Source organism: Neodiprion pinetum, chromosome 5 (genome assembly GCF_021155775.2).
Source record: "Neodiprion pinetum isolate iyNeoPine1 chromosome 5, iyNeoPine1.2, whole genome shotgun sequence".
Lineage (NCBI taxonomy): Eukaryota > Metazoa > Arthropoda > Insecta > Hymenoptera > Diprionidae > Neodiprion > Neodiprion pinetum.
This window is the reverse complement of record NC_060236.1, coordinates 19,040,218-19,155,819: the sequence shown is the minus strand read 5'-3', so window position 1 is coordinate 19,155,819 and position 115,602 is coordinate 19,040,218. Positions and strand designations below refer to the sequence as shown.

At 38.6% G+C, this 115,602-nt stretch overlaps 3 protein-coding genes and 1 long non-coding RNA gene across 7 annotated transcripts; 2 read left to right on the top strand and 2 right to left on the bottom strand.

The window, feature by feature from the left end:
• Positions 1–2,372: 2,372 nt before the first annotated feature.
• LOC124219202 (F-box only protein 43) lies at positions 2,373–51,512 on the bottom strand. Its single transcript, XM_046626465.2, has 2 exons — positions 48,695–51,512; positions 2,373–7,339 (listed from the first exon to the last, which is right to left on the bottom strand). The coding sequence occupies exons 1-2, from the start codon at positions 49,937–49,939 to the stop codon at positions 7,091–7,093; spliced, it is 1,494 nt and encodes a 497-aa protein (XP_046482421.1). The 5' UTR covers positions 49,940–51,512; the 3' UTR covers positions 2,373–7,090.
• A 637-nt stretch (positions 51,513–52,149) lies between these two features.
• Rpb12 (DNA-directed RNA polymerases I, II, and III subunit Rpb12) lies at positions 52,150–53,392 on the top strand. The gene is made up of 3 exons (XM_046629815.1): positions 52,150–52,354; positions 52,658–52,750; positions 53,204–53,392. The coding sequence occupies exons 1-3, from the start codon at positions 52,294–52,296 to the stop codon at positions 53,224–53,226; spliced, it is 177 nt and encodes a 58-aa protein (XP_046485771.1). The 5' UTR covers positions 52,150–52,293; the 3' UTR covers positions 53,227–53,392.
• A 237-nt stretch (positions 53,393–53,629) lies between these two features.
• Positions 53,630–92,424, bottom strand: LOC124220627 (uncharacterized). Of its 4 annotated transcripts, none has more exons than XM_046629812.2 (8): positions 92,300–92,424; positions 67,818–68,293; positions 62,375–65,186; positions 61,851–61,971; positions 59,645–61,627; positions 59,328–59,520; positions 58,957–59,205; positions 53,630–58,391 (listed from the first exon to the last, which is right to left on the bottom strand). In XM_046629812.2, the coding sequence occupies exons 1-8, from the start codon at positions 92,367–92,369 to the stop codon at positions 57,795–57,797; spliced, it is 6,501 nt and encodes a 2,166-aa protein (XP_046485768.1). In that variant the 5' UTR covers positions 92,370–92,424; the 3' UTR covers positions 53,630–57,794. The 4 variants fall into 4 exon arrangements, with proteins under 4 accessions (XP_046485768.1, XP_046485769.1, XP_068992893.1 ...); XM_046629813.2 differs by having other exon boundaries at positions 59,328–59,514; XM_069136792.1 differs by lacking the exon at positions 92,300–92,424 and adding an exon at positions 81,298–81,432.
• Positions 92,425–95,477: 3,053 nt separating this feature from the next.
• Positions 95,478–115,182, top strand: LOC124220629 (uncharacterized). Its single transcript, XR_006883635.1, has 6 exons — positions 95,478–96,242; positions 96,360–96,654; positions 100,668–100,736; positions 100,834–101,011; positions 104,779–104,966; positions 114,816–115,182. It is a non-coding gene; the product is annotated as an uncharacterized lncRNA (long non-coding RNA).
• Positions 115,183–115,602: the final 420 nt, after the last annotated feature.

The window sequence follows — 115,602 nt, the reverse complement described above, 5'->3', positions numbered from 1 at the left end:
GAGGAAAAGCGCGTCATTGACGATCAAATTGCAACACTTAAACCTTTGCAGATGGCAATTGACGGCAAAGATTGTAAAGTGAGTTGCAAATTAACTTTTACCATGATTGATGGAAAGGTTTGCAATACTGTAACTGGTACGAAGTCCTCAATGAGATGTTACATTTGCAATGCAACGTCGAAAAATTTTAACGATCTGCAGGCTATGCGAAAAATAAGAGTCGATGATTCGAAATTGATACACGGATTATCAACTTTGCATTGTTGGATACGATTTTTCGAATGTTTACTGCATATTGGATATAAACTAAAAACCGAAAAATGGCAGTCTCGTGGCGAAGAAGCTAAAAATGCTTTGAAAGAACGTAAAAGTTTCATCCAGAAAGCATTCAAAGACGAACTGCACCTCCTCATAGATCGACCAAAGCAAGACATGGGCAACTCAAATGACGGCGATACGGCTCGGCGGTTTTTTGAAAACACTGAAACGTCTGCTCGCATTCTTGGGGTCGATGCTGAGTTAATGAAAAGATTTCACGTAATTTTGCAAGTTATTTCATGCGGGTTTAACGTCAAAGTAGATTCGTTTGGAAAATATTGCAACGAGACTGCTGATCGATTCGTTGAATTATACCCATGGTATTGTATGTCCCCAACCGTACATATGGTACTTATGCATGGCACACGGATTGTCGAATTAGCCATTTTGCCAATAGGACTGCTCTCTGAAGAAGCTCAGGAGTCGCGAAATAAAGACGTACGGAATTACCGCGAACATTACTCACGAAAATGCTCGAGAGAAAAAAATATTGAAGATATATTTCTCCGACTTCTAGCTTCTTCAGACCCGTTTATTTCGAGTTTTCGAAAGGCACCTCCCAAAGTGGGAAAAAGTTTGTTTCCTGAAGCGATCGCGCTTCTAAGTTATGAAAAATTTAGTTTTGAAGAAGGCGACGCAGACAACGTCATTCATCAAAACGACGTCGATGATGAAAATTCAGATAGCGATTAATATGTGTCTTTAAAAATTATGTTACTTTGTTTTATAAAAAAAAATCTGTATGAATTAAAGAAATTAATTTACAAAATATCACTTTTAACAAAATTGTACCATTTTTCACGAAATATTCCCGCCATTTTGGGTCCACCATTTTAAATTTCGCATTTTTGCATTCGTTTTCGGAATCGGCGACCCCAAAAACATTGCTAGTATGAATTTCAGCGAATTTGTATCATTTTTCGCGAAAAACATCCGCCATTTAACGTCCGCCATTTTGAATTTCGCATTTTTGCATTCATTTTCAAAATTAGCCAGCCAAAAAACTGTAGGTACAGTAATACTAGCAATTTTCACTGAGAAATATTTGAGTTATTAGTTTTGACCAGGAATTCGGGCTTTTGGACCACTATCAATATTTTGCACGCGATACTTGTTGGTTATGAAGAACTTCTTTTACCGGCGTGGTCAGTTCCTTGGTTGATAATACGTGAAACTGCTAATACCCCTAAGCCCGCGCAGACCAGCCGAATTGTTACGAAAAATTACCCAGGACTGTGAGTCTTCAGACAACGACTCTGGAGTATAAAATTAAATCAGTTTTCATCTTGTATTTATTTCTTCTTGGCCAGTCTTAGCGGCCAATGGCTTTGATTGAATTTGTTTTTGGAATTCGGTTCGACTTTTTGTATCGATTACATCAGCTCATGTTCTTAATTATTTCTTTAGCTAGACTTTAAATACTGACTACAGGATTTTAAATAACGAACGCGCGGTCTTTTATGTTTGCAACATTGCTCAGCTCAGACGGTAGGAAAATCCTACCAGCGTCAGTCGAATTTAACTTATGTATTCGAAACGTGGCGCCATCTCTTGGTAAGCATAACTACTTTATAATAATCACAAAAAGTTCTGCGCACTTGTATCGGCTAGATTTCACCAGAGATCATTTCACATCGTGTCAGAATAATTTTTGAGCAAACGAACTTGAAGAATCACTTTAGACAGTTTTGAATATTTTCGTCTACAGAAAATTTTTAGTAATTACTCAGGGATTGCCCAAGTTTTATTATAATAACATTATTTTCTAAAATTAGCAAAATTACGATGCTTAATAATTTATTCGCAAGTAATGTATCAGACCTCCGGATCACAGATTCTACTGAAACTTCTAGACATGTTGCTGTGGCCCAAAATATGGAGCTTCTGAAGTGTAGTTCCATCGAGAGGTCTGATAGTCTCATTGTCAGTAATTCCAAGAAAACTGTTTTACAATGTACGTTGGAGTTTGAATGTATTCTTGTACTCTTGTATATATAGTATATATACATTGAAAAGGGGGAATAGGTGGATGAATAAAATTGCAACATATAAAATAGTCTTCTGTAAAAGTTTTCATATTCGAAATATTTGACAAAATACAGGAACGAACCCGAAAAAGGCTTACACAACAAAGTTTGATTAGGATTAGGACATAACTTATACACGGGATAATACCCGGAATATGGAAATACTTAAAAACGAATAACTGGGACTTCGCGTATAGCATCCAAAGATTTGAATAGCATACATATATTATCATTCCTTCCTCTTAATACGTAATACAAAGTGTTGAGCATTCTACTTCTTTTTATTCTTATTTTATTTTATACTTCAATAGCTTAGAGCACCACCTTTATTACATATCATCCTTCAGGACTACTCTTTTATAGGCACATTAATTATAGGCATTACGATTGTACAAAACCAAATACTCCTACGATGAATTTATTAATTTATTCATTTATCTTGAGAACACTTCGATAATTTTATCATTTTTCCAACTTTCATATATCTCTTCGTTATAAAATGCCTTTTATTTGGTATCACCTTTCTTTCAATACTAAGAATTTAACAATTACAGCTTACTCTAGAAACATTAAAACAAGAAGAAAGAATAACAAAAAATTAGTAATAAATAAATAAAACAAAACAGAGCTCCTACCAGACTATTATTATTATTACTATTATTACTATTATTACTATTATTACTATTATTACTATTATTACTATTATTATTACTATCAGTTTTATTGTTATCATCATTATCATTAATCATTATTATTATCCTGAGTATTCATCATAGAACCGGTACAATGATTCCACACAGAAGAAAATCTATACGAAATAAATTTTTTTATCTAAGACTGTTGAATGCGAAAGTAGAAAAGTTACAACGGCATCGTATTATTCTGAATATGTATTACAGAATTCTCGTCTCGATCTGCTAGTCAAAGTCGCGGTTGAATTTAGAGATTTTAGAGAATTTAGATACAAAAGTGTTGAAACCAGGTAGTCAGATTTTCAGATGAATTTCAAGTTCTGTGAAATTGGAAAATATAGTAATAATAATAACAATGAAACGATACCGAGGATGAACAGGAAATAAGAAACAGAAGGACAATCTTTGAATTTGAAATAAGGTTATGTTACGCCGAAAATCTCAATGGCTGCCTATCAAAGTTGACAGCATCCACTTCGCGACTTCGAGCGGTTCGTTCTATTAACAAGTGGTAAAATATGGCGAAACAAGAGTTTCCACGGCGTTTTCGTCATTGGCCGAATAAAGAGAATGTCTAGACTTTTGATTTCCAAACGATTATAAGATCGCTGTCAGCGAGAGTTAAACTTAGTATAATTTTTATCAATTACGGAGCTACGCAAGTCAAAATATAAAAGAAGAACAAGCATTTTTCGTATCGACGAATGAACCGGTAGTTAAATAACCAATAAATTACCGACGATAAGCCGCGTTAGAGATTCGATGAGTATGAATAGGTAATGTCAGAAATCTGTGGATCATAAGAAGCTCTTTCATTTAACCGCAAATAGATTAATTGTTCTTAGCTTTAACTAACCGTAACTAGACGTATGTATAGGCACTTATTATTTCAATGGCTCAGTAAAAATTTTATCCGCAATGATCCAGGCCACGCAAAATTTAAGCAGACCTGACTAATATCATTATTACGTAACAGTTATTTAAAAAAACATATACAGAAGATTTTCATTTTCACGTACAAACGCATGCACATAAAACCAAATTTAAGAATTAAGTAATACGATTTTCGCTTCAAAGCAAATGGAACGATGCGACTTGCGATAGTTAAAAAAAAAAATAACACAAGACATAAAAAATCGAAATTTTCCACACTTTCCCACGGTCTGCTTTCGTTCATTCTTTACTTACTGGGTGAATTCAAAACTTCTATACTCATTTTTAAACTGACATAAAAACGTGCGACGCTAATTCGAGGAAAACGCCATTTCACCGAAACGATTTCTAAGAGTACATACACCCGATGTAAATTATTTATTTAATTAATACCATTAAGAAACTATCATTAATTTTCATTCCTAGTCATCGCTATTCCAGATGAACACGTCTGTAATCAAAGGTTTGCCTAAACTTATCTGTAAATATATACGTTTTATTATCATACTAATATACTATATTATCATTATTACTGTTACTATTAGTATTAACTATGATGTACTATATACACACTCACACATACTTTAGATAAAATACTTTCCTTTTGATTAAGTAGTCTTTGAACGAGATTACTGTGCCTACAAAATTTCTCATTTTCTTTTCATCAAATAAAAAATAAAATGAAAAAACGTCCCACTACTATATACGCACACCAGATAGATACACATGCACATATCACAGAAATGTCATTTCCGTCTCTTTCGATTACTTTTCTTTAGATTTTAATATTTATTTCTATTTTTTTCTATCCATCAAAAATGATCTTAAAATCCCTCTATTTTTTCGGTTTTTCGTTAAAAATTTTTGATTCACACACGTATATTTATTATGTCTATCTCACATTGCAATACCATAATAGTAATAATAATAATAATAGTAATAATTTGATCATGTTATTAGGGACATTTTTGTAATTACACACAGGCACTTTTAATAAATATTTGGAGCTATGCTTAAATGTATAGAGAGCGCGACGAGTTAAAAACTTGAAGTTTGAAATTTATACGTATACGATAAAATTGAAAGAACGAAAAGACTGTATTACACCCATTCGGCATACGCACACATACACACACACACACACACCAACAAACAAACAAACACACACGCACAAAGTAGTGCTATTGGGGCAAACGATAATGAGTTGCTGTACGAAAATTTTAATTCCAAATCTTCGACTTACGATTTTGGAACAATCATTTAATGAATGATGTTATAATTTAATGAAAATGTTACCATTGTAAATCTTCTTTACCCTGAGTAGTGTCATAATAGTTTACAATCCGTCCATGAATTTATTGAGAATTTTTCTGCCATGAAAATGTCGGAAAGCTGCAAGACTGGCTTATATTTTATCCTGAAATTCACGTACATTCATAATCGACACCGTAAGGTATATTATTATTCAGTTGCTGCACGGTTATGAGTCCAGTATATTAAGATAAAATGTAATGTATTCTAGAATAAAGTTAAATAACTGTCTTTAATAATACGCGTTCATATGTGAATATTGTACAGGCAGTCTTCTTGCTAGATCCACAAAGTATATCGTATTAGCATACAACATACAATAGTGGATACGAATAACGCAATATCATAATATTACTTAATAATATACGGAGACGGAAAAAATGAATTTCGAATAAATGAAAAATGAAAATTCATTTTTGAACGAACATATTCAGACCGCGTATATATGTATATAATATTATAAAATATTACTGTAAAATAGTTTGTAATTTTTCAAGGTATACTTGACGTGAGAATTTGAAATCGGTATATTGCGCACATATATATATAGTTCAAATAGTTATGTAGGTAATGTGCATAAATATGTATATGGTATATATAAACCCGTCTGTTAAACTTTATTATGGCAATTATTATGGCGCGATATTAATGGCACAAAATTTACATTTTATCGAGCAATCAATTTATTAATTAATCGATGAGATTCGAAATTTACGTGAGTCGATAGAAAGGTTGAAATAAATCAATAAGAATGTTTTTCGCGTTCTTCTACCTTTTGTGTGTTTTTTTTTCTTTCTTTATTTTTTTACACACTTCGTTCAATCGTGTGCGCGATCTAATTTAGGTAAAAGAAATTATCAAATTCTGCCTTAAAAAAACAATAAAATAGTGACAGTTGGAAATACATCTTTTTTTTTTATCGAATCGCAAATTGGTGCATTTGCGCATGATTTGTTTATTGATTTTCAATTTCTTTTTTTTTTTTTTGTTTTTTTTTTTTTGCAACAATGAAAGTATGAAGATCGTTTACAGAATTATTTTAATCCACCGTGGATGGTGTGTCAGTGAATGCGTTCAACTTTCGTACGTTTTTTTAACTTCGTACATTAAAAAAAGGATGAAAAATTTCAAATTGGAATATTAAAATATCGAAAATGATTTTCGTTTAACAGCTACTCGCCCATGTTGATTCAACACACACAGAAAAAAAAATGGATAAATCAATAAATAAAATTTATACCGCATGCCATGTAGTGGGTGGTTACAAAAGGCATTTTTCGTTCGTCACATTTTTGAAAATTGTATTTGATAATCTCTTTTGCTTCTAGTTTCATTAGAAAAATTTCGAATGCGTTTTCGTTTCTTCACACAATTTTGCATGCAATTATTTGTCCTAATCTTTTTGACTTTTTTATAATAGTTGTTTTTTCTTTCATCCCAAATAATATTTGGACAATTCATGAAGGCAGATCAATCGATCGTTACGAGGAACGGAAATGTAATATATCTTCTTGTTTAGTATTTTTAACTGGTTTGCTTTTCACGGTAAATAGAATTCCTGCGAAAAAGCTGCCTGTTGCCTGTAACGTAACAAAAAATATTCACGATCCTGCTTTAGATCGATGAAAACTAAACAGAAATATTCAACGTGCTATTTATAATCTCATCACCTCGCACGTCGTTGGAGAAAGAACAAAATCAACACATATACGAATGCGAATAATGCAGGTATAACTAGTAGAAAATCATAACACGAAGTTAAGACGACGACGTTTCAATCATCATATAATATTTTCATTTCGCTGAATTTCATAATCTCCGGAGATTCCTTTTGCTCTGTCTCGATCCTGCTATCAGCCTCTTGTTCCTCTTCGTTGGCGTCGCGAGCAAGGCTGTTTTACATGGGCCTTTGTGTTGCGACGAGCACAATATACAGAATTCCATCGAACAACCCTGTCGCGTACAAGACGCTGTATTCTTTTCACCATTTACCGGACACGCGAACGAACAACCTGGACAACGAACCAGATGCTTCGAGGGTTCCAGGGTACGGGCAGCCTGAAAACATGACAAAAAAAAGACGTCTGTTAATCTTTTGCTTACGATTTTTGATCGATTTTTGATCAATTTTTAGCCTATCATACGTTACTAAGGATAACAAGCAAGTGAGACAAAAGAAATATAGATTTCAGAGTTCAAAAGTGAAAAGTGAGGTACACAAACAGCTGTTTAAAAATTCGCGGCCATTACGCTTTCACCTCGCATTTTCAGACCGTGTTACCAAGTTTGTTTGAGCAGATACTTCTATTTTTTGCGTTACGTTACCTGCCCACCGATTGATAGAATGATTTTCAGCCTTTAATTTTGAAAAAAGTCGGGTGATTATTCTTTTAATCGAAGTCTGAGTATCTTCTTGAAATTCAATATGGCGGCCTGGCCGACATATGATTCGGACAAATTACTGACTTTGTATTATCACGTTTGTGTATAGATAAAATTAAAGGTGAATGACAGCAGCGCGAACGGAACACGTAGCTGAATAGTATAAAAACGAAAGTGTCGTTAGGCTTAAGAAAAAAAAACTCGTCGCCATATGGTCGTCAAACTCGGTATATACATACATCGATAAACAGCACATTCTTTATACATTTGTGGAGGTAGTTAAGTAGTACTCAAACTGTATATACCCGCAGAATACGTAATATTAATTTTTTTCCGTATAATTCTCATCAATGTATCGTGGAATTGGCACATAAACACAATTCCATAAATGCACATGGAAATACTATGGCTGTAACTATAAATCGTAATGACCGTGGGAGAAGATTCCGTGTTTTAAACTACGAATAAGTAGCTGCTATACGCAACAGCATGAATGGAATATTGGACGACGAAAATAGAGTTAAAGAAACAGGAAAAAAACGAAACCATAGAAGCATAATATATATTCCACAAATGGTAATTCTAAAGATACGAATAGTTGGATCTAACATCATACAAGTAGCGCGTGATTGAAACTCGTTACTAGATATATGTACACCACATGGCCGAATCCACGTGTCTATTGAATAACAGCTTAACGGATATTATTCTCACATCAATTTAATCGAACCTAACTTTATTAATTTGCCGCTCACATTAAATGCGTATTATATAATCCATTCGCCATGCGTGTTAAAAAAACCATTATCTGTTGCACCAATTAATTGTATAATCAGGACTATTTTCGTTTGATGAAAAATTACAATTACATATAATAGAAATGATAATGACCCGCGAAAATTTATTTAAGTTAAAATGATGAGAAACCAATTAATTACAGTTCACGTTACTCCGATAATGTCTGTAAATACTGGTATCAGTATAAAAATGCACTCCAATAAAACAACATACAGTTGAGTACGCTAAACAAAAATAATTTCTTAAGAGGCTAAGCACGAGACATTTGCATTTTATATAATCACGATGAGAGCTAATTTACTACAAAATTGTAATTTAAAAGATCGTACGCAAGCAACTATAACCATATAGTAATTTGCTCAACTGAACAAAGACACAGTTGTATCACTACGCAAAAATAATAATATTACTGTTTAATCGAAAATTGTATGGTTGCAGAAACAATTACGAGATAATATGTACAATAGTTTTACATTCAACTATAGATACAAGTGAAATATAGTCGTTCACATTGATTGTATAACTGTATTTCATATGCAGAAAAAAATTTTGCGCTTGTATTTTTATGCGACCGGAATTTCTGGAAGTCAACTCACTAGAATGTATACGGTAAACCGGTACAGAGAAAATTTACTCCCAGGACATGCGGCAGCACATTTGACGCGAGTTCTTTGACTCTCCCGTCACGTCGCGCAGGGTGCAGAACAATTGTATGTATATGCAATTACAAATGGAATTCAAGGTTATAGGTATGGGTATTGTTACTATTATTAATATTAGCATGTTAGACCCTGTGCAAAAATTCTCTCTAAACGGTTTCGTCTGCGTTCCTGGATAATAGTTATTATATACCAAAGCAAATCAACCTGCATGGCTTAAAAAAGGAGAAAAGAAACTGCTGGCGGGAACAAAATACTATCAGAAATTACTAAATAATCTGGTCAAATTTCGATTTTTCTATACCAAAATCATGTCGTAAAATTTACTTCATCTTATGTCTCATATAGTGACAATCGGTTGAACTAGTGCATACAGTTATTTTTAATTTGTTGTGTAATATACTTGTGAATAAGGTTCGGTTATTCATTCGACTGTAATTAATACCTAGATAGAATTGGTTATTGAGATAACTGTATAAAACAAGAAAATCTAATACTTCACAAAACTGTATAGAATCACTTCGTCACATGCGATTATAACAACACAGAACCCAGTTAAACTTGTTCGAACGAATAATTCTCAATTGATTTGCGAGGAATGTAAACATCCGTACAACTTGATGATAGATTAACTTGAAATAGCATTATAATATACAATAAGAAATACGTTGTAACCGAACTGTCGCGGTTTCTTCGCCACCGCGTTTTCTGTTTTATCACAGAAAACTTTCGCAATCTTAAGTACTTATATATCATACACACACGTGCGTGTACCTACTTTTATCATTACAGTATTTATCAATTTAAAGACCGATAGTAAAGGAAATTCGCGGTTGCTTGTATACTTTTGCCCCCGCTTATCAATGCGCTAGAAACTCGGTTCCGGAATTGAACAATCTTGGCAAATAAGTAAAAATACCGTCAGAAGTGTCGATTCTAAAATACCGTGTACTTGTATTTTTTTTTTTTTCTGTTTGGTGTTAAGCAAATTCCACTCTGAAATTTCTTGAACCCAATTATTCAAAAACTAAATCTAAAGCATCGATACACTAAACTTTAAGCAAGATGGAGATTATCGTAAATCATAGATTGCATGAGTAGTCAGCAAGCAAAACTGTGTCTGAATTTTTTTTCTGATTGTGAATAAGTGACAACCGGTGGCTTGGAATTGAGAGCCACGTATGTAATTAATTCGCGAATGTCTATATAATACTTGTGTATGATACAGATATATTAAAGTTGTGCTGGATTGAAAAATGTCGGCAATTTGTTTGGGCATCTCTATTATATTATTCATAGGTATGCACACACAGCCAGCCTTTCACCCATCACATCGAATGAAGGTAAGGAAAGAACGGCGACGTGTATAGTTGAGTATTCCCGTAATTCGATATCCGAAACTTTTAAATCGGTGTCAAGTTACGATTTTTAATTTCGACCGTCCCGAGGATCTATTCGGCTGGTTGGTCGGCTGCCTGCCGACCAGCGTTTTTCAACTCCGCTGATCATCGCAGCAGCGAATTTCCGCCGCCGTGCGCAAAGGACCTTATAATACAGATTTTCGCCTCTGTTTCTCAGATATCTATGCGTGTTTTCATCTTTCTTACACTATTTCAAAACTCCGTCTAAGATATCACAAAGAGCGACTAGATACGAAAAATGTTCTCGGTATACGCTCCAAAAACAGAATAAAACAAGAGTAATATGTTGATCATCATAATAAGACTGGTGAACAAAAATGATTCAGGACCGATAAATTAACTGACATAATTAAAAACGACTACCAATTTATATACAAAAATGTAAGAAATAGTCGTATTTATTCAATCTGTATATACTATATGTTTCAAGTTTATTACAATCCGTTTGCGCGAATTTTTTTTTTTTAATGCCAGGTCATAAAGATAAACTCTCACTTTTTAAAACTGAAGATATTTTTCTAATTTTTACTTTCGGATTTCACGATAAAACTTCTTAATTTCATGATTTTTTAAATTCCCAGGAATTGTTTACCATTTTTTGTAGTTTTTGCCGAATGCCTTAATTTTTCAAATGAATCACTGACGGACAAAATTGCGATTATTCAATTACAACAAAATTCAAATCACAATTGTAGTTTTATTTATAAAGAGATGAATAGAATACAAATTACATTTTTGTATTGTATCTAGAGCGAGATCAAATACGACTAATTTGACAATACTGAATTTAATATGATCAACGAGTTCCCTGTAATTTGCCTCATTTCTCCGACTTTCATTCCACGGCTATGCGTATTTCCATTTCCAATTCCGAATACCCCGTATAATTCCCAGAATTCTGCAGAGCTCTTGCATCCGTGAGATTATTCCCTTTCCTCAAATTAATCAGTCTCCATCTCCGTCTCATGCCATTGATTCAATTAATTTCGCCGAGTGAATATCAATCCCAGCTTATGACCCATTCCGCAGCAAAGTTTTACTGCTCGGAGTGCAATTATATCGCTTCAACCGCACTGCAGCAGCAGCCCGCGTAATTGGTACAATGCATTGAGCTTTCGCCATACGACGAACAGGACGAACGCTGTTATGGGAAGTGGGTGACAAAAAGCCACGCAGTTCGCCATGCCGTTTGCAACAGGCTGCAGGTTGTCCTTTGTTTCTTTGTTTGGGATGTGTTCTTACTTTTGTTCTTCTTTTCCGCCGACTTACTTTGCTCGATTTTCATCATACCGCCTCGCTTTTGCATCGAACCGAAAGATCGTGGGAAAGTATCACAAAGCTCCTGGTTATTTACAATTTTAGGACCTCAATGTCCGATTTATGGCTACGCGGAGAAAAATAACGCCTAGATAAACTTTGCCAAATACCCTGTACAATTTATTTAATAATTCGCAAAGATTTCGATTTTATTCATTACGATAATGAAGTAATAAAAGCTTTTCGTAATATGGAATAAACTAGGTACGCGACTTGCGGTCTGAGAAAAAAAAAACTAATTTCGTGTTGCATGCGGAAAATCGACAGAAGTATATTTCTGGGTTTCCGGCAGGTTTCCCCGTTCTTTTTATCAACATCATTTTACACATGATTATAGCTCAATCGAAAAACTCTGTCCTTCTAAATTTCTCGAGACTCGAAAACAAATATATATAATTATATAACTGTCATTTTTCCTGTTATAGTTACGATTTCAATACAGCAAAATACCACAAGATAAGGAATTCTATTAAAAATAAATCGAATAACGATTTATCGGTTAACAATTTGTTCATTATAAGTTAGCTACAGTTAACCGAAACGAAAAAAGAAAAGAAAAAAACGGCGATACAGAATCCTAAAATAAAAAGTGTATGGCGCGTGTCTGCCAACTTACTAAAACTAAACTGCAGCACGTTCCGTACCAACCTTGCAATTTTTATTACTATTATATCTATTACACAGAGCTCTATGAACAACTTTGCCTGTATAATTCATAATATCTTGCGATGAAATCGTATCACGGATTATAAATCATCCTGATGAATAAATATACCTATTACGTATATACAATAATGTACACGATATTGCGATAAAGCGTCACGGCGGCGAATTGCGTCGCGTTGCGTCGACTCACGTCCGATCCTTGTTGCCGGGCGGCCTTTATTGCTACCAACCAAAATTCGGTACATAGATATATAGATATATAGAAACACAAACACGCTTGCATATTTGTATCACAAATATCCGAACACCGCTACGTATATACACACGGATCGGAGCTGCTGGGAAGAAGGCAATCTCTGGCTAACCTAACCTAACCTAACCTAACCTGAAATCCTGGGGCAACGAGTTTCGAGTGTAATGAAGAATTTTTTGGCGGGTGATTCGTAGACGATATTTAAAACTGGAGACATATATATATATAGGCAATTCCGCAAGTTACGGGTAAACGATAAGGTGCGGCACATATTGTTGATTTCGCAGCAATTTCGATATCGCATCGTTACATCATTCACCAGAACACTCAGATTTCTCGATAGGACTATCAAATTAACTTCGCTTTTTTTTCCGTTATACTTTTTTTGTCGGTTGTGAAATCTTGAAAAATCCGTATTACAGCCGAAAAAGTGTTTCCTCAATTGTCGCCGAAGATTTGTCCAGGAACGGATTATATTCGAAAATATCGGTCATTTTGACGTAAAGAGGGGGTGGGGGGGAATTCACGAGTTAATTTCTTTCACCGCGACAGAAAGTAACACAACTCGGAGGGCAAAAGTTCCACGAAGAGAAAAAAAAAATGTTTCTGATAAACGGTGAGACGATTCTTCTAATTTGGTAGACGCAAGAACGTGTCAAAATTGTAGGAGAATCGAGATTCAGATGCCCGATCGTTCGCGACCGATAATAATTGGCGGAATTGCCCATACATGTATTTATTATACCTGCGACCGCACACGTAAATAAATTTGCAGAGACGCGGATACGTGTGTATTATTATACCGAAATCGTGACAGCGGCGCAGCTGAGGCCTAGGAAGGAAAGAACGGCCCGGCCGTTTGGATCTGGGCCAGAGGCGCTGCGCTGACCCGTCTGTGTACACCCGAAAATAATAATAAGCGATACCAACGCTTGTGCGTCGGTATAGGTGTATTATATCACTACTTGGGCCTCCTATGAGAGGAGTCACTGTTGTACCGCTGCTGCGAATGCCGCTGCTGCTGCTGCTGCTGCTCTCTTGTTGCCATGCAATTATTATTTTAGAGTCAGTTAATATCTCTAGACGCCCGCTTTTTCTTGCGCAAGCGAACTGTTGCCGCGTCAAATCGTGTATGTGTTGTTTTTTCAACGCCGTGTCGCGCTACTGATGGTCAACGCGTCTAATAATAAGGAACAAAATTAACCGTACAGTGGGTCCCTTTACCGGCAACCTACCGAAATTTCGGTACAAGTTATCGGGCGGGAAAATCGCGCGTGCTTTCTACATACCGATTACTCTGTGCCAAACAGCTTCGCCAACGTGACAATGTTCGTTCTTCTCGTTTTCTCTTCTCTATAGCTAGGCTAATCCGCACGCATTTAATCTAAACGCCGTGTTTTCTTACAGTTGAAAAATTTAAAACCATAAATTTATACTAAAGAAGTCTCAATGTTGTTACCTAAATGTTATTCTATCATTTGATTTTTCTTATTACGAATGACCGCTCATTTTATTTGTGAATCAATTCTTTGGATAAACTTTAATGCGTCAGACAAATTTTGTACGGCAGTAGGTTAATTTTTTTCCTCAATCATAGCTAAATTCATCAATGATAATTTATCATGTAACAATTGAATATACTGTTTTTCATACTATTTAATAGTTATTCTAGTTCGAATTTATTTCACGTGTTTCATTTTGTCTGAAACTCGATATTGGTTTTCAGAAAACGAAACAAAAATATAGCATCTTAAAATACAAATATACCTATAAACAATGACGGAATAAAAATTTGATTTATCAAACCAATAATTTGTGTTTCTTTTATTCACTGCTCATCGGTGTTGAATAAAGGTTAAAAAAAAAAACTACGATGAACAAAAATAAAAAATAAAAATTATAACAAAAAATGGTTAACGTAGCATTGCAGCAGGGATTTGATAGCAAAAAACGACGCCTCTAAATATCGGTTCTGTTCTGTTCCTCGTGTTATTTTATTTCATCATCTCTTCCGCAGCGATTTTTCCTTGGATGATGAGAGCAAAAAATCAGAAAATAATTAAAAAGAGGAAAAAAACTAGCCAAAGAGAGAACGATCATTTTTATCTGATATCCAAACTTGACGACACGCGCTGATATACAACGCATTATATATTATAACGGCAAGGGGCGCCTGAATTGTACCAATCACCTGTTGCTACCCAGGCCGCAACTATTTTGTGCATCGCGTCGTTTGCTGAATGACCAACAAGAGATATTTTCACGGTTTCACAGGTTGCAGGTTTGAATAATGGATGCGAAAAGGTTGGATGGAAGGGGACGGTTAGTGGTAATCCTCTCGCTCGCTCCCGGAATATTTATCATGACAAGTTTACGTATGTACATTATGATACGTGTTATACCGATGCGACGTATCAACACCTCCGATTCTCTCCTAATTATTACACGTATCTATTCAGTGTACGTATACTTGGATTACAAACTATATAATGTGCTTACAATTAGATATTAACTTGTAAAAAGAGGAAGACGTAACTCTTTAGATACCTAAATATATACAACCTGTGTAAACTCATTTTCAATTCTGCATAGAAAGTAAATTGTATTCAATGCTGCACCCAAAGTCTCGTGTGCCATTTCGATTTACTGCCCAATCATAAGTGGCGGCCATATTGATCAGCGAGGATTAATTTCTCAACTGAAAACATGACACAGTATTTAGTGACGCAGCTAATCGCTCAAATCGGACAATCCATTTGAGTTTTTTTTTCCCCCAACAAAATGCAGCATCATTCGCAAGTGACTAGCTCTGTCAAAATGAGTTTAGATACCGTTAAATTGAAAAAAAAAAGCCGACTGGATCGAATCTCTTTTTATTTCTACGTATAGCTATTTTTACATCGTCCACTTTGTATATTGTAATCGTACAAACGCATCAACATTCAACACGTATATAGTAAATCCCAACGAATATACAACTACGCAGAGTTCACATAGCTTGTAGAAAGAGCGGGAGAAAAAAAAGAGAGAGAGAAGGAGAGAGAGAGAGAGAGAGAGAGAGAGAGAGGGAGAGAGAGCGAGATAAAGCGGAAGAGTATCATCTACACACGGGAGAAGAGATAGATGAGATACGAATTACATCGGGACGATTTTTACGTTCCTCGCGATGACGCGAACTGTGCAATATTCGCATCAAAATTTTCGTCAGGTTTTCAAGACGTGAAACTTCGAGGTTAGGTTAGGTTACGATATGATATGTTAACGTAGGTCATGACACGATTACGTTAGGTTATGATGCGATATGATTTGTTAGGCTACGTTACTTCACGTCACGATATCATAGGTTAGGATGGATCTATCGCAGCGACTTATCGCGGTAGGCAAAAAAGACACATTTGTCTGTCGATACCCAAGTATGCGTTACTCTACGGTATGACGGCATCCGGTGAGAGAGGATCGGGGTACCGACAAAGAGAAAAAGGAGAAAAGGAAGAACTGGAAGTCTAGGGGGGGAGGCGAATTTCGGTACGCGGTCGACGACGCGATCGGAATCGTGTAAATTGATCCCGGTGTTAGATGGGTTCAAGTCCGATCCAGTCAAAACAACGCGACCTGGTCCGACTGGCGGCAGCGGGGGAGACGACTGCGAACCGTTCGAAAGTCCTTGATCAGGACTGTACCCCACTGTATGGTTCGGTATGATAGCCATCATCCTGCTTCCCGCCGCCTGCTGGCGGCTAACAGCTGTAGCAATGCATTGATCACTTTTATGTTCTGTCTCACAGAGAGACGACTGCGTCATGTTTACCTACAGAGGTGTGGTGTACTTGTGTAACTTTATGCACAGAGGGTATTAGTTTTTTGTTAATTATGTGAAATGCGGGTTAGGGTCAAGTTATGTTACAGAAACCATGCACACGTTGCGAATTAGTTACGACTAAATCTGTTCAAGTCCATCTTACTTTTGTTTCAATTTCTTTGTCTATTTCTTTATTTTGCAATCGTTGCGTTTCCTAAATTCTAAACTGCATCGCTATAACGTCGGACGTAAAATTACGAGACAGACATATCCTACCATTATATAAACGCTTTCGGCAGAAAAGCAAAGCAGGAAAAAAAAACAATGTGAACGAACAGAACAAAACGTAAGAAGGAAACCGTTTTTTTTTTTTGCTTCTCACCCGTTTCCAATCTTGTGCACGCGATATTTCGCCGCGGTAGCTTTATAATTTCAACAATATACATGTCATATACATCGCCAATCATACACATTAGGTACGTTCGATACGTTATACACACAGATACGTATTCGACCGCATCATGCAACCCAGGGCCAAAAATCCTGTCAGTCATTTCTATGAATCACTCTTGGTTGTAGGTTGAGTTAGGTTAGGTTAGCCATATATAATTATACACAATTGCAAGCTTCTTCTCTATCCTTATTCTTATACCAAGTTGTTAAAAAAGATATCTGCTTCGATCAGAAACCCGAAAGTCCCCCAAAAATGTCTTTAAGTCCATTTCTATACAATATAAATTACTAAGTTATAGTTCGGAAGCTGAACGTATAACAGCACCATATACGGATAAATTGTACTGACTGGATTATCTATAGATTCTGTGTAGTTTTTGTTCTACTAGTTGAATCTACAAATTCCGGATTTTTGTTTCACTTTCATTTGAGCGGTTGCAATAGTTTTAATGAATTTGCACAGTATCTCGGTGAATCTAATATCTTAAAGACAAAATACGTAAGAAGGGAGAAATAAATTTGATTGAAAATATAAGTTGTAAATAATATTTTCATAATCGGAACGAAATTGTAAGGTACGAGTGCCGGAAAATCACAGCAAGGTCGTGTGTTGATCGCGCTGCAAAACTGGTTGATAATTTGCATGCAGATATTAATCTGAAAAAGAAAAACAGGAGTCGGGAGAAAAAGACGCGGCGAACAGGTCGACAATAGGCACAGTTGTAATTATACCAGGGACCGGTTGTAGTTGCATGGTAACAGTCTGTGGCTGCAAAATAAATTTCAGACGGTTTCAAATTTTTTCTTCTTGCTTTTACTGTGAATCGAAATAATTCGAGCATCGCATTTCGAAGAACTCTGACAATGAGAGAGAGAGAGAGGCAAAAGCCCAAGAAACTGAAATTCGCTACAGAATCTCTTCGTCGCGATTTAAACCCGGTAAACGAAATACGCTAAATCGAAAATATACATCGTCATTTCGTTAAAGCTTAAATATGAATACTGTAAAAGCATCCTTTAGCAAAATATGCCACTTGTAAAATGTACAACCTTATAACCTTAGAATGGAAGTTTCACAATCAGTCTCATTCGATTGAGAAAGTTATTCTATACACCATATGCGGTGAAGATTTGTAGTAAACAAATGAACAACTTTGCTATTTAAACTTTTGCCGTATCTATTTTTGTTTCGAAGATATCAGCGAAAAACGAAAAAACCACCGATTTTTGAGAATTAATTTCACCCCTTAAATATGCGAGTGGGCCGCTAATTTTTTGTGAGGGTTTATACTTTGGTGTGAACTACAAAATATAATTTTTTTGACCCAGGTTGTGGGGGTACAGTAAGGTGACCTTCCTTGTCAGGAAAATAGTTTGAGCTTGCTGAGCACGCATATCACAAAGTGTTAGTGTATTAGTGTGAGGAAAAGACTTAATTATACGACAAGTTCACAGGCCCTGGCATAGATTTACGATATTTAGAGATAACCCAGGACCCTTCGAGAGCAGATCCTCTAACGGAGAGACGCTCAGGGTAAATCTAGGAATGTCTGCTCCATGTGTACTCAAGCCCAAGACGATGAAGCGACTCTTCGCAGGATGAATAGTACAGGCAATAGGGAATTTTTTCCTGCACTAAATTACAGGAGTTATTTTTTTTCATAAATAGGTTCAGTATGACGTACTGAATGTAAATTCATAAAATCCTTACAAATTTTAAGGGCGGAAGTGCCGCCATTTTGAAAAAAACCGTTTCGGCCTATATCTCCGTAACCGTGCACTCTAGGCTCAAAATGATAATGACCTTTATTGTAGATAGTAATATTTTCTATCTTTTTTGTTGAATAACTTTTTCTGTATCACTAACTATTAACAACTTATACGACTGCCAAAATTCATTTATTGACTTTTTGATCAATATCCCCCCGAATGATTGTTTAAACAACGAAATGCTAATAATCTAACTTTTAAATCCACAAATTTCCTACAACTTATACTCGAAACTTTTTTTTCTCATATTAATATTTTCAAAGTTATAATGCGTTAATTTAAGGAGATATAGGCCGAAACGGTTTTTCTCAAAATGGCGGCACTTCCGCCCTTCAATTTTGTAAGGATTTTGTATATTTACATTCAGTACGTCATACTGAACCTATTTATGAAAAAAATAACTCCTGTAATTTAGTGCATTATGGAGAAGAGTAACGGGTCCCCTATTGCCTGTACTAGAAGGAAAGAATGCTGCCAAGTGCTGCTAGAGCTAGACTACGAGTCATGTCAACTTCACGAAATGTAACGATTCGTTTTGAATTATACTGAATTCAAACATGAAAGAACACTGGAGACTGTTTTGATTGAAAAACGGTAACACCGTACTTCATAGAACCGAAGTTCGAACTTCCTGATGACATTCCATCAACACCGAGAAAATAAAAAAATAGATTCTACTCAAAAACGCAGGAAGAAAGGGACACAAAGGTTTTTCGTAAAAAATACCCATGTCAACTGTTTTTTTTTTACTGCAAATTTAACAGGTTTTAATCTGCGCACAGTGGTTTTTACTGTATTTAGAGAAAACGCCGCATTTTACGAAGTATATTTTACCGAAAAACCTGATGTGTCTCTTTTTTCCTGCAGCTTTAATTCAATCTCTACGTGGAGGTTCACTAAATTTTATCAAGGAACTTAGTGATCAGTTGAACCATTTCTTAATCGAAGTGTTAAAACTAGATTTTAAAATAATTTGTATTGAATCCTATAGCCTGAATTTTAACTTTATTCTCCAACACCTCGGAAATTAGCCCAGAACTTCCTGCTTTCCCCTGATATTAAAGATTTGTAATCATCCTGGCAGTGAAGTGATCATCAAATTTCCTGACTCTCGTATCAAACTTTCACGAATAACTTTGGATTTTCCAGTGTTTCCGGTGTTTCAAGAAGTTGCCATACAAATATCCGTGAAAATTGCACTCATCGTCTCGGTTACATTCCACCATTTGCAAAATCATAAATCATCCTTTCCCGACAGTACTTTCACTGCACTGCCCGAACACCCTGAGCCCAAGGCTTTCCGTTCACAGGTTCAGGACAAGGGTATCTAATAAATAATTAAACTAACGCCGTCAAGCAATTACGATAAGACCGAACAGGTACCTGGAAAGTTCTTTTCCTCACTCTAGTTTACAATTCCGTTATTATCCTTTTGTGAGGATTCCCTGCTGCAGGCCCTAAGCCCCAAGGCTCAAACTGTATTGTTACAGGCTTCTAGGATATTGAGGAAATCTACCTCCCACTTTATACCTGGGGCCTCCGGACAAGTATAAGGTATTACCCTGGTATCTCCCTTTTCGTACCTTCCGTCGAAAGTTCTAATGCGCTTTAATATTCCTATCTACACCTGTCTGTCCATCCTCTTTTACGCTCTACTGCAATCGTTCTGTACTGCCAAAACATGTCGCAGGGAAATTACTTCACGGTTTTACTACAAATTCTAACCTATTCTTAAGTGTAACTCTGACGTTTTCATTTTAAACTCACAATTGCAAATACATAGACTGAAAAATTTCAACTGATAGAAAGATTAAACTTCATTCTATTCGGTCAATTCAATGTGCATAGATCAAACCAAATATATCCGCTCTTGTAATTTTAGAGGTAATTTTTTTTCCACACTTCATTTCATTGAACGTTCTGTGTTATCGAAGCAAATCTCATACATTTTTAACTAACTGTCCACGAGTAAATCTGCGCAATGTACGGAAAATATTTTCTAGAATTTGAAACTGTTTTTCATAGAACAAATTCCGTATTCCAAAGCCGAAACTGCAGCATGAGTTTCAACGGTGGTTACTTACGTACAAGAATTTACCTGACCAAATGAAGTGGATCGTCAACGGTTTTATAATATATAAAGTGCACTATACAGGTACATCCTACCGGTCTCAGTCCTACGATTTCACGACGAATTATTGTCTCCGACAAAAAGGAGAGGATTTTAATCCTATCCACGGGGTTTCGGTGGTGACCATATAATGAACGAGTGAAAACGACGGTCGGTTTATGAATGTTATCTTTATTTTCTGTATGCCAAACCCAACCTTTTCCAAGATTAGGACGATCCCCCCGGTCACAGTTGTCAGTCCTTAATTCTCTTCCAGCGGAACGGCGGGCTGCATGAACAATTCATAATTTAGAGTAACCAAAAATGTGCAAGAACCACGAATTTCGGGAATATGACATTTCCGTTGAAACCGCACGGTTATTCGTACAAAGTTTCTTGTAACGGTGCCCAAGAAAGGCAATGATTAACGAAAATATCGAGAAACACGGCATTACTTTTCATATGATATTCATTAATCAAACTTGTTCCCACATTTTTTTCAACACCAAATCTTTCAACCTTAACTCGTTAGATGGCGATGATTTGTTACGAGTCGTTTTTATTCTTTTATCCTCGTAACAAATTTTGATCAACTTTTCTGTCACAGATTATTACACTAGGTATTATTGCAAAAAAAAAAAAAAAATAATGGAATTCCCACAATCGAATCTAAGGTTTTTGCGCACGTTTTGTATGCGACCAACGTTTGCATATAATATACAAAATTTCGAGGAACCAAATTTTCGTACATTCCAATGTCTTGTCCTTTTTCCAAAACTGACGTGGGAACATTTTTCGCACGTATATATCGCGACCCGAGATGAAAGAGAAAGGAGGCAACAAGATCACAGAGGTGTTCTGTTTCAACCGCAGTGCAGTAGCAGCAGTACGGTGAAATTTTTTGTTCCCACAGCATCGTTGCATGGAAATTTTTGGAGCTTCACCAATATGCTTGTTTCCTCTTTTTTTCTCACTCGATTTCGCACTCTTTTTCTTTCCAGCCTCGCCGTCTAGTTCTTTTTTTCAATTTTATCCACGTATATATTTTTCTTTTGCTCCGGCTCTCCCTTTTTCTATCATAACTTATCTACACATTGGATTTGTTTCATTTCATTTTTGTTTGTTTGTGTTATATTTTTTTTCGCTCTCTCTATCTGCCGACCAGTGCGTTAGGTATATATCTTTATATAGATATGCGATGTACATAATACATTATACTGTTATAAACACCGGGGATAATAATTAACCGGCATGCAACGGGATAATTATTACTATCAATCATTCTATACGAAAGGAGGCGTGTCCTCGTTAATTTCGCGAGCTTCGAAAGGAATGAGAGAAATAAAAAAAATCGTAAAAAACTAACAAGAGACAGAAATAGCACCAATAACAGAAACGACACCAAGGATGATGATAATAATAACGACGGTGTGTTAATGATCATACAAAAAAAAATTTCACACAGTTGTATGACGCACATATGACAATTTATATATACATATTTTTGTGTATCATCACATCGCATGTAACCTGGTAACAATCTTTAGATTTCAGAAGGTAATTTACCAAGTACTACATTATAAAAAAAAATTTTAACTGGACTCAAAGTAACTGCTTGTTACATAAACATAGTTATGTATAGTAAATAATTACATCAATACTGAAGCGAGTCTTATACTGATTTCCTGAAATTATTTCATAATACCATGGTAGGAGAATAAATGATGTTGAAAGAAAGATCTCATTATGTGAAGTAATTGGATGAAATCTAGAAAAACTTGGAAAAATCTCATGTATTTTGAAAAGTTGTTCCTTGCTTTGTAGAATTAATACAATGGGAATAAAAGTGAATCAATTCGTATAATCAAAGATTAGCGGTCAATGAAGTCTGTTTTCTCTCAGTGTACGCATTATGTATTTAAATCGTTATAATAGACAAAAACTCGCAAGGATATTACTCCTAAATGCAGTGTTTCTCGGACTTGCAAAAATACTAGCGAGAGGCTTTTAACGAGGGAGGAAAAAAGACGCGGACGTACTGAACAAGAAGCTGAGACTAGCCGGTTGCTAGGGGCGTAAGAAACGCGCAGATTCGTGTGCATGATACTTAGAAGGCGCCGCGTGGTGCGTCGCTGCGTTCGAAATTCGAACAGCGATTGAGTGCTGCGCGGGCGTGAGCCGCTGAACGGTTTGAGAGCGAGATGTGCGCGCGCAGCGCTGCAACCGAGGCCATGCAGCAGCCACGCCACCGAGGTTCCCGCCATCTTTTTCCCGCGCTCGGCTCAGCGTGCGCGTCGCCTTCGCCACGGAATTTCAGTGAGCAGTAAGCCCCGACGACGGGAAGAAAAAAAAATTACAATCACATTTTCGCATTTTGTGCGACTAGATTTATTACGGGTCTCCTTCCCATCCTTACAACAGCGGGAAATTTGTTTTGGATATAAACAGAATGCGAAAACCATAGCAAAAATTACGAAAATAAAGACATCCGCGGTACGATTAGTGACGTTGGGATCACGTCAGTTAGGATAAATCAAAATTTCGAATTTTTACCAATCACTCAGTTTTTCTAATTTCCGATTTCGAAATCCGTTAAGTGGGAAAACGTAACATGTGAAATTTTAACTCTGAACATTAAAAAACTAAAAATTTCAATAATTTCGGTTAATATTGTGAATTGCCACGATTTGAACAACATTATAATACAAGATTCTTATTCCTCTTGTTCAAACCTTTATTTCTAACACTGTTTTCTCCCTTTACAGTGATTGTGATAACACGTTACAGATAGGTATTCGGGACGGCGGAAACGAACTTATATTAATTAGCCACATTTTTGAAACATGTAAAGCATTATGATAATTACAGTTGCAGACCAGAGATTCGAAATATTTCCTTTTTCCGACAATATTCTACTATTGAACACAAGAATGAAAAAAAAAAAAATTTAAACAAAAGACAAACAGAAACTACTGACTAAATGAAAGACGTAAAATATTCAGCGTACTGGTAGAATAATAACTATAGTACAGAGGTACGAAATTGGCGGCAAGGTTAGGCGTATTCAGCGGTGGGGAGCGAATTGAAAAAAGGAAGTACATGCGAGCGCGCCCTTTCGCGCGCACGTGTTTATATTATTGAAATGGAGCCAACACGACGATATTCCATTGCCTTGGTTTTCTTCAGGAATTTTTAATCGGTAACATTTCTTTTTTTACGTCTCTCTTGATTCAATCTTTTTTTCTTCTTATTTGTACAAATCAGTCGGGAATCTAATTTAACGTTCATGTAATATGGACAAGTAACGGATTTGTTTTTTGATTTTTCGTTTACTGTTGTTTTTTTTATTCGGAATATGAGCGGAAAAAAAATAATACAGAAAAATAGAAACCATACACGTTGAAATAACTACGACAACGATAAAAAATAACGGTGATGCGTATAGTTCGGAGGAACTCTTTAAAACCAGAATGAGACGAAAAAGAAAAATAAAATAACGCGACGTAAACAGAAAGAAGATCGCATAAGATACATTCGGACGAGAACCTGAAGCAAAAAAATAACAAATGATAGAGAATATCGATTTAAAAAAACTGATGATACGTTTAAACAGATAAAGAGTGAATTTCAAAGATATAATAGAGGTTGGATATAAAAAAAAATAGACACAGAATCGCCTCTTGTTGCTAAGCGGACAGAGAACGGCGGGAAAAAGTGTGTAAGGTTTACGCGCATGTGTGCATGTGTACGTACATGTGGGTCTGTGCCGTCGTCGTCGTCGTCGTCGACGTTAGTGAAGCTGCCGTTGCCGCTGCTTCTCTTGGGGCCCCGTCGCCCTAAGTAAATGGAATTTATCACGGTTGCGTCTAGACAAACTGCGAGCGGGAAAAGTGGAAGGGACGGGGGAGGGGGAGTGGACAATCGAAGAGAAGACCAGGGGGGGATAAAGGAGGATCCTCACGCAGTGTTATGCAGGTCGAGAGAACGATGTAGCACAATCATAAAAATCAGGGAAGAGAGAAGGAAGGGAGGAAAGAAGAATGAAAAAGTTGATCCTCTATAGCGGCAACGACGACGAAGAAGAAGAAACTCGTTGTGTTTTTCGTGTATCAAAAGTTCGGCCCATGCGCTTTCGGCTCGCGAATAATAATCACATGGCGCACGCGCACACGCGCATAAACCCAACACGCACGGCGCAGTCTTCTCGTGTGTAACAAGGATCGCGAACGACCTCTTGAGAGGCCGGATGGTGTGCTGCGCATAGCAACAGAGCACCGCGTCGTGCGTCGTCCCCTCCCCCGCTACTCTCCTCCACGTCCTTCTCACAGGAGTGACGCTAGCTCGCCAGCCTCGCTAACGGCGAAAACCGCGACGCGGGATTACCGAGAGAGGTAGGGGAGAGAAAGACGCTGCCGCTGGCCATCATCACACATTCGGGTACCTCTTTACGGTCTCTTACATACCCCCGCCGCCTCTTCACTCTTCCCTCTACACCCCGCCACACCCCCCAACCCTTTCATCATAGCTTCGAACTGCGACCAACGCAACGACTTCGAGGCAATTTGAGCAGAGAGAATAGAGTCGCATAGTGCGACTGCACCGTGCCCAGGATAATGCGTAATATAATATGTTGGGTTATGTATGTATTTTAATGCTTTTAGGGGGAAATTCAGCGACGTTCGTTAACCTTTCATGATGCTGATGATAGACAGATATAATACATGTATAATATTTTGGCAATTCGATCTGTACAATTTGCGTCAGTTTGGTATTACAATAAAGCTAAGTATTACAATAAAAATATTGTCATACATGGATAAGATGATGCAACAGCATTTTAACCCTATCCTATGTGTTTGCCTGCGATAGCAAATTTGCGGATATTTATTTTTCTTAAATACGTTCATCAATTTCACAGATGTGGAAAAACAATTCTTGAGAAATTTGACAAGTTTCGGGCAAATCGGAGAACGTTTCAAGACCAAATATTATTCGAAACGTTCATTTGTTTACATGGGTGCGATAATATTTGAATATTATTATTTTAGAAAATTTGGACCCTGCAGGAAAAATGTCGAGGCTGAAAAAATATATAACTTCCTTGCTAGTGGTCACAATAAGACTTTCAGCTATTTCTCTCCAGTTAGATCATTATACGTTGAAAACAACGGACATTGCGATAATATATATTTGAATACGTCTTGTTCTTCTATGAATTCCAAAATCTCATGTTCAATCGCGGAATATGAATGAAGCGCGGCGGGCGTCGATGACGGTTATGTATAATACTCGCATTATCAATGTTGGAATGTTAGCCAGAGTATGACTGGTTACTGTAATTTCCAAACAAAAGAGATATGTGTACTTGGTAAAATACTTGATCCGAAAGAAATTCGAGTGTATTTTTAGATGAGGCTCAAAACCAGATCAAGTATTTTCTTTCAACGATTTTTGGATATCAAAAAGTTTTTCCGCTGTCGGGAATATCGACCTTGATGAAATATTGCAATGTAATTTCTCTTCTTTCAAGATGTAATACCAGAAAATATTCCGCAAGATGAAAAACAGCGTAGAAAAACATTACGCGAAAAAAATACCGATTTTTCACTCTACCATAACTCGATTTGAAACTTTCGTTTCTTCATTCCTTAGTGGATACGTGTTTCTAGAAAGGAATTCGAAATTTGAATGTTTGAATATTTGAAAGAAAAAAACAAATAGCAAGCATTGTATTATCGCGGCGGTTCAAAGAACGGGAACCAGTCGTTTTTTTTTCGCCTACATAAGTAAGCACAATTTCACATCGTTACGGAGTTTATTGCCGTTGCAGGCGGCTTCGTTTCGCGCGCCGGAGACTCGTGACCGGTGAGTAAAGAGAGAGGAGAAAAAAAACTGGCGAATAAATTTGAAGTTGAAGAGAGTAGTGTAAAATAAGAAACAGAAGAATTCAAATAAAACAATTGAGACGCGAACAACAAACAGCGTCATCTAACGCCGAACGCTGCGCGGTTGTTTTGCACGCGTCGTCACGTGATGTAAACACAGCGAAAGCTTGCGAGGCGCTTCTCTTGGCCAACGACGCGATGAAGAGAGCGGTACACTGAGTAGGAATCGCGGCGCGATGCGCGCGCCGTCACGAGTGGTTGGCCAGAGTGGTCTGTCAACGAAAGTAAACATCGCAATGAATGTATGCAACTGTACACAGAGTCCGTTGGTCCAACGTACTAATTGTAAGTTATAAGTAAGTATCTCTAATACTAAGCGAGCGTTTGTGTAACTAGGATGACGAATCGTCGTTCGACCGTGGAATGGTTTCGTTTTTGTTTCTCTGCTTCTTTATTTTTATGAGTAGATTCAAGTGACACCTGACCGGATAACTTCTCTTCTCTTATGTTTGTTGAGTATGCCGTCAATTTTGTGTCCGACAATGTCTCTAGATAGAATCAACGGATTTTTATGACAGAGGGCGCAAAATGACGCGGATCTTCCTGTTGTAGATCTGGTCAAATTTTTACCAAAATCGATCATGCTAATCTCGAGTTATTTACAAAAATTGACATTTCTGGGTGAGAGGTTTTTTTTTTCGTATGTAAGAGGCATACCGAGTTCTCCGATTACTTCAATTTCGATTTTTTCAGATCTCATGAGAAACAAGAAAAAAAAAAACTATCAAAATACGTTTCGATTTACAAATATTGTCGAATTGGAATAAAAATGTTCTGTAAAAAATTATATCCATATGCCACATGTAGAAAGGAAATAAAAACAAAACGCACAGATCCAGCAAATTCGCGTTTTTCTGTCTTAAATTATTTCCCGATACTTTTCCCGCAGCAGTATTCACTGAAGTGTAAACAAAATTGCAAATTCTAGATTAACAAAAAATCTTTTTTGATTTCACTGATTACAGATCATAATCCGACAAGTATGAAATTTTTTTATTCTTCTCTGCTTTGTTTTACTTATTCTGGAAAGTCGTTGTCCGTGCGTTTCGACATCCTATTTTTTTCTCGTTTTTTCTCTTTGTCTCTCTTTTTGCAGGCCGCAGGTTTATATTCGCACACACATGAACAGTGACGTGTAGAAAGTCTCGGCATCATATGCAGATCATCATCGTGTGGTCGCGCGGGTCTGAGCTGGCGATTTAACAGCGTTGCTATGCGAGCCGACAAACATTATATAAATATATGTATGTATAAGAAACCGGTAAGCTTCCGGAAACGAGATGATGGTCGATAAAATAAACCGAGGATGATTGCGTGCGAAAATAACGCAACTTCTCTCTCTTCTCCCTTACCTTCTCTTATCCACGTGACGACGAACCGTCGAACACACGAATTTCATACATAAATGATTTATTTATCCGTTCGCGCTAAAGTTCGCGGCTTGAACAACATCTACAAGAAAATATTCTATGTATGATTTCAAAAATATGTCAAATAATGACTTTGTGAAAAAAATGTCGGACAAATTTTGTAAAATGGATTCAATTCTGTATTGAAGAAAAAAAAAAAGGATATCGAACTGTATCTTTTTTTTAACGCTCTAAAATGTGAATTCTAAAAATCAATAACACAATTTCGTTGGTCCGTTCAATAAACCGTGAGAATTTTTATTGTGAAATAATATGCAAAAATTACCGAACGCAAAAGCGTAACGCGTAAAAATTTCAACGTATTCAGTACACTATGTGCTTAAAACTTATTTGAAGCGAGAGCCTCGGTTGAGTCTACATGTGTAATATAATATTCGTCGAGTCGTAATAACGGAAAGTAACAACGATCTTACGGTACAACATTTTTTTATTATTTTGGCTTCCTCAGAATCTTCTGAATCACAAGCAGTGTGCTGACAATCTCAAACTAAATTAAATTACGACACCAATGATGATAATGACGACATCGAATTGTAGTTTTTTATGTTTCGTACAAGAAAACAAAGGCAAAAAGTAATTTAAACGTAGTATTCAGTCGAATAAAAAAAATACTCGCATTAAAAATACCTAAATATTAATTTAGGAAAAGAATCGAAGGTATTTTAAGATATTTCATCGTCAGTTACAGTCGGATAATTTTCAGCACGTACACAAGTAATGCGTAAAAATACGTAAGAAGTAGAATTTCTATATGCAAGTTGAAAATTTAGTCTAAATTTAATCACAATAATTTGTAAGACAATATCAAAAAATTTATATTGATATTTATAATATTTTTTTTTTCTCCCTTCTTCTTCTGTAAATCTTCTATAAATTTTTGTTTTTACTTTAATGTTATTCATAGTAACACAGCCTTTATTATAATATTCAAGGATTTGAAGCCGAAAAATGTACGTTCGCAGCATTTTCGAGTTTGTAAAAGTTGGCGAAACTATCCGGTAATTACCAGCTCTCTTAGCCCTAAAAATAATAACAGCTACAGGGAAAAAAACAAAAAACAACGAAAAATAATCTGTAACGCCACAGCCTAGTTTTTATAGCTTTTGTGTTAACCGCCGTCCTGACTGGAAGAATATAAATGTCGTCGAAAATTAGAAGGTAGAATACCAGTTTTCGCGGATTATAGTTATAGGTCAGGGTTAGGTTAGGTTAAGCACTGCAACCTACTCGGTATAAACCTGGTTCTGGTTCTGGTTCTGGTTCTGGGCTGTCCGATTACCGAGAGCAGGTGAGGTCGCCGGAGCTCAATTATTCACGGTAAAGCAGGTGATGGATGCCTAGAACGAGGTGGTTTCAAAGTACGTAGATTGCTATCTGGTTTATGTTATGTACATAATACCAGGTAACGAGTGTCGCAAGAGTGTCGTTTTCCAAGTGTAAATAAAGCAGGAAATCGATGTACGCACTTTCGAATTTCGATTAATCGAGGATTGATCGCAGAATCAAAATTCAAAATTCTTCACATTTTCCAACAGCATTATTCTGTACCTACATTATAACATTCACTCGAAAAATTTAGTAATAATATTATTTTAAAACATTTTCGTTCAAAGATAATGTTAAAAACAATACGTATAAACGATTTAATACCAGTTTTGAGATCAAACATGTGTGATTAAAAAAGAGACAATGGTTTTACGAAAATTGAATAATAGCATCTGAAGAATCATCTACAAATTTTTGCAGTGTATATAATAAACGATAACGAAGATTGTAAAAACAAATACCAAGAACTTTGATGGTTCAACGATTTTCCCGCCCAAATTCTCAATTCCCGCGCATGCAACAGGCGGCAAGCAATCTCGGCGAGGGAACAGCAAACGATAAAAATATAAACTCGTTTCAATATTCGAACGCCAACCGCGTTCGCGGCGGCCTTGGCTAACATCGGTTAAAACAGCAATCAGCTGGTCTATCAGTGTCAGCTGTTCACTAGTTCACCTCTTTCTCTCTCTCTCTCCGCGTCTCTCTTTCTTTCTATCTCTCTCTCTCCTCTCTCTATCCTCTCCAACAACCTACGGCCGCTAAAGTATGCCATGCATGCCTATATCTCGTAGGTACATCGTGATTCTTGGCTACGTAATTCATTCTGCCGATTCAATAGATGCTCGTCAGTTTTTTGATATTATCATTCATGGCGTTCGTAAATTTTTCAAGGGATGCTTAATACAGACTTCCATGGTGTTGAACGCCAAAAGTCACTCGATGAAAAAGAATTGGCATAAAATTGATAGTTTTTTTTTTTTGACAAACCTGTTCAGTGAAATACATATTATACATCATCGGTGAATTTAAAAGTTGGGGAAAATTCTAACGGAATGTCGAGAATTTTGTAGCACAGCTTGAACAACATACCTATTTTTAAGAGTTTCTTTTTAAAGAAAGTGAAAACTCTCAGAGCAAGTTGACTATAAATAACACAGCCCTCTAACGCTAATTTCTATAAGTGTTTTCATTTTCTTTGGCGAGAGTAAAAAAAAAAAAAGTATGATTTTAGACGGTCTCAAATCGAAAAGCAGGTTCATTTATGAATTGCCGGTTATTTCGGCTATTAGAAAGACAGTTTAGGTGAAAATACCAATTGATCCGATGCTCGATACTTTTGATTGGTGTAGTCTCGAATTCATTGAAATTTACGAGCGATGGATTATGTACTCGAAAACCCGGTTAATACGAAGGGTATCGATTATGCAACTTTTCTAAAAACAGGCCATTCGAAAACATCGATTCGTCAATGATCCAATAAAAAATGCCAATCCGTGTTTCGCAACTCTATAACAAGATATTTTGTGAAACACATAATACAATACTGATGATTGAGCTTCAATTTACGAGGATGCCGACAAAAACGATGTTCAACTTGAAAAACTGTGAGAACTGTTGGTCCAAGTGTTGGATTAGTAAGAGTTAATGTACAACTTCTTTTATTCCTCGCCATGAAATAAACATGTTCATGCATCAAGTCGTATTATCCGCTTAATACTCACAAGTCATCAGCCGCAAAGGAGGGAGCGAAAATTTATACATTATTTCAATTTTTGATTCATTTCATAAACTGTATACAGTACATCATGTATACCTATAATATATTCTCACGTATATCGTTGACTCGAAATTCCTCGACTTCGACAAGCAGATATACGTGTCATCGATGTAAAAAATAAGAGATTTTAGCAATCGTCAAGTGGTCTCGGAAAGAGTATAACATTTCAAAGATTATGAAAATCAGGTCAACGAAATCGAATTTAAATCCAATAAAATCTTATGAAAATTTATTTTACTAACAATATGAGGATCCGGTGAAACATAAGTTAAATTACTAAACTTTTTTCATATTATTCCATGTAAAAAATGTCGTAATTCTTCGAGTGGTTAAATTTTGAGTGTGGATAAATCTCATGTATATTACATTACAGAGTTTTAAAATAATAATTACATCTTGTTGTTGCACAGGCATAAAAACACTTTTAGGATTGTACGAGTGACAAATCAAATTTGTACACATAATATTCATACAAAAGCGAAGAAACGTGCTGAGTATTATGTAATATAAACATATAGTAGATATACGATGGGTGTAATAATGATAATGACTGTTGGTAAACATACTCGATGACTACGTGTTCAAGCACCGCTCATAAGGAAGGTCATGATTGCCTTTACACGAGTAGCCTTGAAGCTTGGCGAAAAGTAGAAAAGAGAAAGAGAGAGATGAAAGAATCTTGCATTTCAATTCGGCAGAAGAAAAAAGAAAGAAAAAAAAAAAGTAAAGACGAATCTTCCTCGCTGAATTTGCGTGTACAAACGTGTGTATAACGTGGCATATAATTGATTGATGATTATATACATACCGTTTAAAAGATTATGTATACATCATCGTACGTGTATAAGTACGTAAATATATTCAATACGTATCAAATTGTTATGAGATCGAACGTCGAGGAGACGAAGGTGCTACTTTTTTGTTCTACAAATCTTCAGTTACGATAATTTATTCATATTTTTGCCCTTTCTCCTTTATATATATATTTTTTTTTATTCTATTCTATCGCGCGGCGTAATATGTGCAACGTCAATAGTATAAATCGTGTACAATGCGTATTGTATCGATATTTGTGACCTGCCTATAAGCCGCCATTTTTCTCTACTGATGGGTGCTGAAAAACAAACAAAAAAAAAAAAAAAATCAAAAGGAATTTACTGCAGAGAACGAACTGGCGAGCTGATGATTGAAATTTAAAAACCAGTCTTTCCGCCCACGTTTTTTTTTCTCATGCTGTATTTAAATGATGTGTATCTTCACGTGGTTTCATAGTAGGTATATCATATATATATACCTATATATACACACGTATGTATGTATTAACGCATACAGTGGGCGGCAAAAAAGTATTCGTACGGTAGATAAATTTGAAGTAAAATAAGGAATAATTTTTCTAATTAATTAATTTATTCAAACGTCTGCTGTTTTATTTTATGCCTGGACAATAACGTAAAGAAACATATAGAATCGGACTTGTTATCTTATGTTGCGTAGCTAATACGAAGGCAAGAACAAGAGTATTCCTACACTATGTATACGAAACTTTTGTCCCTCACTGTATATCAGCAGCAAATCGCCGTATGATTGGATAACAATAAATGAGGCTGGAGTTAGTAATATTATGGTAACGGTGCGTGTTTAGGAAAAATCGTTACTTCACACCTTCAGGGATTGTCTGATATTTAGTAAACCGCAATAAACAAAACACGTTCATAATTTGAGAAGCCAACTCATTGAAAGTTATTGTAAAATTGAACGACAATGAATTTTTCCCCGATGTTTCGTTGCGGAAACGTTACTAACCTCAGCTTCGTTACGATGACCCATTTTATATTATTCATCAATTTAGCAATCTTTTGAACAAGATTTACTAATACATCAGATTACGTGGATACATAAATTGTTTATTTTGCAGCTACCGGGATGTTCAAAGATTATTGACAATTGTATCGGGATTCAATAAAACGAATATACAACCGAGCTTAAAAATTGTATAGGATCATGTATCGTCGCGTGACAAGAAAAAAAAAAACTTGTATAAACATACACATGTGTTACAAAACACTGCTCAGCACGTTTCCTTACAGAAAAACTTTAATACCTGTATGTACAAGGATACGATAAACTTCTCGTAACTTTGAATCAAAATTTTTGTCATGAAAACTTTTTTCACCCCTTCACATTTAAGTATATTCGATAATATAGACAAGCTCCTTTTTTCTTTTTTATTCTTGCAAACCTGAATTTTTCTGGCAATTAAATAATATTGTTAAAAACCTATTATAATCGATGATCCAATGAATCAAGGCGATGATTTTTATCAGATCTGAAAAATTTTCATGACAATTTGCTCACCGACTTGTTTCCCAATATTATCACGAGGAAAAGCAAGAATATTCGCAAGTAAATATTTTTCAAGTTACGAATTTCGTTGTTTCAAATTTGAAATTATGCGAGCGCAATGAGACGGGATTAGCGCGACAAATGATACGCAGCTCAGCGTGGGGGACAGGTTGATATTGCACGAGGCTTACGAATAAAAAGTAAACAACGATGGACGAAAAACTTTCATGAAAAAAACACACGCACCGTGTATCGTCGTCGATGAACGCAACAGCAGCATGGAAGCAGCAGCAGCTGCAACGATTCCTACACAACATAGCACTCCTCTTTCTTTATCTGCTGCTTTATGCTGCACGAAAGATACAGTAGAACCTTCATCCGAACACGAAACGAAGCAAATCATATACACAAGCAGCGTAAAACGGAGTTTCAAAAATCCGTCAAACATGAATAATCAATTTAGCCGTCGGTATTGTCACTCCGTAATGTACTAGGAGAAAATTGTCACATTAAAATGAGTTGTAACGTAAAAATACTAAATTAATTATCGTTTTTGCTATTAGACTATAGTCATTTGTAAAATTTGAAAAAAAAACTGATAAAAAAAAAAATGATTTCATCTAATAACTCGAATTGTTGTTGAAACCACTTTTCCGATAACGGTAAAGACAAAACAAAACAAATGAACGAAAAAGAAAAAATCAGCACAGCCCAGTCGGCGAAAAGATATCGAGGTTCTACTGTTGCGTGTTTTCCGTGCTCAATATTAGAGAAAAGTTGCTGGACCGCTGAACTTCGGTTCCCAGTCGTTTCATTAGTATACGTAGGCATCACCTCCACCCCTTTATCTTTCCTTTTTCCCTTTGGTCTCCCTCTCTTCAATACTCCGTTAATCTGATATCTCTCTCTCTCTCTCTCTCTCTCTTTCTCTCTATCCTCCGCACACACCGCATACACATGTATAACATTATACACACGTACGAAAGGACCGAGTATATAAACGCGGGGTAAGAGATGCGGGATGATGATGATGACGACGACGACGATGAAGCGATGCATGTGAAGAAGGGAAGGACCGAGTTCCAGTCTCGGGTTACTATCTCGGCTAAGGGATTCTTAAGCAAACCTCTAAGACTGGAAAAACGGGGGGAGGCAGCTGTTCTATAGGCATTCTTTCATCCCCGAAGCGTTTCAGCCCCCCCCTCTCTCTCTCTCTCTCTCTCTCGCGCTGCCCGTTGCAGACGGAGAAAAAAAAATGGAGGGGCAGCGAGGAGGTTGGGGGGGGGGGGGGTTGAAAGAGGGCCTGATGCCCAACCTGCGGAGCAGCAGAGTTAGGGACAAACCACCGAGAGGTAAGAAGGTAAGTTCGTTCCCTCGGCACGCCACGACGCGTTATTCACATGTATCCTGGCTGCCTGCCTGCCGGGGGGGGGGGGGGGAGGGCTAACGGCCCCTTCTTTTACAGGCGCAGGTTGCCGCTTGTTCCTTATTTTCTCGGCGTCGTTCTCCAAGAATCGCCCTCCAGGTCCTTTTTAGGACCTCGGTGCGCGAAGTGCGCACACTTTTTTAGTAATGAGTTATCATGTACCCTTCGGGGGATGTTATAGCCAGTCCTTATCAGCCGGGTTATATGTCTTCTATTTCGGCTATTATCCGAGGCTACGTATCGCGATGCAAAAAGAGCGTAAGGGCCGTATTCTACATTGCAATCCTGAGAAACAAAAAAAACACAGACATATTTTTGCGAAATATTATAATGTATTAATGAGTTTTTGTTCAGAATTGAACGTACGATTCGGCTGTTATGTACATTTTGCGATGCAACGCATGGCCTCCGATATCAGTTGCGTGTGTCTCGGATGTTTTTCTATCTCGTTTCGAAAATTATCATCATCATCATTGTCATCGTTTTCAATCATTTTCTCAAAACTTCTTTCAATGACAAGGTTTACTCGAAGTTTTCACCGTTTGGTGGCTTTGCAGCCGGTGTCTCGTTTCAATCGTCTCTTGAACTGATTTCGAACGTATTTATGAAATGAATATGGAATCACGAACAGAATGTTACTATTCGTTTTACCTATTGCATGGTATCAGCAAACAGTAACATGGTACGGACAGTAAAAGTAGGTATAATTACGACCGCGAATGTCGATGAATTTCGAGGTTATGGCAGCAACGAGCAGAGATAATGTACAGTTAATACAGCAACACAAAACCTGCGTATCTTCATATTGTTCTGGTATTTGATCTGCAGATTTCACTTTTCTTTAAAAATTTTGTACTCGCATTTTTTCGAGAAACTTCTATAAACAAGTATACATTCAACATTTTACTGTTCAACGTCAGCACCACTTAACGATCAGTAAACTACTCCGGTTTCTTTTGTTCTTCTCAATTTTTTTCGGTTATTGCATTGCATAACTATTCTGTACGTTAGTTTGTTTTAATTGTTTGTGATTTTGTCTTCTAACTTGTCACCCATTTCTTAAACACACATGTATCGAATTTGGGTGACAATGTCAATGAATTATAATCATTTTATATCCGCAATCGCTGATATCTATTTAAAAAATTTTTAAATCGCGATTTTCTTCGATGTTTAGTTAGATTAACATTTATGCGAATTTAAACTCCGCAGGAAGAAGATTGTTAATACGATGAATGGTTGGAATAATTTATATTTTACATAAGCGTTATATACATACATAGTTTATGGCTAACCGGTAGGCCTATTGGAACAGAAGTAGAGAAATGTAAGCGTCGTCCTGTTTTCGAGGCCGTGTTAGAAATCTGGAATCCTGCGTGCCGCAAGATTCGCAGAAACGTTGCGGAAAAAAAAACCTGAATAAATAAAAATTTCTTCGACATTTAACGACGTTAAGCTTATGTGTTATTATGGCGCTATTATTGGTGTTAATGCTTATAGCTCGATAGTACGAGCCGCTTCTATGGCCAGCTTTATTACTATTACTTTTGCAGTATCAATTTCCCTTCCTTGAATTATACCTAACTAGTACCCAACGAAACTGAATTACAATACGTAAGAATATCCGCGATCGCCGAATAGCCGGACGATGCGTGGGCCACAACTAAGTAGTGATAATTTTAGTAGGCATATTAACGTCACGTTGTAACTAAGTCTCAAAGTTGCCGTCTGATATACGGCGACCCACCGAACGAGACGACGCCCATCGCAGTCAGCGTTACGCGTTGCGTGCCAACCTAACCTAACTTTCAACGGGAGGCGCCCAAAGCGCCTGTTTGACTCTGTAGTCATATTTTCGGCATTCCGAAATTAGCCAACGGTATTTTTAGCGATCCTTTCTACTATGCCAAATTGCTAACAAGCTTGAAAATTTCTTATATTCCCACAAAATTACGAAAGAAAATAATGTGACGCTCTGACATCTGGCGGCAGGAAATGAACCGCCGTATTTAATTTCAAGAAACCTCTTTTTTTATTTATCACGCTACATCAAATCTGCGCATCGAAAATGAAAACTCGTAATTTGCATAAATTTTTCTGTATCTTCATACCCGTATGATTTATCTAAAATGACCATTTACCGACACTTCAGTTTTCTGCGCCATATTGTTTCGCCATTCATCTTTAGTTTCATTGCCGATCAATCTCAATTGCGAAAAGTAATTTTGGGACGCACCCGAGTTACTTTGCCCGCCTCACAAGTTCAATTTGTTTAGGTTAGGTCAGCTTCGTAGTTCTTTGAAGAGGGGTCTAATTGCCCGTTGTCCGCTTCAGGCTCTTAGGTTCAGTTGAGAAATTTTTGCTAAATTACGGACTCAAGATGGGGATGAGCAAAGTTCATTTTACGATGGGTTGGTAAAAACATTTGAAGAAGATCTGCAGACTTGAAAGAATTTTATGATTTTAGAAAGGGCTGAGCCGGGGTAATTTAAAAAATACAAACAATACTCAGCTTCTCCTAAAATCATAAAATTCTTTGATATTTGGTGCGGGTTTTAAAATTCGAAAGTACGCATGGGTGCCGTTATTTATTAACATGCAAAAATATCTACTTTGGTTGATTGTTATCGGTGTTCAAAAGCCGACTTATTTAACGTAAATTGAAATTCAGATGAGTTTTCTGTCTAGTTTCGGAATGAAAAACACGGAAACCGGAAAAAAAATATATCCCATTGTCGCACAATTGAGAAGGCAAAAAATTTATTAGAAATTTATTAGAAAATTAATTGTAAATTACATCCAATTAATCACAAAAATCGAAACCTTTCAATCAACTCTGTACGTATATCGGAATTGACACGATCGAGCCGCTAGGTGTCGCTGCGCGTAGTCTTCGCGCATAGACACGATCTCATGATCGATCCGACGATCTGGCAGTCTGAAGCACTCTATTAAAAAGGGCGCTAAGCCGCTAAGCCGAAGACGACGGAGTGTCGAGACGCTGGATGGATTGATAACCAAGTAACGCATATATACCAAAGGAGGAAGATAGGGGGGGAAAAAAGAATGACTTCCGGTGTGGCAAGTAGATTGTGATAGCAGCTGAGCCGCGCGGAGCAGCCCCTAATCTACACGCACATTTTTACCGTCGAAAATATGTACGTACGTGGCTCTGTGTGACGGTTATGTACAAACGGCAGCTCGTATGCACGGGGAACAAATCAGGGATAACTGACGATGGTGGCATAGCAACTGACCGTCAGTCAGGAACAGAGACAGCCAGACAGACAGATAGACGCTGCCGGTCCTGCGCGCATCAAGATAAATTTCTACACAAACGTATTTTATTTTAGTACTTTTTTTTCCTTCAGATTTCTTATCACCGAGCGCACATCGATAGCAATGCTCTCGTAAATCAACCGGGAAATCGTCGTAACTTTTTTTTTTAGATCGATGCTTTATATTCCGGCGTGAAATTACTCCGAATCTAACCCAACTTTCATTCATTTGTTACATTTTTATTACAGTTTTAAACTACTCTCAATTATCTCAAACTTTCTTTACAGTTTGTTCTTCATCTAGTTTTTTCACTCAGCCTTTGCTGCACTAGCGTTACGAGCTGTAATATTCCAAATAACTCGATGTACGGTTTAACGTTAAAACAAACAACGTATTCCAAAAATTATGTTCTAAAGACGCCAAACCTTTATTCTTATCATACCGATGTAAATAATTTACGAATCATAATAATACATAATACTTGTACCAATAATATTTCGCTTAGTTTATGACGAAACAATCGTAAATCGTTGAATAAAATTTCCAAAATATCAAATGTTTGTCCATTGTTTAAGATAGTAAAAATTTATGGACATGTTCGATTGGGATTTAGAAGAAATAAGTATGACAATTAAAAGTTTAAGCTGGTCATGGTTTTTTTTCTCCCCCAAATTCTCAATTATTTTTCAACGATTATGATGTGAACGTAAACGTAGATCTTTTACATATACCTAAGCATAACTGTGCGTATACATCGTAAATGGGGATAGAAACAAACGCGTTGAATACAGAGTGTGTGTGCACTGACGGTTCGTGATGGAACAGAGATAACGAGGAAAAGAGACGGACAGAGGCAGAGTTGATGAGAAGAAGGGAGAAAGAGAGAGTTTTAAAAATTCAAACACGTTGTCAAACATTCGTTGTTAACATCGGTTTGACTGTCTTTCGTACATATCGCGCATATAAGGAGGAGAAAGAAAAAGAGACAACGCTGGCAGACGAATGAACGATGTATAATTTTTTCTAGGAAAAAGGATGTGCAGAGGTTTCTTTGCTTTCCTTTATCCTCTCGTTCTTTTTAATCCTTGTAAGCTTTGTCAGAGATCTCGCTCTTCTCTCGCTCAACTCGTTTCTTCAGTATTCACACAATGATGCTCTCTTCTACCTCATCCTCCTTTTCCTCTTCCTCCTTCCAGACGCCGCCTAGGTACTCGCTCTATCCTAAATGCGGGAACGTCGTATGTAAATATCTTACCCTAGCCGTTGGACGACTGACACGAAAAAATACGTCAGCCATTCGGGAGGAACGGAGAAAGAATGAAGAGAGAAAGGTAAAACGATTCATCAATTAAGACGCTGTGCACGTTCAACGGAAATTACAATAATACGAATCACCGGATATTTGTTTATCCTGCATTTTGATTAACAAAAATATGGACGCGATTTTTCATGTTTTATACACTGTGGCATTGTTTTTCTTCCAATCAACCAAAATCACAAGTTTGAAGATAGCAATGATAACTTCACAAAACATTGGGGGGGTCACGATTATCAAATTTCAGAATAACTTTGAAGCAGTTGAATTTCCAGAATGTAAGTAAATTTTGTTTTGTTGCGGTAAACTCAATTCCAGATAACTCCAAAATTGCAAAATAACGATACTTGTGAACGTGCACTGTTACAATAACGCCACTAACTTCAACCTCGTCCAAAATCTGGTTACATGAATTAACCAACTTCTTTCAACATAGGCATCCAACCATTCGTCGGATCCGACAAAAGTGTTTGGTCATTGACTTTCGGCTGAAGTGGAACCAAATCGTTTCTCGATTCAAAGATACATTAACTCGAGCATGGTACTAGATTAAAAAGATGTCAAAAAATTATTCAGTTAATTTAGGCCTGTTATTCACATCAGTCAAAAAGAGTCATTTAATCGTAACGTTTCGATTAAAATGTAGAAAATTTTTACCCCGAGTTCAGGCGGGCAGTTCGTTACCGGGCACAAAAATGAGTGTAACAGGGGTTGGCTGTCGGTTTCGCCACTTCCTGTGACAGTTGCTGAAGTGAAAGCCACGGTTCCGTGATCATCAACGAGCAACAAACAGCGGTGACGGAAAGTGACCGGGAACTCTGAAAGCAGCTCTGCACCTGCCGGTGACCGTTGCTCATTAGTCTTTCGAAAAAAGTAAAAAAAGGGTGCCGAGGGAGAGAGAGAGTGAAATTTAGACCGTTTCTGTCGTTTTTTTCTCCTTTGATATGATCGGCACTAAACACGGTAAAAACTGGTGCCGGACCAGGAAGAAGAAAGAGGAAAAGAATGCATACTGGTTGTCATGACTTCCTCCTCGTCGCCGCTGACGGCGTAGACACACACAACATGCACCGGAAGATCCCCTTTCCCATTTATTACGGTTAGTCACTGTCGAGGAGGAAGTCGCGGACCGTTTCTCATTCGCCTTCTCTTCATCCTCATCCTTCTCCTCCTCCTCCTCCCCCACCTTCGCCTCTCCGACCTGTAGGCCACTTAAGGAGGTCGCGCCTCAAGGGGCAGGGAAGAAATGATGATCGCGCACCTGCCGCCTGTCTGTCCTTCCTTCCTTCCTTCCTTCTTCAATCGCTATGCAGGTATGAGGCAGAGTCGACCCGCCGATTCCACCTTGTTCCTTTTTCTGGAAGTCTTTTCATTCATTCGTTTCCAAGCATGTCATAGATTCTTATCTCTGTGACCTGTTCACGACTTCTTCTTCACCTTGCTTCCACTTGCAGCACACTAAGAGATCATTAGATCAGTGCCATGCAAACGTATCGCACGCAAGTCCTTATCGAATGATTAATCTTGCAGCTTATTAAGCTCAGATTATATTCAAAGTTGTTTAGAGCTGTCCGCATTACTGGGAACAAATTCAACTCATCAACGTTATTTCATTTGGAAACAGTTCGAAACAGTTCTTGCTCTCAAATAACCGAACTTCAGTATCAGCAGGAACTTTATTATACCGCATCATGATCCATGAATGTCTCAATATCAACTTCAACAGTGACATTCGAGTGATTAACTAAATTAAGATGTTGTTTCAATCCAACGTCACATGTTACACAAATTCAATTCTTCGGGCATCTACACTTCACACGCACCTGTGCACATAATAGCTAATTACTAATTGACACCGACGCTTATCGTGTTTTGAAACGAATACATAATGGAACCTGCACTTGCAGCGCTGTGCTCTGCCTTCAATTAGGGTAATTGCTGAGACCAGCGGTGTTAGTGGATTTGATTGCTCGCCAGGTTTATTTATAACCAACCATCAGGTATGTATGTATGTATGTACAATGCTAGGTGGCAAAGGGAAGAAAAAGTACACAAGCGACCGCTTATTATCTTATCTAAATTGTTCCTCGAACCAAGCAAAACTGGCGCGTCAAACGGGAATATAATGGTGTTGGGTATCCAGGTGTCAAGTTCGTGGTCTGCCCCACTCTCTTTAATCTCTCACCTTCCCTCTTATCCTTCCACGGTAAACTAATAACGCTTCGTACTAAGTCATACTCATACATGCGTATAAGTCCATGCATCATCTAAACCAAATGTATGTACATTAAAACCTTCACTCACGATCTATCACAGACTTTGCGCAATTAGCGGCGAAAAACTTCAGTGCAAAATTCTACAGACTATAGCTTGTTAATCGAACACTTGATTCGAACCCAACTCTCCAAATCGATCACAAACATTGTTCTACATTAGTCGAAACTGGCAAACTTGATCACATTTTCTGCTGACAGTGTGCCAATTCCCTTCTAACTTTTCACACACTAAATGTCATCATGGGTGATGATAAATTGCTCATACTTCGTCCTTTTCTCTGGTCCAAATTGTCAATAGCCTAGCTCATTCACGGTGCAATAAAATTTCCAGTCTCTACCGTGTCGGAAAAGCTTCTTCTTATCGTTAGTCTGTAATTATTCACGTTTCGATTGTGCTTGTAAGTTTACTCGCACTTCTCACTCGTTAGCTTTGCCGTGGGAAAAATTATCGACTGTTGGACAGATCTTTTACCACGACCGGAATATTATTGCGCTTCTTCAGAGGCTCTCAGAGGTTGCAGGTACGTCAGACGATGCAGCTGATGTGTCGGGTTATTGGTGTCTGCATGCAACCTCGCGCTAAACGAAGGAAGCAATGAACGCTCTGCACCTGTAGCTCAAGAGTGGTGGTGCAGCATCAGCAGCGGTATCAGTATCAGGTCCAGCGCTGCTTTGATGCGCTGTGAGTAAGTATAGTCTGTAACCTCCGTGCAGGTTCTTGCGTTGGGATCCATAAAAGTTGCCCGACCGCATTCTGACGCCGATTTTCGGGGTAGGATTTTTTCTTTCATTGTTACGTTTTTTACATTTACAAACGTATGCATGCGCACGTAACTGGTCAGTATACACGTATCAACAAATCAACGGATTATAAATTAATATTTCGAAGTTGCAGATGCAAGAATCCGGAAGAAAACGAATACTTTACTTTTCTGATTTCAATTTTTTCTTTCATTCTCTTCACTGCAGGCCAACAAAATCCTGGTAATACAAGCTGAATTTTTCTACAAGCAGTTAAATTCTGCTCATCTACGAGACTCGAATATACATATATACAGATTTTGTTTTCTTTCTTGCTTTCAACCAGCGACAAATTTTCACCATTCCTTCACAGTGCAAAGAATTCTTAGACTTTTGAATTGGGGATAACATTATTCTTTAATATTTCGAAGCATTCTTCGAACCAATAAAATTCCCTGCGCAATTTTTGCTATGTAACACTGGCCGTGTTAATGTTTCGCATAAACTTTCCTCGCAATGTTTAATTTTCCATTATCAAGTACCTACACGAGAGGTTTGTCGCTCGAATCTCCTGTTTCCGCGTAACAATTATCGCAAAGACGATAAAGTAACGTGGGTAAATGCTTCAAGAGTCGGAATCTGCGGTAAGAGAACTCCGCGAGCGAATTATTCTTGATACGCTGTAAACCGATGTGGGAGGCTTGAAAACGAAACCTCTGAACAGTGTGCGGTTGTATCCCACGTGTAGTGTCACATGCCGTACAATGTAACCCATACGCGGTTCCACTTAATTACTTATCTGACCGACACAGTTACCGACGCTTAGAACGCGATTCGGCACGTATAATTTCAAGGGGATCAAATTGCGGAGCGATTTCTTCATCGACGTTTTTTCTTTTCTGATGTATTTTCATTTTTTCAATTCATACTGTATTGAAAAAAAACATTCTTCAAAATCGACCAAAACGTTTCGGGATACAAATGAAGAATAAACTAACAACGAAGACTGTGGTGAAAAATTTTCTTTTTTACACTATGACTCAATATCGATATGATAATTTTATATTATCGTCCAAGATTTAGTTTGAAATTCTTCTTGTTACGTGTGTGTAATGAATTTTTTTTTCATACCCCGTTACTGAACAATCACCCGATTGAAAAGGAAGTTTTGAAAATTTCTACATTCATACTCGAACCAAAACAAAACCCGGAAATTATTATCACAGACGTTTTTGGATTTGGCACGTTAAACTTTCATACTTTTTTATTATACAGCCATAAACACACATCGTGTAGTCAACCTCCCGTGTAATTAAATGCCTGCAGATGTCGATCAGACGATTCAATATGTATACCACAATTTTCGCAACTTCCGGTGACGATTCTCTCTTTGAACCGAGTATAATGAGTATAAGTGGCGCGAATTGTATGAACAAGTAAAGTAAAAGAGAAAACACACGAAACTGACTTGAAAGCAAAAAGACGAGAAAAAAAAGGCTATAAAAACGGTTACTACACAGCTGTTTAATACTGTCATTTCAACATTATCACCGCAGTCAGAAAAATTGAAAAAAAAATTGTTTTATTACGCATAGTTCGTCCCTTTGTTAAAAGTTTTTGTTCAAGCATAATGGAATGAAGAAAAATAATGTCTGTCTATATTTGCACAGTGAATTATGGAAACTGAAAACATTGCAATTTTTACCAAAACATTCCGAAATTCTTCGTTCGCGTTATCCATAAAATGAAGAAGTAAAAATTCAGTATTACGAACTGTGTGAATTTCAATAAAAATATCGTCTGCAATATTACTGACCAACGATTCCATATTTTTATTTTCTATACTTCTACATATATTTAGACTCGCTTGTAATGTAATACGGTTAAAAATTCTGATAAAATTGAAAATTCGATAGCTATTTTTTTTTTTTTTTTTACCCCCACCCATCGAGAAGTCGCGTCGCGGTTCATCTTTCTTGAACGAAACGATCGACGCCCACCGCGTCGCGCAGCAGCGGTGTCGAGATGATCAACGAGGCGATGAGACAGCGGGTGACGTCAGGTGGTTAATTACTTCGCGTCCGGCAGCCCCCAGCTTAGCCACAAGTAAAACGATCTTCCCGCAACGATGCTAACCGACATTATCTCGTTTCTTGTTTTCTTTCCTCTTTTGCAGTCCTCGCTGTATTTAATATGACGAGACGATTAGACGTACTCGTGAGTGAGGCGTTGAGATTGTCGTTCCAACGATCGGTTGTAATAAAAAATTATCGAACTGTTATACACACGTATACTTCTCACAGTTTTAAATAATTCTTAACAAGTCCTATTCTATTTAATTATTATGAGAATAAATATCAGAAATATTTGAAAAACTTTTATAACTTTTTATTTGTCAAATAAACGTAAATATGATTGTTGTGCGCAACGGTTGAATTTCTGAAAATATTACGAGAAAAAAATAACGGGGGGAAAAAAATGCGACAGTTGATAAACACAAAAACAGCATTATTTTGAATCCAAACGACTTGACCTGCACATATTTCAATTTCGAATTGCTGTGGTGGTTCGTTGATTTATGTTCGAAGCAGTAATATATCGGATAAAAGTTTTATAAGAAAAATGCTTCAAACTTAATAATACACAGAAACTGTCCACGTTGCGAAAAATTCAATCTCGATCATGAGCGGACAATTCAAAAAATGGTTTTTTCACGAGATTTTGAAAAACCGTTTTTACACGATTGAAAAAACCTTACCGAGTGGATCGCGATAATTCGTCTGTAAAAATAGTACAACATATACGTTGTAGGTTACATGGGTACAGGTAAGAAGAAGACAACCCGTAATTTTTGAATCAGCGGCGGCAAATTTCTCTTTTTTTCTGTTCATTGCCCAATTTCTGAAGCGCTCGTGATGGTCGTGTTTCTGACAAGGCAATTAAATTTTGCGCGTTCCTAGGAATCGCTTAGGTATCGAGTGTTCGCAGCAGCAGAAGGAGCGAGAGAGAGAGAGAGAGAGAGAGAGAGAGAGAGAGAGAGAGAGAGAGAGAGAGAGAGAGAGATCATGCCGCCTCATAATATAGCCCGAAATCAGAATGGCAGGTAAATTGGTATTTTCCCCGTATTCCATAAAAGCTGGCAATATATATATATATATATAAAATATATCATAAAATGAAGGCTTAGCGGAAATCTGACCTCTATACGTCGACGTGTATATTAATAATAAGCATAACAATAACGGGCTTGAGAATTGATGAGTGTAACGTTATTTGGTTGGATATGAAATCCCCGGGGATCATCGGTACAGCAGAAAACGAGGATAAAAAAAATACATTCCAAGAGCAACAAAGCGAGTGAATAATATTCGTAATTTTCCCGATCACAGAAAACTGATGAAAATTGGGTATAGTGTGATTCTGATTTGACTCTACGTCTACAATTAATGAGCTTCAAGAAAAGGTTATATTCAGAATTTGGAAAGCAAGAAAACTTGAATCGGGGGGAGGGGGGGGGGGGGGGATAAATCAACACACGATCAGAATGAAACAAGAGAACAAAAAAAAAAAAAAAAAATTCGGACAAGTAGAAAAAAACAACAACGAACATCTGTTTTCGGTTACTTTTTCTGCTGAACCCTAATTTAATAATTACTCTACAGGGTACATAATTGTATACAATTTGCAAAACTGTATGTGTGTGTGCGCGCGTGTGTGCCCATTAAATGAATATATAGGTATTATTTCTGCTTACCATGATGCAGAAAACTTGGCAGTACCCAATTTCACAATATTTATTAGTAGCTGGATTTTGATTTAATTAAATACGTAGTCTTTCGATTATGAAAGATTAAAGTATATATAATAAATACACCCACGACGTGAATATATCTACATACGTTTAGTTGAAAAATACAGTGAGTATCGTGTTACAATTTAAATACAAGACCCGATGATAGTATCTGGTCTGCTCGATCTATTCGTCGTTCTTCATCATCAAGATATACGCACCCTAATAGGCACACATGTATCTAACTAGTTTAGTGAATTGGTGGTTTTTAACTTCAGTTGCTCCCTGATGCATACACGGCTTTCTTATTTCTACACTAATACGGATACCGGGACGAAGAAGAAAGAGAAGACGAATAAGAAAGAGTGGAGGTAGCCTCGGAAGGAATTTGTATGCGTATTCTGATTTCGTTCTTTTTCTGCGTCTTTGTTTCCTCTTTTTCATTATTCTTCTGGATTGGGATGCTCGATTTAACAACAAAAACTTGTGCAGGTACAATACCTGTACACTAGCTCTCTGCTACGACGATTAGCATCTGCGTAAGGTATGGCTGCTGTAATATACTTTCCGCTTTCGTTCACGAGCCAGCCGAACAGCTAATCATTATCCAATTATGTGAAATCTAATACTCGCGCGCACGCGATTCGCGAAACTTGGGAATAAAAACGCGAAAACAAAAAGCGAAGGAATAGAAAAAATGCAAAACAAATTTTGGGAAATAGAGAAAAAAAAAAAAAAAAAGACACGTCTCGCGGTAAAATCAGATAAATCGAAATACATGTAAATCAACGGAAGATTATTGTGTGTATATCTACAGATATTCAAGCACGCTACTATAATAACTGTATGAGGAAGAGAAAACGGGAAACAGAAAATAATTGCCTTTTTATAGTTTTACGATATATTAAAAGCATTCGATATATTACTTTTAAAACACGTTTCAGGCGATGAAATTTGCGCTTACACTACTATATTTGTTTGTTGTTATTTCTTTTCTTCAACCACCAATCGCGGTCGTGTTTACTCTCTCATTTCTACTTGAAACCTACGATCTTCTAATCAAAATTCACTTGCTATAGGAATTATAAGATTCGGTCCATTTTAGTCAACGTGAATGAAATAAAACGGTTGATAGAAGAAAGTAGTAAAATCAATTATAATCGACTATCGCAATAGCAGAGTTTCAGATTTCATTTACTTCTTTTAATTCCTTAATAAACAGTTTCCGTTCACAATTTTCAAGGAGACTGCAATACTGCAGGCACAGTGTGAATTGCTTCTTGTATTCTTATACAATTTTTGACACGAAGTAGACAATTGGCTGAAGAAATAACTTGTATATTATTAATTCATAAAAGGTATTAACTCAGAATTTAAAAAGTGCTAATGAGAATACCAATGAGAAATATTTAAAAAATCCTTCACGCTTTGCTTCGCTAGAACGTTGTGAAGAGGAGTAATCGATGAAGCTGAAGTTGGTAACGATATTGTAATGATTCACGTTTTGGATAAAACTGTTGTTCGGCAAATTCAGGAATGTTTGAGATGCAGTAAATTATAATAAGGAAAAATGTATACATATTTGGAAAACTTGACTACTTCAGCCACTATAAAAATGCTAAACAGTGATTTTTCCCATATGTGTTTTGCTATGTTAACGTTACTAACTTCAGTTTCTTAGGAATTTATAGAAAAAAATTGTTAACAAAGAATACACTTCAAACAGAGATAAAATTAATTGGTGATATAGCTGATTGCGAATCCATGTCGAAACAAGCTTTAATATTATCGTTGCATAAAATACAATGATATTAATTCAAAACTTCTGATCTCATTCTGACTTGATCAGTTGTTGATATTGCATTTTTGAAGCATAAGTGTAATAGAACTAGTGAGTTCCTCATTTTTCAAAAACAATCAAGTTTTGTTTATACAAGCACCTATGAAAACAAAACAAGTAAAGCAAATATAATTTGAAACCACTATGTGATTCAAATTCAAGTGTTATCAGGTATGCTAAATAATTTTAAGAGAGGAAAAAGTTTGCGCAGCAGTTAATCAGCTCTGCTGATTTTACCGAAGTAAAATCAATGATACAAGTATACAAAAAATAATAGGAATAGTAAAAAAGACTCACTTTTAGGAACGAGTGAAACTTGACTTTGCTCGGTGAAACAGGAGGGCTGGACGGAGTCTGATGATTGTTAGGAACCTGCAGAAGATTCTGGACCTCGACGAGAAGTCCTTTCCTCGCGTAGCGGCTCTTTGGACTGGCAAGAACGTCGCTCTCAGCCTTTGCCTTGGCCTGAATGAGTTTGAGATTTTCTTTGATATTCTGCCTCAGAATGACGTAGTGATACCTGCGCATTCTGGCTCTAGAATCTCGCTCACATATCCTACGCCAGCTCTTGGAAACCATGCTAACAGCGCACAGATCCTTGGCGTCAAGAAAGGCGAGTATCTTTGAGACGACCCTCCAGTGGTCACTTTCCTCACCCAAGACGCTCATAAAATCTACACTGCTCCTGCCGGTATAGCACGGAATTGCTCTAGACCTCCTTGGCCCGACGAACTTTGGTCTCTGGCTGAAGTCTAGCCTCTTGGGCCTGATCTCGGCGAGCGATGGGTCGGTGATCATGAGCCTGCTCATTTTCTTGTGGTTCTCGACCGACGATGTGAACGTAAGGGTCTCCCTGCTCGTCGTCGGCGAACCAACAGCCTCCCCCGTCGTCGGTTTGTGGTGCGGCGTGCTTTGGGGCACAGTGACTAGGCTCATCTCGACATCCACCTCATCGTCCGCAGGCTCCGAGGCCATGAACGACAGCGAAGGGACAGCAGGCGAGGGGGGTGGGGAGAGAAGCTGCAGCGTGGAGGCTGGGGTTGTCGGAACGGAGGTCAGGAGTCTTTCGTCTTTTCCGTTTTTGCCGCGATGCTGCCGCCGCAGAAGGTCCTCGAGCTCCGAGGTCAGGCTTAAGCCGCCCGCCGCCGTTCGACTATTTTGAATTTGAATTTCCCGCGCTTTTTGAACCGACGACGAACCGCTCTCCAGACTCAATTCCGTTGAGTTTAGCTTGGACCGGAAACGCGACGAGCGATCCGACGGCCACGGATCCGAGCTCCGGGTCTGCAAGTACCGACGGCGAGGGTTCGATCGCAGCTGATTTCCGCCGGTCGTCCTGGTCGCTGAGGTCATCGCCGGCGTGCCGAAGCTCGCCGATTGAGGAGAGCTCAGGGTTATGTACCCGCTGTCAGCGTTGTCGTAGGACGATCGCATGCTCGTTCGACTTGACGATAGCATCGAGGAACGATGCTGCTTCTTGCGCGAGGACAGATGCGGCGTATCGCCGAGATCCGAACTCGGCTTAGAGTCAGTTTTCTCCATCTTGGTTTGTCTTTCGTTTTTCGAATTTGCGCGGGAAAGGGAATAGAGATAGAGTATTTGTTGGGGGTTCTTGGATTCGCGCGGGAAAGAGAAACAGCGAAATCTCGAGTATTAGTTATTCTTCTGGTGTCTATTTCGGTTTCGAAGGTGAAGGTATAGGCTTCAGTTTTCGACGCGTACTTGAATCTGTCATGGGACGGAATCAGAGAGACAGGGTTTAGGTCGTTATCTATCAGATTTTATTTCGATTCTCAAGCACATGAGCTTGCGAACTGCTCAGAAAAATAGGGTTCTTCCCGTACTTCTTCCTGAACGAGATCTCGGACCTGATCTTCAAATTCCGTCAATCGGGATTTAAGGGCTCCGTAATCGAAGAGACGTAGAAGAATTTTCTTGTTTTTGAAACACCGCGTCTCCGGTGGCGACAGCGAGTCCGACGTTAGTTTTCGGCCACTTTCATTACCCTCCGATTCGACGACCCGAGCGGAGTGCACTTCCCGTTCTCTTCTTCCCGGCGATGCATCGGGCCGAATGAGAGCCGAGGTTGTTTGGTAACCTCAAGGACAAGGATAACGTACGGTAAACAAACACGCCGGGTCGCCCCTCTTCAATCGACGATCTGCCAGCCGCAGCTTCTGTATCCAATAGTCTTATTCTCTCCACGAGACACAATCGAGTAAATAAACGGCACTGATCGGTCACGGCAATGAAACTACACGAAGAAAAGACACACACACAAGAGTCACGGTAGGCGGAGATAAATAGTAACAACAAACACACGTGGGTTTTACAATATTTTGACTTGAATGGATATGTATTTGAGCGAGAAACTTTTGACACGCACCTTATTCATTCACGTTCATCGGATGTAACGAAAACCTGCATCACCACACAACATGAGACACACAAAAACCACTTGATCGGATGCACGATCACGAGTAAATGACCAAAGGAGCGCGAATAATATCCTCTATTTTCACTGCGCGAACGTACCGACTTAACCAATTCTTTGAAGAATAGATAGAAACGATAACAGTCACAGGACCGCGCGACACAACAAAACACCGGGAACTAAACGTAACGCGCACGCCGACCGCTCGACACGCTGCGTGCTGCTGCTGTTACTGGCTGCTGCTCCGTGGGCAGCCGGTCCTGCTCGGAGACTGTGGAGATACTCGACTAGTTGAGTCCTTTCAAAACTGTTTATCCGTTGCCCTACCGAGGGCCGACCGCCGGATCTCAGCCAATCGGGTGCGAGGACGCCGTCTGGCGGTGCAGCTGCTCTCCCGCCGGTTCAGCCGAACCGAATCCCATTGGCGGCGAGATTTGTTTTCTGTTATTGGATTCTTTTTCCTTTTCTGGTGTAACGCGTCTTCTTCTTCTCCTCTCGTTTGCACGCCTACGCTTATATTATCGCTATCGCAGGCTGAGAACAACACCGTGTCCCGCCAACACGCACGCTGTGATGATGGCACACTTCCTCGCTGCTCCGCGATTCGATCACTACTCTTTCTCTTTCTCTAAACCGCGCGAGATCCTGACAAGGAGGCGGGACGGCAGGGACGCCCGCCAGCGAAAGCCGCGGTATACTAGGCGGGAAAGGCGGGAACGCATCGCACGGTTGCCAACCCTGCAAATTCGACATGTCTGTCTTCGCGGTCAATCGTTCTCCAGAGATTTTCATTACGAATTCATTAAGGTTCGTTTTACCTGACGGAAAATGATAGAAAAATGGAGTACCATCTATATATATTTCGGATTTTTTGTTACTGTTCGATACTAAGTATTTCAATTGTCAAGCTGAATTATATCTTCAACATGATGTCGAGAATACCAAATCACCGAAAAACCTTTGCGAAGGATGCGACTTGACCAATTAATCAAACTGCATCGCCAAACTTTGAGGATAAGTGCTTGAAAAGCTTACTCTAACCTGCTGTCGGTTAGATTGATATCTAGGATAGGCAAATTACCGGATCTATAAAAATATCGAGGATATTGCATGAAAACAGTTCTCAACTACCGTCATTCAATTAATTCATACTTCCATGCTAATGTGGGTATTATTACCCAAAAACATGTTTATTGCAACAACCACTCGATCGGTAAGTGTCGGATGTGTCTTCGCCATTGTCTTACACCATGCAATGCAATTGTGCGCGCCGATTTTAGCGCTTCTTGTGCATCGTGGATTGTCGGGGAACTAACCAGGTATAATATCGACATTACATTAGGTTAAGTAAGGTTACTTTAACACTTTTAAGCGTTCTAAAAACAACGATTTTCGGAGACGAGCAGAAAGATCCGTAAGAAACGCATAAATATTGGCTTAATTATCTTGATTACCTCGTGATATGGACACCAGCAGTAAAGCGGAATCTGCGCCTAAGCAAGCTATGGTTTACATCTGCGGAGGTGAGCGATACTTTGCCTCAAACTTGGATCATCGAGGTTATGTTATGCATAGCTTTGTTTACCGATACGGCTACACGTGGGTCTGAATAAGAGTTTTTTTTTTTTAAGAACAAAAGTTATTGTAGCATCTTGTTTCAACTTCACAAGTAATCAATACAATCGCAACCTTAAACTTACTTGACACATGATTAAACATCACACAACGATCAAGCATCCTGTCTGTTTGGTTATTTATCAGTTTTCTCTGTTGTATCTTCTCTGGCTTATTCTTCTTTTCATTATTGCTTTACATCTCGTTTTCAGAATGTCACCACGACAACGAGATCCGTCCTAGAGATCCGATACGTTGCCGAGAATGTGGGTACAGGATAATGTACAAGAAACGCACCAAGCGACGTATCCTTTTCTATTGTTGTCTGCCTCACCAATTGTTTAATCAACTTATTGAACTTTGGCCTTCTTCTGTCAGATCAAAAATAAATAGTTTAATATGAGTCCAATTTGGCATCACTTCGATTGAAAGTTAAGACTAGCACTGATAGCAGCAGAGTTTTTTGACTTTCTTGGTTTTAAACTTCATCCACGTAAATGTTTTAACGCAACAACCTATAACACTAGGTTGCTTTCCGCTGAAATTCAACGCTATCTTTTCACTGACGAGTTCAGGGACTTTTCACATGTTTTCAAATTATTGTTACGATTAATAAATTCCCATACTACAACATCATTGTTCGATATCTTGCCAGCTGATGATTTCACCACTGACCTTATAAAATCAAAAATAAACTCACTACAAAAATTTGGAAAACACATCTCCTTTACATTCCTTAACACAATAATAATAAACAGTCGTCGTCTTCGATGCTCGATAGATGTGTTGTGACCAGCCACAAAACCCTGTACAAATTCTTAACAATAATGGAATTCTATGAAGATGATCATCGCGCCTCAATTTATTACGTGTAATTACACTGCGATGAATTAATATTTGACCATTTTTTCTTGTATGTGAAATAAATGACATATATGTCAAAGAAATATATTTTAGCTTATTTAATACATCAAATTTCCTTACTTCTAAGCAACACAATTGAATACGTTTTTTACTTTGGTTGTAAATGAATTTAAAACTCGTTTGTCTTTTTTTCTTTTTATTTCTTTTAATTTCATTATTTTCATTTTTTTAGGCAATATACTTTCTTCATTTACAATAAATAAATTACACTTTTTTTTCATCTTTTTTTTCCTTTTTTGCATCAATAAAGTATATAAGAGTTCGTTAACAGATTTTTTGTTTAATTTACGCTGAATTACGGAAGAGGTTAGGTACAGAGAAGAAGGTAAAGGTGGAAGAGCAACGGAGCTTGTGAACAATCGGGAGCCTATGCGAATACATGTATAATTTTAATAATTGATAAAAGTTGGATTCTACCTATTTTAACTACGTATTATTTTATACATGTAGCTAATACCTATGTATGTATGTATAATGTTTATAAAATCCTACACTCCGGTCCCTCGATCTGATATCAACAGGCAAAAGCCATCATTTGGTTCCAATGGTATGATGTAGACTTATTTTGGTGTAAACATTGTTGTTGTCGAATTATAATTATTATTATAATCATTATTATAATTACAAATATTTTCCAAAATTATTATTTAGATTCCTTTTTCGCTTTCTCCTCTACATTCTTAATGAATGTAAATATATATGTGTATCTAGATAATAAAATCCCTTAAAATGATTCGATGATTTTCTTTCTTTCCCTATTTCTTCAGGCGATATATAATATTAGTATCTTCGAAATATCTAAACTGTATATTATACAATAACGGGATCGATCATTCGTTAGCTTCAAATATATCACTACTATGTGTTCTATACATAGGTACACAGGACAGATTAACCTGTAATATGGCATAAATTGTTTAGTCCATTCGTTCACTTTGAATAAAGTATACATAAAATTTTATACTTCGATATAATAATTAAAGTAGTAATCGTTATCAATATTCAATTATACAACCCGTCTACGGTATTAACATATAAAATACTATTGATATATATCATATATAATATTTATTTATCACGCCAACAATTCGCAAGCCCCGTTTCTCTCGCGTGCGCGCGATGTATAAAATTTAAAATAATAGATAGTTTCATAAAAATAAAGAAAAAAAGCCTACCCAACTACTATTACTATTAAACTATCTTATCTTTCCTTGTGTATTCAGTGCCGTAATGACGACGATGATAAAGTGCGTGAAAAATTGTCTAGAAGTCGCTATAGAATCACTAAGTATGTGTGTTGCGTGTAAATTGAAAAAAGCGTGTACTTAAGATGAATACTAAATCGAAATGAAAAAGAAAATTAGCAGATATTGTATCAAACTGTACCAATAAACATCTCAAGCTGAGTTTTAGTTTGATTGTGAAAGTAAGTTCATGATTGTGAATCGATACATTTGTTTTTCAATGATTCTGTCATATCAAATTTCATTGTATCTCTTTGAGAAAATTGGAAAGCATTACAACAGATGCGCCAATCAACGGACAGATTAAGATAGAATCCAATCCGTTTCCGCACTGGAAGAATCAATAGAAGAATCAATAATGGGCTTAACAATATTTGTACGAATGCAATAACGGCATAAAAGTTATGGAAGCTCGTATTATAGTAAGTTACTTCAACTCTAAGAGTGAGCCTTATTTTGCGAATATTGTTAGATTAATTTGTTGAAAAAATCAAACTACCAGCTGCCGTGTGTTAAATATTTTTCCAAGTGCAATCAGCAAAAATTCAACTCATTTAGGATATTTCTTGGTTCACTTCTGAAGACTGCGGACTTGATTGTTAGTTTGGCAGCGTAGGGAATGAAAAAAAAATGAATTCAAAAATAAAATAATATGATAAAATGTCGTCTAGTAACTGCAAGTCAGGCATTCGTTCCATCTCGTTGTACGCTTGATGATAGTATTAATAATGATATTAACATGTATGTGTGATGAATAGAATTGTGCTTCGACAGTTCGATATAATCTATCCGATATAGTATTATCGTAATAATAATCTGTCTTAATTTTTATAACAAATCTTCTTTGAATAATCACTGCACGTCTCTGTATTAGGTACAAGTTGTGTCGACGATTACCGATTATATCCTGTTATTACATCTGTTTATAGGTAAATGTATTTGTATATGAATTGTATGATTATGCTGTATTTAAGAAATATTAGTAAGTAGTGGCTGACTTGCGATTTTGAGAACAATTCTTTCTCGGAAAGTCGGTAGTTCTTTACGGTGAAAAACGCCCTGCAATATGTCGTTTATGAAACTTCTTTTACATAACATCGTTGTTGTATTTATAAATTATTCATGAATATGATTGGCGATCAGTTATTCATTTATTTATTTAATTTTTTATCACACTTTTTCCCGCAGAGAGAAATTCGCATATGTTGCTATTGTTATTATTATTATTTTGAGTTCCAAAAGTTCATTTTGCTCTTTGCGATTTCTACAAGCCACGCCACTGGAAATGTTTTTTCTCCCATCATTGATCAATGCCAAAAGTTATCAGAATAAGTTGCAAAAATGAGAATAAAGTTTACAATACTTGGTTTCCTGCGATATTGAAGTCTGTTTTTTCCAAGCTATCATACTGTTCTTTCGTTTTTTCATTTGCAGTTTCTTTTTTTCACAACGCCCTGTTTAATCCAGACAATATACGTATAATACAATGAATAGATATTGAATAACTGAGCCCAACATTCATAAGCGATTGGTTGTTTTAATCTGGTGTTTCTTTTTTATCGTTTTGTTATAAATCTACCAGCACATAACACTATAATAAGTGATTCTGTATTTGAATGCATTGTACGTACGTACGTAAATATATATATACTTACAAACAAATTTCTAGCTCTTTCTTCGTACATTAACAATATTATTTTTAACACAATGATTGATATTTTTATATGACGTGTCTGCAGATATATATAACTGTTACTATAACTTACCTCAAATCTTTCATACATAATATTTATAATATTGTAAAAATAAATTCTGTACAGCCATTAATATAGGTATGTATAACGTGGAGGCAATAATAATCATCGATTAGTGAATCATTCAATAATAATAATAATAACAACAATAATAATAGTAGTGGTAGTAGTAGAATACTCTAAGGTTGCACACAACATTTGCACTTTAAATACAGGATCACATTCCAGTCCATTGCACCTTAAAAACTATCAATTTATACAGTTTCTTGTGTTGTTAAATTAATTACGTAATATAAATATTATATTTTCGTTACTGGGTAACAACTTGATTTACCTCTATCGCATGTATAGCAAACCTATATGTATACTTGCAATATATATTTATATGTATATGTTCTTCTTACTCGACATTATGTTGTATTTATACTAAAAGAATATAGACTCAAAATATGTTACATGTGTGTATGTATTGATTTTGTTTTTTCCGTTTTCTTCTTTTTTCCAAAAACATTTAAAAAGATATAGGATTAAAATCATTCACGAATTTTCTTACATGTGATGATAGTATGCATGAATATATTTATCTACACGTATATTTTATACGTTTCGCGAATACACGCACAAGTTTTGACTAAGTTTACTTTTTTTCCAAGTTATTTTGTCCGTCGTGAATTGACTCATCCTTTCATAAATTCGGTGAAATTTTCTCTGATATACAAATTTTGATTGTACAGTTATTGGGTCTAATTACTTGATTTTTTTCTCTCTCTTTGTGTTCCAATACAACCCCGAGGACAAAAAGTGTGTATACCTCCAAGGATATCATAAAAATACTGTATTCTTCGCTAGCTTCTTTTCTTTTCGATTCCTCACTTGTACAAGCCAAGAAAAGTCCGTCGTTTGCAAAATATTGCGAAAAAAGAAGAAAAACTTTTTCATAGCTTTTCTAGAAACGTACTCTATGTTTTTCTCGCGATTTCTCTTCATGGTTTCTCCATTCGTGATACTCTAACAATAAACTCGTATTCAAGAACACGGCGAAATTATGTGTAGATTTACGAACACGAGGAAATTTTGTGTGAATTTTAGAACACAGTAGGTTTTCCATTGTAAGAAGATTTATAGAAAGACTTCTTGCCTTTTTAACGATCATTTCTTCACCATTTTGATAAGTACGACAAATTCGATGATGTGTGGCATGTGTATTTGAAGTCTTTCGTATTTTATCTGAGTGCAGAAATCACGCGTTTGAGAACAACAGTAATTAATTAGATTCTGTAATAGAATTCTTTTTTCTCATATTATCTCTTTCTCTCTCATCATTCAATAACTGTTCCTTGAAACTTGTAAGATATTTTTTCTTCATTAGGAATAAAAACAATAATAACTTACACGTGTAGTAGCACGATTGGATAATAATTTTGGCACTAAGTATCATCAACAACTTTCTGTCTCTTATGATCGTCCCTGATAACACCGATCGGTCCATCTTCGGTTAATCCTCTTTTGTTACGATTATCACTGACATCCCTGCCCTCGCTGCCATTCCGATCACCACTTGCAGATGATTCAGGCTCGATATTGTGCTCGCTAAAGCAGTGAATCTGCAATTCAGCGACGGAGCGTATTGACACCGAGCAAATGTTGCACTTATACATTTGCCCAGATTCTTCAGTCCTTGAGTCGTCGCTGGGAGCTGGAGCTGGAATTCGTGATGGTCGATGCTGCCTCTCGTTGATTCCGAAGTCAGTTTGCCGCTGCTGATTGAACTGTGGATTTGCGTGACGAATTTCACCCACCGGCTTCAACTCCTCACTAACTAGTATCGGCATGTGATATCCCCGCGATACTTCGCTCTCCGACATTCCTATTGGAGACGGATACTGATGCATTGAATGCATTGGGATCGGCTCGCCCTCGTCAGATGAAGTGTCTCCCCCACTTGCGCCTTGGTTTGGAATCAAATCGGCATCCCACTGACCCATCTTACTCGGATCCTTTTCATAGAGTTTCTGCGCTAAGCTCTGAAATCAATTAAAAGCGCCGAAATTTAGTGCATATTTATAAAAAAACGAAAAAGATTTATTCACATCGATTCAAGTAGGATCACGTGACTTCAAATTACCAGAGATGACTTCAAAGGATTCGAATTATTTCAAAACACTATAAACTTAAAAAGATTAGCAGGACTTCAAATCTTAACTTGCTCATAACTGCAAATGACTTTAAATATCTTCATATAATGGAAATAAAATTTAGAAGGTAACAAGCTTTGTAATCTTCAATGGACTAAGTGAATGTAGACAACTTCAAGTAAGTTCAAATGGCATCACATGATGTTAAAGAAAATTGGAAGCCTGTACATGATCTCCAGTAAGATCAAACGACTTTTCGCGATGAAAAGAAAATTCAGGAGACTTGAAAGCCAGTTTTCAAAAGACCGTGTATGACGTCAAGTAAGTTCAAATGACTTCGAGCAATTTTCCATAACTTCGAGTGGACAGTAAATTCTACGAACCAATGACGGAGTCTTTACCGTTCTTGACGATTGTTTAATATCTCAATATTGTATAATCTCATATCATTTACCTGTAGACTAGTTAGACTATTATCACAGTCACTAGTATCGATGTCGTTTAGATTAATGCCGGATCTTTCCATTTCCGCGTAAGTACCGAACGGCAATTTTCCCAGGCACTCTAACTTCATGATGTGCATTTTACTTCGCAAATGCTTAGCGAGGTGTCCATGTATCCTGAAAGCAATCTTGCAGTCCGTACACTTGAACGGTCGAGGATTGCTCGTTGTAGCAGCGCCAAAAGTGGACGTCATGCTTACCTGAGTGCATAAAATTACAGATTAAATTTTTTTTACAACTAATTTGACAACAGGATCTTAATCAACTTGTGACTCCTCTTGAAGTATCCTCCACTGTGAATGAAAACAGAGATGGTACTCACTTTGTTGTGATGAGCAACCGAGCGCTCGTGCTTTGTGAGGTGGCCTTTGGTCCTGAACGATACAGCGCAACTCTCGCACCTGAAGGGCCGCTCAAAATAGTGAATATTGATATGTAGCCTGAGCTGACTCGGTTTGCTGAACACTTTGTTGCAGATTCCACACACGCTTCTACCATCTTCAGTCACGCTGTAACTAATTTCATAGACTCAGTTCTAAAATTGGTTGCGAGCAAGCACCGACATGGTCTGAGCAGTAACGGAAGAAATGAAACTAAGACAATAAAAAACTATGCTGCTCAATCAAATGACGAACTCACCTCACGTAATTTGGGGCAGGTCCACTTGACGGCTGCAAAAATTCAGCGTGAGGTTTCCCACTTCCACCTGGTGGTGACGGAGATCTAAATCCGGGCCCACCAACGACCATTTTTCGGGCCACGGAGTGCTTAATGCCTTCGGCCATGTTCTGCTTGGTCATGTCGACGTTCTGCTTAATCTCCGCACGCTCAGAATTCCTCGGATCAACAGCTGTTTGCGACTTGTTTTGCACCTCCTGCAAATTAGCCCTGGAAATATCGTGCCCCGATGAAGATTTCACCTCGAAATTTGGCCTGGACTGTTGGTCTTGTGCCTGAGGCAGCCTTATTTCTCTGCTTGGTTGGCTGACTTCCGAATTCGTATTAGACGACACGGATATTTCTTGGCTGTTGGAACTCCTTGGTTCGTGATTAGCCGGCTTGTACTCTTGACTAGGTAGCCTAAGCTCTTGATTCGGCAGCTTAAACTCTTGACTAGGCGAAGAAGTGACGCGAATCTCTCGACTCGGCGGCCGTAATTCCTGATGATGAGATCTTGGACTCTGGTTGCATTGAACCCTGGTTTCTCGACTCAGGGGCTTTGGATCCTGGCTAGGAGTGAAGCTGTCCCTCGGCCTCTCCACCTCGCTCATCATTTTCATTGCGTTGAACATCGAGCTCCTGTCTATCTCACTCTTCACCTGTCCGTGGATAGATGACGCGTTTCGGTTCGTCATCTCCACGTTCAAATTTCGAGGTGACTGACGGTCCAAAGTTGGTGTACTTCGCCCCGGCAAGCTGCCTTTGTAAATGGTCGGAATGGGGCTTCCGCCTCTTCCGACTCGGTGGTCAAAACCGTCAGTTTCGCCCACCATCCGACCCGCGTTCTCCGTGTCCTTATAGGATGAATCGACCGCGTCAAAAGACCGCGTCTCAAGGTAAGCGTTGTTTTGGTAGACATCTTCATTGTAAGGAATTTTCATACAGTCTTGCTGCGTCTGCTTGTAAATACTTTTAATTCTCGACTCTAGTATGGTATGCTGCATCTTGCTGGGGTTCGTGTAAGTCACGGTGGACACCCCGTTTAGATCTAAATTCTTCGATCTGATTGTGTCGTGCTGCTTCAAGTATTGTATATTATCCTTCTCTGTGCAGTTGTTCTCGAGCTTTGAGCAGCACACTCGATACTGCAGCTTCATTTTACTGTCCATCACGTGTCTTTCGGTAAGATACGCCTGCAGCATGTGTCCTTTGGCCTCGGATTTCCACTCCTTACCCTGCACCGGAAGTCTTTCCATGGTCTGGACAATCGTCTGCATCAAAAGCTGCTCGGAGACCGGGGTCAGGATATCGGCAGGCTTGACTCGTTGGAGAATTGGAGAACTTATTGGGCCGAGTGTTTGTTTGGTCGTGAGGTCTATGGGCTGGTGAAAATTGATCTGTGAATCGGTAGCGTGAACCGACGAATCATCATTTACCTCCGCCGTATCGTTCCCGGGCTTTTTGGAAGACTGTATTATCACACTGGTCCTTGATTTCTCGAGTACCGCACGACTCGAAGGGAAGTAATAACGGTGGGACAAATCACTCTGTATCACAGCCGCGGCTTGGCTGCTCAGCGGCGCTGAACTGTTCGTCGTTGTTACGACCGCCGTGCAAATTGTACTCTGGGAAAAGGTCAGGGTGTACGGATATGTCGTTGGCCTGCCTGACGGAAGCAGCCCCGGCAGTCGGTGCGTGCTGGGTTGAGACAAGCTCAGCAATCCCTGAACAGCGTCGTGCTCTTCGCTTCCGGATTCCTCGCTCTCCTCGCCGTCAGTCTCGTCCTCCTCTTCCGAGGATTCTTCGCCGTTTCCTCCGCCCGCCGCCAATCTGGCAACCGCCTCCTTGTCGATGTTCTCATCGCACACCAACGTCGGAACTGGAACTACACCGAGTTCAACGCATTTTTTGTAGTGCGCTTTTGACTTCATGTGCTTCGTCAGGTTTCCCTTTGTTTTAAAACTGAAAAACCGAACAGTCCAATTTATTGTTAGATTTTGGTAAGGACTTCGATGAACTTTTACACCGTGTGGCATACAAGGGGTTGACTACTCGAGTGAACTTCTTGAACCCAGAATTTCATGAATTTGCACCATTTTTTTTCATAAGTCTACAACTCACTTTAAACTATGGTCAACAATCAACTATGACGATCAACTACCATATGATGACATGTTTCATTTACCTAAAAGTGCAGTGCTTGCAGGTATATGGTCTGACATCGGTATGCGTTCTGATATGTTTCTTCAGCATCGATGGTTTCTTGCATCTGATGCCACACTCTTCACAGACGTACCTTCCTCGGCCTTGAATCATATTTAAGAAAAAATTATAGGAGTTAGAGAATTTAGAACAGAAACACGGAACGTTTGCATAATCGGCGCTCGGACCTAACGATCGCTAAAACCTTCGTCAATGATACGTTAATAATATTTTTCGATAATTTTAAACTAGCTCCGAAAATTGGCTATATCTTTGTTTACTTTGACGGAGTAAAATGAATAATCAATTTACAGGACAATGGAAAATAAAAAGAAAATAAATAAAAATTACCATTAGGACGCATTATATATCTACTTACAGATAAGAAGCACACAGCATACTCCCGATTAGGAAATGAAATGTTTTTTCATAAAATTTCATCAAATCGTTGGACTGATAACGAAAGACTACCACCTATGAATGAAAGAATATGCCTACTGTGCTCACCTCTTCCTCTGACGTATATGTAATCTTCGTTGCTCTCGAAACCGCCGTCGAATATCTTGACCCGTTTAGCTTTTTCCTGAGTATCATTTTCGGAGTTGTTGTCCGAGCTTGCAGGGGTTGTAGGTCTTTGCGAGGAATGCGTTAAAATATCGTCGTGTTTCTTCGAGGCCGTGGTGTAGCTCATGGGCCGGCGTCTCGAGTCGTAATGGGCCAAGTCGAGGTCGAGTGGTGCCTCCTTGCATATTTTCCAGTTCGAGTACATAGACAGGGTGTGTTGTTGAGTAACGTACATCGGCTGAGGCCTGTTTAATGTGCAGTAAAATACTCGAGTCGAACATTTCAGCCCGAGGTAGGTGTACGCATGTCCGTTCAAATACAGTTGACCGTACGATTTCCTCGGCCTCGGTGTTTCCGGGCTTATCAGGGGCAACGTGTTCGCCGTTGGCGTTATACCGTGGTGTCGTTTTGGGGTAAAGGTACCAGGCTTAAGAGGCAGCGAAGTCGGCCTCAGAAATTTATTGTTGGTGTTACTCTCTTCAACTCCGGTTGCGTCTTCGTTGCTGATACTTGGTGAGTGAAGACTGTCCGCTGGTTTACTTTCACGACTAATAGCTAATAAATCACCATGTGAAGGTTTACTTGGCACTTCTGTATTGGAAGAATCTAGATTAACAGTTATAACCGGAGCATTTTGAAACTCGTGTTTTGACTTTATTCCGTTCATCGCTCCACAATTTTCCATTTGCAACGTCCTTGTCTTAACATCCTGTTGAACATTTCCCGGCAACTGTAACGCCGCTAATTTCGTACGGCCGTTTTCATGGGGCACCGTTTCGTATTTGAAAACCACGGGACTCTGTCTCACAGACTCGGCGGAGGACGATCGGCCCTGTTCAAATTCCGCACTGGCCCAGCTACTTGGCCTCTTTCTACTTTCGGTAAGATTTTTCGGCGAGTATCTAAGCTTCTGCATACTATCAGCGTCGTTTGGATATGTGAAAGTCTTTTCCGTCTTGCACGGACTTTTTTCAAACGAAAATTCCTTCCTCTCCCTCGGGCTCTCAGTACTACTCTTACTGTACTTGATCCCAGATTTCAAGTTGTAACGATCATGCTCCGATCTATGCGTATCACCGCTGGGCACTCTGGACCTGAATTTATCCGGGGTAGATTCAATCTTGAGATTAGGAACTTTTGGGCTCATCAAACCGGACCGCAAATTATCACTACTCGGAGTCTTGAAGCAGAGTTTAAGCTCCTTGGCTGGACTGGCGAGGTCCAACGGCTGAGCGGGTGACGGCATTTGCATGTTGGAATGCGGTCCAGGTATACCCGGAATGTTGGGTGTATGAATTTTGACGGGACTGGCGAGATCCAGGGGTTGAGTAACGACGTGGAGTCCGGGGATACCGGGAATCACCTTGTACTCGGCCTCGGCACTGGGTACGTTGGCGGATATGTCGACCGAAGGTGTTCCGGACAAAGTGTGGGGACCAGGCATGCCAGGTACGTAAGGTATGATCTTACCGCCGTGCAAAATGCTAGCTATACCAGCCTGCGGCAAGGTTAGCGGATTGTAGGCCGTGATGTTCGTTAGGGGGTTGAGGTTCTGCTCTAAGTAACTATAACAGGATATCGTTGGCGCTATGTTAGGAGTTGATATGTTGGGTATGATAGGTGCCAATATCTTCGGTGTATTTGGCAGGGATATGGAACCGTTCGTTGTGCTGGCTGGAGTGCCGGGCGGTTTGTGAACCATGGTTCCGCCGGAGTGAAGTCCAGACCTAACCACTATCGAGGAAGTCTCCGAAGTTGCGCACTTGCCGTTAACCGAGTGCTGTTCACCAGGTGAATTCGTTTGACGGGGTTCTATCCTCATCGTTTTCGTCTCTCCGGTGTCGTTGAGTATCCTCACTTCGCCACCAAACATCTGGAGCGAGTTTGGTCTCGGATACTTGGACAGTTCCTCCAGCGACCTCAGTGTCGTTGGCGCGGATTCAGATCTCTGTTTCATTGGCGGTACGTAGGGGTCGACTAATCTCGTGTTACCAAGAAGCGGACCCGGCGACGGGAGTGGCTGGAGGGTGTTGTAGTAGTCGGGTTTCATCTCGAACTCCGGGTCTTTTCTGTCGAGGTCAAGCTGAAATTCGGGTCGCCTCGGGCTAGGCGATCCTTTGCAGTAGTACCGCCTGTGGGCGTCAAGGTTATCGGCGCTAGTATAAGAGATTTTACACGACGGGCAGACAAAGTTTTCACCATCCACACCATCGCAGTTCTGATGCGCCTTAGACTTCAAGAGAAGCTCCTTTATTATCGATGCTTCTTGCTGCTGCTGCTGCTGGTGGTGATGATTCTGCGGCTGCTTACCATCCTTCTCGTGGGCGAAACTTTCGCTGTAGCACCGCTTCCTCGTCAAGTTTTCTTCCGCCGATGAGAGATTTAACGGTTGCTCAGTGTACTTTGGTTCCACCAAACTCTGCTGCCTTTGCATCAGCTTGTGAAGTAGTGGGTCTACCGCCTCCACGATTGCCTGATTGGCTGTTATTATTTTGTCTATGTGCTCCTGCAGCTGTTCAGCGTTCGGCTTCGAGTTCGTCGACGAATTCGTCGAGGAGTTCGACGAAACCGATGACGCTTCTACATCGTGGCTCACATTGTTTAAGGCCGTGTGAAATTTTGGCTTGTAAATTTTACCCGTTTTCACTGTCTTCACGCTCAACACTGAACTTGGCGTCGACGACGGTGGCGGAGGTGGTGTTCCTGTTCCGTTACTCGCGCTATCCGACAAGCTTATGTCAGAATCTTCTGAAACCTGTGAAAAGATTGTTTGATCAAAAGAATTTGATATTTATATCAAAATCGTCTACCCTACTATAGTTCTTTTGCCGAAATACTCTATTTGAAGATTCATTACTCTAGTTTTAAACGGTGATAGACTGGAAATCAGAGAATACATACGTGTTCGCTGAATGTTGCGAAGTTTATATCGAAAACGGAATTTCTCGTATAATTCATTCTTCAGGTTCTAATCTGTAGGTGTATTATCGCTACCCCATTACCGAGAATGAGTCAATGTTGGTACGAGTTGTTATATCAGTAATTCTGTTGGTATAATCCATTTTGTAATAGCAAAGATAAAGTATATTCCCAGAATGGTTGTGGGTATCAGTGACGCTCTGGCTTTGCAGGCTCAATATAGGATTTTATATCTTGACTGACACTCGCCAAACACCTGTGCTCAATTAGTGTTTATATCGATGGATACTACACTATCATTTGGATATCAGTAGACGTCGATACTACTTGTCTGATATTTTTGTTCCCTGAAACCTAATCGCAATTAGAAATCTTTACGCGGGAGAGATTGGAAGCTGGAGATTTACGTATTAATGTACACAGAACATAATTTTCGTTGAAATGGAAAGCATAATAGATGCTTACTGTTGGGATCAGTTACTTTTAAAAATCTAGGAAATTTACTAGCAATGAGTGTGGCCAAATTGAACCATCATACAGACTGTTTTTCTCCTTTTTCGAGCCTTAGGGCCATTTTTAACTATCGTGATACGGCTATAGCTGTAATCTGACATCAGTAGTCGTACCTACGGATAGCCTCAATCATGGTACAGCGGATTCGGGAGATCGAGACTATTGCCGATGGCACACTCTGCCAGCGTTTGCTGAGGCGCGATTGATACCAATATCGGTATACACTCCAATCGAGCGCATGTAGTTGATGGGTGACCGTAAAGGATAAGTGTTTAGCAAACCAGCGTCACAGATTCAAGCGATGCCTATCTCATTACAGAAAAAGGAAATTCGCAAGTTACACGTCACTAATAAGAATTTAGCTTTCGGATGTTTGCTTGCATTTTGCGCAGAGAGACAACAGCTTCATTCGGATTTTAACATACAGTTTCAACTGGACGCCGTTTACTCGTTGAATTCCAGAAACTGTGGGACGTGTTTCAACGACTTTCCTGTGGTTTCTTATAATAGTTTCCGTTCCACGAGAGAAGTGGGTGTAATCGTATCAAACTTCGCCGTCAACGTAGTGTAATACACGCAATTATAGCGCATTGTGTAATTACTACACATATTACAACGATATAGTTGAAATAACACTTCGAAATTGAGTCTTTTTACAGTGTGGCCAACTGTAACGGTTTCTGTGTATAATATCTGCATTCACTGTGCATAAAAAACACTAGAAAACAAAATTGCCCTACAATATAAGTACAAAGGTCATATCGTAATGCCGACAATATCGACTTTCCTTTAGACAAAGTTTACAACGATCAGTACCAATATTTTAGATTGCCCTGTCTCTGTGTACAGTAATGAAGAGACGTAAATATTCATACAATAGCTCAAAAAGGTATCGTCGGTATAGAAATACAGAGTCGAAACCTTATTTTACTCCACAGCGTAGTGACAATTATAGTTGTGGTTGAAGCTATAGTATGTTGGGAAATATTTCTCCTGTTTGTGGAATTAAATTTACTGAACACTAAACGACAGCATTGTTTTTTCCCCCATTTCAAAGAATTCTGAACTCTGCGACAGAAAATGACTAAGTCACAAACACTTGGAAACTTCGAAGGAATTCAACGGGTTTGAAAATAGTTAACGCAACGCAATTTAAACGTTTGCGTGATTTGAAGTAACATCGAACGACCATAAGTAATTTCACATAAGTTTAAACGATAAAGTGAATGACTACCTCATTCAAAATTACTGAAACATACAACCTGAAAACTTTTCCATTCGCGGATTCTAAAAAGTTCAATTCGCGCGAAATGCAGGTTTGCTTGTGCCAAAAAATCATACAATTTTAACATTGACTCATTCAATAATCGAAACTAACCAACATAAGTTTTTTGCTAGTTGGATCATCTTCATCAACGGACAGGAAATTTTGTGAACGGCTTTCACATCACTTGACGTTACTGTGTAGAATTCGAAACGAATATATTGAATAGTTTCAACTGACTTCAGGGGAGTTAATCGACAAGACTTGACATGGATTCACCGACACGTTATTAAATCGACTCTGTATCTTTATAAGGTTTCACGGTTTTTAATGACTTCGTATCGCCGCAGATGAAAAATAACCGCATATACCATCTAGTGAGTTGAGAAGTTTGAAATGACTTCAACTTAATTGTAAGAACGTTACCGGAATTTCATTTTTCCCATAGCTGTCAGCTTATTTAGAGAACTTCTGACAAATTGCACGTACCTGATTAAAAGCGAAAGATCATATTCCAAAATTTTTTAACTAGGAATTGTACACTTGGAATGAAAGTAACGTTGATTCGCCTTAAGACAGATGAAGTCTTTTAAGGTCATTTCGATTTATCAAGGTTTAGCGATAACTCTCAACGAAGATACCTGGTATAACAGTATATATGAGTATGTATTTGAGTTAGACCACACTAACCTTGCTAGAGTCTCCTCCTTCCATTTTAAGAGCATGGGCTCGAGATCTGCAGTGTTTATAGAGGTTCGATCTGGTCTTGAACGCGAACCCGCAGGGAACGCATGGATAGGGTCTCTCATTAGTATGAGCCCTGATGTGTTTCTGTAGTACGCTGGGTTTGGCACAGGACAATTTGCAGTACGGGCATACGTATCCACTCTTCCTGCCTTCGTTGGCTTCCCCCTCGGGCTCGGGGGCGGCCTCAGTCTTCGCTGCTGGTTCCTTCGCTGAATCCTCACCATCTTTCTCCCTACGATTACCAGGGATCCGGCTATCCGAGGTTGTTTCTCGCTTGGATTCCACCGGCGTCGCCTCTGTCGTCGCCATCTTCTTGAATTTCTTGTGCAAGTATTTAGGTTCGCCATCGTTGTTGTTGTTATTATTATTGTTGTTGTTGTTATTCAACTGCGAGTCTGTCATTGCCACAGTATGAGTCTCTGTAACAACAAAAAATGGAAGAAACAGCTCCATTAGAATCACTGTTAGAACATACTATTCTTTTTCAATAAATCACCATTCCGTATACTTCTGACAAATATTAACGAGCAGACACAGACATTATGATCATTCTTATCTTCTTACGTAAAAGTATTCATCATCCATACACAGAAAAGAAAATCATTGCGTACTATTGAGGAGAGGAAGGCTCACTGCAGGAAAGGAATACAACAAGAGATAGTGAAGTTTTGCTACGTCTTACAGCTTCTAACGGTTACGGTCGGGTAAAATGACAATAATTCGTCAGCCCACAATGTTGATTTACTTTCTTTTTCAGTCATGAAAACATAGTATACAGGTAGAAAAGAAGTAATTCAAATAAGAGTTGAGTATATGCATGACATAGGTGACCTCGAAATAACTAACAAAACCCTCTAGGTGTAACGTAGTATGGACTACTATGTTAGATAAGGGGACAGAGTATCGTGACTTTGGAATGGTTTCAAGTTATCAGGTAATAAGCTGCTACTATCTACGAAGAATACTTACGGTAGTGTTCATTTTGCATGTGCGACAGATCATATATAATATAGATACGCATGCGGTTTAGAGAATTAAGACACATCGGATATTATTTAACCTCTGTGCTCACTATGAGGAAGCAAAATAGAATAATTGACGGTTCATGATGCTAGAAGTGATTTATCGCACAGGAAGTAGGCTGCACACTAATGTCTGGATGTCAATCGTATTCTGAGAAATTACAATAGTTATATGATAGTTTTAAGGAAAATGGAAATTAATGTACATATTCGTTGTATAGAGCTTTGGTTACATCCATTGTTATATATTCCTGATATCCACTTAATGGATGTGGATGAAAATTGTAACTCTGACTGCAACTACGAGAAACAAAATCCATATGTGGTAATCCATGTGAATGGTAATCTGTATGTCATCACAGGGTATAAAATACGTGCATAAAATCGAATAACATACGTTTTGCAGAGATTGGTAAACATGCATTTTATTACAGTTATAAACGTGAACGGTGGGTGTTTATTTTTAAATATCGAACGATAACAAATTCGCTTCCTAAAATAATGATAGCCTTCGAATAAAATTTCACGATTACCTTAATATACAGGTTAATATTGCATGAGTTCTGTCGGAAGAGAAATCTGCTCTACCGACGCACACTACTCTCGGTAAGCACGAATACGAAGCTACCGATGGCCCCCATTCAAGTCCGTTCAGCGGTGCCGAAACAGTTTCAAGATTTTCTGGGTAATATGAGTAGGTATTCAAAAATCATAACGCTTGATAATCGTTACCGATAATCAACGATTCTTTCACCGACTTGTTTTTTAAGAAAAACCACAGAATCTTACTCACTTGACTAAAAGTAAGCGTTGATTGACTAGAATTTGAAACGAGCATTGTGATTTACACAGTTTAAAACTTCCGAAGATTTTTCCAGCGCTGAACGATCTACGGCGAAAAATACTTATAATTACGCGACCCGTTTTACCGACTGTCAAACAGAATGTTAAAACGTTAAAAGATGAAGTGTGAAATATTTCAAGCTAGAAATTTTGTTCGCTTACGAATGTTTCACGATAACCGGTTGTATCTGTGTGCGTATACATAAAATGTTGAGTATACAACGAAGTAATTTGTCTATTATATGGTACCTGCTGCTCGTCTTTGGAGAAGTTATTCAACGCGTAACGACGCGGGGTTTTGAATTCGAAAGGCCTTCAGCCACAAGGTGGAGGCGGGGAGACAGCCAGGCAGGATTCACCAGCGTGCGCGGTCTCGTTGGGCAATTTTGCCAATTCTTATAAATAGCTAGTACTAAAAATAGCGGGTAGTAGCGTTTTGGCGGCGCCGCGACTGGCGACAGTCGCCAGGGGCCCAGGACATGAGCGAGCCTAGCGCCCAGCAGCCCAACGTCGTCGCTTCGTCGCAGTTTTCATCGCAAGGCGCGCGGTTTTCTCGACCTGCGCACGCCTAGGAGGAGAACGGAGGGGGGAGGCGAGAAGAAGAAGAAGAAGAAGAGGAAGAAGATGACGAAGAAGAAGAAAAAAAAGGAGAAGGAGGCACGGGCAGCCACGAAGTGAGAAATGAGAGAGATATACCGGGGCTGTTTACGATCCAGCCATTGAGAAAAGTGAGGTAGACTAATTTATTCCGACTTTGAATAACTTGAATTCTTTTACAACGGACAGGATTATACCTGATCCGATCCATTTTCCCTCTCTACGCTGTCTCGTATTCTGCAGCACTCTTTGTCGTGATAAAATAGAGACATATAAGCCTAACAGCAATAGTTTTCTCTGTTTTTAATCACCCGGCACACGGAAGATCCATTCGATTATTTATATTCTGAATCAACACGCGCACTGTATGGCGATGTTGATTGTTGTTACTATCCCCCTTTTTCTTGGCTTTTCGCTATTCGTATCTGATCATCTTTTGTCTCACGGCTAGTTGACATTTTTGTCATCGTTGGGGCTCACTGTTGAAAACCCACATCAGGGTCTCGGCGTCTCGGACATTCGTAGAAAGTCTCATTGTTAGATATAATCTCTTGATCCGAGACGCGAGAATTCAGATTCTTCTGTAAGTTTACACTGCTTGGTGACGAGCGATTTACGTGCTCTCCGATATAAGTAGTCGAGCTTTTTCCTGTGTTTTCCAATCGTTTCTACCACGGTTACTCCAACATTCCACTCTTAAGTATCATTACAGTTTACAAAATTCAAGACCAAGCAAATTTGTAGTATTTATTCTCCTGTTGCTGTTATTACCGACCTCAGAGTATACAAAATATCGGTGAAGAATTTCAAGGAATTGAATTATTCAAACGAATATCATAGGTAATGAAATGGATTTATTACTAATCCACGCTAAAAGGGATATTTTTGAATTTCTGTCGTTTCATGTGTTTCGTCATGAATGCTGCGAGAGTAATTTCCTTGAAACCGAACATGCACAATATGACGTGTTATGCAAACAACTTGTGCAATCTTGTAATTCACGGTAAGCAACTCAGTAGGTATGTATAAACTCGTTCGCGTGTTAAAGTTGACGAGGAAGGGCAGGGGACATTACAGTTGTATCGCCGTCGCCTTATCGACACAGAATATATACTAACTACATTAGCATGAGTAGGAGGAAGTGGAGGTGGAAGTAGAGGTGGAGGCGAACAACAGTGAACAACGGTGCTCTTCAACAGCAAAGACTCAGTTGACAACACGCAAATACTTCATCCCATACTATCTGCACCTTTATACCTAGAGATATGCATATCAACCGACCCATATATATTACCTATTATATAATACTCATTGGGTATTTACGCTCGTGTTATATGATATATAGCATTGCAGGTGTCTTCTTTTGTAAAGTCACTGTGAAAAATAAAAATTGTATAACTACAGCAGATACGCACGTTTTTGTTTTCATTTTGTAGATGATTGAGAAGGTCATGATCAGCAGCCATTATTTTAAGTACCTAAAGCTGAGTGGAGGTCTTGAAATTGACGTTTTGTATGTTTTAGAAAAAGTCAACCAATATCTTTTCGATATCATTTTCAGAAAACGGGTCAAATTAGTATGATAATGCTCAACTTGATCGATGACCTCAGCAAGTTTCTTTTAACATGTTTTTCAAAAATCAGACTCCAGTTTAAAGCAAATAGTAATTTTACTGTAATTATTTTTTTGATACGAGATAAATGCAGGTTCACAAAAACCATCGATTACCTTAAGAACAAATCTAATGCCTGTTTTAGTTTAGCATTTTTCAATTCATTGTTTTTTTCTATGCTCAAATTTTCAAAAGGAGAACCCTGAATTTCACGCTTAATTTTTTCAATCATGTTGTTTTTAAATTTGCAACCAAAAGACCGTAGTACGTGAAACTATTAGGTATTGCATTCTGCAGACAAACGAAAAAAAAAAGGTCGTCACTCGCCAAGGTAGGGAAAATGAAACGGCGCCAACTTCACGAAGTGTAGGTGTAGGTATACGGATACTATAGAAGACACGATAATAAATTTCCCTGCTGTCATCATACGGTGTGAGCATAACAAAGCAACTCCCTCTTCTTCTTCTGACATTATACCTTTTTTCTCTTCTTCATTATTTCTTTTTCCTTTCTGACGCCCTCCTCCGATCCACCCACTTTTCCTGAACCTTACAACAACGTCAGTCTATATATATATATATAATATTGCAATAGCGAGAGTTACAAAGATTACGAAGGCGGCCATCGTTATTGATGCGGGTGTAATAATCCTATTATATTTATAATTGTGCGTCATCAGGCATCAGGCATCACACACGAACAAAGGAACGATTCTTTGAAGGATACAAATCGTGATATTTGTCAGTCCTTTCCTGTATTTTTGATTTCGAAGTTAGCAACAACGATTCGTTACTTCTTAAAATATAAATTCATCAACAGAAAACACTTTGTGCCCAATTACCGTTACGACTATTTCTGCAATAATATTAACGCTCATGTTTCCAGTTTTCAGACACTCCCCAAGTATCCCATAATATTGTAATTGTAATCTCCGAAATGGAAGAATCTGTATTCGTCGTAATATGTATCAAAGTACGTAAATACTGCAGAAAATACGTAAGTTATATCCCTATAAAAGATCCATAATCCATAATATAGCGTCTCCATTTCTCGGTGCATTCGTTGAATCTGCCGCGCCGTTCTGGCGGTGGTAAGCTCACGGGGAAGGGGGGATCGTTATAAGCTTACACACTGCGTAAAGCTTCGACACACATGCCCATTATCAACCCGAAAGAAAGACCGAACGGATATGCATTTACCCTCGTTTTTTCAAATGGTCTGAAATCGTGATATAAGGATGTGTGATGTTTCTATTTATCTTTTTTCATCCTGCTCACTGTGTGTATGCAGATTATGTGCGTATGATATGAACCACGCACGCAATTACGAGGGTCGTTATATTAGAACGCATCGTCTGTCACACTGATCAATTATCGCTGCTGTCTTCTTGCATGTTTGTTATTTGTATGAAAGTGTATGGGATTTCACCGAACGATGATAATTGTAATCATTTAATCGTAATGGCACGTGTGAGCCTTGACCGGTGTATCGTAGTGTTTGAACTGTTTGCTCATTTTTCCTGTACAATTTTCTCTTCGTTTATCGTAGAATTTATTTTTATCGTAAAAAGTGCACGCGGTGACTTCGTTATTATGGTAGTCATTCTGTTTGTTTCATCATTGAGTATGTTTGTTACTCTTTTTTCCAATGTCGATGTAGCTTTTTACATCGTAATCGTTCTATCATTTTTATGGTCATTGTTCAATATCGTTCTGGTTCAATTTTTCATCTTATTATATAGTTTCTCCTTTCCTCGTTTACTTCAATTTGTTCTTCTAACAGGAACTCATAGTAGTTATACACACATGGAAAAATTGTCGACAGTGGAAAATTAGTTGAAGTGAAGAAGACAGTGAAGAATTATCAGTTTAAGATATTTATGGGAAAAATCACCTAATCGAGTTATAATCAGAAGAATTTGATAAAAAATTTGGACTCAAAAAGCTAAGCGTGCTAACAATTGCACAAAAGGTATTAATTTGATAACAAAAGAAAAAGAACTTTAGATAAATCCAGATTACAAAATGTCGTAATATTCTGCGAGAAAAAAAAAGGAGAACAAGGAAAAGAATTGAACATTATTCGGATTCGGAGAAGCGACGCAAAAACGAAATGGAATGAGGGATCAATTAGCGCGTTCCACATTCTGACCCGACCTACAATGCATAATAAATCGCAATTTGTAAATTATTCACGTGTGGTAGTTTTAACGTTACACCTACGTCCAACCCTATTTGATGATTTCTGTGTCCATTCAGCTGTACCACGAAAAGAGCGTAAGAATGTGATATACGAGTACAATAAACATCGCGAAGTGAATTGACTGGATGCTCTGTTCTCGTATGACGGGGTGAAGGAGAAGGAGGAGAACAACGGATCGCATTGCAAGTTGTAAGTGCGTTGCACAGTCGGCACAGATGTGCAGCACAACTCGGTGTTTGTGCACATTGTGTACAGACACACGTATTATATCCGCTGTTAGAGAATCCCGGACTATGACGAATGAGTCACGAACACTCGGTGGCGGTCCCCGGACGCTGAGACTCTCTTCATACCGAAGCAACTCACCGACCGCAGGAGGCTGAGACAACCAGATGCAGTCGGACAAACCCTGACCAACATTCAGTAGATGCACCATTTGTTGTCACTGTACCAATTGTAGCCAGACATAAAAAAATTCTGTGTTCATCGATTTGATTTGCAACCTCTTTTATTAATCAAGTCACAACTGAAATTCGACATTGGGCAAGTTTTGTAGAGAAGCTTTTAAATACTTGGTATACTTTACTATTGGATAATCAATGTTTACTTATACGTTTACGTTATTTACAATCATGGCCAAAACCTCAAATTACACGTTAGGAATATGGCTACAATTAGATCAAACAATGGCCACAACTGGTACTAAGGTGACCAGAACCTGTATATACTTCCTACGCAATCACTTGTTAATAGTTTTGCTGATCGCTAAATTCGGTGGGCTGTACAAAAATCAAGCTATGAATAATAAAAGACAAAGCGAATGGTTTTATCCTGTCATTGCTATTCTTTATCGCGCATTCGTTGTTTTGTGTAGTTTTCTTGTCGGGTCAGATAATAAAAGATCGGTCAGCTACCTCTCATTATATGTAAACCCATTAGCTTAAAACGCACGTGTTCTAATGAAATTCGTCCAAACCGATGGATATTGCTGCTTTGAATGGGATTGAGAACAGTTCGGATTAAAAATATAGCGGTACAGTTTCTTCACAAGGGAAGAAATATTCGTATCAAGGTTACGTTCAGAAGCACTTGTTGAATTTCCATTGCAGTTGTTTCACCCTTTTTAACCATCGAAACAACCCCTAAACAAGACTTAATTTCCGTTTGACGTGACACACAGCTCTGGAATATTATCCTATATAAATTAATGTATTCCTATTCCAATATTTAATAGTGCGCAGTTCAGATATAATAGCGCGTTAGTTTTACTTCGTGGAAGTCGTTAAATAATCGTAAGTGTTACTTGAATTTTCAACGGACCTGGACCAGGTCCTCCTTTGCTTTTATTTTCAGTTATTGGATTCCGCTTCACCAATTTTCTTTGACAAGAATCACATAGACGGGTATTTTTTCCGGTACATTTATCGCCCGTTCGTTGACGCCATGCATCGCTAATTTATTCGTACATTCTAGGCGCAACGAACGCGATTTTCTATCCTGAATGTATTGAAGCACCAAACACGCACCATTTGTAAAGATACGATTGTTATACTACAGCACTGTTCGACGCGCAGTTCACCGAAATACTTTACTATGAAGTTGTACCAAGACTGGATGTAATTAGTCGATGTACTGAGTTGCGGGTAAGAAAATCAAAAGGAAGGGAAAAATACTTTGAGCATTTTTCAGCAAGGTTGCAAATCCAACAGTACACAATTCTTTTAAAACCCAGCTTAAATGTTCGCGGAAGTGACGTCGACGCAGGTAGCAAGTGCAAATGACCACCAATTTGCGTTGTCATCAGGTATTCTCAGAATTTTATTGTAACGCAGTGCCGTTGAACCATGTTCAAAAAATTATTCGAATGTATAAATTTGTCAGAATTGTCGTTACAGGTGAAGAGACATTCCACCAATGTTTAATGCCAACACGTGCGTATGACCCCGTCTCGCCAAAGTTGGAACTTTAATCCCACTGTTCATCGATCCAGAAAAACGGTTTGCAATTGACAGGATAATTTTATGCGGTGAGCTACAAAACGTCAAATCGTAACTTTTAATCGTTTACGGCATCTCGAACTTTGGATGGATATCTTGTGTCGTAAAATTGACAAGTCTCATCGAAAGAAACTTGTATTCTATACGAAACTATAGTTTGTACCTCTGTAAGAACGCAAAGTTAAAAAATTTGTACGTACTACCATGTCGCAATTTGGTGGAATTCGGGTGATTGACGAGTTGAAGTCTCTCCTCGCTCTTTTGCCAAGAACTAAAACATATTTCAATGTCATCGATCGATCTGACTTAGAAATAGCCGTCTGATTAACCACAGGAAGCGTTTGGCAAACGTCTCACGGAACAAGTAAAGCTGTCAATACTGTTTCAGACTTTATTTCAGACGCGTATCAAATTTTATGAATACGTTTTTTGGATACATTTTTCATTATGCAAGATGTCTGTTGGATTCTTTAGCTGATAGGATACATTCCATGATGGTTGAAAGACGTCTTTTGAATTCCAGATTTCGACAGTACTTCATCTTGCTTCCAAGATCTTTATAGGACGTATTTCGAATACCTTTGTTAATTCAGAAATACTCAACACGCTCACCACATTTTATACGTTTTCTGAATGCATATCGCATTCGGAATGTCCATGAGACGCATTTAGTCTGTACGACAAATTTCGTAATGACCTAATATCGCATTTCGGATGCATTCAAGGAGTTACGTGTCTCCAGCGATAATTTCGGATTCCTTTTGCTCGATCAAACCCTCAAGGTTTATTCAATTTTTTTAAGGATGTGTAATGAAAACCCTGTGTTATTATTCGTGAACCCATTATTCTGCCTCCGCGGACTCGAAGACTTTCGAATCTTTATTGAATTTGTATTCAAGTCGTCGTTTCTTAGATCTCTTACGTTGTTGTAATGCATTTTGTGTTTGAATTTGCGACCGAGGAATATTCTGTGACGTCTCTCGCAGAAGCACTTTAAAGTCCAGTTCCATTTTGTGAATTCATCGATACAACTGACGTCTCTCAACTTCAATACTATTGACGTATTCGGAAAGAAGGCCATTAGGCGCATTAGATGCTTATTTGTGTATTTATTACGTAACTTATCCACATTTCGTCTCCAATGTAGATTTAGGATCCATTTCACTTGTAATGCGTATTGCAGACTCATTTTTTGTCTGCAGATTTAACGTCTCAATTTCGTCTTTTACGCATACCTTGTGTACACAAAAAGCTACAACAATGTATGTTTCGTAGGGCACTCGCTTATTGGGTACTTTTGATAGTCAATACGTCTAACCCTTATTATCGAAACGGTAAGATTCAGTGTATAAAAAGTTTCGGAGTTGTTTTTCACGAGGAACGAAATGTTCTGTACATGAAAACGTCTTCGAGTCTGATTTTGAAAAAAATGCGTATAATACCCAGGGTGTTCTAAAACCCTTTCTTCTAAAAACTACTTTCAGGTAATACGCCTTTCAGTCATATTTTGAACCGGAAATTTGTTTTGAAAGACATTTTGTGAATGGCCTATTGATCTTCTAGAAGGTCAATTTTTCGAAACCTGCTATATCGTTCCAAGAAGTAACTGATAATGTGCAGCGTTAATTGAATTACCTCGTCACAGTGTTATTACCATTGGCTGTTAATCATCGTCGGCGGACGTGATAAAATGATCGAAATGAAAAAAGAATAAACAAGGAAGTATACCTGATGAGAAATTGACATTTTTCGAAGAATTGTTTTTAAACACTTATTAGAAGAGCCGTCGATTATTGGTGCCTTACGGTAAACCGATCAAAAATTATACTGGTATATAATATATAGTATAATATCCGTATTACATATCTCAACTTATCAGTCATGTGGCGATAACGATTTTTTGTTGCCTTCCTTTTCCCGAACCAGCAATGATTTCTGTTGCTGCAGATTTGGGCAAACAAGTGTACAGAGTCGCTCTGGTATTCATACATACGTAATAATGTATATCCCTGCGCGGTTACACATTCTGAACATCGGTAATACGTTCTTTCCATAAGCATGTATGAATGCACACATGTACACACGTGAACATGCGGTATATATGATCAGCGATTAGAGGTGATCGGGTTAAAGCACTGTGATGAAATCACAACGGGAATCCCTCCTCGATGATGAGAAGAAGTAGTAGAAGAAGTGGAGGGACCGTAAAAGTAATTTTGGATCCCACTAAAACGTCTATAGACGATGCTACGAGGTCGTTCGGACCGCCAGCCAGCCAACCGTCACAAGCAGACCCGGCTTTGCCAACCAGATGTCAGCCGACCGAGAGAAGAGAGTGTGTGAAAGATAGAGAGAGAAAGGGACACGAGTCAGACTTCCAGGGTTCCATAATAAAAGACAATGGCCTCGTGTTTGCCATCATTGGTGTAAGCGAGATTTTCGTACGGAATCGTTATCACGTTGACGCGAGACTTTGTTGCAGACCAATGGTGGAGCGTTCGAATTTTAAACATTACAGTAACGATAAAATCCGTCGTGTGGGTCTGTCGCTGAGAAGGCTGAACGAGACATGCAAACACGACGCTACTCCCACCATGTCCGACGCCTCAATCAATGCTTGGAATTTACTTATGACTTATTTATAGCGAAGGGGAGGGGAGATGAGACAGGATGGCGAGGAATGAGCTTGAGGTACTCCGTCGTCTGATTCAGCAACGGAGCCTCTCCTCGCTGCTTGCGCATTTAACGGAGCTACTAGTGTGAAATTTGCGTCGAGTACTCGGAATATTACTCGCTGTTGGTGGAGGCGGCGGGAAAGGTGCGGGCTTCGAGGAGCGAGAAGGCGGAGGAGTCACTGCTTCGTCCGGCTCGCGCGGTTTAAAGCGTGCTAAACAACGGTGTATCACTACCGATAGCGACGTAGTCGAAAGAGAGATAGATAGAAAGATAGAGGAGGGGGAGAGGGAGAGAGAGAAGAAAATACGTAGAGTGGGAGGCAAGAGGCAAGCAATGAGCCAAGCCAGCAGCCCACACGCGCATTTCTTACACACACACATACACACGCACCTACAACAGCTTACACACTCCGGGAAAGAGAAAGAGAGGGAGATAAAGAGAGCCGTTTCGTCCGCCAACGGGGCAGAGTGAAAAGGGAGTATTAGTTCACCTGTCGTCATGGCAACGCCGCCTCGCCGCCGCTCACTTGTTACTCCATCGGCATAGCTCGGTCCTGGCTCATCTCGCAGCCTCCGTAAGAATACGAATCGCAATAATTCATTGCACACACACACGTACACACACACACACGCGCGCGCGTGCACAACGCTTTTTTTTTCTTTTCGTTACTCTCTCTTTTCCTTCGTTTTTCTATCTTCTCCTGCAACGTGTTCTCCTTATTCTTCTTGTACCGTGTATTAATATTATCCTTTCACGGACGTCCGTGAAGAAAAGCTATAGTCGTGTCGTCACTGAACTCGATATTCCGATGTTTTCTTTTTTCACGCTCCTTTCTGTTTTGTTTAAACTTGTGTTACACTCTCTAGCTTTCTTCCACTTCGATTCTTCTCACCTTTCGTTAAAAACTGTTGTAGAAAACTTATGAATATTATAACTTGTTAATATTACGATCACAGAAAAACATGTATTCGCTATAATATGACAAATGTTTAAACACTGGTGTTATCATTATTATTATTATTATTCTTGTTGTTGTTGTTGTTGTTGTATAAATAATACGTTTGAAACACTTTCGCATTCACGCGTTATTCACTAGAGATTTATAGATACAACATCAATTTACAAAAACTTATTATTATATCAATCAAACTACTTGTACAACTCGTTGTTTTCCTTCACATAACAATAACTTATTTCATGGTAAATTTGAGGGATGATAGTAACGATCGGTGCACCACGTCATTAATCACAACATCAAGGTTGGGGTGACGAGTTTCTCCTCGCCTATCTCGTCGAAGATACATAATAATTTTAACATCATCAGTAGGAAGGAGAGACAAGAAACGGTGGTGCACTTGACGCGGAGTTGTTCTTGTTCCTTCCCTCCCTGTTTCCCACCCCTCTTCCACGTCTCTATTTCCGATAAATATCAAAGGAGCAAAAAGAGCGTCACGTTCCTTTATAGTGGATTTCCTTAAATTCGAAAGAGCCGAGCATACCGCGCGCGCGGCCGTCGTCGTACTCGACTACTGTGAAACGACGACGTTGTTCGGCTTGGAGGAGTTGACGGAGCCGACCCGCCGCCGCTCACACAAAAACACTCACACACTTCTCCGCCTTCTCCTCCTTCCCCTCGCCGCCACCTCTTCCACCTTTTCTCCTCTCCTCTCTTCTTCTCTTCCTCTTTCTCGTCGCCACCGCACTGACTCTTCAGACTCGGTTGGCACGCAGAGTAGAGGAGAGAATAGGTAGGTGCGCTGCGATTTGAGGACAGAAAAGCATGGTCAGATGAGTGTCCCTCCCTCCCTCCCTCCTCACGCCCCTTCGACGAGTCACTCGCAGGAGTAACCGGCGGACTAAACGACCGACCAACTTCTCTTGTTATCCACTTGCCAACGTCGTCCGTCGTCAATCTGTTTGCTATGCAAATCCCGGACGAGTCCGAAGTAATGCCTGCTGCTGCTGCTGATGCTGCTGTTCGTGGTGACGTCGAGACCGCAGCAACACCGCCAGAGGTGCGACACAACGACGATTCACGATATTATCTCCTCCCCACGGACGACAACGCAACAACGCATAAGAGGCATGCTGCTACCATGCTGCTCCTGCTGCTGATGGCGATGGTGGCGTCGTGAAACACCGCTGTGCGTATTAGTCATTGCCCACCGCACAACGAGGCGATACAACCCCAGCTGCCTGCATGCACACGAATTTTGTTGCGCATGTGGCACTGTAGTTCTCTTCCTCTACGCCCCCACCAGATCAGCAAACCACACGCACACTGGTGTACGCAATACGGTGTGAATTCTTCCTTGTCTTCTTGTGTACGATATTGCCAATCGCGGATGGATAGATGGATGGATATTAGATCGGTAATAGACGTAAGTACGTGTGTGTGTGTGTGTACATAGATAGTGTTAGTGGGAATAGTAATAGTAATATTATATAGGTATAGGTATAGAGTAATGCCTACCGACTGATTGACGTCATTTGCGCCCGCCTAATTGCACACCACTTATTCAAACGCCGCCACCGAGGCACACATAGGCACACACGTATTACAAAACACACACGCGCGCATGAAAATTCTGTTCTGTTCAACTTTTGCCTGTACGTGTTTGACAGTATTATTATTGTGATCTTTCTTCTTTTTTTTTTTTTGTTTACCTGCAACGTATTAAATTATTCTTCACAAACTTCATTTTAAAAATTTTTTTATTTCTTGTTATCAAAATTGATTACTCAACTACGTTGACAACGAGAACATGTGAACAACAACACAACTTCTTACACAACATCGTCGAAAGACATCTGTCATCACTTGTGATTAAAACACACAACCATTTGGCCGAGTGTTGAAATTGTATACGAATTTAGAACAAACAAAAACAGTGTAATTCGTTTGAATAAAGTATTAAACTAACTAACAATAAGAAGAAACCGGATAAAATCAAACGTAAAATTATATCTCGTTTCTACCTGTGTTACAGCATCTTGTTTGATGTTTTATTATCGTTATTATTATTGAGTAATGGTGTTTAAAAAACGAGAGAAAAGGGTGTTTAGTTCACTTGTTATTAGCGAATGCCAGCCCGTCGCAAGACCGTGGCGCAGAGGTTAAGTTCCTACGGTTACTCTCCGTCACGATCATACGTGTCACTGGTTACTGGTCGCTCAGAAGCGCGGTGCGGGCGGTGCGGCGCGGTGCGGTGCGATGGCGGGGCAGTCGGAGGGTCTCTCTTCTCTCTCTGTTTGTACTTTCGGGAAGTTCGGAACTCCCGACTCTGACGTCACTCGGACGGCAGGCAGCACATCACGGTTCCCCGATTCACGCACTGTTTACGTTCGTACGCCGGTCGGTGCCTCGGGTTAGAAGGGGGGCGGGAGGATACGAACTAAGCCAGCAACGGGAGGGGGAAAGGCCGCCGTTCCCTCAACCTGACGCCTCTCTCTCTCGCACCCTCTCCTGATTGTGTTGATCTGAAAAAGATGAATCGCGTTCACCCTCGAAGATAGAATTAACGAGATGCACAGACGTTCGTCGGCGATTTTTGCACGCGCGGTAAAGCCTCGGTGTAATCAAACATGAATTTCACAAGGTATAGATGTATTTCACTGGCGAAACGGGAATTAGAAACTACGACGCCTCCAGGAGTTCCTACGGGCCGCTGCTGTTGCCGATTGTGTAGTCTCTACGTAGTGTGCGTGGTTGGTGGTGGGGCGACGGAGTAAACGAGACGCCTGCAGACGGCGGCTGATGGGAACGTGGAAAGCGGCAGAGGGGGGACCGGGTTAAAGGCGCTGCACCGTGTGCCACGGTCTCCTTTTCCGTACGTCATACATGGAGGAAGTACTCGGCGCGTAACGTGTCAGGTCGTCGCAGTTAAATCGTCTCCCTATTATGGGTTTGTCACAGGTTCATAACACGCAGTCGATCCTCTCGTGCTCGCTCGACGTCGCCACGCGGTTCTCCCTCTCCTACTCCTCGCCTTGTGTATTATTATTCTTCCCCTACTGGCTGTAGGTATTACGCAACTGATCATCGGCTCGCTGGCTACGGATTCGACCTCGCAGCCCCCGTCCCTCCGCGGGTATCCTGACGCAGCGGCGACGACGACGACGTTCTCTTGGCGCTTAGACTCTCCTCGGTTCCTCCACCCCTCCAGCTCCGGCGGCTTAGCGGGGTCTGCGAGGCTACTACGACACGGCCGCTGGTGATCTCTGACTCGAGTGTGCGCCGTCTGGGTTGGCTGGCGACAGTCTGTTTCGTTCCGAGAACCACGAGGCGATTCCGTGTATCGAGCTACGCCCGTTGGTGGATGCCGAAGCGCGCGGGCGGGGGCCGAGATAACAGAGAACTCCGGCCGCTGTGTAGGCTCGACTCACTGACTCGCCGTACCGAACACTACCAGCTTGCCCTGCGGCTCTGATGCCGCCTCGTAACCACCGCGTTGACTCCGCAGGGGCGTAATATGTACGGGCGCAAATGCGCCCGGGCCCCTTTCGCACTTCGGCCCGTCTTGTGATAATACCTGTCTAGGTAATATCCGATTTTGATTATTTGTTTTCTATATTCATGATATGTGTAAGTAAAAGACAAAGAAAATAAAATAACAAATCGGACTCATTGTCTTAATTTCTTCTTCCCGATTTTTTTTCTCTTTGAACGAAACTTCAAGAAGTGAAAAGAACAACCTTTTCACAATATTAGTGACGTTTTATGCTCTTTATCGTATTTATGTTTTATTCATTCGTAGTAGGAATTTTGCAACGGAAGACAACAGTCAGGTAACTTACGGTGAGAATATTCGACAAATATTTATGCCTACTTATTCTTATTTTGCATCTTCTTTCTTCTTTGTTGTGGGAAAGCTTGCGACAAACTCTCATCAACGTGTATAATAGAACTAAATGTAGGTGTAAGCTATAATATAGGCGCCATCGGTTTACTTGACCGAAAAAAAAACTGTATTCCAAAGATATAAGATCGGAAACGTGGTCCTCGCACCAATTTTAGACTTCCGTTTGAATTTCTAGTTCACAATTTTAAGCCTCAAGGTCACGTGGGTTGGAGGAATTAAACGTGAGTCGGTATTGAGTGTTAGTGCATATTTAAAATTGGAACAAAGCGGTAATCCAACCGAGGAATGTTCGTTGAAATTTCTTTCTTTTTCTACTTTTTCGTTTTTACAGTCCAGTATGTGGGAAGTTTTCCAATTAAATATTTATATATCCCTCTGACCTAGAGATTTACCATTCAACTTCAGTTTTACCCAAAGTTTCTTCAATTTTATTGTTGAAATAAACTGCTGTTGAACATGTTTCATTGTTATTATACACTCGACTGTACACCTTACCAGTTTACGGCAATAACGAAAATTTCAATTAACATTCTGTTTTTTACCCAACATCGGTAACATCAAGCATATCAAAACACAGATACACGCATAGGTATAATCAACGCTAACGACGTCGAAAGATACGTATACTGATCAGGGAAAACAGATGAAATATATAGTGTGCAAAGGGATTGTTATCACTCGCCATCTTAATTGCGTAACAACGAAGAAGCAAGAAGACTGAAGAAGAATTCTACAAAACATGGAAGGTAAAAAATAAAAAAAAAAAAGAATGAAAATAAATTGGAACAAAAACCCGTAGTGCGTTGTGAAGTTTAGTTCGTCCCTGCGAGACGGTCAAACTCCCTGTAGTAAGCGGGCAAGTGAGCGAGCGTGCGAGGCCTGCGTACAACCTAACCTAGCGCAGCGATGCTCGAACACAGAGAGCCGAATCGACGGATGTGTGTACGCAACACAGGCAGAGCGCGCGTGCGCTGGGAGTGCAGCTCCAGCGTGCTGCGCGGGGTTCCCGACGAGTTTGTCGAAGAGCGTGGAGCACGGTGGCATGGAGCGACAAGGGGGGCTCGTCGCGTGCGGTGGGGGGTTTCGTGGAATGTCCCGTCGGGTCGGGCGAACAACACCGCTCTCGGCTACCCAGGAACTCCCACTAGCCTTGCCCGAAGTCCTGCTGCCGCCTGAGGCTCCTCGGGTCTCCTCGTGCTGGCCGGCGATCAACAGCCGAGTGCCATACCGAGGCCTTTTCCCGTCCCAGTCTGTCCCGCGAGCGAGATCTCAGTGCGGCTTCTCGGCCGCTTTGGCACCAGTCAGTCGCCACGCGTGCACCGCGCCAACGGCCAACGGCGCGCCGTGCGCGTGAGCGTGTGCGTGCAGGCATGCCTCGATTCTATTCACGGGCGTGTGGCTACATGCCTCCCGCATCCACACAGCCAAGCTCGAATTTTACCGAACGCCGCTGAGGCGCGCCGTCGCGTCTGCAGCACGCCACGCACGCAGTAGGCTACGAATATACCTCCCTCCCTTTCCCGCGCAGCCGGTATATCATGGTGCGGGGTACCTGTTGGGCTCCGATATTATTACTCGTGAGAATCGCTATTCGAAACTACACTCCGCCTCCTCATCATCGTCGCCTATTGCTTCGCGATCCCAGCTCTCCGGATGCCACATGGGTCTCTTTGATCACCACGAAACTGACTTTACTATGTATTTCAACCGATGGATTTCCTTTTGTTTTCATTTTACTCGGTAGGTCACATGATGAGCTTCATCTTTTTGTCATCGAACTGTTGCCGAAACATTGAACGATCTTGTTCACGTTTCGATAGTTTTACTATAGAGTAGTTACCAATTATTGCTCGTTGCAAAGATGGGACGTTAAGTTTCGATAGCAGCGTAAAAGAGAATAAAGAAAGTAATTAACTGTTTCTTCTTAGATATACGTGCAAATATTATTTCGATAAGCGAACAAATCTCGTGGTTTGTTAGTCATATACATGTGAAAGCGACTACAGATAGGTTCGTGGATTCGTGACGCTATGGAGTCAAAATGTATCACACAAAGAAAAGTTATCACGCTGACCTCGGCCCTCGTTAATTGCGTTATACATACTTAATTTCGCACCACCGCTACGCGGGGATTATTATGATTATAGTTCACGCATGGAAGTCGCGCACTTATAATAGTACCGTTTGGATCTCGCCATGCTGCACAGAAGAAAATCAAGAAAATTGTTGGGTATCGCGTTGAAAATTACGGAGGAAACGACTTGAACATTCTTTACCTTGATTTACAAGGGAATATTTTAATTCCGATTCCACCGTATGTCTCGCTCGATCGATTGATTCAAGATTAGTACGGACCAGCTGGGTTCGTTGCCATGGATTCCTCTCGACGCAGGCTTCTCCGTGAGTCGCGCAGAAAAAAAAGATTTTGTTTTCAGGTTGAAAGCGGTAAAACTGAAATAACTTCGCTGTTGTCCACCCTGGAAAAACGACTCACAGCAATTTTTCCTTCAATATGACGAACACTCAACATCAATCATCATCTGTTATCTGTATGATGTCACCCTGTGTTATCTGTATCATTTAGGCACGATTATCTCAGATAGAACAGCCCCACATTTGACTTTACATTGGTCATAATGCCGCAGTTAAGTTTGTATACTTTATTACCCTCGTCTGAACGAATCAAATGCGACTTTTATGTTTACTTTATTCAGTGTTATGTGTCGATTATAAAGATAAGATGAAAGATTCTCTGCTGAACAATAAAGTATGCTATAGTAAAGAGTCCTTACCTTACCATTTCATCTTCACGTGGACGATAAAACCAGGCTATCTAAGATTCTTGGTAAAGTTACTAAAATAATCATCTCATTTCAGATGAGATACAAAGTAAAAAATGATTATCTAGACATTCAAAATTGTGAAAATCATTTTTACGGCGTTCCGAAGAAGCTTCGAGCAAGCCTCGTTGATAATCCAGTCGAAACAGCTTTTTCATCTGTGAACTTCGCACTGCCAAAAAATAAATGTGCGATACGTGCGATGAATCGTTGCTATATATAATAATTCGACCGTTCACCGTTTTATCAATCTTGCCAACGCCGATCCCGTTTATCTCGGATTCGTAGGCGTCGCGGCGCCACAGATAGAGATAACGTGCAATATACTCACTAATCTCAACTCTGCAGCAAGCGTATTAAACACGCACAAACATGCCCCATGCCCGCACGTCATGTACACATGTATCTTTCAATGTATTATGTTACTTCCAACGTAGGTATTGTGTTATATGATTACTGCATTATAAGGTACCGACGATCTGTTTCGCATAACATGACAAGTGGAAATTTCAGGACTCTGTGTTTTGAAATTTTTTAAAGATGGCTGCTCGGGGTGACGATCAATTTAATTCACAAAAAATGTTTTCTCCGCAGTGATTGTTATTTGAATTATCATTTTTTTCTGCAAACAATCGTTATGCTTAAATTTCGACATCTGGATGGTTGAAATTTACCTCCATTCGGAAGAGCCTAAAAATTTCGTAAGAAATTTCCCTATAAAGAAACAGAGAAAAAAACAGGCACGCAATGCAGTTTAAATTCCCACAGAAATAAAGATATTTTTCGATGAACTGCAGTGTTATGTTTATAATAAGTAAAATTGAGAAAGTCCGAATGTTTTATATAACCGATAGATATAAATAGCAAAGGAATTTTTACTTCGATGTTTGCAAAAGTTGATTTTGTCTTGATCTGAATTTTTTTCTCCCCGAAACATTCTTTAGTCTCTCATTTGGAACCGTCTTTTTGGCGTCTTTTTATTACCATTGCTGAATAATGAGAATTTGTGATTTCAAATCCCTGATTACCATCGGAAAGAGCGCCAATTTCGCTGTACAAAAAAATTTGGGACCTGGAACTTCACATGGATCAGGTGCAACATAAGAGATGAAGGTACACCAAATCGCAGCAAACGTTTATTTCGTCGCGGAACGTATTTGGATAGCTTTGAGTCGCAACGCGTGCTGCACACGGCGAAATATAGTAAAATAAAAAAGCAGCTAGAACATCGTGTGCATACAGTACGTAAATACCCGCACACAAAGGTAAAATAACCTTTTGATCCCGAGTGTCGTTACAGATATACAAGCATCGCAAACTAAAGGCCTAGGTTCGAGATAATAATTCAAGGACCATTGCGTAGCGTCTTCATCTTCTCGGTACACACACGTTCGAATATAATAGTACAAATACCTACCCATCTACGCAATGTGTGGTTATTACCAATGGCCGACGAAGCGGCGTCAATCCCACGCACATTGCAGAGCAGAAAAGCAACAAGCCGCATGCCGTTCTTCTGCACAATAATCATTACAGGGATGTTCGATTTTTCGAAAAGAATTGATTTGAGAAATCGTTGGAATTCACAATTATTAATGATTTTCAAAATTTTATGTAAATATAAATAAATGAATCCTGTACCATGTTTTATTTTCTTTCTTCGAGATAAATAGAATGAATGAAGAAGTTTTCGTTATAAAACAATTATGTTGTACATCAATGTTTTTTTTGTAGCAAATATGACAGAATTTTGTCCAAAATATTAGATTATTTGCCAGGCCTTGGAAATTTATTATAAATAGAATCTGTTTTGGTTATATTTTAATAATTTTATATCGAAATATGGATTCTTTGTAATTGTACACAAGTACCACAATCAATATGTGTCAAAATCTTTACAATACTGTATTATAATTCGCAAAAATTTCAGCATCAGCATCAAAACTGATTGTCGATAATATGGGTAGATAAACATAATCGGAACCGCAGAACCGAAAATTGCCTAACCTTGTTAAAATGGACTCGCGAAGAATTGACAGTAAAGATCGGTTTTTTTATACCCTTCAGATCGATCTTTGCAACATTAAATCGACATGGCCCATCCATATGCTGAATAGTGAATATTTATAGGCGTCGACAAAAGAAACTAAAAACTTACAGGGTATAATGCATCAAGAAGCGAAGAAAGAAGACAGTATGGCGCGCGAATAAACTGCGCTTAATTTTAACATTAAAGTAAATCTAAATAAATAACTCAAACTAAAATAGATTTACAGTTCTTTTTCTATGTAACATATTTATCGATATTTTTTATTTCGATATTTAAGCAGCAATATATTGATACTATCGATATTAAAGAACGCGATACGTATCGATATTAAATAGCGCGATACATATCGATATGAAATATATATCAGCAAATATCATGCAACTAGTACGAAGCACGAGTACGGAAGATTGGGAAATTCTCCGGTGCATCCGTCTCGCTCAAACCGACCGCCTCTCTCTGTTTATTTCTGTTTCCACGACCGTCGGAGGATCCCTCCCCCCCCCCTCCTTCACAACCGCTCGACGGATTCCCGGCGTCCTCGGGTCGCTGAGCAGAGCGTCAGGAGTGGGGGGTGAAGCTGCCGAGGGATTTCCTAGAAGCGGATGCGCGGCAGCCGGGAGGACCGAGGGACCGTATCTACGGGCTACGGAGGCCGGGGACCCGACGGTGACGCGTTTCACGCACACAAACGCGCAACGGTGCGGATCGTATCGGGTTTGGGTGGCTGCCTCGGTGTGCGTCGGAGACACACGACGAAACGATTCTGTGCGCACTCTCCGTCTCCGTCTCGCAATCAAACGGGGATCTATCCCTCCGCCCGCCGTTCCTTCGTCTCTCTCGCTCTCTCGGCTGTACCGCGTGCGTCACCCACCAGCATTGGCGTCAGCGGCGGGGTTCCGTCTGCCGCCGCAAGCTGTACAGCTAGTGTTTTATGCCTATTTTCTTTTTTCTTTTTTTTTTTTATTTTATTCTCTAGTTTTCATGGGTGATGTGGCACGCCTTACCTGGAGACGATACCGAAATTCACGAAAAAAAAAGAAACCTGAACGCTCTTACATCGGAACAAGTTGATGTTAGATTATCGTGAATTTTGGTCGAAGAAGCTTATCCGCAATAACAATACACGTGGCATTTTGCAAGTTGTATAACTTCAACGTAAGTGTTACCAATTTTTTTTTTTTTTTTTCAAAATTCTTCGCCGTGATCTTGCGGTACTCGTTACATATACCTACTTGGGATTTCTGCTTTTTTTTTCATCGCATCGTTGTTTGAATTTGTTTTTTCGTCTAATAATGTCGAGAACTTGTTTTGAAATTCATCTTATGGCATGCATGGATTGAATACGTGCTTTTGAACCGACTGAATTACAAAAGCAAACGTATTTCACGGGTGATGAACCTACTTAAAAACGTTTACGCGAGATTTGCGTAACTTACAGATATAACACACCTGCACAGGCAAGATTCGATGTACCGCATCTCATCGTCAGACGCTTTTACTTAGAAATGATGCGGACGATCGGGAAGAAGGAAAGCTAAGACGGATGCAGGTCTCGCATTACTCCTGCTTCGCGCCGCTTTGATAATGCAATGTCGAAGTACCCCTCGACTTCCGCTTTTCTTTGTTTTGTATCTTCCGACTCGAGGAACTCGGCTGCTTGTCTGGTATCCTCAGCGCTACCTTTTCTTTCCATACATCATCGATACCCATTTCTCTACCATCTTCACGAATTTATTGACATCGTAAAGTTAGATTTATAGGTTTTGTTAGGTGGCGTGTGTGCTTCGTGTAGGTTTTTCCGATTTCTGGTTTTCATTCGGCTGAATGTGTTGGAATCCTCAAATTCAGAAAACCCCATCTGGTGGCAACAAATTCGTAACCCTAACTGCCTCGTATTTCATTTTAACAGTGATTTTTTACCGCCTATTTCACTTTCAGCTGCCTTGATGTTACAAAATGAGAGTCTGATACCTTGCATGATCTGTTCCGTGCGTGGATATTTACGAAATTAATCTAAAACGATCAGCTGATACCCACTTTTGCCGCTATATTGTCCTATACACACCCATATTAGGGATCTGAACATATTTGTTTCGTTTCGTTTGGTAAATCTCGTATTTTATCTCATTTCGATTATTATGTTTACCATAATGTTACGTATCTTTTTTTTTCGTTTAATATTTTTCTGCGAGAGACTACATTTCGCACTTTTTCTCCTCTTGTCCTCACTTTTTGCACCATATACTAATCCAGGAAATTTCACTGGTTTGAAAACTTTTTTGAAAAGGCAGAATACAAATTTTATCTGTGGAAACGTATTATACACATTGTTATAGACCAAGCTGCTAATTTATCGTATCTCTCTTATGATTTCTTTTCCCCGGTACTATCTGTATTCGTATATACTGTACAGCACACGGAATTAGAACGAATAAATCTAATTGCAAGTATCTATATGCAATGTATACTTCAAACATGATATGGAGTTATGTAAATTGAACTTATAGCTGTGTACGGGTAATCGGAAAAAGGTTAGCTATAACCGGTTTACAATCAGTAATCGAAACCATATTGTTATTATGTTAATAGGCATTAGAAAAGATGAGCATATCACCGCAAAGAAATTATTATTACTTACACCTAGTTCAAGTACGGAATCCCTAGCTTTTGGTTTTTTACAGATAGATGTTAGTGAAACTATTCGGTGTTACATTTTGCTGTATGGCGTGTAATTTTAATTTTCCGGCAAGATAAACGTTTCCGGTGGTATGAAAATTAAACAAAAATTTCCTCTAATCGTAAAATAAATAAAGTAGAATAGTAAGAACACAATGCTGCGATAGCTGCGTTTAATTTCACAAACTACAAACATAAAAAGGAAAACCCAAAGATAAAAAAACTGATGGATCGTTTAAATTGTGGGAGCAAAAATGAAACAGAATACACTTTTTCGGACATATGCTGCAGGTAAAGGACGCTGGATTTCTTTAGAAGTCGAGGCCGACTTCCTGAGCCAATGATTTTTAAATATGGACAGGATTCTATGCTGCTCTTCACCGTGTAGCCATATATTGTGGAACATAATTTGGTGTACTATACCTGAACCTGAAGGTTAACTAATCGTAAGTCAATCGAGCAGCTGCTCGAAAACAGCACCGCAGGTTTCTTTCTCTCTCGAATTTAGGTACTAGAAGGTTCTGTTCTGCACATTCTGGTCCTTGTTTTTTTTGCAACATTAATTGAAATAGCGAAGTTTTCAATATTCACTTAATGACAATATGGTTTTACTTGAAATTTGTATTTCTGTCCGCATTTATTTTCAGATTGAAGCCTGCTTGCCGTGTAACGATCCACTTAGGATCCTTAATGTGGCCGTGATTAGGGCAATATGGCGTCGAGATGGGTAATCAGCTGATCGTTTTCCGTCAATTCAACGAATATCGAGCCATACAAAATATCCGGCAAAGCAGTTGGATTTTCATTTTATAAAATTAAGCTAATGTAGGGTAAAATATGGCGTAGAAATCTACTTTTATAATTAAATACGAGCCAGTTCATCTTGTATATTTACTGCGACAAGATGGCGTATTTCGAGTTTAAGTATTCCAAATTCCAGTAATACTACTTCGTTGCGTAAACACCTACTCAAGTGAAGATTATTGAGCGAAAAAGGAGATCAAATCGCGTTATTAAGCCGTGATCATCTGCTGAGCGTGTTTTTACCTTTTATCGATGTCGAATCGTCATGGCGCCATTTACGGTATCCTGTTTGTGACTCCTCGGTCTCCTCCATCTGCTCTCTTTCCTGCTTTTAGCCAGAACCTTATTGACGTCATCGTCTGTTCAGGACCGATCCACCTTTAACCAAAATTACTGATTACGAATCTAAATTCTAACGTTATTACTGTGTGAGCGGAGTACTCATATAACTTTGAAAAACTTTGTCATTAATTTGAATTGCAGGTATTTCTTTGATTGAGAACGTTCGAATGAATTAGGTAGGAAATCCGTAGGTGAATTAAAATTAGAAGTGATTTCTCTCCGAATCGATATCGTTAAAAGCAATTTTCCAAAATAACGTATTAATAGAATGAATTTATCGTTGCGACGGTTTTTTACATTTTCTTCCCTCCCTCTCCATGGCTACGATTATGTCGATAGGACATTTCTGCTGATAATATCGATGTTCCGATTCAAAATGTTTTTTTTTATTATAACACAGTTGTAGCACTATAGTCGACTCGTTAGAATTTTTATATGTATAAAAGTATTTCTTCGCATCAAATGTCAATTACACACGAGACGTTGGTTAACTTGAAATATAACCTTACAACAGTTTGAATTAATATTGTACTGGCACTATCAACCCAAGTAGTTGCCAAACCTTCTATTTTATTTTGTTTTTTATGTTTTGTTAATAAACAGCCTGAAGATAGCTGGCTAGGCCCAGCCTAAACGTCATTTCCCAAAATATTGATTGTCCTTTCTCTGACCTTTCCCGCCGAAAACTTGAAACATTCAACCTCAACGATCACGAATTTCAAACAAACTGAGGTTCACGATATGACCTAAGAGTTTAAAGGAGTACAGATATTTTCGCAATAATTTAGAGGAATTTTCTGTTTTGGTGTAAAAGACATTTTTTACCGTTTGCTTTCTATGTTACCCCATTATATATAGATTGGATGCGATTTTATTGACTTCAGGAGTCTTCGCAATATACTTTGATGATTTTCCAGGAGTTTTTTTCTTCGCTTCAATGATATGTCGTATAACAATTCTCAATATTTTACGTTTTTTTATGAAGGAAATCGAATAATTTCAGAAAGTTCAGAATAGACTGTCGTGGGGTTCTTTATATTCCATTTAATTTTAGTGTGGTTTTTGGATATTGCAAAGATTTTGAGAGGTTCTTGAGAAAATTTCAACCCATTTAAAGTGTTTTTACAGTGAATCCCTATCGATTGCTTTCAATTCTGCAGCCTGCAGATACTGAATGATATGTTAGTTTGTTGAAATCTTTCACTTTCACTTTCTTCCATAAACGTTGAGTGAACATAGGTTCGAATCCAAAAATTTAATGAGAAGCACCAAAAGTTTGCAATTGGAGTACGTGCACGTACGTACGTACGTATGTACGTTACGACATTATGAGTAACTGAAAACTATCAAGCACAAATTAAAATTCACTTGAATCAACATCAAAATACCAACACCTAATTAAGAAACAACTGAAACCAACTTAAATATGACCGTACAAGTGAAAATGAATGTTTGCATATTAGAGGAACCCCCGTTGAGCATAGATTTCCCGGTAAAACAGAATAAGAACCTCTGGAAAACAGAACAGTTGAAACTGTTTCGAGAAGAGGTCATACGGCCGATTTAAGAGTATCACGAGATCAGGTACAATTTTTTCTCAAATCTTCATACCAATTTAGAATTTTTTTATGAAATAATCGTACTATCCTCAGTTATGGTTGGATAAATATCCGGGAAATATTAAATCAATTTATTTCGCTACGAGACGAGCTTCGAAGTTGTATTCTACAAATTATTCGATTATTAATACGTATGACAATTTATCGGTCCTAACCAAGTAGAGCCCTTTCTAATATCTTCACGATTACATCATAGCAACATTCAAATCGAACCGACTCTTTACCGTAAAAATGGCATGGATTCCCGTATTTGAATACTCTTACAAATCGAACACGTTACCCAGTGCTCAGTACACCCTAAACGATAGTTAGACGCAAGTCCGTTCCGCGAGTCAACGAGTCGGAATATGCTCTTGGACGGCGATGGCGCGTCAGACATTCCCCGAGCTGTCTCGGTATGAGAATATGAGAGTTTTCGTCCAAAACCGGTGCGGCGAGCTGGGCTCTCGGCTCAACAGGTTTGTGACGGCACGAAGTCCCTGCAGCGGGGTGGAGGATCGGCGACGCCGCGGCGTCGATTTCGCCCGGAGTTCCGAGCGGCGAGACGCAAGAACCGCGGCGACAAGGACGCCGCCTCCAGGGGGCCGGGGGCCGAGAATAATGACAGCGCGAGACAAGGACGCGGATAAATGCGCGGCGCCGCTCTGGCGTCCCATTCATGCTTTTTACTCGTTAGGAGAGAGCCGCTGCCGAGCTGTGCTGCCTGCAGGACTCGATGCCGTCGCCCGGCCTTATCTGAACAATGAGTCGCAAGCTGCTGCACCGGACCAGTTAAGGATCGCAGCGATTTCCTCTTCCCTCTCCTCCCCCACTACCATCGTTCGCTTTTCCCGCCACTGCACTATGCGCCGTGAAACATGCGGAATACAGTAGATACTCGAGAATCGCGATTCGAGTATAGGTTATGTTGGGAGTGACTAAGGTGTTTTGAGTGCGGAGTCACGTGGACGATTTAAAAGTTTCCACGAGATTCGAGCCCGTTTTTTCGTAAGATGTCGGTTCCGTTGGAATGCTTTGGTGATATGATCGCTCAGATGTTAGGAAGTATACGTTGGTCAGCTAAGATCGATAAATTGTCACATGAGTTCACAATCGAGTAGTTTGGAAAACATAACCTTAACACCCGTCTCGCGAATATATAAATAGATTGAAAATCTGTACGATATTTCTTCAACCCTAGTTGAGTGGAGTGTATCTTCTGGCAACAGCACGATCATTTTATAAAAAATTCGATATTGATTCCAATTTTTGAGGGAAAGTAAAACCCTTATTTTAACTATTGTTAGCGCTCTCGCATCGCTGACGTTAAAATGTTGCGGATGGTGCAAATGAAAAAGGGATGCCCAAAAGTTTTGTTTTTGCTATGGGAGAATAAAGTCATAAAGTATGGTATATTCCTACAAGTGGTAATCCGGTAACGAGAATACATTTTTTGGATATTTGTGTTCCACGATTGCATGCAGAATTGCTTTATCCGCAACTTCTTCAGGTCAACGATGCAGGCTTTACTTATAGCCAAAATATCAGACATTTCACTTGGTCAGAAAAGATTGATTATGTTTGAAATGGCTCATAATTATTTCCGTTCGATAGTGGGCATGCCGTTTCATTCGTGGTCACCGTCATTGGCACAAACAACACTGTTTGATATTTCTTGCCTGGTTTTCTTCTATTTTCCTAACTCTTGATTTAAACGTTCGTGCCGGTTTGTCCTCAAAGGGGGGATGAATGATTTAACGTCTCTTCGGACGATTTAATATTCCTTCAAAAGCGTGCCTCAGGCGATTCGATGTTTTTTACCACCCATATGTTGTAAACACCTAGCTATTTGCAACGGGTGCATTTGACGGACGGAATTCTCAGTCTTTAGGACTCCGAAGGTGAAATCATACTTCAGTTGTTTTTGTTGCTATACAGATTCGCCCGAAATGACACTTCTTCGCTAACGAGAGACGGTAACGATTCTAGAGCCAAAATTATAATCCAAGCGTGCGTGAACGGTCACCATGTTTATTTTGCGCTGAAGGTTAAGTGCGCCTCTCGAAATTCGCGGCAACGATCTTTTTTATCAATTTATATACCAAAGGCTGTAACATCGTCGCACCTTATTTCACGCCAAATATTTTCATCTGTAGTAAACACATTCTCATTTTTGAATATTCAATATTACATAACAACGAAATTCGCTTCTGAAAGTTTCTGATGAGAAACGATGAGATGATGCCGTGAGTAATATGTTGTAAAAGCACAAGTCCCTAAAGATCCAAGAAGCTCTCTATCTGGATGTAATTTACCTGTGGTAAAAAATTTGTTTCGTTCTTTTGATTCCCGGTATTTTGTAGGATACCCGACTACTCGGCAGATGATGGATGAAAAAAAGTTAAAACAAAACGCACGAGCAAAACGTGAAATACGTTGGACTTTAGCTTCCATTCAAGATCGGCTCGTTATAGTTTCGATCCTCAGAACGGACGACGAGACGAGCATTGAGCTGCAACGCCGTTTATACGCCGGGCGACACTGGATCGCTGGATTGATGGCAGATTGATTGATATTCCAACGCCGTGTAACCTGTCGACCGAGGATGCGACGCGATGTCCACTTCCAGTCCGCCATTCCCGTTTCATTCCTGTGTGGGTGTGTTTCTGCTTACAGGGTGTTCCGTTTCAGTAAAACCACTCTGACTTTCCCGCAACTTAACCTAGCTTGCGAATGAAATTCTTTCAGGTGCATAAAATCTATAAGTTAAGATTCTCGTGAGTAAAATGAAGTAGCTTTTTAAATGAGTGAAAGAATTGATTCAAATCCCATATTTCACATCTGAAACCCGGTGAACATATATCCAAATGTTAATTTGACCCCGCAGCAAACAATCAACGAGCTCTTCAATCCTGCCCATAAAAGTATGATTGTTGTCAATGTTCAAATTATGTTTCCATAGTTCCTGCTTCATCATATTTACAAACTAAGGTTTAAGTTGTGAAAAACACCGGCTGAATTATTCTGTGATGATGCTGCATTTGAATGTAGGACCACCACATTTTTCATGTAGAGAGCGTTCTATAATTTTAGAATACTTCGTTTTCGAGATGGTTCTGGGTATTGTTAGTAATTAAAACACCATGTATATTTTTCAAACGATACAGTGATGATCTCAATAAGCTTCGCTACCATTGTAGATGATGGTTACAAAATGTTCAGTTAGATTTGCTCTACCAATTACGATTTTTTAAAACCCACGAAAGTGGGGGAAATCTGTTTCAAAACTATCCTCATGAATTCAATTAACCAAAAGTGACGTTATTTATGATTAAATACACCTGGCCCTCGCGTTTCGTTCTTTTCGAAGACCATCTAGATGCCTTTCCAACTGTCTTAGCTTGCGGAATATTTCTTTCGTTTGTTAAAAAATGGAGTTGGAAAAAGACACCGTGTGTATGCCTGCACGCATGGCGACATGCCGTTTCGCCGTTTTGTGTTCCAGGACTTAAAAGGCCTGACTCTGAAGGAACCTGCTGTAATGCTTCACATGACCACGGACAAAGATTTGTACTGCAGCCTCTTTCCTTTCGATCCTTGCGAACAATCACGGGTTTTTAGCATCATCAAATGATTTTGATGAACTACATCGCGGTATTAAGCGATGATAGCGAAAAGTTAGTCAAATGAGTTTCCAGACGGTTTGTGAAGATAGAAAAAAGCGCAAAAAATTGGGTTCACCCTTTTTCGGAATGGTCCCATGAATTTGCAACCGTGTTTCGCAACCGCGAGATGAAAACGAATCTATACCAGCAAACGTTTTGTACTCTCTTTCCCTTTGTTTTCGAGTGAATTTTCAACGGTTCAGATTCACTTTCAAGGATATAGAGATTGTATTGATGATTCCAAACCACGATAGCTTATTCATAGATACTTGAAATCGCAGTCACTTCTATTTTATAGACAGCACGAAGTATTGGCATATTGCTATAAATATACACGAATCTGGCAACCTAGATTTGTTTAATTAACTGACAGATATCCGATCGCTGAGCATTAAGATTGGTGTTACTAATCTCAATATAGAAATACGCGGAACAGAATTTCACTGAGCGAATGCAAAAAAAACACACGTGTAACATCGAATGTTATTAGTAGATTCAGAAATTTGGATTTCTTGTAAACTCTTTCCAAATTGTCAGAGGAATTTCGAGCTCCTACAGAAAATCGAAACTATACCGAACGTCAAATTGATGCATTATATGAAACGTGGAAATAATCATTAGGTGTGATACCAATTATGAGCACCTGGCTATTTAAAGAACGTGAAACAGTTGAATGAAAGGAAAAATATTCGGGAGACAGTTTCCTGATTTCGGAAAGAATTTACAGCCTAGGATTGCGTCTTAACTTGATAACTACAAATTCTAGGTCTCATAGATTCGAATTGCATCGCTTCTCTTGTCCTGAAAAAGCAAGAAACGAGGGTGAAACCGAATAATGGCGATAACGAAGTTGAAAATAGTGATTATGTGACTGGCTGATTGACCGAAGGAATGAGTGAATGAACGAATTACGAGGAGTAAAAGACTTAACCTGGAACCAGGGAACCCAGAATGACTCAAGTGACTGATGTCACAAATGACTTCATCATCGCGATTTCCGTCAGTAGTAAAGAACGGGTGACTGCAGCGAATGATCACGCGGTATACCCGGAACTATGGAATTAAAAATAATTCGCGGCTAGACGTGCAAATATGGTGTACATTACTTTAGCGAGAATTCATGTAGCTGTTCAATTGAGTTTGCGGTACTGAGTTCGTTTTACAGCCACATCCTGATCCTTACGTCCTCCCATTTTTTAAATAAACTCTTATACTTCAATGCCGATAGAAGAAAATCCTTATCCACTTTTAATCCTTATTAGAGAACCTCGGAGAAATTTTTTTTTTTTAAATAGTGCTTTTGTTTGAATTGAATTTCAAATAATTTTTATTTAAGAATAAAAAGTTGAATTTTTGGGAAACGGAATACATTGTACAATTTCCACTCACTACTTTCGGAAAAACCACAATTTATATTACGAGATCTTCGTAACGAAGATCTGACAAAATTCTTTAAAATCAAAATTTGATAGTAAGGTCAAATAAAAAAAAAAAGCTTCAACAAAGTCGAAGAGCATGAGGATCACTGGCAGACTGAACTAAACTAAATGACCCATACAAATAGAGATATACACACACGACCATGCCGAAACAAAATTAGCACGGTTGATTAAATTGGCCTGTTCGAAATACCAACATTTTTTGCCTCCTCGGCTCGTCCGGTTTACTTTAAGCACCCAGTTTCTCAATTTTCCATATTCCTGTTGCCCCGATGTTCTATTCTTACGTTTCTTTATTTATTCGATTTCTGAACAAATCTGATGATGCGAAACTAGAAAAATGATTAAATTATTTGTGTGATTAAAGTAAGTCAGAGTTCAGTTGATTTCTGGTACCGTTGAGTGATTTTTTCTTAATAACTATTTCTATAAAAAATTATTCATAACTAGATATTCTTTGTGTCAAGAGTAATTTTTTTCAACCACTTCTCACTTAAGATGAACTTTGTGCTATAAAATGAAAGCATAACAAGCTAGAAGGGTTACATGCGCTTTGATATTTGTGTAACTTACGTAAAGAGATCAGCTGATTTCTTTGTTCGACGCCATTTTGCTTCGCCACGTCCGTATTGCGGAAGTGTTGAAATGATTTAAAATACCTTATAAAAGCAAAGAAATTTGTGGCAAAGAACTCTAAGAATTTGCAAAATTATTCATTTTTTTTCGCAGTTCTACACTTTTGTCGCAAATTTTTTCCCTCTCAAATGTTTTCAAATAAATAATTAAGAATTTGAGACGTATGTGATTTTTCCACTCGACGTCACTGTGATTATTTTCCTTCGTGTTTGTTGTTCTCGAGTTCTGATAAGCGTATAGTGGAACGTTGTTCCACGAAAGAGAATCTACATATATGTATGTGTAGACTATAGTTAGGTATGCATAGCACTCGGTGTTTTTCTGAATCGTGAGTAATATTCTACTGTATATACACATACATACGTGCATACATAATGTAAATAGGAAGAGCCAAGGACTAAGTCAGGTGGATTGAATTGGTTTCGTAATATGTTGTCAAAGCCTGGACGCAAACACGTGTACAATACATCCACGGAGAAGTTGAAAAGCAAATACTGAAAGCGAGATTGTGCCGTTCTAGGATTAGAAAATGCACTTTTAACGCGTCGAGAAACGAGGATTACCGTACACCGTATATCCGTTGCAACCCTGTGGTCAATAATTATTATACTAATTATTATACTATAATTATGTTAAAGAAAAATATCCTTACCTACGACCGTTACGTAAATTATTTCCAAGTATTTCACTGACGACAATTTAATTTCCCTCAATTATGCAATCACCGTTTCAGAATATTAACTACACATTCATCGTGTAGTAGTCACAAGGTAGACACTGAGGAGTCATTTATACACATCATATGTACATTCTTAACATAACCTGCAACAACGGAGTGTATACCTGTAATTAATATTGACTCAACATCATGGAGACTTATTTTTGATTCTATTCACTTTGGTTTGTCATCTCAATTTGTTTTTTTTTCAAGATACCATGCTTATGGAACATGTTTCGAGGTGGATGCAGAGCGAAAATTTTGGGACACCGGAACAAAGTAGTGAGCGAAAAAGCCTGTCGAGCAAGAATCGCATTCAAATAATATCGCGGGTCACCGATCGAACTATAAATATCGATTATGATTTGTTGCTATGTAGTGCAAAAGCGGCGATCAACGTCCGACGAGACTAAGGTGCCTGGCATTAGCAGCAAGTATCCGGATGCCACGTGCAACGTGCGTTGACAGAGAACTTTGAACAGGCAATACATTATGTATGCGGACTCGCAGGCTTCATCAGTGACATATGACGGCTAGGAATGTCGCCATATATACAGGTATGCGTATTACCCTACAGATGTTTATACGCACGTATAATATTCGGTATGTGTCATGGCGCGAGTCTGCGCAGAGGTTCGGTACAAAATGGACAACCTTTGAAAAGTCATACCGGAATATTCCGGCGGCGAAGAGATTTGTAGGATAAATTTTATGGTTATGGAAGGGGAGAAATGTCCTTGTTTGATTTCGATATTTTTTTTTTTTTTACAAGTTACAATAGCGGAAATTTTAAATCTCTATATTCTTCTTGTAGCCAGCCTCGAGACGAATTCAACGACACCAAGATCGTCGATTTTGGTCCGTCCGTTCGGAGGATATTCGATTTGAAAGCACGCTTCGTGCGCGATTAACCGCGCTACTTGAGCAAGCGAAGCGAGCCTAGCGCTAATCCCGAACTTCAGAGTGAAATATCTCGTGAATCGTTTGTCCGAAATCGGCAAACTTGGAATCGTTCGATTCCTCTTGACGTTACTTATACACTGTGGAAATTGAAAAATTGGTGAACCTATTAAACAATACCGACATTTTGAATACCCCAAAAATAGCACTACAAACGGTAAAATCAAAAGCGTTATATTTTCCTGGTATTAAAACCATTTAACATGTAGGAAAAATCATTTCTTCGTTCTCCACGTTTTTTACAGTTTTCGATATATTTTACCAGCTTGTTTAAAACGAGACACCCTGTAGACGGATTGAAATTTATACATGTATAATATACATATATACGTAGGGTATGCCGCAGGTAGGTATAGATGAATTGATTGGACAAGTCGAAATATTGTGATTGATTTATATCCTCTCATCCCCATAAGCATACACCTACCTACTTACTGTCGTTCAATTGTTGCCCATTAGATTAACGCATGCCTATGAATGTTCCACAAAACCTGTTCTGTTCCGTTAGGTTTGTACGCGTATATCATACACGCACTCACTCACATACAATTTTGTTGCACGGTGGAATAGACGTCTAAGAATAATATCGGGCCTGTCAATAGACGCATAAATATATTTATATTATACTTTTCACGACGTGAATTAATTCCCATGCTGCAAAAAGTGATTTCTTTTCTCATTGTCAGTCATGATTTTATGCTCTGTCCGTGATGCAGATTGAAATATTTTTTCCCGCGAGTAAAGATTTAGCTATCCAGTTCGCAGAATACTGACAAATAGTATGTTTGGGAAATTAAATTTGAAAACAATGAAGAAAATTTTCGCGACGAATAATAAGTAGTAAATTGGAACGGTGTTATTCAATCAATTCATTTCTATAATGTCACTACAAAGGTTCAGAACTTTTCTTTATTTCGTCTGGAGATGTCGTCTTTATTTGGTAGTTAATATTTCAAAAAAACGTTTTTCTTCAAAAATATTGTTTCTCAAAATCTTTTAATTTTATTATTGGAAATACAGATTTCCAAAGTAACATACGAATTTGAGACAAATATAACGAAATTGTCTCCAGTGTATTTAATTGACTTGCCGATAAATTAGTTAGTTAGTAAGTTTAGGAAAGTGGATTTTTAACAAGAAATGGTAGATTCTCAAGTGCGTACTTATGGTGGTTTTATTGTTTTCTGATAATTGCACCGATATCTCTTCAGAGAAAATACCGCTGGAATTTCTAGGAATTGATTTCGGGTCGATAAATTTCTAGTTGACTTCTTGGAGGCCTCTTTACAATACGGTGAAAGTTTGCGTTCGTGAATACGACTTTTGTCCATTGCTTGAAATCGTTTCGATGTATTATGAACAATCTTCGATGAATATAGAACCAGGTATAAAGCTGATCTCATTATCAGCCTAGAGAGCTCAGAATCACTGACGGCTAGTTGTCTGACTCGACCCATATCCCAGAACGACGTATTTTCATTTCCGAGAAGAATACGACGCTTAACGACTGCTAACGAAACTAGGAATTAGTCAGAAATGTATTACAGAGTTCCTAAGGAAATAATAAACACAAAACTGTCCAGCGTAATTACGTGTAAGTTTTGAGAAACACGAGAGATGTCGTATCTTCGATGTTAATTTTTCAAAAAATAATTTTGATTTTTTCAGCAGGCTTGGTTATTTGGTAGAATTTTTTTTTGCATGCGTCAATTCAAGATTTAAAATTTTTTTCGTCTCCAAAATACTAATAAACGAATAAATTAAACAGACATCTTACACAAATCTGTCATATCGTCACGGAGTATTAACTTCAAGATCATATTGATAAACATTATTGAATTATGAATTTTTTTCTAGCAATTATAATGAATACGTAAAAATACGTAAGTAATCCCCGAACAAAAAGTTTCACCTGTGGGGATTTTTCTAAAATAATAATCGAAATCAACCATAGTAAGAAAAATCTATATACTGATACTAATTAACTGTAATTTAGAGGCAACAATACTATTTGCTATATAAATAGCTACTAATATGCACATATTAATTACTATAGTTACGGATTACACATAAAGTGAGTATTAACTGAGTGCGATCAATATTTGTGCATCATTTTCCAAGATTGTATAATGTTTAGTTGACAGAAATACGATTAAATCGGCAAAAACGATGCTGAAATGATTTTAAAATCGTTTTCTCCCTTCAACCCTATTTTTTTTTTTTTGTATAGTTGATAATTACTAAGAGCGCAGTATTGAATGATTACAAATCCGCAAGGTAAATAATACCCTCAAATATGAATTTTCTAGTCCTATTCTTCGATAAATCTTATTTAGTTGAAACTTGTCGATTCTACCTTACTAATTACGCATAGTTAATAAACGTACAGTGATGTCAATTGAAATCTCAAAGCTTAAATTCATCACCGATCACCATGAAAAATACATCCGGTGTAACTAGATTCGCCTATCCACTGTTATGAGTCAGGAACAGAACAATTACCGACTAGTGATAGAAAAATTTCTTCCACTAATTAAATATCTTCTCATCATACCTACAGTTAAACGTTAAACGTGAATCACAGTGATCGTAACCGTCAATAAACATCAATTGGCAAGCTACTGAAAACGATGAGTGATCAATGAATAAGTATAAGAAAATATTCACCATCTCAATACGGTTGATGCCTAATCGAATAAACCCAACGTCATTCGCGATATACATAAAAAGAATGGATAAACGAATTAGTTACACCTTAAGCTTCAGAATCTACAGATGTACGTAACATAACTACTATATGTGACCACATATATACATTCATTTCTCGAGGGGAAATGTTGTGAGAGGAAGGGAGGGGGAAAGGAAGAAGGGGGTTCCGTATTGATCACTCCTCTGACTCCACTCCACTCCTGCACACATAACATAGCCAGCCTCTCGCAATTAGATGAGAGAAACGCGCGGGGTGCCTGGAGGGAGGGGGGGGGGGGGGGAGGTTTACCGGAGGGAAGGGAAGAGTTGGCAAAGAGCGGTGCACAGAGGGATAAAGGACGCGGGGAGATGAGCAGGGAGGAAAAGGGTATTCAGAGGTAAAGTTTAGCTTCCAGGCAGCCTCAGGGTTCCTGGTATCTCTGCGCAGGACGTACATGACGTATATATAAGCTTCTCTGTCTCCGATCCACCGTTTGTATCAGTGTGTATCTATAGATCCTGCTCATGTATGCGTATTCATCCGTGTAACAGGTCACGTCTATGTTCCAATATATATATATACATATTGAAATATATATATATATATATATATATATATATATATATATATATATATATATATATATATATATATATGTATATATCACTTTTCCAGGAAACATTTACGTTGGTTATACGCAGAATTGAACGGAGGTGGATGCATGATGGTGAAAGATTGTTACTGCCTGGGACTTGTACAAGTGAGCAGATGAAAGCCTGCAGGGATGTCGGACAGCGGTGAGGGCGACATACCTGCCATGTGTTATACGCATTATATGCATGCATGTATGGATATTATACGACGTATGTATGATAACGGATTGGTATTTGTACGTAAATCATAGCCAGGTCCCAAAATGCTTGTACGACCCTTGCAGAAAAAGAGTAATTAAAACACGGAAACATTGTATTTGGAACTCATTGGAACGATAGAAGTTTGATTAGTTTTACAATACTTTCCAATTGTTCCCAAATGTCACTTTATCCTGTCTTCAGTTTTTTTTTTTTTGCAGTGGTACAACCTATCAGCTTAAAATAATCCACCAAAAGATAGTAAGGATTTGCCTTAACAGAATTCGGTAGTATTCTATGAGAACTAATAGTAAACTATCGGAATCTAGACTAACCTTACCGAACTTGTTGAAGAATCGGTGAAATGAGAAGTTCATGCAAAAAACAACGAATTCATTATTAAACTTCAATAGTAGTGCTTACATTACAACAGGCAATTGTAGTGACTTTGATAGTTGTAAAGAACACTATTGACATGCACTGTAATTATACGTTGAGAGAAATATCTATCGCGCAATACTTGTATTTTAACTAAAGATTTCAGTGCGATTTGGTGACAACTATTCAACGTTGTTGAATCAACTATGTTATAGTAATTTCCACTGCTTATATGCAGAATACGCAATATTTACCATAGCAAATAGTCAATCTCCCCATGCGTAAAAATTGTAAAATCAACTACACGAATAGTCAGACTAATTTATATGAATAGTCATATGAGCTATGCCTTGCTAGTTCACATTTCTATTATATTAGAACAGCGCAAGACCCAAATATTGGGCTACGATAGTAAGACTAAGCTCTATTCATTCGCACTATCGGAGCACCAGTAAATTTTATCATTATTACAATCAATCCTAGAAGAGGTATTATCAACTTAATTACTGCACGTGGAAAGTCACTATTGAATTCTACATGTAATAATATAGCTACAATCTTCCTGCGACTTTATCTGGCAAGACAATTCCAGCACCCTTTCAGAACAAGCCAAGACCCAGTCGTGGGGTATTTGCTTTGGGTCAGACGGATTTAGAGTGGCTGCTTCCGTTGAGCATATAGACACAGTAGTATAAATTTTAATTAATTCGAAGAAGGAAATGTCAATAAAACTAAGCAATAAAAATGTTTTGCATTGGTTTTCTGCCGATGATGAGTTCATATAGGCGACGACGTAATACTTTACTATTTGCATCCCGATGGTCATCAACTACTCACCAAACAATAATTTACTCGTACTGGTATTCCGGTAACAAATTATATTCATGAGACTATGACTCAGCATTAATATTTTAGTAATGAATCCCAGGAATATTCGCATAGCAAATTTTTTTACAGGGGTAAAGGAAAAAATTCGGAGTGATGATGCATGGGATAAATATTTGTTCATTTTTCATTTCTTTATCTCCTTATACGCAACCGCATACGAAATATGGCATTTATTCGATAAATATGACGATGATCATTTTTTTTTATATGGTTGATCATTACACTTGGATGAACCATGCGAAATCAATGTTTTATTTAGTCTGTTATAGGAACAGAAATTAGTTGTTCGCCAGCAGCAGTGATGCAAAAATAGTTGATACTCATAGTAAAACCAACTATTCCACATTTCTGTCGGGGCAATATTTGAAACTTTCAACAACTTGAGCAGTATTATCAAAAATATCAAAGATATTCAGGGTATGAAAATAATTCTCAATTAGATAAGATATGGAAAATAATCTGCAGCTGTAACTAATCTCTGAACAATGAAGAAAAGATAGTGAAAATCATTCTGACCATCCTCATTCGGTTATTTTATAGACGATGCGAACTATAATTATCATTCTTATTTAGTCACTCCGAATTTACAATCGAATTTAATTACACGAAGAGAAAAAAAAAAAATTCGGAAATGCGACAACGGAATGGAACGCGGTCGATTCTTACCGTGAAATAAGTGTATTTCGACATGAAATTTGGCAAGACTCCAAAGTAAACCACCGTCCTCTGACATTCGCTACGGCTATTTCATGCCTAACGTATTCTTATACGTGTGCGAATGTAAATCCGGAGCTTCTACCTATACCTATAAGCTACTACCGGAAATTCCTCCGTTTGCCCTTGTTCTGGTCCCCGGCCAGATCTGCACCGCAGTAATAGTTAACGTATTCAATTTCACCGATGAACCTGAAGAATGAATCGATTTTCCACTATAATTGAAAAAAGAAATTTCTCAATTGATTCAAACAGACGATGAACAAACGAAATAAGTAGTTGACTATAACGTAGCAATTGCGTCGTAATGCGAGTGAATCATATAAATTTCGAGGAAGTAATAACGGCAATTGAAAATATTAGGGTTGGGTTTTTGGCAATCCCGAAATTTTCGAGTACTTACCCGAAATTTTCGGGTTCCTGACCCGCAAGTAATCCATTTCACCCGATCCGATCCAGAGAATTTCAGTACCCGCGGACCCCTACTTGTCAATAATAAAATTATTTCACGATGATGTGCTAATGAAGCAGATGCAAAAGAATTCGACAGTATATTTTTCGGTCAGCCTCTAGTCTGATTTTATTTTATTGAGAATAGAATCTCCACAACTCATAATTCTAGAAGATTAGGAAGGTTGTCCTTCAGATGGTTCGAGATTTCGGAAATAACGTAGGTCCGGAAATTTTCGAAAATCTCTGTCCTCTTCAGAAATCCCGGTATTTTTGGAGAAGCGAAGACAGCCGTGACCAAAATTTCAAAAACTCTGCAATTTTTGGCGAACCCGAGATTTTCGAGGAACTCGAAAGTTTTGGATAATCCGAAATTTTCGTATACCCGACCCGAAAGTAATCCATTTTACCCGACCCGACCCGACCCGAAGAATTTCAGTATCCCTAGAATGAAAAAATATATATATGTTGTTAAAAACTGTTTTTGCTTAACGTTTTATCGATACTGAAAATTCAACGATGTTAAATCCTGAAATTTGATATGTGGTACTTAATATATAGAATCGATTTCATTACGCCCTCTGTCCATCTCTTTCTTCCTCTTTCTTTCTCTTATTTGCTACATGCGTGCGGGCAACTGATTTATCAAGGAAAATAACAGAAAAAAAGATGTGCAATATTTTTTGCGGACGTTCAAGGTTATCTTAATCCTTTAAAAATTAATATAATTTTTTTCATTTCCACGTAATGATCGATGAACTACCATGAGTAAGAGACTAAAGTTCGATACACTTAAAAGTGATCTGTTTTCACGTTGGCTAGAACATGTATGTTTGCAATATCTGATGCTTTCGAACGTTTCATTTTAAATCCGATTCGCTACCGCAAATTTTTCTTTTGTTTTCCGATCTATGAAATTGCGTGCGAATATAATTTTACGCAACTTCCGGTACTTCTGGGGTTCTTTTACCCTCAGTTTAGCGGTCGCTTATGAAATAAGAGAAATAAACGAGGGGGTTCCGGATGAATGAAAGCGGAGAACGTTTACTGCTGCACAACCTCGACCATTTCAAGACGGAAGCGTACAGCTAATGCTCGCCAGTTCACGAGTTCGTTCCCATTCCAGTCATTTATTTATTCATTCATTCAAACTCTTATTCATCGATTTATTTCCTCTCACGGCGAGTTGTATGCATGTACGTATTAAGAAAAACTGCGTGAAGTTCCTTGGCTCTCGGCTCTCTTATTGGACCGCAGAATATGCCGCGACGATAATCGCACGGCCGATGGAATTCTACTAATGCATAAACGATGAAAACGCCAGTATTTCAAACAACCGGTGAAACCGACAGTGAATGAATTCTCACTCTATGGCTTCGCCTTTCAATGTTGTTTGTATCGATAGATCTCGCAATTCAAATCGGAAAAACTCTACCAGACTAAACTAGAAAACTAACGATAACCTTAAAATGACTTCAAACTTTTGTCTATCCGTACCTCAAGAAAATGTGAAAATAATATGCTACGTTGTGCGGAATTTTTTTCATTTTCTTTAAAAAAGAATTTTGCTTTGATGAAACATTTTCATGCCTCACCTCAAAGTAACAACCATATTTATTTTATTTTTTTCTAACGAGAACTAAATGATCAAAATTCGAAAAAATAACTTGGCTCTCGCGAATTGCAAATATCAAAACTTTGCTCCGAATTTTGGATTTTAATCCGTCGATTTCAGTCTGCGTTTTGAAATAAGTAGATTTTTTTCATATAGTTGATAGTCGGAACAAATTTGCTCCTTTCGTGTAGTTGAAAAAATGTAGATATTGAGATATTCTTCTACTTGCACGTAGTAAGTGCATCGTAGCAAAATGTATAATGCGTCATACGTGAAATGAAATAACTGACTACTCGTGCGCAATTTATATAATGGGTATGAGTGAGCGCACGTAAAGAGCATTAGGAAACGGATAACATTTTTTCTGGAATTCACTTGCACGAATCATATTTCCTTCCATGTTCTTAGACCGTGTGACCTTGATAATTCTTTGATCGGAATTTAAAGAAATGTCAAAAATCAAGGAATACACAATTACGAACAACTAAACAAGTATTTTGTCAAAGTGATTACTGTTAAGTGTATTTTGGCTGCAAACTTTTATCATAACCAAGTACACTGAGAGGTTTCCTATAGAAACTGTAACGGCTTTAGTATTACTTAAAATTAGATTCTGAAATATATTTTACGATAAAGGCTTGTAATTTTGAATTTAAAAAAATCGTAAACGTTATAGGTTTTTCACCAATACTCGCCATTTTTACGCTATAAAGACTCGTCGTGTGTGATATTTCACAGCCGATAGTATATAGTCGCTTTGAATAATTTTTCTGAAAAACTAGTAACTTTTCAATATTCACATATTTATTAATAATTGCCGATAATTGAATAAATGAAATAAGTGATACTTATTCATTGGGTATAAAGGTTGCGAAGAAAAGGTAGAAAAGAAATACTTCGTGCAATTCACCGACACGTCCGTATTGTTTCCGATTCACCAAAATTGGAAAACTAATTTTCAAAAATTTTATCACCGCATGATCGTAAAATAAATAAATCATGGAAGTACCTGAGTTTGTGTGAATATATAAATAACAATATCGAAGCGGGAGTAAATTTTCCTACCTCTAGACAATCTTTTCCACAAAAATAATGATAAGACAGTAAGAATGCAGTACGTGCCACGCAAACTAATGTCTAAACATTCTCGCTGCTTCCGAGTATTTAACTCTTCCGCACATAAGTACGATACGCGGAGGTACACGGTAATATCTTTGTAGGTCATATAACTGAGAAGGTTGAAAATCAGCAAGGCAGGTAGCTCCTTTCGGGCGGGAGATGCTACGGCTAAAGTTGAGTATTACCGGTATTACCGGTGGGTAATTAAACTGCACGGTTGTGGACGCTCGGCAGTTCCCGGGTTAAAATATCTCCGGTGTCTAGTTCGCGAAGGGGCCGCGAGGGGCGCGCGGCGCGGCTCCTCTTCTTCTTCTTCCTGATCCCCCTTCTTACTTCTCTCTTTTTCTATGGCGCTTCGGCTCGTTACGGCTCCCTTCGCAGCTATCGCGCGTTGAGCTCGCGAACTCTGTGCGTATATTCTGTATACACACTAAAAGGGCATCGTAACGCGAGTTACAGCCTCAATATGCAGTAAAATAACGATAACCTCACGGCCGGCCTCCCCCACGCCTCAGCTTACGCCTGCGGCACAAACACCCTGCGCAGCCACCGCTCGGCATTCTCATAACACTGTTTTATGCCTCGACTTGTTCCCTTGTACATACCTAGCCTTACAGTTTGCAGTTTAGGAAAAGCTCGCGACACTCTAACAAAAATGCTCTGCAAAAATATCAAGAAATGGGACAGACGTATGATTTATTCTTTTTTTTCCTCGAATATGATTTGTGGGCTGCTCATTCTGATCCAGAATATCGAAGGACGCCATATGGTGGTAGAAAATATACACGTATATGATAATACAGTACGCTTATCTGGTCACATCTGATTATTACAGTTGTTTTTCAACGTACATTTCATTCGGTATTAACTCAGCGTAACTACACTACAGTCGAATCACTTGCACGAAGTTTTCTGTCTCTTTGAGTTTTTGCAATTTAGCTAAAACGATCAGCTGTTAATCGAGTTACGACGCCATGTTGATTTAGCCACGTATCTACGCTGCATCTCAAAATCGTCCATCAAACAGTTAACTGATCGTTTATTTTGATGTTAAGCTCTTCATATTGTGCCAAACACTTGTTTGCATATTTTACTTTTGATAAGCAATGATACTTTTGTAATGTTTCCCGACCTTCGTCAGCGATAAGTAGTTGATTTTCGACAAATCATTGTAATTATTAATACTACCTCGACCTCGCAAATTTCGATAACGCGTCGAGATTGTTATGTATGCGAGACCTGCGCAAATTTTTCATCACCTGTTCACACGTATAATGTATCTATACATATAAAATAACATCTCAACATATAAAGCAATTGTTTTGTGTAGTGGATATTATAGTATATACGGTTTCTACTTTTCATCCATTTTCCCTCTATTTTTATCTCAGTTTTCTCTTTCTTCTTAACTGGAGATATTATCAATTATGCCAAAATGACATTGGCAAATATTGGAAGTTGATTCAAATATAAATAGTTTCAGATACTGAAATGAAGTATTCAGTGGTAGGATTTTGTTATTAATTTTTCTTATTGCACGCTTCTTCTTGTTCTTCTTCTTCTTCTTCTTCTTCAGCATCGCCTTATTCTTTTTTAATCAATGCGTACGGGGCTGGCAAAGGAGCAGAGGAGTGGCTACCGAAGAATAGTGACCATCCCATTCGTGGGCAGTTTAAATAGCCGGTCCTCAGGGATTGGGATTCTCGACTCATTATTCCCAGGACCATGTCTACCTGTATCAGACAGAGTCAAACTCATGGGAACGCAGATCCAGTAAAAGTGGAGCGTTACTATCGCTTCAGCGTATTCATTACCATCCATATTATTCCTTATCCACTTCACTACCGCTAATAGTGGATGCTATTATTTATCTTAATACATGTTAGTATTCTCAGTTCCATTTCTCGTTTTCTGTACTCCTACCGATCGCATCGGTTTAATGGTATTGCACTTGACGGAAAAAAACCTCAACGAACACGATCATAGAAATGTCTACTTCAAAATCGACTTAAAAGACAGTTTTTTTAAGGAATGTTGACGGTTTTGTTACACTTTCCTGAATGTAAATGAATAAGTCGTGGAGACATATTTTTTGAATGACCTGAGTGTGTCATATTAGACTGTATTAAAATTACTTACGAATTTAAAAATATCCATCACGTGATAGAAATTATACTAACTGAAAAAAAAAAAAAAAAATTCATCGACAGTGAGGAGTCCAGGAAAATATCGACCGATTTTAGAAGAATCACTGGTCTATTAACTGCACACTTAGAGACACCTGCACCTTCAACTTAAGTGGACGCACCCCATGAGCCTGAGGGATCGTAGCGGACGCTAACATTATACATACACCCTGGAGTCCCTAACCTTCCTAGAACAGTTCGTAAACACGGCGCGTCTGGTTTGGTGATCACCAGTCACCGTGATGACCGAGGCAGCCCCTAAACCAAAGACCCGGAAAACCACTGCGCTTATACGTTGCACCTGTATATGAATATACAGGGTGATTCAGACAAGTTGAAGAATGTTAGAGGTTACGTCGAGCTAATTTGTTATTACAGTAAAAACGTATTATTCGTTATTACAAGTACCAAGAGAATTCATTACTTTTCGAACAATTGGGATTCTTGATAAGGACGTGATTGAGGCAATATGACGTTGAAAGGGGTAATCATCTGATCATTTTGGGAAAATTTAACAATTATAAACACATAGAAAACGTGGTGCAGGCTGTCGAACTTTCGTTTTGTGACATCAACTCGGTTTAGGTTGAAATGCGTGACAATAATCCACATTACTAATCAGATACGAGCCAGTTATCTTATACTCTAAATGTTCCGGAAAAAGTTGTCAAATCTATATTGTATAATTCACGTTTTGTAAAGAAAATGACCGTCGATGTGTCCATCAGCATTTCGAAATACACCAACGAAGTTCATTTTTCCAATCTATTTACTACTTCTTTCATAAATGTAATCGTTACCATTTGTCAAGTTCTAAAATTCTTGAACCCGAAAATTCAGTTTTTTGTAACAATATCTCGTTCTTGGCTATTTCACGGGAAAATGTGTCCCTCCGGAATAATTCCACCACGCTTGAATCATCTTGTATAATATTGTACATTATTTACCAGACGATTAAGCGAGCTTAGTAAAATCCTACGGGGATGTCCGGGGTAATTTAGCGCCCAAGGACGTCTCTTCGTTCGTCGCCCGCAGGTAAAATTGCCTTTTCGTTTCAGGTATATCACAGCCTCGAGTTTGGGCAACCGAAATTTTTTGCGCTCCAGGGTGCATAAGTCTGGTTGCCTTATATATTTATGTCGCCCGTAGGAATCCCCAATTTTCGGGAACAGTGAAACGGTTTTTCGGAATACCTGCAGTCGCTCTGAAATACGGAAGGTCAACTTGAACACGCGTACCTCAGCTTGCATGCGAAATTATAGGTATAATACATGCGTGTGAAATTTCACGAAATGTACAAGTATCTTTGATCGGCGAGAGGTATTTGCGCCTGGTACATATTTGTACGTATATAAGATATTATAGACAGCCATCGATTACGCTTTAAGCAGCTGTACACGTGAAGTAATAAGTCGTGTCAACTACAGCATACCAAAAACACCTCTAACACACGTCCACATATCACATGTCTATGATACGAAAAAATAGGGAGCCGAATAGTAAGAGAGGAAAACAGGCACAGAAAAGAACTAGAAAATACAAGAGAAAAGAAATCAATTAATGGACGTATTGATGAATGAATTAGCCTCTTAGGGAAGAGATTATAAATAAAGTGGACGAAGTTTTCGGTCGATGCAACTAGCTGAAGCACTTTCAAGCAAGACGATAATCAGCCAAGATAATTATAATGAATAAAAATAACTATGAAACAAATTTTTAACATAAAGAAAAAAATGTTCACTCATTTCCATTGGTTTTACTGATGTATTTAGTTAACAGTTAATAATTATTTAACTGTTCATTTCACGACGAAGAATATAGTCCAAGACACTGAAGCGTGATTGGAATCACAGTGACTTTTAGGTCTAGTTCGCAATTCAGGACTTTTAGTATAGACGAATGATCGATTATTCCGGAGGAATACTAACAAATTTTAATAAATGAGCTTACTAATTGATTTCTTTTGTCGTTACTGAGTTTTTTAATGACGGGTTATTGCCTGTTCGGCATTTTACTATTTCACAAGGATTAGTTGGATAATTGCAGAAACCTACACATTAGACAGAATGACCAATACCATTAGTTGAAACCACCAACGCCAAATTGCAACTATGTTAGAAAATTAATTTCTTAAACGTCACTTCACATTGATCATATACGTGGCTGTTTGAAGATCACAAAAATACTATAAATTAATTTCTGTCGGCTATGGGAAATAGTTTTTTGTAGTAGAAGCGATTTCAATTTACATGAGAAGGCGGGGTATTTAAAATTCGAGCAATAGATTTTTGCACCCTGAAAGGAAAGCACCTTTCGATTTAAGTTGGGTCAGATTATCTCGGTTTGAATTGACCAGCAGGTATGGTCGGCAATAGTTTAAGGTATCCTCGAGACTGGACCAGACAGTCGATTGAGTTCCCGGGGTTCGTTTGTTGTTTTATGATTTAAAACCACCTCGAGGACCTCGAGGGTCGAAGGACCTGCAATATGAATAATTCTTTCGTGTTTCAGGTGAGTCTACGCGGAACAAGGGACACTCGATCCTTGGTTCTCGGAAGGGGACTCCAGTTACGAAATATCTTATACATGCCTGACAATGTCGTTTAGAAAGAGCAAAATGATTTTGGGAGGTGAGACGAACCTTCTCGATGCAGGATTTAAGGGGGCTGCCCAAGGTCCCTGTAACTCAAACGCGAAAACGGGCATAACGGTCCCATTCTATATACAATTTTGTACAAAAATACTCCAATGTATTTTTATTCGATGGAGAAATAAAGTAATGCCATGAATTCTACGAATTTACTATTGCGATTTCAATATCGTGCTTGATAAAATTAAGTAAATAATCGGTAACTGGCAACCGAAAGCAATAGCTAGAGTGAGAAACATATGAGCATTTACTTTAACTAAAAATATTTAGTAGAAAATATGTTTAATAAACATTGCTGTACACTTGCATTCATCTTTTATTGTCTAGGTGTCCTAAGTGTTAGAAAACGAAACTCTTGGCAGTTATAATTTCTGAACAATTTTGCCCTCGACCAACTTGAATCAATAATAAAATAGTCTGAGATTCTAGTTGCGTTGGTCAGAATTTGATGGGTGTTTTTTCTCTGCTGTTTCTTTAGTCTTCTGAATTTTGTATCATTTTTTGTGCTGGTAATGAAAACAAATGGTTTTATAAAAAATTCTCCGATTCGAAAACAGTTGTGTAAATGAAGAATGTTCTTATTTAATAGAAACTTATTCAGTAATTTAATTATTTTTATACATCGGTGATTCGACTGACGCATTCCAC

Bases quoted from the DNA above. Each gene is read 5' to 3' on its own strand.
- LOC124220627 (XM_046629812.2), bottom strand. From the start codon at position 92,369: ATGGAGGAGACCGAGGAGTCACAAACAGGATACCGTAAATGGCGCCAT. The intron at 65,187-67,817 runs GTTAGTGTGGTC...ATCTTTTCACAG, and splicing joins AAGGAGGAGACTCTAGCAAG to GTTTCAGAAGATTCTGACAT. The intron at 58,392-58,956 runs GTAAATGATATG...AATTGATTTCAG, and splicing joins ATAGTCTAACTAGTCTACAG to AGCTTAGCGCAGAAACTCTA.
- Rpb12 (XM_046629815.1), top strand. From the start codon at position 52,294: ATGGACACCAGCAGTAAAGCGGAATCTGCGCCTAAGCAAGCTATGGTT. The intron at 52,355-52,657 runs GTGAGCGATACT...TCTCGTTTTCAG, and splicing joins TATGGTTTACATCTGCGGAG to AATGTCACCACGACAACGAG. The intron at 52,751-53,203 runs GTATCCTTTTCT...AATAATAAACAG, and splicing joins CAAGAAACGCACCAAGCGAC to TCGTCGTCTTCGATGCTCGA.
- LOC124219202 (XM_046626465.2), bottom strand. From the start codon at position 49,939: ATGGAGAAAACTGACTCTAAGCCGAGTTCGGATCTCGGCGATACGCCG. The intron at 7,340-48,694 runs GTGAGTCTTTTT...TCATGTTTTCAG, and splicing joins AGTTTCACTCGTTCCTAAAA to GCTGCCCGTACCCTGGAACC.